We start from the raw sequence: 144179 nt of genomic DNA on the forward strand, positions 1-144179 counted from the left end.
GTCAAGTTCATCAAATTTGTTTATTAATTTTATAAAATTTTCAGGAAACCTCATCCCGCCCATGGGCAGCGGTGTTAATGATGTTAATGACTTTCTTAATGGCCCTAATAGGCCTTTGACAGTTCAGCGGGCGTGCAGCCGCCTCTGCCGCGTGCCTGCCAAACACAATATCGGAATGACGCACGATAGTGTCAGAACACATGCCCGATGTCATCTCGTGTCATTTTGCACGTCGGCGTGTCGGGCCTAGATAAGATGACTGCAGTAATGCCAAAGGACTTTGAATTATCTCACAAGCATGTGAGTAGCAGTAAGCCATTGTTTGCAAACCCACTGAGAAACTGAAGAGGTAGGATGTTTGATAGTGAATAAACTCTGGTTAAATGAGGAAGATAGAAACAATGAAAGGACTCCTTGGATACTCCTCAGAGTAGTGAAAAAGACAGTATGGAGGATAAGTATGATTCAAGGGGACTTTCATCTTATTTTTGTCATAAGAGAAGGCATGTAAAAGCAGACTGTTGGAAATTAAGGAGAGGATGTTTCCTCTTGTGGAAGAATCCAGAACTAGAGGTCACTGTTTAAAAGTAAAGGGTCGTCTGTTTAAAACGGAGATGAGATAAAATTTTTTCTCTCAGAGGGTTGAGAGTCTTTGGAACTCTCTTCCTGAAAAGGTGGTGGAATCAGAGTCTTTGAATATTTTTAAGGCAAAGGTGGTTAGGTTCTTGGTAAGCAAGGGGGTGATAGGTTATCAGGGGTAGGTGGGATGCAGATTTGAGGTTACTATCAGGTCAGCCATGATCTTATTGAATGGTGGAGCAGGCTCGAGGAGCCGAATGGCCTACTCCTGCTCCTTGTTCATATGTTTGTATGTTAAAACTGAAAATGTACAAGGGAAATCGAATGACATGCAAAAATCCAAGACTTTCTGTAATCCTGCTGCTGATATTACTGTTTCAAAATTAAAAGTGTCCAAAGAGTCAAAAACTCAAACTGCTAATGTGAAAAGAACATTGGTACATCAGGCTAAAAACAAGGGGTTAATGGCACTTGATGAGGTGAAATCATCTGAATGAAGCATGCAGGCAAAGCAGAAAAAAGGTGTGACAAAGCAGATAGCCATAGTATTTAAAGCTGATGATGAAACAAAGGAAAGGATAGAGGTCCCATCCCCCTCTCCAAACTACTCCATTTTACCTTGAATTAAAGGAGACAATTTAAAACATAACTGTCGCATAAAGTCTAGCAGTCATAACAAGACACACAGTTCTTCAAAGTGATAGGACAAGATAATAACACTTTTTTTTTGTTCTTTAAAAAGAAGCATATGAGATCCTCTAGGTGTAACAAACTTGGCCCCGGAATACAGAAGCATAGAGACAATATTAAACCTGTACAAATTATTGATTAGACCACAGATAGAACATTGTGTCTAGTTTGGGACACATCATTTTAGGAAAGATGTCAATTTCTTGGAGGGGGGTAAAAAATACATTCATTAAGATGATACTGGGAAGAAAGACTTTAGTAGCCCTATAATGAGAAGCTGAATAAATTGGGCCTATGTTCTCTAGAATTTGGAAGAATGAAATGTGATCTCATTGATTCTGAATGGGGTTGACAGAGGTAGACACAGATTATTTACCCTGGCTGAGGAATCTTGAACATGTTGGCACAGCCTCAGGGTAAGGGGTTGATCATTTTGGACTAAGATGAGGAGAAATTTCTTTAATAAAAGAGTTGTGAATCTTTGGAATTCCCTATCCCAGAAGATTGCGGATGCTCCATCGCTGAATATATTCAAGGCTGAGACAAACACATTTTTGGTGTCAAGGGATATGGAGATTGTGCAGGAAAGTGGAGCTGAGGCAGAAGATCAGCCATGAATGTGTTGAATGGCAGAGTAGGCTCAAGAGGCTGTATGGTCTGCTCCTACTTCTTTTTCTTGGGTTTTTATGTTGTTATGAGCTCGAGGGAGACCATTAACGTTTAAAAAGAAATTTGAACTCCCCGTTATTAACTGCACCAATTATCCCACAAGGTTTTACCCTTCAAACAAAAGCTTTTACTGTACAAAAGTTAAAAAAGCAAGTACTACTATCTTAGCACCATATATATTTTGTAAATAATTAGGGGGAGGTTTTTTTTTTCTGTTCGCTAAAACTTTATTGTGGCTGATTTAATTTACAAACATATTCAACATTTCTGGAACTGTTTCTTGGCTCCTGCGGTTTTAGTGACCTTGAGGACATTGAAACGCACAGTCTTACTGAGAGGCCGACACTCCCCCACAGTCACACTGTCCCCATTCTGTATATCCCTGAAGCAGGGTGATAGGTTGACAGACATGTTCTTATGTCCCTTCTCAAAGCGATTGTACTTCCTGATGTAGTGCAAGTAGTCTCTGCGAATTACAATGGTCTGCTGCATCTTCATCTTAGTCACAACACCTGTCAGGATCCCCCCCCCGGATCGACTTGTTCCCGATGAATGGACATTTCTTGTCAATGTAGGTCCCATCGATGGCCTCTCGTGGAGTCTTGAAGCCCAGGCCTACATTATGATAGTAGTGGGGGAGCTTTTCCTTGCTGCCTTCAACCACAAGTGCCCGCTTCTTGTTCTGGAAGATGGTGGGCTGCTTTTAGTAAGCTTGTTCAGTCTGATGTCCGCCATCTCGCGCAGTCAATCCGGGGAGATTTTATGGAGCACGCAAGTGTGGGAAACATGGCATGAGGGGTGACTGAATTAGGCAGGCTGTAAAATTTCAATTTCCTGATGGGGGGGTGCGGGTTGAGATGCAGATGCAGTCAGCAGTGTATCTGGCCTCAGTTGGCAGGTTTGTGCTTGTAATGCATTTGCAAGCCGTGAATACTCATTAGTATCATTTAAAAAAAAATAAAGTCCTACAGTCAAGATAAATTCAGCAGCACATGAGAATCTTGTCGCAAGCATTTGTTTAAAAGTGGTGTGCACCAATCAGCTTTGTGCAGTTGTGTCTGAGGTCAGTGGTTTTCCTTGTTGAACACCATGGCACAAGGGAGCGGAGGAAAAGAATGGCAGGTGGCATGGAGGCTCGGAACTGGTAAGGGTGAGTTAGTGGTGAGGGGGGTGGTCTGGAGTTGGGTTGGGAGCATCAAGGGATTGAAGGGAGGACAGAGAGTGGGATCGGGGGCATGGAGGAGTGGAAGAGGTAAGGGCCTGGTACCCTTGATGTGGTGGTGGGGTGGTGGTGGAAAGTCAGTCAGTCAGTCAACGTAAGAAAATGAGGGGCCTAAAGGGTAGTGTAAATACTGTCCATCTCAGGGTGCTGGCTGGCAGAGTCCTTACTGGGTTGTGAGTTCACCTACAATATTTCAATTATCCCTGCTGAGAGTGACCTTAGACAATGTCCTTTACAATGCATAGAAGGGAAGGCCAGCTGAGCCTGCAAGTTCATCCATGTCCCATAGAGTGGCGAGTACAAAACTGGAACACTGGTCACTAACAATGTATTCTAGACCTGAACCACTCGCTGTGTGAAAAAGCTTTTGCTCACATCACATTTGTTTCTTTTGCAAATCACTTTAATTCTGTACCCTCTTGTTCTCAATCCTTTTACAAGTGGGAACAGTTTCTCCCCATCTACTCTGCCCAGCCCCCTCGTGATTTTGAACACCTCTATCAAATCTCCTCTTAGCCTTCTCCTCTCCAAGGAGAACAGTCCCAACTCATCCAATCTATCCTCATAACTGAAGTTTCTCATCCCTGGAACCATTTTTGTAAATCTCTTCTGCACTCCCTCCAATGCGTTCACATCCTTCCTACAGTGTGGCGCCCAGAAGTGTAAACAATACTCCAGCCGAGGTCTAACTAGTGTGCTATACAAGTTCAGCATAACCTCCTTGCTCTTGTACTCTATGTCCCTATTAATAAAGTCTAGGATACTGTATTTTTATTAATTGCTCTTTCCACCTGTCCTGCCACCTTTAATGATTTATGCACCCAGGTTCCTCTGCTCCTGCACACCCTTTAGAGTTGTACCCTTTATTTTATATTGTCTCTCGATGTTCTTCCTACCAAAATGGATCACCTCACACTTCTCCACATTAAACTTCATCTGCCACCTATCTGCCCATTCCACCAACTTGTCTATGTCCTTTTGACATTCTACACTATCCTCCTCACAGGTTACATGCCTCCAAGTTTTGTATCATCCACAAACTTTGAAATTGTCTCCTGCACACCAAGATCTAGATCATTAATATATATCAGGAAAAGCAAGAGTCCTAATTTCAACCCTTGGGGAACTCACTACAAACTTTTCTCCAGCCCAAAAAATACCCATTGACCATTACTCACTGTTTCCTATTACTCAGCCAATTTTGTGTCCACGTTGCTACTGTCCCTTTTATTCCATGAGCTATAACTTTTCTCACAAGTCTGTTGTGTAGCACTGTATTGAATGCCTTTTGAAAAAAGAAAATACCTAAATAGTTGGCCATGTTGGTGAGTGAATTAAACTTTTAAACAGATGTGCAACCTGCGGAGTAATGGAGCTAGAGGGAAGGTGATGGCGTAGCGGTATTATTGCTGGACTAATAATGCAGAGACCCAGGGTAATGCTCTGAGGATCCAAGTTCAAATTCCACCACCAGATGGTGGAATTTCAATTCAATAAAATTCTGGAATTAAAAGTCTAATGATAACCATTGTCAATTCTTGTAAAAACCCATGTGGTTCACTAATCTGTCATCCTTACCTGGCCTGGCCTGGCCTACATGTGACTCCAGACCCACAGCAATGTGACTCGCAATGTGCCGTCTGACATGGCCTAGCAAGCCGCTCAGTTGTAACAAACTGCTACAAAGTCACAAAAAAGGAATGAAACATCAACCTAGGCACTGGAAATGACAATGGCAATCTAAGCCTTGTTGAACCTGTAAAGTCCTCCTTGTACTCCATGCCCCTATTAATAAAGCCTAGGATACTGTATTTTTATTAACTGCTCTTTCCACCCGTACTGCCACCTTTAATGATTTATGCACATATACACCCAGGTTCTTCTGCTCCTGCACACCTTTTAGAATGGTAACCCTTATTTCATATTGTCTTACTAACATCTGGGGGCTAGTGCTAAAATTGAGAGAGCTGTCTCACAGACCAGTCAAGCAACAGCCTGACATTGTCATCCTCATAGAATCATTCCTTACAGATAATGTCCCAGCCACCACCATCACAATCCCTGGGTATATCCTGTCCCATCGGCAGGACAGGCCCAGCAGAGGTGGCTGCACAGTGGTATACAGGGAGTGTCCTGGGAGTCCTCAACATCGAATCCGGACCCCATGATGTCTCATGGCATCAGGTCAAACATGGGCAAGGAAACCTCCTGCTGATTACCAAGTACCGCCCTCCCTCAGCTGGTGGATCAGTGTTCCTCCATATCAAACACCACTTGGAGAATGCACTGAGGGTGGTAAGGTCACAGAATGTGGTGGGGGACTTCAATGACTTTCGCCAAGAGTGCCTTGGTAGCACCACTACTGACTGAGCTGGCTGAGCCCTAAATGACATAGCTGCTAGAGTGGGTCTGCGGCAGTTGGCGAGGGAGCCTACAAGAGGGAAAAACATACTTGACCTCATCCTCACCAACCTGCCTGCTGCAGATGCATCTGTAGGAGTGACCACCACACAGTCATTGTGGAGATGAACTCCCGCCTTCACATTGAGGATACCCTCCATCGTGTTGTGTGGCACTACCACCGTGCTAAATGGGATAGATTTCAAACAGATCTAGCAACTCAAGACTGGGCATCCATGAGGCACTGCGGGCCATCATCAGCAGCAGAACTGTACTTGAACATAATCTGTAACCTCATGGCCTGGCATATCCCCGCTCTACTATTACCAACTAGCCAGAGGATCAACCCTGGTTCAATGAAGAGTGCAGGAGGGCATGCCAGGAGCAGCACCAGGCATACCTAAAAATGAGGTGTCAACCTGGTGAACATATAACACAGGACTACGTGCATGCCAAACAGCATAAGCAGCAAGAGATAGATAGGGCTCAGCAATCCCACAACCAACAGAGCAGATCTAAGCTCTGCGGTCCTGCCACATCCAGTCGTGAATGGTGGTGGACAATTAAACAACTCATTGAAGGAAGGATCTCCACAAATATCCCCATCCTCAATGATGGAGGAGCCCAGCACATAAGTGCAAAAGGTAAGGCTGAATCATTTGCAACAATCTTCATCCAGAAGTGCCAAGTGGATGATTCATCTCGGCCTCTTCCAGAGGTCCCCAGCATCACAGATGCCAGTCTTCAGCCAGTTCAATTCACTGCATGTGATATCAAGAAACGGCTGAAGGCGCAGGATAGTGCAAAGGCTATGGGCCCTGACAATATTCTGGCAATAATACTGAAGACTTGTGTTCCAGAACTTGCTGCACCCCTGGCCAAACTGTTCCAGTACAGGTACAACATTGGCATTTACCCGGCTATGTGGAAAATTGCCCAGTTATGTCCTGTACACAAAAAGGACAAATCCAACCTGGCCAATTGTCGTCCCATCAGTCTACTCTCCATCATCAATAAAGTAATGGAAGGGGTCATCAGCAGTGCTATCAAGTGGCACTTGCTTAGCAATAACCTGCTCACTGACACCCAGTTTGGGTTCCACCAACGCCACTCAGCTCCTGATCTCATTACAGCCTTGGTTCAAACATGGACAAAACAGCTGAACTCCCAAGGTGAGGTGAGAGTGACTGCCCTTGACATCAAGACAGCATTTGACCGAGTGTGGCATTAAGGAGCCCTAGCAAAACTGGAGTCAATGGGAATCAGAGGGAAAACTCTCCGCTGGTTGGAGCCTACCACAAAGGAAGATGGTTGTGGTTGTTGGAGGTCAGTCATCTCATCTTCAAGGCATCACTTCAGGAGTTCCCCAGGGTATTGTCCTCAGCCCAAACATCTTCAGCTGCTTCATCAATGACCTTCCTTCCATCATAAGGGCAGGAGTGGGGATGTTCGCTGATGATTGAACAATGTTCAGCACCATTCACAACTCCTCAGATACTGAAGCAGTCCATGTCTAAATACAGGAAGACCTGGACAATATCCAGGCTTGGGCTGACAAGTAGCAATAACATTTGCTCCACACAAATGTTAGGCAATGACCATCTCCAACAAGAGAGAATTCAACCATCACCCCTTGATGTTCAATGGCATTACCATCACTGAATCCTGCATTATCAACATCGTGGGGGTTACCGTTGACCAGAAGCTGAACTGGACTAGCCATATATATTCTGTGGCTACAAGAGCAGGTCGTGTGAAGAGTAACTCACCTCCTGACTCCCCAAAGCCTGCCCACCATCTACAAGGCACAAGTCAGGAGTGTGATGGAATACTCTCCACTTGCCTGGATGAGTGCAGCTCCTACAACACTCAAGAAGCTTGACACTGTCCAGGATAAAACAGCACGCTTAATTGGCACCACATCCACAAACGTTCAATCCCTCCACCACCAATGCACAGTAGCGGCAGTGTGTACCATCTACAAGGTGCACTGCAGGAATTCACCAAGGCTTCTTAGACAGCACCTTCCAAACCCATATAGAAGGACAAGGGCAGCAGATAGATGGGAACACCACCGCCTGGAAGTTCCCCACCAAGTCACTCACCATCCTGACTTGGAAATATATCACCGTTCCTTCAATGTCGCTGGGTCAAAATCCTGGAACTACCTTGAATTAAAAGTTCGCCAGGCCAAACCAAGTCTACAATTTTCCAACGAAGGTCATGGAAAAGCTGTAACGACTACATGAAATGAGAAAGAAAAGCTTCCGCAATGAGTGACGGAAACTGAAGACAAAAATCGTAAAGTGAACTTTCGTTTGCAACAGAGTTGGAACTCTAATAACTCAAGCAAACTGAACTTTAAATCTTAACAGTCACATGCAGTTGGTTGTTATGGATTAAGCATTATAATGTTGCTAAGACAAAGTGTTTAATGCTGAAATGTGACAGAAGGGGGAAAGAATATTACTTATACTTTATGTAGTAAGTTAGTTGTTAAGGTGTTTACAATGTTACATTTTGATGATCTTGTACAAAAATCATTACTATGATAATCATTTTTCATTTCTTGAGGGGAGGTATTACGAACACTAAACTTTATAAGACAGTTATATTTGAAACTTTTAATTCAAGGTAGTTTGAACAGTGGATGGATCCTCATACAGAATCTGCCCAGAGACAAATCCATGTGACCTGCCTGTTATGGAGACACAAACTCAAATTGAAACTTATTCAAATTATGGTGCAAGCTTTAATACCTGGGTACAAAGCAGAAGGCTGCTGGCCTTGCTGCGTATAGACACACAGACCCTCAGAGTCAGTCGATAGAGGGATTTGGGGAGAGAAGACAAAGGCATGTGCTGCTATGCCAGGCAGAAGAAAAGAACTGCTTTGGGGTTAATCACCAAGCAGAGTGCTGGTGAGGACAGAACCCCTGTATGAGGAAAAAAGGATTGCGGAGAATTAAAAACAAAGCAATCATCAGAGGGTTCCTTGCTCCTGGAAGTCCATTCATTTATGCTCAGAAGATTGAGTGAAGGGAACTTTATTTAAAAAGAAGAATGTGGGGCAAGGAGAAGAGATCCTGTTAAAGCCAGGAAGAGCTTGGGATTTTAAATATAAGATAATGGGCAGAATCTTCCCCTCCCACTATCAGCGGGAATTGTGGCGGGTGGGGATGGAAGATGGAGGATGGAGTTCAAAAATCAGTTTCCTGCCATTGGGAAATCAGTTCGGAATCGTGTTCTCCTGAGTTTCGTGGCAGCCTAATGGAAGATCTACTTTCCTGCTGAAGATCGCTGGGAACCCATTTGCATCTCATGAATGCTCATTACTAGGCCAATAGATCGGAATCTTGTGGCCCCGTCAAATCATCCATCCCACCAGCTGGAATTTACTCCGTTCACTTACCCTACTTGACAAGTGTGTCGTGCACCTGGTGAGGGAGACTTATAGGGCTTACCGGTCAGTCTGCGCTGTCTGCATCATTGGTGAGGACCACAGGAGGTGAACAGGGCGGTTGAAGGCACGGTGGGAGGGGGGCATTGAAGGCTCAAAGAGAGGAGGGTGTTGAAGGCACGAGGAGAAGAAGCGTGGGTGTAAGCAGGGGAAGGTGGGTGTGAGTGAGGAAGATAGGGTGTGAGCAAGAAAGGTGGGGTGTGAGTGGGGAAGTGTGGGTGTGAGCGGGGAAGGGTGGGTGTGAGTGGGGAAGAAGGATGTGTTTTATAGGGTGGGGTCACTGGAATCAATAGCAGAGTCCTGGGGGGAGAAATGAGGGTATTGATGGAACAAAGGGATGGTGTCAGTGAGAGGGGGAAGTGGGATGCCGTAGGGTAGGAGGGTCAGAATGTGGGTATGGTGAGTGTAGTTTTGATCATGAGGGGGCAAGAATGGTGGCACGGATAACGGGAGTGGGTATGGGCACTGTGACTGGTGTGGGCTCACTGGGGAGGGAAGGCATGTCCACGTTAATGGTTATAGGGTCCAAGGTGATGGGGGGAGGTTTAAGGGTTACAGAAGGGAGAGTGACGGTCACATTGGGGGAGTCAATGGTAATGGGGGGAAGTTGGCGGATAACAAGGGGAGGGTAAGAGGTGGTGGGGAGAGTTTGAAAAGTGATGCAAGCCATCACAACAGAAACGTAGCTCAGCATGAGGCAATGCCATTGATGTCCAACAGCAAAACATCAAGGTGGGAGGAGGGTCTTCTCAGGTGGGTTGAGCTGAAGATCAACACCACTGGACAACTAAAGGAAAACCCTAATAATCATGTGGAGACTGTCTGAGAGCTTTGTTCTTTTGAAATCCTCATTGTCTGGTGAAGCCCACATGGCAACAGGTCTGGCCCAGAGAGTTCTCATCACAATGAGATCCCAGCAAGGTGTAGGGTTGCCGTTCACTCTGAACAATTTGCCATCGGCTCCAGTCAGAATTAGGAATGAAGGGTTGGATGGAGGTGGATGCCTACAGGGGGCATGCAGGGGAATGGCAGCCAACTCGCGACTGCAAACCTTGATCCTCCTGGGGTAATGGACCTGCCTGACAAGGGGTCATGTGGTTAGTCTTTCTATTATGACAAGGCAAAGGACTCTCTATAGAGTCCTGAGGGCAGTGGAGGCAAGCAGAATAGTGTGGGTGGGAGGCTTCTCACGCATGTCATTACCCTTGTCAAAGAGCGATGTCTCCATGCGTAGGCATGTATTAGGGGGAGGAACATCCATCCTTGGTCCTTCACCTGAAAGGAATGGAGTGCACGTGATCATTAAAATAACTAGCAGCAGGAATGAATCCAGCAGAATTCCAATCAGTGCAACCTAACTTATATTTACAAGTGCCAAAACTATATACAATGATTGTACACCTGTGCCACCATTATTAATTCAAACTTCTTAATTTTTCTAATTCTACCACTTTGTCTGTGTGGCCCCAACATCCGCAGCAAGATGGAGGCAATTTGCTGACTACTATGTCCTCTTGTCTGTGATGACTTTGGCGGCGTACTCTGGAGGTCCAAGGACTGGAGAGCCCCGGGCTTCTTTGGGTCTCCTGCTCAGGGGCAGGTGCAGCCTCCATGGCCTGAACAGCTGGGCTGTTGGGGTCACAGGGAGAGGGGATTGGGAATGCCTGGACACCTTTGGACAGTTCTGGTGGATGCCCTCAGGCTGTCTGCCTGATGCTCCTCCTTCCTTTGAGTGCCGCTCCCTGACTCTTTGAGAATAAGGGGCACCTGGAGAGAAGCTGAGTGCCTGTGCCCCTCTCACCTAGCCACTGCTGAAACACACATATGGCTATGGTGGTGGAGTGCAGGTCCGAGCACATATCCAGCAGAAACTGTGTGTTCTGCTGGACTGGGTCTCCATGGCATCCACCAACTTCTCCATGGGGACTTCAATGCACTCATGGCATAGCCCAACATCAGAGAGCATGCAGACAGACTCCCCAATCTCTTGTGCCACTCTGTTGACGGCCTCTGACAACTCTGACTGAAGTTCCCGTGCATCTCTTTGAATCTCCAGCATAATTTTCATGGCAGCTTTCAGAGGCTCGTCACTTGACTCTGGCTTGGCAGAGGCCTCTTCTCCAGCAGTCCTCCGATAGCCAGAGAACTTGACTGTCACTTCCTCCACCTGCTGTGGACACGCGTGCGTGAGGGGACCATCAGAGTGTGATCTGTGATGAAAGTATAATAATTTTCATAATAGGCAAGACAAAAAGCTTCTGCAACATGTCTTTCTTTTCAGCAATATTCAAGTTCTGTATTACCAAGCAACAGTTTGGTTTAAAATTGATAAGGAGATGATATTGGATAGGCTATCTGTACTTAAAGTTGATAAGGAACCAGGACTGGGTGAGATGCATCCAAGGATAACAAAGGAGGCAAGAGTGGGAATTACGGAGACACTGGCCATAATTTTCCAATCTTTAGACTCAGGGGTGGTGCCAGGCACTGGAGATTTGCAAACATTGCACCTGTGATGAAAGTATAATAATTTTCATAATATTTTTCTGGTTTATTGTGAAGTAGGTTTATGGGAGTAAGTATAGTTGGGTCTGTCTGTGTGACTTAATTACATTTGGAGTACAAGCTTGAAATCATCAAAAGCAGCTAGATGCTTGACATGCTAATGAGTAAACATGGATGCTGGCTTGGCATGTAAGGTGTGAAGGGAATTTGCATTTTTAGATAAATAAAGAGATTTGGATTTCAAAGGGATTTTAGTCTGTTTACAACTAGCCAGATAAGCAGGCTAAGGAATGTGTTTATTTTCCCAATAGTTACTAATTAGTTCCCAATTAGCAACATGAAAGTTTTTATATTATGAGGAAGATACAGTTTCAAAGATATATGGAACAGTAGAATTTACATATTAACGAGAGAGAAACATATATAAAGGAGAACGAAAGGCAATGTAAGAGGAAGGCTATGTAAGATCTAACAGGAGTATGTGAAATAGCCTTAATGAAGCCTCCAGCTAGTTGTGCATAAGTCTGCTAGATAGCAAAACTGAAGTTGGGGAAAAGCTATTTGGAATACCACTAACACATGGGTATTGTGTTAACTTGCTGTTTCTGTTTTAAATCTAAAATCTATTTTGGATCATTACCTTAAAGGAGTATGTAACTGGGAGTCAGGTTAGTTAGGAATTTTAGGAGTTATTATAGTAGTAAGTAATTATAGTCTTCTGTATCTGCTTGAAATATTTTACTTTATTAATAAATGTTTTAATTTAAATTTTAAAATCTCTAAAGCTCTTGTTGGACTTATTACTTCTGAATTCAGTGCACACATCTTCTCGTAAAAAATACAAATTGCAAAACCGTTGTGGTAGTGCAACCAAGTTTCCCTTGTGGATTTGATCTGCCTGGCACACATCATCTGCCACGTCATAACAGACCCCAAACCTAAACTAGGTCTATGACCCACCAAGGTGTGTGTCTCTGGGCTGGTGGAGGGTGCATGTGAACGCTGTGACAGCTCTACAAGTATGCAGTCATCATCATCTTCTTCCTCTGAGGTGTCCTAGGGGCTGGGGATTCCTTCTGTGGAGGATGTTGGCCTCTCCCTCTTTCTGCTGTCACCTAGAATGGAGCAAAGATAGAATGAGTGACTGCCTAGGCTGGCTGAATCATTGCACATATCAATCACCTTGATTTTCTGAGGTTCTTGGAATAATGCTTGTGTCCTCACTAGATTCTTGGGAGAGGCCAATTTATCAGCCAGCCCAGGCATGGTCTCTATATTCGCCTGCCAGCTTGGCAGCCTGCTGCTCAAATGGAGTGAGGGGTCAGAGCTCAAGTATCCCACCTCCTGTTTTCTCTCTCTCCCTCCTGTTGTGGGTTGTCTTCTCCTGCATAAAGACAGATGCAGGATGTTCCATCTTTTGACCCCACGGGCGCTGACCACCTTGGCAACCTCCTCCCAGGCCACTGTGGTCAGGCGAGAGGACCTTCTGACGATGGAGGAAATTCAATAGGGAGGTATCGCTGAATCATGGAGTTGCTGACTTCTCCTGTACATCTTCCTGCAAGGGTCCTGACGCTGTTAATGAAAGGCTGTCCAGGTGCTTTTTAAATATGGTGCCCGGACATGACAGCGGGGCGGCCGACTTCCTGCCTGCCCTGCCACAAGACTCAATGTAAAATGTACACATGCGTAAATAATGAGGCGGGTAGTGCATGATTGCATGTAATAACCTGCCCCATTCACCAGTGGGAGACACACCGACTTCCCACTCCCACCAAGGAACTTAGGCCCGGAGCAGAAAATTCTGCCCCATATTTCTGCTGAAAGTGTGGTATAATGTATAAACGTGACATGATGTTTTTGGTTGTGTTGAGAAGCTAATTAGGAATACCTTTTCTGTAGTTTAGTTGCCTACTAAGTAATGTTTAGTTGCATTGATTTTAGTTTGTTACAGTAAAAGTCTTAAAATGTGAAATCTTGTGTGATTCTTTGCGTAGCTCATTGGGAAATTCATATCTCTTTTTAAACGGTTATCGGTCTCTACAGGATCATAGCAACCTGAGCCCTTAAGTCTCTCTGCTTGCCTGCTTCTTTTAATGTTTCACCATTGAATGCATATTTTCTTGCTTTATTTTTCTTCCCAATTCCAGCACTGCACAATTCTTCTCACTTAATTTCACCTGGCATGCATCTACAATCTATTACCTTGTCCATATCCTCCTAAAGTTACATAACTCACTTTACAGTTAACTACGCTTCTTATTTATATGTCATATTCAAATTTTGATGTGTTCCCCCTGATATCAATTGTATATTGGAAAAAAGCAATAGTCTCAACACTGACCCTTGGGAAATATTACTGCTGGCATCCATCCAGATTGAAAAAAAGCTTTTGGTTTGAAAAATTCACATTAAAAACAACATAAATCACATAATAGCAGTGCAGTTATTTATGGCAACTTAAAGTAAAGCAATATTCAATAAATGCTTTGAAGTTAAGGCTATTTTTATGAATAGCTTCCTTAACATCTCTTAAAGGTTTTGCACTAAACTATATGAACCATAATAATGCCCACCTTCAATTCTCAATCTGTGCTGAACTAATTGTTCTCAGCCATTAGAGCAGTTGGGGATTTCAGGACCCCGGGCTGGCAGGGAGAATATAAGAGTCAGCAAGGATTTCCACTCTTTATCGTCATCAAGTGACTCCTGTGGCAAATGTGTGTGAGTGTTATGCATGAACGATACCAAGTTTGGCTGTGACACCTTCCACAGTCAGATAGACTACTGAGCCATTTCCTGTTCAAATCCAGACAAATAGGGAAAAGTAATGAGGGCTGTCAGCACCTGTAGAACTACATCCTGGCAGGAGTCAGTACCTCCAGGAAAAGGTTGGGAATTAACAACGTTATACATTCGTAAAACAAAATAATGCAACAAAATCAGCCCATTCGAGATACACCAACAATCAGCAAGATAATGGAATCAATCATTGAGAACAAACTTGATGATTACCTCAATGAGGATAAAGTCAATCAACATGATTTCAGAATGGAAACATCTCACCAGACCAACCTCTAAAGCTTTTGAGAAAGTGCAGCCCAGCAGACATTGTAAATAAAGCCTTATGATGTATATATAGATTTTTAGAAAGCCTTTGATAAAGTTCCACATGAAAGGCTGCTATGTAAGTTTAAGGCAATGGGCTTTCTATATTTTTTTTCTATTTATTTGTTCATGAGATGTGGTGTCACTGGCTAGGCCAGCATTTATTGCCCATCCCTAATTGCCCTTGAGAAGGTGGTGGTGAGCTGCCTTCTTGAACTGCTGCATTCCATGTGGTGTACATATACCCAGGAAGCTGTTAGGGAGGGAGTTCCAGGATTTTGACCCAGCAACAGTGAAGGAATGGTGATATAGTTCCAAGTCAGGATGGTGAGTTGCTTGGCAGGGAATTTGCAGATGGTAGTGTTCCCATGTGTCTGCCCTTGTCCTTCTAGATGATAGTGGTTGCGTGTTTCAAAGCTGCTGTTCAAGGGGGCTTGGACAACAAGAAGTTGCTGCAGTGCATCTTGTAGATGGTATACACTGCTGCTACTGTGTGTTGGTGGTGGGGGGAATGAATGTTTGTGGATGGGGTGCCAATCAAGCAGGCTGCTTAGTCCTAGATGGTGTCAAACTTCTTGAGTGTTATTGAAGCTGCACTCATCCAGGCAAATGGGGAGTATTCCATCACACTCCTGACTTTTGCCTTGTAGATGGTGGACAGGCTTTGGGAAGTCATGAGGTGAGTTACTTGCCACAGAATTCCTAGCCTCTGACCTGCTCTGGCAGTCACAGTATTTATATGGCTAGTCCAGTTCAGTTTCTGATCAATGGAAATCCCCAGGATGTTGATAGTGGGGGATCAGTGATGGTAATGCCATTGAATGTCAAGGGTGATGGTTAGATTTCTCTTGTTGGAGGTGGTCATTGCCTGACACTTGTGTGGCACGAATGTTCCCTTGCCACTTGTCAGCCCAAATCTGGACATGGACTGCTTCAGACTCTAAGGGGCTGCGAATAGCACTAAACATCGTGCAATCATCAGTGAACATCCCCATATCTGACCTTATGATGGAATGAAGGTCATTGATGAAGCAGCTGAAGATGTTTGGGCCTAGGACACTATTCTGAGGAACTCCTGCACGATGTCCTGGAACTAAGATGATTGACCTCCAACAACCACAACCATCTTCCTTTGTGCTAGATATGATTCTAACCAGTGGAGAGTTTTCCCTCTGATTCCCATTGACTCCAGTTATGCTAGGGCTCCTTGATGCCACATTCGGTCAAATGCTGCCTTGGTGTCAAGGACAGTCACTCTCACCTCACCTCAGGAGTTCAGATCTTTTGTCTATGTTTGAACCAAGGCTGTAATGAGGTCAGGAACTGAGTGCCCTTGGCGAAACCCAAACTGAGCGTCAGTGAGCAGGTTATTGTTAAGCAAGTGCTGCTTGATTGCACTGTTGATGACTCGTTCCATCACTTTACTGATGATCAAGAATAGACAGATGGGCCAGTATTTGGCTGGGTCAGATTTGCCTGCTTTTTGCGTACAGGACATACCTGAGCAACTTTCCACATTGTCGGGTACTTGCCAGTGTTGTAGCTGTACTGGAACAACTTAGCTCGGGGCCCAGTACGTTCTGGAGCACAAGTCTTCAGTACTATTGCCAGAATATTGTCAGGGCCCATAGCCTTTGTAGTATCCAGTGCCTTCAGCCATTTCTTGATATCATGTGGAGTGAATCAAATTGGCTGAAGATTGGAATCTGTGATGCTGGGGAGCTCCCGCGGGCCTCTAGGTGGATCATCCACTTGGCACTTCTGGCAGAAGATTGTTGCAAATGCTTCAGCCTTACCTTTTACACTGATGTGCTTGGCTCCTCCATCATTTAGGATGGGGATATTTGTGGAGCCTCCTCCTCTAATGAGTTGTTTAATTGTCCACCACCATTCACCACTGGATGTGACAGGACTGCAGAGCTTAGTTCTGATCAGTTGGTTGTGGAATTGCTTAGCTCTATCATTTGCTGCTTATGCTGTTTGGCACACAAGTAGTCCTGTTTTATAGCTTCACCTCATTTTTAGGTATGCCTGGTGCTGCTTCTAGCATGCCCTCCTGCACTCTTCATTGAACCAGGGTTGATCCCCTTGCTTGGTGGTAATTGTACAGTGGGGGATATGCTGGCCATACAGCGCCGCATGGATGCCCAGTTTGGAGTTGCTAGACCTGTTCAAAATCTATCCCATTTAGCACGGTGGTAGTGCCACACAACACAATGGAGTGTTTCTTCAATGCAAAGATGGGACTTCACAAGAACTGTGCGGTGGTCACTCCTACCGATACTGTCATGGACAGATGTATCTGCGGCAGGCAGGTTGGTGAGGATGAGGTCAAGTATGTTTTTCTCTCTTGTTGGTTCCCTCACCACCTGCTGCAGACTCAGTCTAGCAGCTCTTTAGGATTCATCCAGCTCAGTGTGTAGTGGTGCTATTGAGCCACTCTTGGTGATGGACATTGAAGTCCCCACTCAGAGTATATTCTGCACCCTCAGTCCTTCCTTCAAGTGGTGTTCAACATGGAGGAGTACTGATTTATCAGCTGTTGGGGGGCAGTACGTGGTAATCAGCAGGTTTCCTTGCGCATGTTTGACCTAATGCCATGAGACTTCATGGAGTCCGGAGTCGATGTTGAAGACTCCCAGGGCAACTCCCACCCGACAGCGAGCAGTACTTTAGTTAATGAAGACTAGGTGCGGGATCACGATAAGGAGAAGCACAATGTTCTAACAACTGGCCTAGCCAACGACGCTGACATCCCATGAATGAATAAGAGAAAAAAGAACATACAGAAAGTCCCCATTTTAAGTCATTCCGCATTAATGTTGCTCAGTTAATAGGGCCCATGTTTGCATTTAGTGTCAGTTCTGTTTTAATGTTGTTTCGCACTAGTCTGATGTAGGGTTGTGTGACCCGATCTGCTGTGTCTGTCTTGCTGGTGGGACAGGACATACACAGGGATGGTGATAGTGGTGTCTGGGACATTGTTTGTAAGGTATGATTCCGTGAAGATGACTATGTCGGGGTGTTTCTTGACGAGCCTGTGAGACTGCTCTCAAACTTTTGGCACTAGACCCCAGATGTTAGTGAGGAGTGCTTTGCAGGGTTGACAGGGCTGAGTTTGTCGTTGTCGTTTTTGGTGCCTGGTCGATGATCTGTCCGGTTCCGTTCCTTTTTGACTTTCTAGTAGTTTGATACAACTGAGCGGCTTGTTAGGCCATTTCAGAGGGCATTTAAGAATCGAGCACAATGCTGTGGGTCTGGAGACACGTGCTTGCCAGACCAGGTAAGGACGGCAGATTTCCTTCCCTAAAGGACATTAATGAACCAGATGGGTTTTTATGACAATGGTTTCATGGTCACCGTTACACTTTTATTTCCAGATTTTTATTGAATTCAAATTTCACCAACTGCCTAGGTGGGATTTGAACCAGAGTCCCCAGAGCTTCACCCTGGGTCTCTGGATTACTAGTGACAATACCACTACGACTATGTCACCACCTCCACAACTCCCGCCACCTTGGAACTGACTGAAATAGAGGAGTGATGTGCTGGGGAGGTGTACTGAATAGAGTGCGGGATCCCTACTGTTTCTAACTTAAATTAATGTCTGTAGGCTGGATTTTAATGCACAGACGCTCTGGAAACAGAGGAGATGGAGGGTGTGATATAGCACATGGAAAGCCCAGAAATATGTGAAGTGTATATGTCAGTGGCTTTAACGCAGCCACTTCATTCAAATCTGATTTCCTGTCCAATTAGCATCAGCAGGCATGATGACTACCCACAGGACTACCCAATGGAAACTCCAGTATTTAAAGGGACCCTTCAAACATGGAAGTTAAAACAGTTGGAGTTGGGAAGGAAGGAGAAAGAAGTTTTGCCATGGAAGGTAGGCAGTCAAAATTTGACAGATGCCTCTTTGGATGTTTTTCTAAGGGCTGTGAGGATTGGAGGGATACTCTTTCCTACCAAGCGCTCTAGGGAAATGAAGAAGGTGTGGCTGGAGATGCCAGGTAGACATTAGACATGTAGACTTGATGTCAAAAGCAAGTAAAATATGATCATGTGCATAATGGTAGCTTCAAACATTCCTACCTTGACTGTACTCATTCATGTTGAGATCACCACTGCTGACCCCTTAGAGTAGCTCTATCCCTCTAAGGATGCATCATCACAGGACTAATGCAGGCAATGCAGCAGCTCAGGTGCTCATACTTCAGTGGGACTTTCCATCTTTTATAAAACACCCATTCTACTTAATAGTTTGTTTTGACCTGCAAATTACAAGAGAACAGAGCGATGACTCACTCAAAATGTTGTTGTACTTAATGGGGTTAATTTATTTGTACCCACAATTACAGATTTAAAACAGGCACAGATTTGAAACCATTACAGGAAAATTAAAATGGTTACAGAAAATGATGACAGATTAAAAAGTTGAGGAAAGAAGAAGAGAAAAGAAAATAACCATAAAAACATAGGGCGGAATTTTCCGAGCCCGCTGGCGGTAGGCGTAATAGATGGCGTGCACGGAAAATATGGTGAAACCAACTTCACGATGGCGTGAAGGCAGGTCGCGATCTTCTACTCAGTCCGCCAACAGCGGGCCGCGTTTCCCGCCATCGGTCAGCAGGGAACTAATTGTAATACATTAGCATATAATTAAAAGGCCATCCTGCCAGGCTCTTGGAACCACGCCATATCGTCCATCCACGTCGGCAGGCAAGCAGACTGATGTGTTTCACAGGCGACATGCACTTGGTGGCCTTCGCTTTGGGGGAGCTGAGGTGAGTGAGCAGCAGCGTTCTCCACAGCTCACCCATTGTTTACAGGCCTCAGGGGTGCTGGGGGTGCGGGGGAAATTGACGCCTGGCCTCAGAGGCAACTGCTGAGGGGGGAGGGGTGTCTGGGAGGCAAGTGCTGGCCAGCCTCGGAGGCGACTGCTAAGGGGTGGGGGGGTGTCTGGGGGCAAGTGCTGGCCAGCCTCAGAGGCGACTGCTGAGGGTGGTAGGGTCAAGTGCTTCCCTGGTGCTGCATCCCATGCACAGGCAATCGAGGTGGGGGTCAGGGTAAGTGAGGGAAGTGGCCACGCACTAGGGACACCTCTATAAACTGACCATGCCTCTGCAACTAAGACAGATCAGGCGCAGCCACAGTGTTATGATTGGGGTCAGGCTCCTAGCCTGCCTGTCCATGCAAGCAACACGGAGGCACCAAAGGGCCACAAAGCACTCCATACGTTACCCCCCATACGCTCCCCTGGCACAGTCATTGAGTCCGCCGCCACTTTATTGGACTGTGGAGCAGTTGGACTACACACATTGTACAATCTCCTCGCCAACACTGGCCATGTAGCAGTCACTGCTGGAGCTGCTCACAGCCTCTTGCAATCTCAGCATCCCGGTTTGGACCAGTGTCCCCCATGTCGCAGGTTGACAGGGCAGCCATGCAGCGCACTCATCTCTGGCAATCCAAGGGGTGACCAGCACTCTCCGGGAAGCATTAGTGGGTGGTCACACAGGACCAGGAAAGGTGCTAAGTACAGGCATGATAACCATGTCTCTCTCTCTTTCATGCTGCAGGAGGACCACCTCAGGATCTTGGATACTGGTGACCTAGCTGAATGCCTGATGGCCTACAGAGACTGTAGAAGACGGAGGAGAGAGTGACTGAGGCACCTGGCTGCGCAAAGGTAGCACCAACAACCTCATGAAGAAGGGGCAGCAGGGGCTCCCGCACACGCTGCCCAGGAGCGACAGCGAGCTGTGGCTGGTCGGTGCCCAGCAACACCCAGGGTCTATAGACACCGCCTGCCATTCCTGCAGATAACCGAGAACCAGTGTCGCCGACAACTGCACATGTCTAGGGACCTGGTGGCTCACATCTGCCACTTACTGCAGGACTTGGCACCAAGGGAACATTGAGGGCATCTCCATGGAGACCAATACAGTTTGCAGAGGGTGTCGCTCATCATTATCTGCTGTTCCCTTTACAACCTGGCGCTTCATCGGAAGATGAGCTGGCTGAGGAGGAGATGAGCTGCACGTCTCCTCCGATGAGGAGGGCGCCGACAGGGATGAGGGTGATAGGGTCCTCAGTGGTGACGACAATGGGAATGAGGCTCTCGCACTGGCTAGATGGGGCAGGCACACTCGGGAGGCCCTCATAGCTGCCAGATTTGTGGAGGATGATGACAACATGCAATGAGGTATCCCCGTAGATCCTCACATCATAATTGTGAATGTTTGACTCCAGTCTGGCTTATGGCAGCGCCAATACCTTCTGTGAGAATGCTCCCATCATGGAGATGCAGTGGAGGCCCTAATAGTTGCTCGATCGCAGGAGGATGATGACAACATGCAATGAGGACACTCTATACAGTTTCACATAGCCTCTGAGAATGTCTGACTCCTGTCTGGCTGAGGGCAGCTCGCTTGCGCTCCATGATCAGGGCCATCTCAGAGACGCAGTCATGAAACTTTAGACGCATCTGATGCTGTGTCCACCTTCAGCCCTTCAGGAGTTGGTGCACAACATCACTGGTCTCAGATGCTGGTGTGATGGGGGCCAGCCCCACCTTAAAGGTGCTGAGAGCACACAGAGAACTCTGTGGCACCTGCCCACTACATTCAGGCAGCGATGACAAGCACTGCTGAGGTGCAGGCATCAGTAATGTTTCCAGGAGTGTGAGGCTGGACCATCACTGTGGTCTGAAGGTTTCACAGAGCACAGGGAAGAGGCCCTGGACTGAGACACATGCCTTTTATCTTGTGCAGAAAGGTTTCAAATCTGAGTGACAAGAACACTGCTCATCAGAACAAGGAGTCACAGGCAGGGTGACATTCTTAGGGGTTTATTGACAATAGTGAACAGTATGTACAAGTGATCAACACCCATGGCCAGGCTGTGCAACTACTTTTACCTAACTTTCCTAACCCTGCCGCTACGTCTTGGTGCTCCCCGGACATCTACAGCAGAGGTGGAGGCAGCCTGCTGACTGTGGCGTCCTGTCTGTGATGACTTTGGTGGGTGTGCTCTGAAGGGCCGAGACTAGGAGGGCCCCAGATTGCTTTCAGGGTCATGCTGTGTGGCAGTTGGACACTCCTTGGCCTGTGAAGCTGGATCTGCAGAGGTCACAGGAAGAGGGGAGTCAGTTTGGCCAGTCACTCCCAGAGTCACCTGGGTGGATGGCCCCGGAGCGTGCACCTGCTGATCCTCCTCCCTATGGGTGCTCGAGGGCCCCTGGCTGACTCCGTGAGCGGAAGGGGTAGCTGGAGTGAGACCGAGCTGCCCAGCATCGCTCTCGTGTGCATACTGCTGGAGACCAAATATGGCATCAGCGAGGGAGTTAAGCTTGTGCAAGAGTGACGTCCTGGACCAAGGTCTCCGTGGCAGCCGCCATCCTGCCAGAGTTGACCTCGGTGTGTTGCAATGCCGGCGCTATCACCTCAGCCTGAAGACGGACGGATTCCTCCATTGTGCCTTGCAATCTGAGAAGTGCAGCGGACATCCCTTCCTGTTGTTCCCTAGCTTGCCTTTGCAGCTCCAGCAATTGTGACACGACCGAGTCCAGGGGCTTGTCATCTGACCCGGACTCAGAAATGTTCTGGCCTCCAGCAGTCCCCCGAGTGCCGGGGACCAGGGAAGTCCCTGTGTCTGCATGCTGTGGATCAGAAAGTGCGATGTGCTCACCAGATTGTGATCCCGAGGCTACTCTAAAGCTAAATCCCACTGAGGTGTGTGTCTCTGGTGGAGGGTGTGGGTGAGCACTGTGATGGGACTTCAGGGAGGGTGCCTTCAGATTCCTCTTCAGGGATTTCTTTGGAGCTTTATTGGCGGCTCTGGGTCTTGGACTCCATCGGCTGTTTGGCAGATGTGCCTGTGAAAGCAAGGAGAGATAATTAGTGCATGGCAGTGGCCTGTGAAACAGGACACATCACTCACAGCATGGTTGTCTGATGGATGTTGCACTGCTGGATCCTCACTTGATAGAGCAGCGCCGACCTCACCATCAGCACAGGACCGGTCCCGGTCATCACCGGCCAGCTGGATGGCTCTGTTTTTGAATTCTGTCAGAACTTTGATTTCTGGCATCTCTCCACCGATCTCTGACCTTTCTCTCCTGTTGTGAGCCAGTTTGTCCTGCATGGATAGAGATGGGGAGAGTGTATCAGGACTCCTGCCAGGCCAGATGATAAGTATGCCTGGCCTGTGTGGGTGGTGAGTGATCCCATGGACGGGATGAGGACAATCCCGGTGTGTGTGAAAGAGTGAATGGTGATGTTCCTTGCACTGGCAGTGAGTGAGGGCCCTGTGGGTGTGTGATGGGTTTGTGAGTGTGAGAGTTGGGAGTGATGAAAAGAGTGACTTACCCTGGCGGAACAGAGATCATTCATCCTTTTGCGGCACTGGGTGGTTGTTCTCCTCTGCAGGGCGCTCGCGCTGACCACCGCTGCTACCGCCTCCCAAGCCGAGTTAGTGACATTGCTACCCATCCCGCGGCCAGAGCGGGGATAGAGCACATCCCAGTGGGCCTCCACGGCATCTAGCAGTTGCTCAAGGGACCTGTCATTGAAACGTCTTTTTGCCTTTGCTGACCATGTCTCCCAGGTAGCGGTGGTGAGCTGGTGGCGATGAGCGCTTTGCTGGCGGCTGCCTTTTAAAGATGGCGGCCAGAGTGACGTAATAGCGGGGTGATGGCGAGCGGGTGAATGTGAGCCCGCCAGCCATGGAAATGGCGTGTTTCGCAGGAGTGAATATATAATGAGTCAGGCTTGGGAAGATACGGTGTGAAAACCCGCCATTTTCATCGGCGGGTAGGACTCCATTTTATCCGCCTGCTACCACACTTAGTGCAATTCTGGGAACATTCTGTCCATGATAGCTGCTTTGCTACTTTACTGCTAGCAAATGAATGCTTCAACAATATTACTCTGCTCCCAGAGTAATTGCTTCAACAATATCTAGCATTAGAATGCTCAAATATGCTACCAACTAGTTATTCAATCACCCAAGGTGGCCATCCCCATTGATTACAGGCTCTACTTCCAATGCTTGAACGTATTCCACCTCGGATGGGTTTTCTCCTGCCCTCAATGCAGAACTGGTCTCTTGACCCTGCAATAAAGATCTCTGATGCGTTCAACTATTCATACCCTTTATCAGGGGATGGGTTTAGTTTACTTTATTAACAGGCCACAACGTCCTATGAAGCTTTTTTTAAGTACCATACCCAATTATATTCTGTGCTCTTTGTTTAAACTTTGATTTGAACCTGCCCAGAAAGCTGTACATCTTTCTTTTGCTTTCTCCAAGAATTTTCCAATACGTGAAGTTAATGTTCCAATAGAAGATGTTTGTACAATAGGTTCTCGTTTAATGTTGTAGTAGCATTCCTGAAAAGTGCAACTTCAAATGAAATCATTAAGCGAATCAGATTTTTCCTTCATACCTAATGTAAAAGCTCTGGCTAGGTTCCGTTGGACCTATATCATCAGAAAAAATGGCATTAAGACATTAAACCCTGTAAGATGAAATACTTTACATTGCTAAATTTCTATATTTTTAATAAAATTACTTTTAAAATGAAATAAATTTTAAAATATAAAAGAAAAATGGTGACTTTTTGTACTTGCCTCCTGCTCAGTGCCTCTCTGGCTCACTGGCCCCCCCTCTCACTGACCCTCCCTCTCATCAGCTCTCCCACTCTCCTCACTGTGAGCGAGGGCTCGTAAGATGAACAGTGAGAGACAGGAATAGCAGCTTTGATGTGTAGAGTTGAAGAGGTAAGCCGCAAGCTGGAGAGGTGACAAAAGGGAGGGTCATTGAGCGAGAAGGTCAGCAGCAACTGGGAGGGTTGGTGAGAGGGACAGTCGGCAGCGAACAGTACAGTCGCAAAATGGAAGCCTGGGAAGGTCAGAAAAAGGGAAAGTTGCCAAGGGGGAAGGTCAGCAGCAATCGTGAGGTCTGCAAGAGGGAAGGTAGGCGAGAGGGAGGGTTGACAGCGACCAGGAGGGTCTGCAGCGATCAGGAGAATTGGCTAGAGATAAGATCAGTAGCAACCGGAAGGGTGGGTGAAAGGGGGGACTGGAATGGTTGGCGAGAGCAATGGTCGGTGAGAGCAAAGGTCAGCAATGACTAGGAGAGCTGGGGAGATGTAAGGTTGGCAGTGACCAGGAGAGTTGGTAAGAAGGAATGCCGGCAGCGACTGGGAGGATCAGGGAGCAAGAGGGGCAGCTCCAAAATGGCGCAGGTTGAGTCACATGACCTTACATCAGACTGGCACAAAACGTTAAAACAAAACTCCTGACACTTAATGCAAATATGGACCTTATTAACTGAGCAACACTAAAGCGGAATGATTTAAAGTCGGATAACTTAAAACGGGGACTTTCAGTATGTTTTTTCTTATTCATTCATGGAATGCTGGCGTTGCTGGTTAGGTTAGTTGTTAGAACACTGTGCTTCACCTTATCATGATCCCAGACCTAGCCTTCATTAAAGCACAGGTGTTGCTCGTTAGTCTGTATTATCTCTGTTGTTTCTCTCAATAGCGTTGGCTTCTGTCTCTCTGCTTGGCAAGATCAGCAAGTTTAATTTTAAGACTGAAACGAGCATCTCTCCCTTCAGCACTTTGCTAGTTTCCCAAGGCATGCTGGTTGAATGTCAAGCTTAAAGATTATGTCAAAAGGCTCTTATTGTCCTACGCCAGTTAGAAAGATACTTCAGTTTTCAAATAGCCACTGACACTTCCTAAGAGAGCAATAACAGATGTCAGTGGAGTCAGGGACAAGAATGGAAAGCTTGTGTTGTAGGGTGCAGGCCTTCAGAGTGTAGATGCTGTCTACTGGGGACTATTGGTGTAGCTGAAAATCAATGAACAGCAGCAAATATTGGCCAGATCTCCCTGGTGATGCTTGGATGATCACTGCTGATTGTGAAGATAATTATAACCTATGCAACCGGGTCTTCCTGCCCTGAGTGCAGCAGAGATCCTTCAGCACAGCTATCCACGGAGAGTAATGGTGAAGAGGAGCAGCAGTAATGGTGAAGAGGTCATGTCCTTTTGTTATAACACCAACTGCCCTGTTCAGGTAAGTTTTTGAAGGCCTTAAGGGTTTTAGTGGGTGAGTGGTCAGGGGGCTGGGCTGGGTCAGGGTACGTGGGAGGGTGATGAGGGCTGTTGGGGTGGACTCTGCTGTTGACCTACACCAGGAATTAACAGTGGAACAAAAGGGTAAGTATCGGGCAACAGGCCCAAGCCTCCGACACTGAGGTCAGCATCAGAGACATTTTTGTTTAAACTTCTGGGCAATTACTCTACATTACTCCTGTGGGTCAGGACTCCCAAAGGGTCCCGATGCACAACGGTGGCAAATGTCTCAAAGTTCACTAAGATAAAAGTAAAATACTGCGGATGCTGGAAAACCTTAGCAGGTCTGGCAGCATCTGTGGAGAGAGAAACAGAGTTAACGCTTTGAGTCCTTATGGCTCTGAAGAATATTGAAGGTATCTGCCTCAAGCATCAGTAGGATATTTTTGCAGGCCATTGTGATTATGTCTTTTTCCATCACTCGTGTGGCCAAAAACAAGGCACATGAAATGCAGCAACCGAATGAGTGCATGCAAGCCTTCAGCAAGGGTTTGCAAACCCTAGAATACCCTAGCCTTGGCATTTCAGCACCCCACTGAGATGCAGCAAAGTGTCCTAGCTCAATGCTAGCAGAGGAGTGTGGCTGGGCCATGAGAGGAATGATGGCTAAAGGGAACATGGGGACTCTGTTCAAAACTCTTCTACTTCTCACCCATTGGCCCTCTTTCAATATCCAATATGTTGCCTCATGTCCTGATGACTGTCTTCCACTGCACAGGTGCCTTGATCCTCTGGGTGTTTGGCAGGGTTCCAAACCCAGGGACATCGAACAAGAGCAGTTCAGCTATCACAGCAGGAATGTGAATAAGCAGCCTGCCTCAACCTCTGATGAAGGTGCAGGGGCTGCACCACATAGAAGCATTAGGAAAAGTAAGAATAAAGATTTGTAGTTACACAAGGGTATGCAGATGGACGTTACATATTTTGTACTGTTAAGAGACTTGTTTGCTCATCAATGCACAAAAATATTATTTCGCAGCACTTTCCCTGTGTTGTCCGTTCTTAGTTGCTGGTTAGTAAGTGGCCTATTCAGTTGTTTGATGAATGTGAAGATCTGAATTGAGAGTGATGTGAAAAAGATGTTTGGTTGTTTGCAGGGCTGCTTTATGTTAGTGGCATTGAGTAGAGGGGTGGGGGCAGGATGTGTGGGTGGTAGGAAGGCAAAAGTGGCTTTTGCATGAGACTCTAAGATGGGTGCAATTTTAGAACCTAAGTGAATCGTGTCATCATTGAGGCATCCCGACCATTAATGTGTACCTCTGCTCAAAGAGTCATAAAGTCATTCTGGTACAGAAAGAGGCCATTCCCTTCATCGAGTCCATGCTGGTGGTGGCGTTGCATTCCCCTCATTACCTTCCGCCTCCTCATCTTCCTCTTCACAGTATCCTCCTGCAGATCCAAAGCTCACTGCTGAGCCATGTTATGCAGAGGGCAGCACACCATGACCTTTCTGGAGGTCCTGGGTGCTACCTACTGAAGAGCATCTGCAGATTTGTTCAGGCATTTGAGGATAACTTCAGCATGCCGATGGCTTGTTTGATGACAGAGTTGGTGGTCTTATGGCATTCCTGTTCCTTATTCCTCAGGTTTCTGAGATGTATCATCAGCTGCGTTTTAAGTGGGTATCCTTGTCTCCAACCAGCCAGCTGCTAACCCTGCTTCCAGATGCAAATATGTCAGGAAGGGTGAACTGCCAGAGGACAAAAGCATCAGGCAACTCCCTGGGAATTTTGTGCACGCCTGCATGAAGATCTTTTTGTGGATGGAGTAAATCCCTTTTAGCTGATGCCCTGGGTGATCTATGGCTACTATAATTGACAAACGTGTGCAATGGGTGATGCTCTGCACCTATGGAAAGCCAGCCATAGACACACAACATTCGCTCATTTGGATCGGTGTAATTGAAGGCAAATTTGACCTAATTACTGGCCCTGGCAAACAAGCTGTCACTCACCTGTCTTATGCAATTGTGGGTTGTCAACTTCCAGACCCTGCAAACATCTCTAGCAGAGCCTGGAAAAATCTTGAGCCAAAAAAGTTAAGGCTGGTGGTGACTTCAGCAGCCAGTGCCACTAGTAATGCATAGCCACCAGGTTCAGCCGATAGAAGATCTTGTTCCAGCAGTCTGCAATGACTGCTGCCACTTCACACAACACCCTGAGCCTCCTAGTGTTCCAACGCATTCAGAAAGCTTATCCTCTGCTTGTTTACTCTGTTATGGGTATAGCCTCCTGCAAACTACACCTCTGCTTATTCCCTCTTGTGGAGCTACAGATCTATGACCAGCAGTCTGTGGCTGCTGCTGCTGGTCATTTTGTTCCTCAGCTGATGTCCAATATACAGCACTATAAGTCTAATCAGATCAGATCTCCAAAATATAATTCAAACCTTCAAAGTATGGATGATTTCTTCAAAGTGTTGAAGAAACCTCAAAGTGTGTAAAGTAACCTCTCAGCAAATGTCCCATTAGAAAACCGTTTCTACAAGCAGGTAAGAAAGCCCCCATCAGTATTGAACATACATGGTGGGAAACTTACAGCTGGTGTTCCCAGCCTGGGATTTGTTTCTGCACAAATCTTTGAAGGTGGCAGGACAGATTAATGAAGCAGTATCCTGGACTTTATAAATAGAATTATAGAACACAAAAGCAAGAAGTTATGCTGAACATACATAAAACACTAGTTTGGCCCTAGCTGGAGTATTGTCTAATTCTTGGCACCGCATTTTAAGAAGAACGTGAAGGCTTTGGTAGTTTGCCTGTATGCTTCCAGGGATGAGGATTGCAGTGAATTAACAGACTGGAGGAGTTGGAAAAGTTGTTTTCCTTAGATCAGAGAAGGCCAAGAGGATATCTGATTGAGGTGTTTAAAATATGAAGGGTTTAGGATAGAGCAAATAAAGAAAATGTTTGCAGTGGTTGAAGGGCTGATAACCTGAAGGCACAAACTTCAGGTGACTGGCAAAAGAACCATAGGCAAAATGAGGAAAAACATTTTTATGCAACCAGCAATTAGGATTTGGAATGCATTGCCAGATAGTGTGGTGGATACAAATTCAAATCATAGTAGCCTTCAAAAGCATATTGGGTAAATACCCAAATCAGAAAAATTGCAGGGACACATGGAAAGAGCGGCTGCAGACTGGATGGGCCGAATGGTCTATTTCTGTGCTCTATTAGTCTATGATTCTATTAATGGAATTCTTCCCTGACATGGCTTCTGCCTCCTCATTTGCTGCAGTGCACTCATGGTGTTGTCACTGGCAAGTTCCAGGAAATCTGTAGAACCAAAGTCAAAATTCAAAATCCATCACAATATCTCTCTAATTGAGCAATTAACATATGTTCAGTTGCAAGCCTCCTCTCTGGTGGGGCTGCCCGCATGCAACCCAAGGCACTGCAGTGATGCCTGAAAATCGATGGGTTGAAGCCAGCTTCCCAATGCGGTGTCAATTTAGCCAGTTTTACCAACTCCCAAACCCACATTTCTGGGCACATTAAAATCTAACCTGTAATTCCACAGTTGGAGAGTAATCCAACTTTGCAAATGATACCAAATTGGAAGTGGCAGAGAGCAGTTTATTCAGATGAAGCAGTCAAAGAGCTAAAGAAGAATCTAGATAAAGTTTGCAAGTGGGCAGAACTATGGCAGATGGGATTCAATGTAGATAAATATAATTTGTTACACTTTGGAAATAAAGTTTCTCAATATATAGTGGTCTGAGCATCAAAACATAAAGGAGACATTCAAGCCCTGGAAGTGGAGTAGAGTAAGAATATGTGACTGATCCTCAGTCTGATGATTGGGTCATGTAGAAACGCTAAAAACACTTTGACTCCTCAGTTCTTAAAAGCAGCAATTGTGAGGGACCATAAAGATGTATCTTAGTGGACTAGAAAAGTTTAATCAGAGTATGATTTCAAGTTCAAACACAGCTGTAGGATAAGAAAACACAAGTATAAACTAGTTAAAGAAAATCTCTACATAAAGAGTGATTAATAACTGAAGCAGTCTTCTGAGTAGGGTGAAGGGACAAAACCTCATATCATTCGAGAAGCAGCTTGATGCTTTCATGCTGAGAATTCAGGTTTTTACAGAAGGATGAACTACTGTGGTCTCATTGACACTTTTTGAGAGCTATGAGCGTAACTTACAAAACTTTATTTTGGTCATTAGTTGGTGTAACAGAGGGGAAAGACAGAGGTTTCAAAAATCAATCATTTGGATGGAAGAAGCAGCAGGCTTGAAAGTGGACTGGATGTGCAACAGATTTTTCAAGCAACAATAATTTTCAAGCAACAGTAATTTAGCAAAACAGCAGTTTGCATTTAGATGCTTGTGAAAAGGGCTGAGCTATCTGCAAGTAAGCAGTTTGTGGTGGCCTGTTCCATTGGCAGGAACATGGTGATAACCCACATAGACCTTTTGAATGTATATCGAGTGCTGATGTGCAGCTGCATTTGGCAGTGCATTCTCCTGTAATAAAAATCGAGGGTTGTTAAACTCTAACAGCTCCTATAATGCTGCTACAGTTGTAATCTTATAAGAGGAATGATGGCTACATCTCTTGATATTTGAGAGAATACATTCGGTCATGGAACACCTTTGAGGACTGGTTTAAATATCTTTTTGATTTGTAACAAAAGGCATAGGGGTATACAGCACAGTTAAATATGTCAAGCAAACTTTAATAGCATCTTCCAGATCCACTGTGGTACATAAAAGTAAAACTGAACAGTGAAGAAACAGGAAAAAAATATGCCAATACTTTAAAGGAATATAAAGGAAACTAACAGAATAGTGAAACTTTTTCCATCTGGAGCAACAGTGTTTAAAGGAGATCTGAAAATAAAAATCATCAGTCTTGATTTAAACATTTTACAGAGGGCTTTTGGTATTTGCATTGCACCCAAATACGGTGCATTGCAATTCTCTTTTTGCGGTTAACTTGGAGTCGTCGATCCATTAAATTTTGAACTTCTTTCAATCCAGCTGAGGTGAACATATTTGCAATTTCTTCTGTCGAAGAAAAATATGTTTAATAAAAATTTATTAAAGTTTTAAGATACATATAATTAGCAGCCTGGTTAAAACAAAATTTTGATGCCTACAATTATTGATAAAATTGTGGACTTGACAAAGAATTACTGTAAGAACAGAAAAGAAATGCACATCGATAGCTGATTTTCTCTCCACTTACACAAATATATAGGGCCAATAAAATGACTGAAGTATATTACACAACATGAACATTGCCAACATTTCTCACCCAAGTGATAGGAAGAGGAGAAATTCAGCTACTTTTCTGAATTTCACTTCAAAAAGGATAAAGAATCAAAATTCAAAACACCTTGGGCCAGAATAAACATTAAAAAATCTAAAGACCTCCTATAGGCACATCAGCAGTAAAACGGTTCTCAAAGGAGTGGTGGGGCTGATTAAGGGCCAAGATGAACATCCACTGGTGAAGACAAGGCATGTCTGAGATACTATAGGGCTACACTTCATCAGTGTTTGCCAAGAAAGAGCACTTTGGCAAAGCCATGGTAAACTAAGAGGTTGTTAGGATACAGATCGGATAAATTTAGATAAAGAAGTGCTAGAAAGGCTGGCAGCACTTAGTAGATACATCACCCAATCTGGATAGGATGTATCCTACGTTGCTGAGTGAAGCATAAATTAAAATCGCAAGAAAAAGGGTAAACATAAAATGGATGAGAGAGATTGGGTGCGGATGTTGGGGGGGGGGGAAGGGTAATTGGGGGAAACACCGAGTGCATTGGATATCTGATTCCAAACCACCAACCTCCGTGTTCTGCCAAGACAAGGGATGGGCAGCAAACAGAGTTAACCTGCTGTGTAGGTTCTGTAGTGAGCAACTGGATTTCCCAGATGTCAGGGGGGCTTCGGGGAGAATGTAAGTGTCCTTACAGCACTGTTTGTGGGCCAGAAGAAGCAAGAGTTTTCCTGGTATCCAAGCTGCTCCCCATCAGACACACCAACCCAACCCCTCCCTGGGATTGCGGATCGGAGTTACCTGGGTGGGTAGCCTGCTCTGAAACACTCCCTGCCCAACTGGAAAGCAAGCCTGTCAATCAGGCTAACTGACAGGCTGGGGAATTTGAGTGAGCTTTTTGATGAGGTAACCAAGAGTGGATGAGGACAATTCAGTGTATTATGTATATGGACATTAAAAAGGCATTTAATAAAGTGCCATATATTAGGCTTCACTTTTGCTAACAAGCCTAAAAGGGGCAGTAGAAGCATGGATACAAAATTGGTTAAGCAATAGAAAATGAGATTGTGGTAAATAGCTGTTTTTCAAACTGGGCAGATTTATAGAGAAATTTCCCAAGGTTTAGTACTAGCACTACTGCTGTTTTTGATATACATTAATAACTTGGACATGGGGAGAGGGCACAAATTTGAAATCTGCAGATGACACAACACTTGAAAGTGTAGTAAACTGTGAGGAAGATAGGCGTAAACTTCAAGAGAATATAGATAGGGTTGTGGAATGGGCACAAGGCAGTTAAAATTCAACGCAGAAAAGTGAAATAATCTATTTTGGTAGGAAGAATGAGGATCGGCAATATATACTAAATGATACAATTTTAAAGTGGATGCAATAAGAGAGAATACTGGGGTGCTTGGCCTCAAATTTTTGAAGATGGCAAGAGAATAAAGCACTAAATAAAGTACATGGGATCCAGGTAGTGTTATCAAACAAAATTTGAGACCAAGTCACATAAGGAAATATTAGAAGTATTATATGGCTGACGGCCAAAAGCTTGGTTAAAGGCGGTGGTTTTAAGGAGTTCTAAGGAATGTCTTAAAGGAGAAAGGAGGAAATAAAACAGAAGAGTTGAGAGGGGGAATTCCAGAGTTTAAGGTTTTGGCAGCCAAAGGCATGGCCACCAATGGTGGAGTGATTAAAATCAGGGCTGCACGAGAGGCTAGAATTGAAGGAGTACAGATATCTCAGCATAGGACTGAAGGAGATTACAGAGATAGGGAGGGGCAAGGTCATTGGAGGGGGGGGATTTGAAAACATGGATAAACAAGGCAATATTAGGAAACGCCATTTTACGCAATGATTGGTTAGGATTTGAAATACACCATTTGATAGGGTGATGGATACAGGTTCAATTATTGCCTTCAAAAGGGCATTGAAGTAGTAAATACTGCTATGGTGAAAGAATGGGAGAATGGAACTAAGTGAGTCAATGTAGAAGTGATGAACCATATGGCCTCCTTCTGTGTTGCACTATTCTATGATTCAATGCTGCTATGAAAATATATTTTGAGGATTCACAGGGCTGGAGTAAGGTTTTAGGTTTGTAGGCTAAAATAGAGGTTAAAAAAACATTTTAACAATGGCATTCAAACACAGGTATAGAATTAAAACAGACTAGCCTATAATCTAATGCCAACAATATAATGAATGGGTAAACACCACTGTTAAAGTAGCAAGAGCATTATGTGTTTGTCCACCAATATTGACTGCAGTGATTTCTAGTCCAGGGTACTCAATAGAATCAGCAATTTCTGCATATTAAATCCTTGCCCAGTTCAGTGTACAGTATTCTTTCAACAAAGCTGCAGTTAAAATATCACCTTAGCTCTGTGACTCAAGACAGTAGCATTTTTAAAAAATTCATTCATGGGATATGGGCATCGCTGGCTAGGCCAGCATTTAATGCCCATCCCTAGTTGCCCTTGAGAAGGTGGTGGTGAACTGCCTTCTTGAACTGCTGCAGTCTATGTGGTGTAGGTACACCTACAGTGCCGTTAGGGAGGGAGTTCTAGGATTTTGACCCAGCAATAGTGAAGGAACAGCAATATATTTCCAAGTCAGGATGGTGAGTGGCTTGAAGGGGATTTCCAGGTGCTGGTGTTCCCATGTGACTGCTGCCCTTGTCCTTCTAGATGATAGTGGTCATGGTTTGGAAGGTGTTGTCTAAGGAGGCTTGACGAATTCCTGCAGTGCATTTTGTAGATGCTGCCACTATGCTGCCACTATGCGTCAGTGGTGGAGGGGGTGAATGTTTGTGGATGGGATGCCAATCAAGCGGACTGCTTTGTCCTGGACGGTGTCAAGCTTTGAGTGTTGTTGGAGCTGCACTCATCCAGGCAAGGGGAGGCTATTCCATCACACTCCTGACTTGTGCCTTGTACATGGTGGATAGGCTTTAGGGAGTCGGGTGGTGAGTTATTCGTCACAGGATTCCTGGCCTCTGACCTGCTCTTGTACCCACAGTATTTATATGGCTCGTCAAGTTCATTTTCTGATCAATGGTAATGCCTAGGATGTTGACAATCAGGGTTCAGCGATGGTAATGCCATTGAATGTCATGGGGCAATGGTTAAGTTCTCTCCTGTTGGAGCTGGTCATTGCCTGGCACTTGTGTGGTGTGGCTATTACTTGCCATTTACCAGCCTAAGCCTGAATGTTGTCCAGGTCTTGCTGCATTTGGACAGAGGCTGCTTCAGTATCTGAGGAGTCGTGAATTGTGCTGGACATTGTGCAATCTACAGCAAACATTTCCACTTCTGACCTAATGGTGGAAGGAAGGTCATTGATGAAGCAGCTGAAGATGATTGGGCTTAAGACCCTACCCTAAGGAACTCCTGCAGTCAAGTCCTGGAATTGAACATATGAACAAGGAGCAGTAGGCCATTCGGCTCCTCGAGCCTGCTCCGCCATTTAATAAGATCATGGCTGATCTGATAGTAACCTCAAATCTGCATCCAGCCTACCCCCCTATCACCCCTTGCTTACAAGAATCTATCCACCTCTGCCTTAAAACTATTCAAAGACTCTGCTTCCACCAACTTTTCAGGAAGGGAGTTCTAAAGATTCACGACCCTCAGAAAATAATTCACCTCATCTCCGTTTTAAATGGACGACCTCTTATTTTTAAACAGTGACCCCTGGTTCTAGATTCTCCCACAAGAGGAAACACCCTCTCAATATCCACCTTGTCAAGACCCCTCAGGATCTTATATGTTTCAATCAAGTTGCCTCTTACTCTTCTAAACTCCAGAGGATACAAGCCTAGCCTGTCCAACCTTTCCTCAAGGCAACCCGCCCATTCCAGGTATTAGTCTAGTAAACCTTCTCTGAACTGCTTCCAACACATTTACATCCTTCCTTAAATAAGGTAACTAATGCTGTACACAGTACTCCAGATATGGTCTCACCAGTGTTCTGTATAACTGAAGCATAACCTCCCTTCTTTTGTATTCAATTCCCCTTGCAATAAATGATAACATACTATTAGTTTTCCTAATTACTTGCTGTACCTGCATATTAGCATTTTGCAATTTATGCACTAAGGCACCCAGATCCCTCTGCAACTCAGGGCTCTGCAATCTCTCACCATTTAGATAATATGCTTCTCTTTTATTCTTCCTGCCAAAATGGACAATTTCACATTTTCCCACATTATACTCCATTTGCCAGATCTTTGCCCACTCACTGAACCTATTTATACCTTTTTGTAGCCTCCTTATGTCCTCTTCACAACTTACTTTCCTACCTTTGTGTCATCAGCAAATTTGGCAACCATCCCGTCCATCCCTTCATCTAAGTCATTTATATAAATTGTAAACAGTTGAGGTCCCAGCACTGATTCCTGTGACATACCATTCATTGCATCTTGCCAACCTGAAAAAGGCCCATTTATGCCTATTCTCTGCTTCCTGTTAGCGAGCCAATCTTCTATCCATGCCAATATGTTACCACCCACACCATGAGCTTTTATTTTATGCAATAGCCTTTGATGTGGCACTTTATCAAATGCCTTCTGGAAATATAAGTACTGTACATCCACCGGTTCCCCTTTATCCACAGCACATGTTACTTCCTCAAAGAATTCCAATAAGTTGGTTAAACATGATTTTGCTTTCACAAAACCATGCTGACTCTGCCTGATTACGTTGAACTTATCCAAGTGCCCTGCTATAACTTCTTTAATAATAGCTTCCAACATTTTCCCTATAACTATTAGGCTAACCGGCCTGTAGTTTCCCGCTTTCTGTCTCCCTCCCTTTTTGAATAATGGAGTTACATTTGCTATCTTCAAATCTAATGGGACCTTACCTAAATCTAGGGAGTTTTGGAAGGTTAAAACAAATGCATCAGCTATCTTACTCACCACTTCTTTTAAGACCCTAGGATGAACTTCATCAGGACCTGGGCACTGAGACGACTGACCTCCAGCAACCATAATCATCTTCATTTGTCTATGACTTCTATGCTCCAATGAGCATAGAGTCTTCTCCCTCCATTCCCATTGACTCCAGTTTTACTAGGGCCCTTTGATGCCACACTTGGTCAAATGCTGCCTCGATGTCAAGGATGGTCACTCTCACTTGACCTCTGGGGTTCAGCTCTTTTGTCCATTCTTGAACCAAGGCTGTAATAAGGTCAGGAGCTGAGTGACCCTGGCTGAACCCAAACTAAGTGTCAGTGAGCAGGTTATTGCGAAGCCAGTGCTGCTTGATAGCACTATTGATAACCCGTTCCATCACTTTACTGATGAATGACAGTAGATTGATGGGGCGGAAATGGGCCGGGTTGGATTTGTCCTGCTTTTTATGTACAGGACATAACTGGGCAATTTTCCACATTGCCTGTGCCAGTATTGTAGCTGTACTGGAGCACCTTGGCTAGGAGCGCAGCAAGTTCTGGAGCAAAAGTCTTCAGTACTATTGCCGGAATATCGTCAGAACCCATAGCCTTTGCACTATCCAGTGCCTTCAGCTGTTTCTTGATATCACATGGAGTGAATCGATTTGGCTGAAGACTGGCATCTGTGATGCTGGGGGCCTCCAGAGGAGGCCAAGGTGGATCATCCACTTGGTACTTCTGGCTGAAGATTGTTGCAAATGCTTCAGCCTTATCTTTTGTAATTATATGCTGGGCTCCCAATCATTGAGGATGGGATATTTGTGGAACCTCCTCCTCCAGTGAGTTGTTTAATTGTCCACCACCATTCACGACTGGATGTGGCAGGACTGCACAGCTTAGATCTGATCTATTGGTTGGGGAATTGCTTAGCTCTGTCTATCGCTTGCTGCTTATGCTGTTTGGCAAACAAGTAGTCCTGCATTGTAGCTTCACCAGGTTGACACCTCATTTTTAGGTATGCCTGGTGCTGCTTCTGGCATATCCTCCTGCACTCTTCATTGAACCAGGGCTGATCCCCTTGCTTGGTGGTAATGGTTGAGTAGGGGATATGCCAGGCAATGAGGTTACAGATTGTGGTTGAGTACAATTCTACTGCTGATGGCCCACAGCACCTCATGGCTGCCCAGTCTTGAGTTGCTAGATTTATTCCAAATCTATCCCATTTAGCACAATGGTCGTGCCACGCAACACAATGGAGGGTATCCTCAAAGTGAAGAAGGGGTTTTATCTCCACAAGGACTGTAAGATGGTCACTCCTACTGATACTGTCATGAATAGATGCATCTGTGGCAGGCAGGTCGGTGAGGATGAGATCAAGTATGTTTTTCCCTCTTGTTGGTTCCCTCACCACCTGCCCTAGAACCAGTCTAGCAGCTATGTCCTTTAGGACTCGGTCAGATCAGTCTCTACTTGCACAACATGTGGTGTTCAACATGGATGAATACTGATTCATTAGATGATGGGGGACGGTACGTGGTAATCAACAAGAGGTTTCCTTGCCCGTGTTTGACCTGATGCCATGAGACTTCATGGGGTCCAGAGTTGATGTTGAGAACTCCCAGAGCAACTCCCTCCTGACCGTATACCACTGTGGTGCCACCTCTGCTGGGTCTGTCCTGCCATGGGACAGGACATATCCAGGGATGGTGATGCTAGTGTCTGGGACATTATCTGTCAGGTTTCATTCTGTGACTATAACGATGTCAGGCTGTTTCTTGACTAGTCTGTGAGACAACGCACCCAATTTTGGCACAAGTCCCCAGATGTTAGTAAGGAGGGCTTTCAGGGTTGACAGGGCTGATTGTGCTGTTATTCTGTTTTGAGCTAAATTTTATAGCCTCATTTTAAATGACACTCTTCCATCTTCATTGAAAGAATTCAACATTTCAGCAATCCGCTTCTAAGAACATAAGAAATAGAAACAGGATAAGACCACATGGCCCATCGAGCCTGCTCCATCATTCAATAAGATCATGACTGATCTTGGGCTTCAACTCCATTTTTCCGCCCGCTACTCATATCCTTCAATTCCCCCAGACACCAAGAGTCTGTCTATCCCTAAAATGTATTCAACAATGGAGCATCCACAACCCTCTGGGGTAGAGAATTCCAAAGGTTCACAATCCTTTGAGTGAAGAAATTTCTCATCTCAGTTCTAAATGATCAGCCCCTTGCCCTGAGACTGTGTTCCCTGTTTTAGATTCCCTGACCAACATAAACAATCTCTCAGCATCCACCCTATCAAGCCCCTTCAGAATTTTGTAGGTTTCAATGAGATTGCCTCTCATTCTTTGAAACTCCTGAAAATATAAGCTAGATTAACTCAGCCTTTCATCACAGGACAACTCGCTCATCCCAGAGACCAATCTAGTGAACCCTCACTGCACCACCTCCAATGCAAATATATCCCCTCTCAAATGTGGAGATTAAAACTGTACACAGGACTCCAGATACAGTCCCAGCAAAACCCAGTAGCAAGGCTTCTCCACTCGAGCACTCCAATCCCCCTGCAACAAAGGCAGTGAGCAGGCAGCTCACACTACCTATTGAAGACTGTTAAAACATCCATTGTTCATGTTAACATTTCTCACAATAGATTACATTCACTTATAATATCAAACAATATACACATATATAGAATATTTAATGAGAATGCTAAATCATTTATGACCTTGCCATGCGTGGCTTATGCTGATCCCTTCACTTGGAGAATACATTCTGTATTACGTAACTCTCAATACAGCCATTCTCTTTGATTTAAAGTTCTCTGCTAATGTTCATACCTTTTGTAAAGAAGTAAACACAAGTACCATCTCCTCGAACATAAAAGTTTCCAAATAAGCAGCGACCTAACAACAGAATTTAAATATATACATGTTTGAAATTAAAACTGAAAATACTCTGGGTAGCTTTTGCACACATTTATATTGCCACAACTAAATAGTCAATTCAAAATATTTCACATCAAGTAACATTTTTCAGTCAGTATCCTGTAGATATTAAAGATTTATGTGAGGTAAAACAAAGTTGAGAAGGTATGACATAAATGTGAGGATTCCTTACAATATAATTTTAAATTAGGAGTGCTCCACTGATGGTTCAATTGCAAATTCACTAACTGCTGTGTACAAACCATGAGGAGCAAAGTTTTGATGCGCAATTTGTGAAAAAAATTAATGATCTCAGACCATACCTCTACAATTCACTTTACACTCTTATGCTAGGAAATTAGAACGCAAAAAATCAGCAAGAGCTCTTGCTCCTATTGCTTGCTACCTAGTGACCTTTGCCGGGGGTAATGTGTGTGACTTGAGGGTTGCATTGGTTCAACAATGCCAGCTGTTGCAAATATCTAATTCATCGTTCATGCTAATATTTTAGAGGTAATGTTTAGCTCTGGGAAGATTAAAGTTTAACTGTAGAAAAAGGGATAAACGCAACTACAGCAGCTTGGAGTCTATTACACTTAAAAGGTTGGGACCATGCTTATATAAGGGGTTAACAGCTAGAAAGGCAAGATCTTAAAACAGCAGGCGGGCTGTTAGCTGGGGGCATGGTGTCTTCACTGCTTGCAAAGAAGTACTGTACCGCAGCATTCAGTGAACTCTAAAAGGTTAGGTCATCATGGAGATGGGTGGAGCTTAAAAAGGTTCTCTGGTTTCAATTTATCTGAGTGTTCTGCAGCAGGGAAGAGGATATACTGAAAGGGTGCTGCTGTGAGCAAGCTCCAGGCAGTTGGGGCTCACAAAAGTCAAGGAGGCCATTCAGTGCAGCTGTGAGTTACAGTTTGGACCTTCTGTGGTTTGTGGCACACAGAGAAACCCTGGGAGCTGTTCACTGCAGTTAGGCTCAGGAGAAGTCCTGGAGAGCTGGGGTGGTGGTGGTGGAAGGTTGCTGGTTCCGTGCTGGAGACAGTTAGGGCTCAGAGAAGCCCTGGAAGCCATTGAGAGCTTGGTGCAGCCAGGGGACTGGAGTTCAGAGAAACTCATGGGCAGTGCCAGCTAAGTGAAGGTAGCAGACTGTGAAAGAGTTCGAATTGAGCCGGTAATTAGAGGCGGGAGTACAACTTTGTAGAATCCCATAGAATGCAGTCTGAGGAGGAGATTGTACCATTGGGAGGTGAGCAGTTGTTGAAGCAGTCTGAGTTGAAGTGGCTTTTGAGGGAATTCAAAGGCTAGATCTTTGAAAGTGAAGAGATGAAATCCCATGTGTGAATGAGTTTCAACAAGATTTTGGGACTCTCACTGGTTGCTGAGAAATCTGTGGGATCTGACTTGGTCGCATTTGCCATTTAACATGCAGTGTGGTGTGTTCGACTGTAGTTTGCCTATTAATTCATATTTACCTCATGTTAATTCTGAACGCTAGAGTATAAGGTAGATATTGTAAATTGTTTTACTTTTCTGGCTTTGTACAGTAAAGCTTGTTTTGTTTGTTTAAAGCCATGGAATCTTGTAGCTTTATTCTCCTAATGGGTAACTGGGATTTCAAATGTCTACTTTAAACAAACAGATGCTGGTCTCTAGCCGGATCATTACACACCCTTACATTGAAATTAACTGCTCACATCCATTTTTCAAACTCACATTATGGAGAAAAACTACTTCGGTGGGGCTACCATTAAATGTGAAGCTGTGCAGCAATGAGTCAGTGGCTTGGCCAGAATTATTTAAAAAGTAACCACAGGAGCTCCTGCTCCCAGGTGTTTAACCAAAAACCGTCTACAATATGTTTCTGAAGCAGTAATTCTGTTGCCAGCTCTCTCCCTCATGTGGTTCAGTGTGTGTGTGTGTGCAGCATAGTTTGTTCAGACAGCTAGACAAACCAGAAAATTAAATGTTTTAAGTTAGGCTGGGGTAGCCAAGGGAGTTGGTGGGAGAACTTTAATAAGTGTGCCCATGCTATGGAAAGAAAAGAAACTGGCCACAAAACCTTGTGTAAGCATTGTTTAGTAATTTCAGGAACTGCCTGATGCTATGGACCTTCACTGTTGCGTGTAATTTTCTCACTCTAATTATGGCTAGTACGGAATGCAGTGTCCATGTGGAAAAACTGTTCGTGGAAGAGAATGGGTAAAGTGTAAATTTTTAACCAGATTGTTGGATCGCTATTATGTCAGAAATCAGCTTTATGTATGGAACTTAATTGGCAATGCAGAGGTAGTTTAAAAATATAGACTGTACAGTTATTGAGAAGATACCAGATTGTTGAACCAACTCCAGTTAAAGACTGCAAGTCAGATGGGATACAGCAGTGCTTTTTCAGAAAGAAGGATGGGCATTAGTTCTTGTAAAAAGAGAAAATGTACTAACAAATACTGAAGATGAGTGGCTCTTCCAAAAGTTTGCACAAAAACCTTAAGACAAAGTATAAAAGACAAACCTACCATCACTACTCACTGTGTCAGCACAGTGACAACAATTCCAATGGTTTCACCTGTTACAGTACCCAAGGTGTTATGCATTGCTGATTTCTTTAAGACTCATGAAAATAGTCTTCAAGTCAGTGCAGGCAAGCATGAGTGCAAGAGGCAGTTTGTTATTCATGGCGTTAGATTCTCTAACCTTTAAAAGGCACTGCAAGCAAAGGATTCATTCTGGCAAGGTCAGTAGGTATTATAAGTTATAGAGGATGGTCAGACAATAAGATTATTTATAATGAGTGACATAATGTCTTTCAAGTAGATGGAAAACTTGGACTTTAGATGAACCAACTTCATCATCTGGCAACATATGAACATAAACGGCCATGGTAATGGGAGCAAAGTTTTGAAGCCTTGGATTGATTTAAGTTCACGGTTTTATGTCAGCTGAAAAATGTATCCGTTTACAAGAAGTACAATTATATGATCTCTCACTGTTGAATGATATGGTGTGTGTCACAACTGACAACTGAAGTATGATGGGTAGAATCAAAAAGTTGCTTTTTGAAACACAGATGCAGGTATTACTTTCGTAATCCTGGAACCTGACACAAAAAAGTTCTGCATTTTGCTGTTAAGGCATCTGGTAGGAAAGACTTCTCAGTGCAATTCTGAATCTAACTTTGGGACAGCATCAGTAGTATAACTAGGCTGGCAGAAATAGTACCACAGAAAGAGCACTTGGAACTTGCAATACTGACACCTGTTTCACAGTTACTTACTTCTGCTATACCTGGCAACAATTTTCTGTAATGGTGACACATTGCTTTGTGCAGCAGCAAGTTTTTTGCCTGGATGATGACCATTTTTCCAAGTAGCTTTTGCATTGCTGCTAAATACGCAGCTACAATTCAAACATTGTAATTTTGTTGATGGTTCTTAGTTTATTTATATACTGTTAAAATTAAACCTTGAAAGGCTGTTGTTTACGGGGCAAGTTGCTGGCTAATAGGTTTCTGGCTGATGGATTTTTTTTTTGTTAAAAGCAATAGCTGTGGCGTTTTATTTACCTAGTTTATTGTTACTATGTTGTGAAAGGATTGGAACGATTGTAATTAGGGTGCTAGAGATGAGAATTCTGTAATTATTAAAGAATCAGATACTATGATGGTAGGATTGCTTGAAAGCAGGTGCCTGATAGAAAAATAACTTTTCTCGCTTGCACTTACCTTTGTTGTCTTTGTGAATGTAAGCATGTATGGTTGTGTGTGTGTTCTCATTCAGTCACTTAGTGCAAATCTGGGACGATTCCAGCCTAAGTGCGGTAGCAGGTGGGAAAAACGATGTTTTATCCACTGGCCGCAATGGCGGCTTCTCACGCCGTATCGTCCCATCTTGCTGCATTAATTATGCATTTCCAGGAAACACCCATTTTGATAGCAGGTATGCTCTCATTAGCCTGCCATGCCATCGCCTCACTGCTTCATCACGCCACGCCACGCCAGAGCCGCGCGCACACCTCTCAGTGCTTTTATCCCACAACTGGGCCACAAGACATGGCCCGAAAGGCAAAATGGCTGCAGTTCCCAAGTTTAATGACACATCCCTCAAGCGCCTTTTGGACACAGTGGAGGCCCACCGTGATGTCCTCTATCCCTGCTCTGGTTGCAGGATGGGCAGCTTCACCACCAAACCAGCATGGGAGGCAGTGGCAGGAGTGGTCAGCGCCAATGCCCTGCAAAAGAGGACAGCCACCCAGTGCTGCAACAGGATGAATGGTCTCATCCATTCTGCCAGGGTAAGTCACTCTTCTCATCACTCTCACACTCACAAACCCATCACACATCCACAGGGATCTCATACCTCAAGGGACAACACCACTAACTCTCACACACACCCTCACATCCCCATCAGGCTCATATCCTCTCGAGCTCACGTCCTCACCCTGTCCATGTCCCCACTCACCACACAAATATTCCATGCTGTTCCACGTGTCCTGCTCACACTCTCTCCATCTGTTTTCATGCAGGAGAAGCCTGCTCACATCAGCAAGGAGGTCCCAGACCTGGGGGTGGAGTGGCCCACATTAGGCCCCTCACTCACTTTGAGAAGCGTGCCACTGTGCTGACTGGTGAGGATGTGGACTGTGCCTGCAGTGACAGTGAGGTTGACAGCAAACACCCTCGTGAGGATCCTGCACCACAGCATCCCTCTCTCAATGCAAATGTGAGTGCTCTCTCTCCTGCTTTTGACTCTGCTGCCATACACTAATTATCTCTACTTTCGTTCACAGTGAGCTCTGCCAAGCGACCAACACCCTCAACCAGCTAGTCCCCTCAGCTCCATCCATGTCCTCACCTCCAGCCAAGAGGACTCCTCTTCCATTGAAGAGCTGGAAATAAGCAGCCTGGAAGACCCATCACAGTGCTTATCCATACCCTCCACCAGCACAGACATATACCTTGGTGGGACCTAGATCTAAAGCAGGCTTGGGTTCACAATCTGGTGGTCACCGCATGGACACATCTGCAGCAGGAGGAAGCAGGTGTGGCCGAGCTCCCCGGCACGTGGAGGACTGCTGGGGAAGAGGCATCTGTGAGTTCAGAGTGAAGTGGCGAATCTCTGGATTTGACCTTCAAACTCATCATGGAGAGTCAGCAGAAGGCAGGGGAACATCATACACAGCTGTTGGAAGCCTCCAACAGAATGGCTCTCTGACGAATTGGTGCCCACATGTGCACATATGGAGGTCTCCATGGGGGGGATGGCGGACACCATGGAGACCCTGGTCCAGTAGAACCTGGAGCTGTGTGTGCAGGCCTGCACTCCATCACGGAATCCATGGGCGAGTTCCTGCAGTAGCGATGCGGGAGGGAAACAGGACACCTCGACATCCCCCCAGGTGCTCCTTCCCCTCAAGGAGTCAGGCTGGGGACCCCGGGCACCTGAAGGAAGGAGGAGTGGCAGCTGGACACCCCTGGGTCATCCACTCAGTAATCTCAGAGGCCGTCCTCTCCCTCCAAATCCCCTTTGCCCGTGACCCCCTCAACCTTATCCTCTGTCACCGCAGAGGGAACAGCTGGCCCACAGGAACACAACCAGGGCAACCTGGGGCCCCGCCCAAGCCCTCGGCTCTCCAGAGGATCTGCGCCGAAGGCATCAGAGCCAACCATTGCATAGGCTATCTCCACCCCTACTGCGGTTGTCAGAGTAGCAGCTAAAAGTCTAAGGCATTCAAAAGTTAAGAAATTCTGATCACAGTTGGTTTCATAGGTGAACACGTCTTTGTCACTTTACAATCTGGAAATATATTCACTTTCACTGAATAATGTGTAATGGTGTCTTTCAATTTCATTGGCAGGCTTCATGAGTCCTCCCACTGCATCTCACTATCCTCTTTCAGAGCTTCTTCGAGGCAATCTCCATGCACGCAGATCCTTCCCGTATCACACTCATCTCAATGTCCTGAGCATTTTCAATGCTGTCTGCTGGGGTTCGCTTTCAGTTGACCATCTGAGCGGCCCTGCATTTCCAACCACTCACTGAACGTGCTCCCACGCAGCATCTGATCTCACCCACCACGACTCTCGTTTCACTTTCAATTTCGCCAGCATGGTGGGAATACAATTCTTCTTTCGCCCCCCAGTCCTTTCCCCTCCCCCAAACACCAATTTCCTTTCCCCCATCACTGTCAACTCTCCTAGCATCGCCTTCCACCTCCCCTCTGCGACCTACCAGCCACAACCCCTTTCTTTTGGGGATGTCCAGGTGAACGTGCACACTCCCTTTCTTCCCAAAAATCCCACCCCCATCCACATTAACCTCCCCGACCACCTCCTTCCCACTCCCAGGGTCCGTGCCTGCTCCGAGTCCCCAGCAACCACCCTTACCATCCCTTCTACCAATACCGACGATCCCTCACCCTTGCACCCTATTCCGACCTCTATCATTCTCACCATTCCCTCGTACCACACCCACCCTCAGTTTGCTTCCCAGGGGGCAGTCATGGACTCATCAGAGCCCTCCCTTGCACATTCACCTGAACATCCCTCCTCCAGACTCCTTCCTCCCTTGGAACCCCTTTCCCCCGGGCCCCTTCATCCCCAGGACCCCTCCACCACAACACCCCCACTCCCCACCCCCCAAGACTCCTTCCTCCCCCAGGTCTCCTTCCCCCCCTCCGACCTCCTTCCCTTACACCTTCCATCCCCCTTTAACCCCTCCTCCACCCGTACTCCCTCCCCCCTCAACCCCGACACCACTGTTCTCCCCCACCACCGTTGTTTCCCCCCTCCAACACCATCGTTCCCTCTCCCAACCTCCCCGCCCGACACCATCGTTCCCCCTCCCAACTTCACCCCACCAACGCCATTGTTCCCCCTCCCAACTTCACCCCCCAACACCATTGTTCGCCCGTCCCAACATCACTGTTTCCCCCTCCCAACCTCTCCCCGACACCTTTTTGTTCCCCCCCTCCCAACCTCGCACCCTCCCAACACCTTCGTTCCCCTCCTCCCAGCCTCACCCCTCCCTGACACCTTCATTTCTTCCCCTCAGCCTCATTCCCCCCACCCCTCCAACACCACCTCCTCTCCCAGTCAATCCTGTACCTTTCTCTCCCACCCCCCGATACATCTTCCTCGCTCAAACACAGCTGGACCTTCCTCTTCACCCCATCAACCATCACCCATTGTGAGCAGACCCTCAACAGTGACCTTCCACCTTCCGTGAGTTGTTTCGCAGTGGAGCCATGTCCATGAGAATCCACCCAGCATGCCATAGATGTTCCTCCAGGGTCCTGTTCGGGCTGCAGCGTCCTCTGCTCCTTGGATGTCCGCGATGTGAGCAAGGTCCTGACAGTAAGTCCCGACTTCTGCACCTCACACTTGTTAAGGCGTGTTCTGCACCAGCGTGTTTTCCCGCCAAAGTAGGTGGATGATCCCAGTGGGCTGGCCTTATATTGATAATCAGATGTAATTCAATGAGGTTCCTGGCATCCGATGGCTGGAAACGCGGCCCGCCATCAACAGGCTGAACGGACAATCACAAACTGGTTTCACAACATCATATTGTCCACTCACGCTACCAAACAAGCCTGATGCCATCGGGCATGGAAAATTCCGCCCAGAATATGCTGAATGATATTTGCTGAAGTTGATTAGAGAACAATAATTCCAGTTCAATAAATATAAAAGTGCTCTTACTCAGAGTAGTAAATAAAAATGTTTTGAATCATTTTAGAAAATATTTGTTGTGTATTTGCCCCTTATAGTTTACTGAATCCCAAGAACAAACCCTTTATTATGCGAGGGCAAGTAGTGACTTCATTTCCAATCATAAAATATACATTACTGAATTCCAAAATTCTGGGATTGCCCTAATAGAATTGTTGCCCAGCCAGAGTCACTACCCAGGAATGGAAGAAGAAAACAAAAAGAGAAATGAACAAAAAGTAGTGATGTAACTGTAACTAAAATAACAGACCTACAGGATTTTAAAAAATATTATTTTTAAAGAAAATAAAAATTTAAGAGATTACCTTTCTTTAATCTCAGTTGAGTCATATCATATCTACCGTAATCCCGAAATAATATCATCCCTCCAGGTTTGAGTAACTTGCTTAGTCTATTTATGACCATCTGCATCCTAAAAGCATGGAAATAAACCTCAGTCAAACACGCATAAAATAAGTGTTTGATAATTCCATTGAAATAAAAAGGCATTTGTAATTAAAACGTTAGCACCATTTGGTATGTAAAATAATCACTTGTGTGATATTTAAAGGATGCAGTTACCTGAATTAGTATTCTAAAAAAAATTGCAATATTTTTCATTTTAATAATGTAATTGCCAGAATCAGAATCTGTAGTTAGCTTGTGTTTTTTTTGCAAGGAGCAAACATCAAACTGAAACATGAACTGTTTCTCTCTGCACAAATGTTGTCAGACCTGCTGAGCATTTCCAACATTTTCTGTTTTTAGAACAAAAACAGTCCACTTTTTAAATTGGCATTAATCCTGAGGTCATATATACCACATTGATAATCAAGAAAAAAAAGTCACAAGAAAACAGTGCAACACATTAAGTCAGCCCTAGAACCATATGAAGATACAATTGTTCCTTGAGTAAACTTTAATTAAAACACCCACAGAAGAATCAAAACAAATATCAAAACATAGCACAAGTTACACATGGCTTCCTACACTGGAGTCATTCATACACAAAAAAAACAGACTTTTGAAAGTAGTGATATTTCACTTCCTTATTCACAATTAAACTTGCTAGCACTGGTTGTTATCAAGTAAATTTAACTTTTGTCCTATTTTCATCTCATTTGTCTGCCTGAGTGACAATCCATGAAATGAAGAGGAGGAAAATACAGAAGGAGAAGATTAATGCAAAGTGCTCAGTGGGTAAAGAGGCCGTGTCAAGATGGATCAAGATCAATCTCAAACCCTCACTCCATACCTAAATTAAAATCTATATCTACATCTATTTATACTAATGCAGATCTACCATGGCATTTTCATAGTGTGCTACAGAATGCAGATTTTTATGGTTTTTACGTATGTTATCAGTGCTACTGGTTTATAGAGATTTAGTAAATAAAATAGATGAGGTATCGAGCTCTTGGAGTTGCACATTAGGGGTTTAGGAGCAATGGAAGGTAGATATTGGTAACAGGAAAGTGCATGGAAAAGAAGTGCATGGATTGCTACAAGGTACTTTTGCAGTCTTAGGTCATGAGGGAGGAGTGCAGAAGTCTGGAATGAATGGGATAGAGTTCTTATAATTGCCAATGGTACATCAGTAATATCACTATAAATGCAATAAGACCTTCAAATAACTAAACCACAACTCCATATATTTTCTATATGTATAAATGTAAAACATGCATATTGATTATTCATTTGTAAAAATGTTAATTTTTTTGGCCTGGGGTTCTTCCTACAATTACAAGGAATCACGTTGGGTATTAATTTTTAACTACTATTACTGCTGGCAGCAGGTTATGAGATGGAATAAAACACCCAAACAAATGTTGCAATTAATAGGAATATGAGAATGATTTAATCGTATTTTGAGGTTCAGATGACAGTGATAGATTTTGCAAGGTTCTCTCTCGCAAGTTATGACATCACTTGAACCCTCAATAGCATCTTATTTCCAGGTATCCAAATTACCTATACCATATCATGCTCTTACATAAACCATATAATTCTGCTTTGGAACTACAGAATAAATTCTCATTTATAATCTCTTTTCTAATATATTGGAAGCCAGTGTCCAATGGCGTACCACAGGGATCTGTGCTCGGTCCCCTATTATTTGTCATTTATATAAACGACATAGTGGGGGGTAGGATTAGTAAGTTTGCGGATGACACAAATATTGGCCGGGTGGTTAACAGTGAGGTTGAGTGTCTTGGGCTACAGGAAGATATAGGCGGGATGGCCAAATGGGCAGATAAGTGGCAGATGGAATTTAACCCTGAAAAGAGTGAGGTGATACACTTTGGAAGGAGTAATTTGACAAGGAAGTATTCAATGAACGGCATGACCACTAAGAAGTTCTGAGGAACAAAGGGACCTTGGCGTGTGTGTCCATAGATCTCTGAAGGCGAAGGGGCATGTTAGTGGGGTGGTGAAAAAGGCATACGGGACACTTGCCTTTATCAATCGAGGCATAAATTACAAAATTACAAAACTAGGGAGGTCATGTTGGAGTTGTATAGAACCTTGGTGAGGCCACAGCTGGAGTACTGTGTGCAGTTCTGGTCACCACATTATAGGATGTGATTGCACAGGAGGGGGTGCAGAGCAGATTCACCAGGATGTTGCCTGGGATGAAACATTTAAGTTATGAAGAGAGGTTGGATAGACTTGGGTTGTTTTCGTTGGAGCAGAGAAGACTGAGGGGCGACCTGATCGTGGTGTACAAGATTATGAGGGACATGGACAGGGTGGATAGGGAGCAATTGTTCCCCTTAGTTGAAGGGTCAGTCACAAGGGGGCATAAGTTCAAGGTGAGGGACAGGAGGTTTAGAGGGGGATGTGAGGAAAAATTTTTTCACCCAGAGGGTGGTGACGGTCTGGAATGCACTGCCTGGCAGGGTGGTGGAGGTGGGTTGCCTCACATCCTTTAAAAAGTACCTGGATGAGCACTTGACACATCATAACATTCAAGGCTATGGGCCAAGTGCTGGTAAATGGGGTTAGGTAGGTAGGTCAGGTGTTTCTCACGTGTCGGTGCAGACTCGATGGGCCGAAGGGCCTCTTCTGCACTGTGTGATTCTGTGATATTCTTCGTAGTGACAACAGATGTCATCCCTTGTGTTGAAATTGTGCATCATGAGGAAAATGGTGATTTTTGTTTTGAAGACAACTTCACTTTTATGGAATTCTCTAATAGGCCAATTTGGCAATATTCTCAGTGGTGCATTGCTTCCTTGAATTTTAAAAGTTCCATGCAGAAAATGCATAAAGTCCTTTCCAGCTGTTAAGACTATGTAAGAGCTGAAACATGCAAAGTTTGACTCTGCTGCACTGCAGTGGTTACTTTACACAGAATGAAATGCAAGATTTCCCAAAGTTGCCTCTACATAAGCAAAAGGACACATTTAAGGAGTTAAGGTAATCATAACTCTCCAGTGGAGAAAACAACCATGGAAATACATAACTGTCATAGTGAGTGCAGTCTTTGCCACTCGCCAACTTAATGAGAAGTGCAAAAGAAAATGCATGGTTTGATTCCCAAATGTACGTGGTATTCGCCAAGGACAACTGCCCTACAATGATCTTGTGCTAAAATTAATTTTGGCTAGGTTGTGTAAACTGGATTTTTGTTAGCTTAGAATGTTGCTATAATTCTAGATTGAACATTTTTCCAACAATAGGGAGCAGCCTGGAATTAGTTCCTACAACAGTGCTTTGATGGGGGTAACTAGCTATTCTGAAAGAGGGTTATTATATACAATTCCAAATGCTGTGTGCCACTGCAAGATGACTCTTTTGATACCTGAAGCTTCCTTCCCTTTCCTTTGCACATCAGGGGCCTTAGATAAGGTATACATTTTTAAAAAATATTCATTTATGGGACGTGGGCTTTGCTGGCTACACAAAAAGGCAGGCATTCACTTCAAGATAGTAACTGTGATTGACAATTGGTGGGCTGCAGTCCCATCCCAGTGACTAAAGAGGGGGCAGAGAGAGCTGATAAAGGAACTCTGTTTCTCTCTCAGAATCAGACATGATGTGTACTTGCAATAGCAGTATGCAACTGTACATGCTTTAAAAGTCAGGTTCAGGTTTTCTTCAGAAGCTTAGCTGCAGAAGGTTAAACTAATTTTTGAAGAGTAAACAGGTCGCATCTTCATCTTTTTCTGAACTGAGTGCAGGAAAATCAATTGTTCTTCCTATGAAATCTGCACATTGGTCATTGATGTATTTTACATAAATGAACTAATTGATGGTTTGAATAAACACATCTTTTTTTAAGCCTGAATAATTAAGGCTGTTTAAGCTAAGAATCATGGCTGTGGACCTCTTCTGAACCTTCCCAAGTCTTTATATCATCCACTATATGAAGGGACCAAAACTTAATTCAAGTGAAGAAGTACAAAAGAAATGCAATCAGAATTTCCTGGTTAATGATGAATATTCCAAATTTTAGAATAATGATGCTTTTTGCATGGCTTGTATAATAACTGCAGAACAGCATTGTAGGCAGGAAATGTTGTCAATCTTATACCTTTATGGGTAACATTACATGTGCACTCCTAACAGCAACTTGTTTTTGTATATACATTAGAAGAAGGGGAGCCACTGGCAGGGCTGTTCTGCAAGCAAGAGCTTGGAATGCATCCAGTCTCATGAACAACTTTAGAAAATATCATCCAGAGAAAGTGAGGATGATTTAGACAGTAATTGACAAAAGAGATTACAGAGTGATGCATAGAGCAGGAGATGAAGAAGAGGAAAGATGGAGCTGAAGAAAGCAACCACTCTACAGGAGCATACATCTACTTTATGCACAGTCTATGCTGTGAAGGCTACAGCAGCTTCTCTTCTGCCATCTATAATTTAGCATAAAGTATGAAAAAAGGCAAAGCAAAAGACTTAACAAAAAAGGGAAAGAACCTTAACATCCTTTCTCATAGCCACTTAAGCTCCTAAAATCTTTCATCATTTACTAATTCCAACATGGAATTTCTGGAGAGGCAGCAAGAACACAAGAAAGGAAGGATAACCAATATTCCCCAAAAATCAAATCAAACAGTACCAACACCATGCATAATTCAAACAGCAAAATCAGTGCCTTTTCATTGCTATTTTTAACTGTGACAGTATACTTCATTCTTTAAGAAAACAAAAATACTTACATGGTAGCATAAAGCTTTAGTTAATTAGACACTTCAAATAATAGATGAGAGTTTTGCTATGGTGATTTCCAACAGCATATGAACTTCTCAATTAGTAGTAATATGTTCCTAACCACCCATAATTTGATATATTGCACCTGATTTGCTATTTGCTCTTTTATCCTCTTTTGCCGAGCCACAATTTTATTCCTGCTGGCCTTCCTGTATGCGCAAATAGTTAAACAAGCAGTGTAAATCTGACCTTGTAGATATTCAAATTTTAAAGAATCAAGTTAAAGGCTTTTTCTTTACAGGATGGAGATTAGGCTGAATAAAAACACATTGCAATTGTTCCGTTTATTGTCATTACTCTTTATTTTCCAAATCAGTATTTTTTTTTTAAATAGACTTCCGTTCATTTATAAAAATTTAACACAGCTCCATTCTCCAGTCTTTGTTTAAAATCACGATCAATATGCACATTAACATGTGTTGAGTTTACATGTCCCAGTAAATGAGTGCCATCAAAATCTCTGTACCTTTATAAAAAGGGGAGATTCATTTTTTAAAACAACATATCTTTAGAAATGTATCATAACTAGGTTGAAGTATGAATAATGAAAGGTCACATTTATTGTCCCTTTCTGCCTGTTTAAATGAAAATGATAATCAGAAACAACCAGTGCACTAAATGCAGAAATTGAACATAAATAGTAAAATTATTTCCTTGCTGACGTAAATTTATAAACCAAAAGCAACCTATAACAGACAAAGATTTTGTAACTATGGCAGAAGATTTTTTGGGTATGATAACTGCTTTCTTAAATTTTCTTCTGCCAGCTCATTGCTACCAGCATGAGCAATAGCTCTACAATGACCAGATAAAAGCAATCCTTTAAATGAAGAGGCAAGTCTGCTACTGGGATCCAACCATGTGGTATGGAAAAAATCACTGATTAATTTGAAATTCAATTGCACCTTTAGATAGATACCATACTCAAAGCACAGAAGTGAATTCTGTATAAATTTAATGTCAGGAATGACATTTAAATTAGATTGATTACTAATGTTTTCAATTTTAAAAGCCATTTCTTAGCACCTTTAATTGACCTTGTGATCTCATTGATTTTATTATATTGATAAAAGTATTATTTATTATACATCTGTATTTGATTTCTGGTTATGGAAAAAGATAAATACTGCAGTTTTACAATGGATGGCCACGTAGTACGACCTGCAGATTTCCTCAAGAATCCACAGAAAGTGAAGCATAAAAATAGCACTCAGATTTATTGTGCTGAAGATGGTTTTGATAATTTATAGTTTAATTTTAAATCTACTAAAACACCGTCCAATGCCAAGGCTTTGTTCTCATTCTGGCTTTTGTCCAAGTCACATAATCATTTTTTCAATTGCTGTCACACGGCATCCTATACAACACACACCAAAACCATTACTGTTTCATACTTTGCTGGAAAAATATTTGAAAATATCTTCATGGGTTCTGTACCAGGTTGCAAAGAAATGTACAGATGAGAAGTTATTGAAAAATAACAATTTATTCTAAAACAATTTTCCTAAGTATCCTCTACTTTCTGAAACAAATGGCTGTTGTGAAATGAAATTAACTTCTAAAATGCGATGTAGCATATAGGTTCCTGTCTAGTTTTGAATGAAATAAACCAAATGATAAATGAGCTGAAGATGTTTGTCATGGCCCTTCACCTTTACCTACCTCTCTGGGTGAATAGAAGAAAGCACAAACACAAGAAGAATGACATCAATACTTCCATCTGGAAACGGGTAGGTGGCGTCTGCTTCATTACACAGATCATGAACAAAGGCATAACATTGGGATGCATTATACGAAGGGTGAGACTACAAAGTAATGAACAATAAGACAAATAAGAGAGTATGGCTACAGCAGCTAATTAGTCAGATTTAAATATTTGTTATTTAATCAAGTCAGTATTTCATTACGACAATGCAGATCCTGCAATTAGAATCCTGAGGAACATACAAAAGGCACAATTTGTTTGCACTGTATGATTTCAAACATACATACTAACTTCATCTGTTTCACATTTTATTTCTCCCTTTTTAAAAATCAATAGAAAGCATAGATTTACCTAATTATAAAAAAAATTATTCTTCTATAACCATGATCAAAATAATGTTCCAGTATAAAATTTCAGTATATTTGACTTGCTACCATTATTGTTGATATGTAAAAGCAAATTAGGAATTCGCAATTTACACAGAAGGAAATGAAAAACAAAATCAGATGCATACCTTCACCAGCTCCACTGCACGTGCTGAGAAGTCACAGCAATAAAGGAATGCACTGGGATTGCTGCAGTGAATAGAGAACAATATTAAATCTTTTCATTTCCTTGAACATCATTCTACACAGTTTCATCTAAATGCTGAAAGATCTATTTTTAAAAAATGGTGGACTTATTAAACCAATGTACAGAGGAAAAATGCTAAGTGTGTTTTTAAGAGGTATAAAATTCAAGTCACTATGAAGTTAATATGATGAAGGCTTACATCCAAAATTCCCTTCATGATTCCAGTTATATCAACAACAGAGATACCAAGTTGAGGCCATGGAAGAAGTGTCAGCCTGGATCATTTGCCATGCAGCAACTTAAGTGAAGACCAGGAAAACAGACTATCCACCTGCCCTCTTAGCAGGGGATGATAGTTAACCTAAAGAGATCAGCAAGAAGAGAAAAGAACTAAAAAAATTTACAGATTGGCTGATCAAGTACAAGAAAAAGAATGTGACGGAGGAGGAGTAGCATTTCTGCTGAAGGGAGAGTACTAACGCAGTCTGCTCTATTAATCCCTTATCTAAATTCCCTGGTGTAATGTTCACACCTCTTTCAATCTTATCTGCCCTGATTTACTCCGTTAACTCAGATAGATACAGTAACAAGTATGCACAAAGGAGGAAGATTGGTTTATTCTTTTAAATTTGAAGATGTGATTTCATTGCATAAGTCTAGCATTCAAAAAATAAACCACATAACATATTTTGTTGAAGTGAGGGGTCCCCAACTATTCTTCTTGCTGAACAAAGAGCAGGCTTCACAATAGATGAAATTCAATATATAGTAAAATCACTCCTGTTTGGTGCTACTAAGTATTTAACAAAATGTATCTCGAGTGTTTAAAGGTTACAAACCTCTTGTGATTTAGGCCAAAACCTTTTTTCCTTAGGCAGTAAATGTCAACCATGGAAAAAGGGTTTATGATGTGTACGCATTAAGCACAAAATAACCTTACTGTCTTTTCAGAAATTCTGTGCTGTTAACGAACAAAAGAAAAACCAGAAGCTTTATGTTGAGACCACACATCATACAGCAAAGGAAACTATGTAAGTGCAATCCAATTGTTGATGCAAACATGATTCAGGAGTGTTTTAAAGCAGGCACATAGATTGGAAACAGGTACAGAGATTGCAATTACACAATTAAAATGCCAATTCTCCCACGGTATATCACAAACCAGAGAAACAATGGATCCAATGGAACAAACAGTATATTGACACTTTCTCTATTATCCCAGTCCTATCTCCATGTCCTACCTTATTCTAAATCATCCATCTCAATATTCCTGCTACGCTCCCTAATAAATGCAGTTCATATTTAAAAATGAGCAACAAGGACTAATAAGGTTGTGCAACCTAGGATGGGACAAATGCACTGCACCATGGACTGGAAGAATGCAGGTTCAGGCCCATGTTTCCATACATGGGGATCTCCTATACTGCAAAGCATTTCGCCAAAGGAGGGAGTAAAAATTCAGAAAGCAAAACCTTTTCCTACATTCAAACACATCCACTGGCTTCTGTCAGTTGTTAAGGGATTGTCTGCTAGAGCATAGTGTTTAATATATGAAAGGAAAATACAAAATAAATACTTATACATTCAACATTCAGAATATACAAATGTTTTGTTTCTCAATATTTTATCCCTAGAAATCTATTTTGTAGAAGCAGTATTTACTGTACGTCTGAATATGAGGATTAGCTAATACAAAAATTTATATGCTACCTCCTTCAATCTTTTCTTCAACATTTATCTCCTATCTTATGCTCTACAGCTCTAGAGCTGGCTGCTACAAAACATACAGCACGAGAGGAAATCTTGTTCTCTTACGTCCTCTCCTACCCCGTTATGAAGCACCTGATTGTCCATTAGCAACTCACCCCCACTAGCTGTATTTTATGTATACAACCCCAAATGGCACAGGCCTGTTATCAGTGTAATAACAATGCATTGTAGGGCACAACTGACACTTGTGCCAGTCCTTTATAAATGCACATGTATACAGGTGCCATTTATTCTGGGCAGTGGTATGTTGTTAATTTTACATCTATTTTATTATATACTAAAATTAGAGATATGTCAGTAACATTTTTGACGATATTCACATTTAGTGATGAGATTTTTCTTTTTTATACGTTTCATCATTTAATAGTAAATGGGGATTTTAACTTTAACCTAATAAATATCCTTTATCCTACTTCCTTTTATAGGATTTAAATTTTTTTTCACGTTTTATCTTACTTCAAAGAGACAGTAAACTTGAAGGAAAACAGAAGCAATTGTGACACGGGAGTCAGGTAGCAGAAATTGCACTGCAGCATAAAATGTCACATAATTAGCTTGTCAGCAAAGTTGAGGCTCAAGGAATAAAAGGCACTTGGCTGCATGGATACGAAGTTGGCTGAGTGACAGGAAACAGAGGGTAGAGGTGAACAGTTGTTTTTCAGACTGGAGGAAGGTGCACATTGGGGATCCTAGTGATTGGTGCCAGGGTCACTGATTTTCTTGATATATAGTAATGACCTAGGCTTGGGTGTACAGGACACAAAATTTTGCAGATAATACAAAACTTGGAAGTATAGCGAACCGTGAGGATAGTGATAGACCTCTTGAGGACTTAGACAAGCAGGTGGAATGTGTGGACACGTGGCAGATGGAATTTAATACAGAGAAGTGATGCATTTTTGAAGGAAGAACAAAGAGAGATAAGGGTACAATTCTAAAAGGGTGCAGGAGCAGAGAGACCTGAGTTTATATGTGCATAAATCGTTGAAGGTGGCAGGGCAGATTGAGAAAATGGTTAAAATGGCATTTGGGGTCCTGGGCTTTATAAATATAGAGGCATAGAGTACAAAAGCAAGGAAGTTACGATGAACCAATATAAAACACTGATTCAGCCTCAACAGGCTTATCGTGTCCAATTCTGAGCAGTACACTTTAGGAAAGATGTGAAGGCTTTACAGCAGGTGCAGTCAAGATTTCCAAGAATGGTTACAGGGATGAGGGGCTTCAGTTACATAGGTAAAATAAAGCTGGAGCTGTTCTCCTTAGAGAAGGTTGAGAGGTGATTTGATAGAGGTGTTCAAAATCACAAAATCATGAGGGGTCTAGACAGAGTAGATAGGGAAACTGTTTCCATTGGCAGGCAGAAGAGTCAAGAAGCAGGGGACACCAATTTAAAGTAATTGGCAAAATAAATAACAGCGACATGAGGAAAACCTTTTACTGTGCAGCAAGTGGTTAGGATTGGAAATGTACTGCCTGAGAGTGTGGTGGAGGCAGATTCAAATCTGACTTTCAAAAGGGGATTGGATAAGCACCTGAAGTGAAAAAAAATTAACGGGCTATGAGGAAAGGGTGGGCAAGTAGAACTAGCAAAGTTGCTCTTGCAGAGACTTGGCATGGACACAACAGGCCAAATGTTTTCCTTCCATACTGTAATTATTCTATGACTCTATATTAAATTTGGAGCCTGGCAACCGTGGGCACCCTGTAGTGAATTCACATTTTTAATGTAAATTTAAAATTTGACAGTTTATGGATTGGTTAGCAAACAGGAAACACAGAGTAGGCATAAATGGGTCATTTTTGGGATGGCAAGATGTAACAAGTGGACTTCCACAGGAATCAATGCAGGGACCTTAACTACCTACAATCTATATCAATGAATTGGATGACGAGACCGAATGTATGGTTATTAAATTTGCTGATGACACAATGATAGATAGGGAGTAAGCTGTGAAGAGGGTATAAGGAGTCTGCAAAGGGATATAGATAGGTTAAATGAGCGGGCAAAAATCTGGCAGATGGGGTATAACGTGGGAAAATGTGAACTTGCCCACTTTGGCAAGAATAATAGAAAAGCAGTATATAATTTAAATGGGGAGGAATTACAGAACCCTGGGGTGCAGATGGATCTGGGTGTCCTGGTATAGGAATTATAAAAAGTTAGTACGCAAGTGATTAGGAAGGCAAATGGAATGTTGTTGTTTATTGCAAGGGGAATGGAATATAAAAGTAGGGAAGTTTTGCAACAGTTGTACAGGCCGTTGGTGAGACCTCATCTGGAGTGTACTGTTTTGGTCTCCCTACTTAAGAAAAGACATAATTGCCTTAGCAGTTCAGAGAAGGTTTACTCGACTGATTCCTGGGATGAAGGGATTGTCTTCTGAGAAAAGGTTGGACAGGTTGGGCCAGGTTGTGGAGTTTAGAAGAATGAGAGGTGCCTTATTGAAACATATAGGACTCTGAGGGGGTTTGACATGGTGGATGTTGAAAGGATATTTCCACTTGTGGGAGACGAACTAGGGGGCAGTTTAAAAATAAGGGGTCTCCCACTTAATACAGAGATAAGGAAAATTTATTTTTCTCAGAGGTGGTGAGTCTGTGGAACTCTCTTCCCCAGAGATGGAGGCAATGTCAATGAATATTTTTAAGGCAGAGCTAGATGGATACTTGACTAACAAGGGAGTCAAAGGGTATTGGTGTTAGGCAGGAAAGTGGAGCTGAGACCACAATCAGAACAGCCATGATCTTATTGAATGGTGGAGCAGGCTCCAGGGGTCAAATAGCCTTCTCTTGCTCCTAATCCGTATGTGTGTACTTCTTGCTCCACCAGTAATATGTATTTGAGTTCCGCAGCAATCAAATTTCCTGGGTTGTTCTTTATGCTGCTATTTGTAAATTTAGGTTTTGTCCACCAGCAGCAGCACAGAGGACAAACCTCAACAATACAGAGTTCAAACAAGTAAATCCAGGGGAGCCAGAAAAGGCAACCAACATTGTGGATCATAGAATAGGATGTTACAATCATTGGAAAACTGAGATTCTGGAAACTCAGCAGAATCTGGGGAGAGAACAGTTAAGTTAATCTTTTATAAGACATGATTCAGGTGCGAGTCCTTTGCCAGACCTTTCATGCAACAGCACAATCTACATCTGAGTGGAGCAATTTTCAGTCAAGGGTAAGCAGTAAGCAAATTTAGAGCAAGACATTGGTGCACAACATTCTCCATGTTTTTCCAATTGAAATTTTTTTTTATACCTTTATTTCCTTTGTTTTTGCCTTCCAATCATGTTTCTATCCATGTAGTCACATTCCTTTTAATTTCATGTACCATTACCTTTGCCATAAGTCTCTTATGTGGTACCATATGAAATCAATTTCGAAATTCCATAGAAGCCACATAAACTGCAACTTTTTTGTCTTGTTTTTTTTCTAGGAATATTTTTAGGTTGATCAATAATGCCACACTGTTTCAAAATCCATACTGATGGCCCAGAATAACTTATTTTTCTCCAATTATTTAGAATTTTATCCTGTATTGTGGACTTCAGCGGTTTTCCAGCAACTGAAGAAAGACTAACTGACCAATAATTAGTTGGCTTATCCCCATTTCCTGTTTTGAAGAGATAAGGTGGGAGGCAAAGATCATATTTGCCATTCCCTGGTCTTCTGGCAAAATTTTCTGCCGCTGTAACAAAACGATCCATGTAATTAACAGTACCAGATTGTCTTTTGATGAGATCAAGAATTAAGGAAAACTAGCTCAAGTGGGCCTATTCCAAATCACTTAACTATGTTTGATAACTGTTCCATTGAGAATTGGAATAGTGATTGGCACACACGCATTTTGTTTTTGTTCTCTGTATGTACAATACATAAATGTTTTCATATATAAAGTTGTATCTAATCATTAGTTAAGTAATATTTGAATACCTGCTAATGCAATGCTTTCCAATGGCTTAACATACTATTTTAAATAAAACTATATTTAATTCTATAATTTTAGGTTTAATGCCTGTGCTTTACTTACCGAATTTCATTCAGGATAGGAAAAACACTATTCCCAGCACCACATCCAACCTAATGATACCAAAATCAAGCACAAATTTTCAGTTTTCACAAACATTTGTGTTACTAAAGCAAGGTACAAGAAGCATCTGTATGATTCTGAAATAAATTTCAAACACATTTTTGGGTGGACATAGTCTGAATCCTACAGATTTAGGATTTAGTCCCTGGTCTATACTTTGGTAGCTTATTTCAGACAGGGAGGCAAGACATACGGCATTAACTTCAACACCTTTAGGCTAAACAAGAGAATAGACCGGCCAGAAACGCCACTTTTGAATTCTATGTACATGTGCATGTCTGTACATTATAAATGTTCTAGTGACCTCTGTTGGAAAATGTTTGTGTGGAAGCTAGGTGAGGACAGAATTGGTTTTGGTAATCTACTGATACTCAGACATGAAGAATGAATGATCAAATAAAGCACTGGAGGGTTGCTGAAGCTTGTAGAAATTCATAAGTCAGCACCATTATTACAGCAGAAAAGAAAAGGTCACAGGTTAATTTTAAAATATGTGGGCAATTTTTAAAATTTATCAATTGATAAGGTCATAGTTAAAAATGTTTAAATGAAAGTTTTCCTTTTGCTTATTTAAAGCAAGAAATAATCTGTGCACTTACAGTATATGTTATTCTGGTAGCCTGTACAAATTTACACACCTGCATGCTATACTTATGCACCTTATGGGAAGATGGTGGCATAGTGGCAATGTCACTAGACTAGTCATCCAGAAACCCAGGCCAATGCTCTGTGAAACTATTATCGATTTATTGTAAAAATCCCATCCTTACCTGGTCATGTGACTCCAGACCCACAGTAACGCGGCTGACTCTTAACTGCCCTCTGAAATGGCCGAGCAAGCCATTCAGTCCAAGGGCAATTAGGGATGGGAAACAAATGCTGGCCCTGCCAGTGATACCCACAACCCATGAAATTTTTTTTTTTTAAAAACTGAGGCCATCAATGAAAGAACCACAATTGTGCATGACCAGGACTTTTGTTTTAAAATACTTTATATTAATCCAGAAAATATAACAGTACAAATATGAATGTTTATTCCCTCAACATTTTGTAACTAATTGTCAAGTCAAATTCATAGTCCAGTAAGCTGTAAATATCCATGTTTATTGTATGTTGATTAAAAAATATATATTTTCTAGCTTTCCATTAAAATTGAAGTACAGGAATTGGTCTCTGTGACTCTTGCTCAACAGTGAAACTTCCCAGAAACCTTATGATCTTATCAAAAAGAAGAACTATAGTGAAAAAGCAAGAGGATCTATTAACCATTTAGGGAATATAAAAGGATAATAGAGTTATTCTGATCAATAGATTATTGAGAATATATTTTGTAAATAAAATAATTTAGCAGAACAGCACTGAAAATAAGTTAACAATTCTCATTCTTTGTCATTCATTAGAGTGTAATTCAATTGCTCTTCCCACTGGATAAAACTGAATTTAGAAATACTTACTCAAGAAAATGTGAATGATACACCTTAGATACTTGATGCAGATTAAATGATTGCTTATGACAGGAGACCATAAATATATAATTGTTTGATTCACACCGTTTTATAGGGCTTACATTTTCAGTCTTCCCCCACTAATTTTGGATAGAATTACTAGTGTGAATTTAGACAGGCTGCAAATGGCATTTAAAAAAATTCTTTCAAGGAATGTGACCATCGCTGGCTAGGTCAGCATTTATTGTCCAACCCTAATTGCCCTTGAGGTGGTGGTTACCGCCTTCTCGACCCACTGCAGTCCATGTGGTGTAGGTGTTGTTAGGAAAGGAGTACTGGAATTTTGACCCAGTGACAGTGAATGAATGGCAATTTAATTCACAGCCAGGACAGTGCATGGCTTGGAGGGGAACTTGAAGGTGGTTGAGTTCCCATGCATTTACTGCCCTTGTCCTACCGAAGCAGCCTTGGTGAGTTGCTGTAGTGCATCTTGTAAATGGTACGCACTGCTGCCACTGTGCATCAGTGGTGGTGGGAGTGAATGTTTAAGGTAGTGGATGGTGTGTCAATCAAGTTGGCTGCTTTGTTCTGGATAGTGCCAAGCTTCGTAACTGTTGCTACAGCTTTACTCATTCAGGCAAGTGCAAAGAATTCCACCACACTCCTAACTTGTGCCTTGTAGATAGTGGATAGGCTTTTGGGAAGTCAGGTGGTAAGTTACTTGCCCCAGAATTCCCAACCTCTGCCTTACTCTTAAGGTCACAGGGTTTACATGACAATCGCATACGAAGTAATGCATCCAAAAATAAGTTTAAAAGAACTTAAAATATTTATAGCCTGCTAATGACATATCCAAAATACATTACATCAGGATACACATTAAGAATCAGTGATGCAACTCACGTTTTGAAGATTTTGACAGGAAAATGTTTCATTACTAGTTCAATTGAAGTATGAACCACCAGGCATGAACAAATACTTTTGAATAATTATTAATAATTCTGATGTCTAAAACAGTTACATGAACAAGCAGTACTAAACTCAGAAAATCTTATTGATTATTCTCCTTAAATGTCAAATCCCAGAAGAGAATTCAGGTTGGATGCATTTACGTTGAGATGGCTGTAAGCTACTTGGTTTTCATAAATGTTTATTTCTCAATTACTTCCTATTTCAAATCCTCATTGTGCACGCTAAGTCTTTTCCCTCTTAAATTATACTGGGCACCTATACATAGGTACCAGTACCTATTGGTAAATTACTTTAGTATCCAGCAAAGTATGTAAATTAAAGCATCTGCATGGAAAGATAATATTAACCAGAAGGAAGTGAAGACTGAACATGGCAAGAAATGAACTTGCTGTCATAATAAAATGTTCAAAGAATGAAGAATTAAAGTCAAATAAAATTAAAGGAGAGAGAATGAAAGGAAAAACACTTATACCTAGACACACAAAACATGAAAAATGGGAAGTCAGAGTTGAAAGCACACCCAGCAACCCAAATTAGTGCAACACAAATTAGGAGACTTAAGTATGATATACAAACAGGCATTTGCACCATCCAGTACTGCAAGGCTGTCACGTGCAATATATCAATGCAAATATCCCATCCTTTAGTTTTCAATTGTAATGTGTAGCCATAATTTATATTTAAACTTAAATTATTCTGATCGCCTGTTGTATCATTTATTTACATGGTTGGCACATAGGACAATGTTATTCTGTGATAACACTGAGACCAATTGTAAACTCCCACTGCAACCATAGCTGAACTAAACTAACTCAATGCACCACAAGGGTCAACGCTGAGACTTTTCTGGTGTGTATGGCTTAAAGGTTGTGCATCAAACCAATGGAGATACCTTTAAAAAAAATCTTAATTTTATTCTTTTGAGATGTCTTTGTGTCAAGTGTACTAGAATAACACTGCAACTAAATAGTAGGAGATTTAATAAATAAGTTAGAGGAATTTCTGCTTTGGTTTTTATACCCGTTTCTGTGCGAACCTCCAAAATTGGTACCCCTTCACAACCACGTAGCCGCTATCAAAAAGTCATTACATCAAAATGGAACAATAGGAGATCATCTCGTCATTCTGAAGTCACTCTGCTTGGCCTTCAACGTCAAATCTTATCAGCAGTTTTTCTAACTCTGAATCAGGCTACTCGGTGGACTTGGAGCTACCATAGGAGAAAGGCCAAGCTTGCAGAAATACAGATCACAGCAGTGTGTAATAGAACCATGCTAACTCTAGGCACCAACATTTCAAAACATCTTCCTCTCCTGTTTGAAGAAGAAAGTGAATTGGCAAAATGCATTTAGGGGAAGGGAAGGTAGAGAAAGGAGAGACAGGAAAGTGGTGTGTATACTGACAATGTGTATACTGACAACTTGAGAGTGGAGTCTTAGACTTTTGGAAATATGTTGCTGCAGTTGTTCTAAGAATATACTGCAATGATAATTTTTTTTTGAAATTCATATATTAAACAGAACATACTTGAACTTATTGAACGTGGCTGAAAATGCAGATGTTGGCAATATATATGTCACACACACACACACAATAGCCTCTTAAAAGCATAGTTTACTCCGTTTTGCAAAGATACCTCAAAAATTCTGAAGGTGAAATCGATACCAGGAAAATACCCTGGATTCTTCCATCTGTCCGTCCTGTTCCTCTCTTGCTTTTTATGTTCCAAGTCTTTGTCATTGTTTGTTCTCTTTGTTCGTTCTAAGGCGTTTACTTTCTGTACAGTTTCAGAAATGTTTTGTTTAGCATTTGTCTTGTTAAAACCGTCCAACTTTGCTTGTTCTGGGCTTGCAGAGTACTGTGTTTGCAAGGAAACATGAGAACTAAGTATGGAATTGCTTGTTGGCTCTTTGACCCCTTCATTCCAACTCAGCGTTTTGTCTGGAAAGAGTTCAGGAAACTCTAGGAGCAACCATCTACGATCTTTGAAGAATTTATTTTGATGAGCTTTGTAGAATTCATCCCAGTAGGTACTAGCATCTTTCTTATATTTGACTGGAGCAACAAATTGCAATAAAAAAGAAAAAGAAAAATTAATCTATTAAAGCCTGAAGTCTGGTTTTAAACTGCAATTGCAAGACTAGTGGATCTATGAAGCTGTAATACAGTAAATGAAAAAAGGTTAATCCCAAAAACACAAATGATTGCAAATTAGATTGCATAAATTATTTTCCCAAATGGAATACAACCTAAATTATAACCTAGTTACTATTTTATGAGTAAAAGTGTTTCCTTATTATTATCCACATCATTTATGTTAAGTACATTTTGCAGGATGTAACTTCAATCCAGACAACTATACATTACCATCTCATTTAGAGATGGGCATTTGGGGATCCAGGGAAAACGACATAAAAATTACAGCAAAAATGTCAGAATAATGCCTATGATTGGATATCTGTGCACTGCCAGGGTAAATTGTTCCAGGATATACAGAAACCATAATCCCACCAAAGTTTCTGCTGCACATAACATAGTTGTCTGTGTTAAAATTCACTAAAAACAAAGTATATGCACATCAAAAATGTCAATTTGCTGACATTTTTGATATTATTCAAATATTTCCCTTTTAGCATTAAATACAAAATATTGTTTGCTTCTTGGTTGTAAACATTGGCTGTATACATACAATCTGACATCGATTCCTTTACTTCAAACATATGCAAGATAATCTCTGTATGCATTTAATGTGATTATTCAATGTGATAAATTTACTACCAAAAGTTTCTGTAAATCAGGTCTCTATTATAGTTCTCAAGAAAAAGCTAATTTCAGCACTCCAGTACTACACATCTATACTATAATGGGAAAAAAATCTCATTTATTATTTAAAAATTGGCATTGTTTTTATTGAAGAAATCCCAAAAGACTTAAGTTTCTAGTACAAAAGAACCCGATGGATAGAGGAAGGACATCAAATATTAGACTGATCACACTCATTCAGCAAGTTTATTCAGTGACCAGCATACATACAAACATACAAAATAGGATCAGAAGTAGGCCATTTGGCCCCTTGATCCTGCTCCGATATTCAATAAGATCATGGCTGATCTGTTTGTATTGAGTTCCACATTCCCATCTACCCCCAATAACCTTTGATTCCCTTGCCTAACAAGAATCTGTCTACCTCTGCCTTAAAAATATTCAGTGACCCCGCTTCCACTGACTTCTAAGACAGAGAGTTCCAAAGTCGCTCAATCCTCAGAAAAAATTTCTCCTCACCTCTATCCTATAAGGGCGACCCCTCATTTTAAAACAGTGCCCCCAAGTTCTGGACTCGCCCACAAGAGGAAATATCTCTTCCATGTCAACCTTGTCGAGACCGTTCAGGATTTTATATACTTCAATCAAGTCACCTGTCATTTTTCTAAACTCCAGTGGAAACGAGCACCATCTGTTCAACCTTTCCTCGTAAGCCAGCCCACTCATTCCAGGTATCAATCTAGTAAACCTCCTCTGAACTGCCTCCAACGTGGTGGCGTAGTGGTATTGTCACTGGACTGGTAATCGAGGGTTGCTATCTGGGAGTATGGCGTTGAGACAGTATCAGCCATGATCATATTGAATGGCAGAGCAGGCTCGAAGGGCCAAATGACCTACTCCTGCTCCTATTTTCTATGTTCCTATGTAAATAAGGAGGCCTAAACTGCACACAGTATTCGCGATGCGATCTTACCAATGCCCTGTATAACTGAAGCATAACATCCTTAATTTTGTAAAAGCAAAATACTGCAGATATTGGAAATCTGAAATAAAAACAGAAAATATTGGAAAAACTCTGCAGGTCTGACAGTATCTGTGGAGAGAGAAACAGTTGATGTTTTGAGTCCGTATGACTCTTCTGAAGGAGAGTCATATGGACTTGAAACATCGATCCTTACTTTTATGTTCAATTCCTCTCATAATAAAGGATAGCATTCCATTAGCCTTCTTGATTACATGCTGAACCAGCACACTAACTTATTGTAACTCATGCAAGAGACCACCGAGATCCCTCTACACCTTGGAATTCTGCAGTCGTTCTCCATTTAAGAAATACTCGGCTTTTTTGTTCTTCCTGCCAAAGTGAACAACCTCACATTTTCCCACATTATACTCCATCTGCCATATTTTTGCCCGCTCAATCAACTTATCTATATCTGTCAGCAAGCTCCTTATGTCTTCTTCACAGCATATTTTCCTACCTATCTTTGTGTCGCCTGCAAATTTAGCTACCATGTCTTCACTCCCCTCATCTAAGTCATTGATGTAAATTGTAAAAAGTTGAGGCTCCAGCACAGACCCCTGCGGGACTCCACTCATCACATCCTGTCAATCAGACAAAGATACATTTATGCATACTCTCTGTTTTCTGCCAGTCAGCCAATCTTCTATCCAGGCCAATATGTTACCCCCTACACCATGAGCTTTTATTTTCTGTAATAACTTTTGGTATAGCACCTTATCAAATGCTTTCTGGAAATCCAAGTACAGTACGTCTACAGGTGCCCCTCTATCCACCACAAACACGTTAGGAACATCCCAAGTTTGATCCAATGTCTATTACCTGGTCTTAGCTTGGGCAGTAGTAAGGGCACCATAATGAGTGGGGCTGGGAAAGAGGAGGGAGAGGAAAAAAAAGACAGGTTTTTCACCTCTGATCAACAATCCATTCTGCATGTTTGAATGAGGACATGAGTGGCCTTGCTTGCCAATTCCTCATCCCATCAGTCAAGTATATAGCCAAAACTTTACAGCTAAAGATTACGCATAAAATATTACTACTCTGATGAGATTTCTGAGGACAATTGGCTATAATCATAACCTAGCCAGGAACCAATTCTATCCAGGAAGTTGGAGGAACAAAATTGGTGAGAAAAAAAAGATAAGGGTATTCAGCAAAATATATCAAATAGCAAGCACTTTCAAAAGTAAAACAGCCATTATATTGTTACTTTTATCAGGTACTTTACTGGGATAATTCAAATGTTAATGCCCAAATTAACTTGTGTCTGGACCATTCAATAAAACACAATAAGCAAACTGCTCTACAATATGGCTCCTCATTTGCACTCATGACAGACTATTCTGTTATAAAAGTACCATTTTGAACTTATGTCTTCCACTCGGTGCACCTCTAGAAGAATATTCCCCCAAGGTTCAGACAAAACTTCTAAATTTACCTTGTTCTTCCAATGAGACTCTAACACTAGAATTTTCTTCAGTTTTTTGTCTAGCAAGTTCTTCCTGTTCAGGTGTCCAATGGATGTGATCCCTGGAGAAAAAGGTCAATTTTCTTTTTTTTAAGGATTGCAGAGGAAGGTACACATTGCAATGATTTGCACATTTTATGCTCGTCCTGTTACTGGGATAGAATAGAAGACAAAGATGATTTGGAAATGTTTGGAGTTGATTATTTGCCACCCTCTTCTTTTTCCTCAATATTTCTACACATGGAAGCATAAAGATACTTTTGTAAGAAATTCATAAAAGGAGGGGGAAAAATTGCAGGTCTCACCATATTCCAGAAGAAACATTATTAGATCAATCGCATTCCACAAAAATAACATAAATTGATACTACGTATACTTACATTTATGACTGTCAGGTCAATGTTCGGACCTAAGCGGTCTTGCATTAAATTTCATTACTACACTACTTGCTGCAGAACCTTTTAACCAGGAAAAAAATTTAATTTAAAATTCAAATTATAAAATTCGTTGAAATCATATCAGAAGCTCTTGTTTGAGTTGTTTCTGAGCAAAAGAGAATTGACTAACGATGGAATAAATAATGTATAAGTAATACTTCTTAAAACAAGATTTTAAATGAACAAATATGTAATCTGAAATTACATTTTTATACCAGATTTCCAACATCTGGACTATTTTACTTTTGTAAATATAATCTGGTTTGTTAAACATCCACTTACCACATATTATGTTCAAATACTTTATTAGGATCAGATAAAATTCGAGAGCCAAGAGGAGCAGTTGGTCGTTTACTACTTTGGAATCTACATTGCAAGCCAAGTTTTCTCAGCAATGCAAAAGACAGTGTGTGAGCCAACCACACTGGTGACTTCCTCTTCATATTGATGAAATGTCCTCTCCAAGGAATACAAATATATTTAATTGCTGAATTCAGATAGATACAAAATAAATTAATGCAATAACTATTATGCTTTGAGGGAAAAAACAGCAAAATGAAGAGTGAAAAAAAGGACCTTTCATTTCATTTTCAGCATTAGAAAGCAGTAAAGAACAGAAATACTTTTCTTACGCCCAGTGCTTATGAGCATAATGAATCACTGTGAGGTGCAGTGGGGAGGGGCAGGGTTAAGGATGTAATTGTCACATTAATAGGCAGTTTGAAGGATGGGGCAGGCAGAGGAATGAGTAGAAAGGAAACATTCAACTTTAGACAGGTAGGTTCTGAGGAAATGAGACATGGCCTGAGAAATTGGACTGGACAGTAGAGTTAGAAGTTAAAAACAGAAGATAAGCTTTTTGAAAAATCCTTATTTATGCTTTGGTTTCATTGGAAACATCAGTATTTATTGCACACCCTTATTTACCTAGAGATTGTGCAGGTGGGTTCTCTTCTTGAAACGCTGCAATCTATGGAGTAATGATGCTCCTACAATTCTATTAGGTCAGGAGTTTCAAGATTTTGACCCAGCAACACTTGACACATGTTCAAGTATGGATGGTGTATGACTTGATGGGGAACCTGGAAGTGATAATTGTTCCCGTGCACCTACTGCCCTCACCTTATCAGGTGATGGAGCTCATGGGTTTGGGAGATGTTACCAAAAAAGACTGGCAAGTTACTGTAATGCAGTCTGTTGATAGTACACAGTGCAACCAAAGTACATTCGTAAACATTAGGGTTGTGGCTGAAGTGCCAGACAGGACTATTCTATCTTGGATGACAGAATAATTTTTTAAAAAAGTAACCTTTATAGACTTGTAATTGGATGTTCAAGATGCAGCTGAACATCACATTCCTTTTAAAAACTTCACATTGATTGGATACTTTGTGTATCCTTTCCATTTATCGGTTGTACACCTTCTCAAAGAATTCAAGTAAGTTGAGGACACACTACCCACTGCTTTTAAAATTATGACTGTTCCTTTGGGGCAGTTCGTTAGATCACCTGTTTTCCAACTGAGATCTCCAGTTAGATAAATTAATTCTGCACAACCATCACTGGATTGCTTTAGTTGACATTATTTCTATTTTCTGCAATTAAAGCACTGTTTTCCATTGAGTAGCTCTATTTCAAAAATTAGGAGGTTGATGCACAGATTATATTACTATTTATACAGATTCTTAACCAAGAGGTTTAAAGACTGAGCTACAGAAATGTAGATTGTCTCTACATTAGGGTGTCTGTCTAGCCTTTAACATTTTAATATGGGATATCCCCTTTCAAATACTGATCCACTGCAGGGGATCTCCCATTGTGCCTTCCAAAGGCAACTTCAGTAACGCAGTAGAAAACATGATTGTCCTTACAACACCTATTTTATTGGTATACAGAGGCAGAACTAATATACAGGTAAGTAAACGCTATTTTCCTGGGACACAGTACTTTGGTCTGAAATCACAAACAGCAACTTAAATCCCACCCCGGCCATGTGATTGCAGGTCATGGCACTGGAATCAGAGACATTTGACCCGCGCGCCTGTTTAGAATTACCGGCTTTCAAAAGAGACAGAACGCACCGCTCAAGGAGCAAAAACTCACCTTCCGCAACAAACCACTCCGAAACACCGGAAGTACAACGACACAAGGTTACAGCTGCGGAATGGAGCAGTGCCTTTTGGGAGGCGTAGGCCTTGAGCCGCAGAAGAGCGACTACAACTCCCGGCAGCCTCCGTGGCATAACGGCGCGAGGGTCCACGTGCTGCTGTCAGTCATTTCTAGGGCTCAGGAAGCAGAGCGGGCGCGTGGGTCGAACTTCCTCCTCTTGCAAAGCAAAAGAAGCGTCAGTCAAGAGTAAACAGGGAGTCCGACTTCTTCCATTCTGGTACGGGGCATGTGCCTGACCGCCTTTTTAATTTAAAAAAAAACACAGCTTTATTGTGTACTTGGTGTTACTTTCTTAGAATTAGGGGACAGTGATCATAGAATCATGAGGTTTAGACTGGCTATGGAAAAGGACAAGGAACCATTATTTAGAGTAAAAATAATTAATTGGAGGAGGGCTAATTTCAATGGAGTGAGAACAGATGAGCCTAGGTAAATTGGAATCAAAGGTTGGCAGGCAAAATACTGTAATTGAACAAAGCGCAGCATTCGAAGAGGAGATTGTTTAGGTACAGTGCAGGTACCTCCCCATCAGGAGGAAAGGTGGGGCAAACAAAGCCAGAGTACCTGGATCACAAAAGAGTAAGTTGACAAAAAGGGTCTATGTGACAAATGCCAAGTAATTGTCATACAAGTGAGAACTAGGCTGAATATAGAAAGTTCAAAGGGAAGTGAAAAAGGAAATAATAGAGGCAAAGAGAGAGCATCAGAAAAGATTGGCAGTCAACATAAGTGAGTCCAAAAGTCTTCCATAGGCATATGAATAGCAAAAGAGGAAGAGTAGAGCTGTTTAGAGACCAAAAAGGGGATTTACACATGGAGGCAGAGTGTATGCGGAGGTATTAAATGTGTACTTTGCACCTGTCTTGATCAAGGAAGAAGATGTTGCCAAAGTTGTAGTGAAAGAGGAGATAGTTGAGACATTGGATAAGCTAAAAATTGATTGAAAGGGGGCATTAGAAAGTTGTCTCTACCCAAAGTTGATAAGTCACCACAACCAGATGAGAAGTATTTGTTTTATGTAATAGAGGAGGGTATAAAGTGGGGTTCCCAGGGGTCAGTACCAGGACTACTGCTTTTCTTGATATATATTAATGACCTAGACTTAGGTGTACAGAGCATAATGTGTAGATGGCACAAAACTTGCAAGTGTTATGAACTGTGTGAGGAGGATAGTGATAGACTTTAAGAGAACATAGGCTTGTGGAATGGGCAGATAACACACACAGAGAAGAGTGAAGTGATACATTTAGATAGGAAGAACAAGGAGTGGCAATATAAACTAAAAGATACAATTCTAAAATGGATGCAGGAACAGTTCTAAGGCTATATGTTCACAAATCCTTGAAGGTGGCAGGGCATGTTGAGAAAGTGGTTAATAAGGCATACAGAATCCTGGGCTTTATAAATAGAGACTTAGAGTACAAAACAAATAAGTTATGATGAACCTTTATAAAACTCTTGTTCAGCCTCAACTGTAATATTGTGTGGAATTCTGAGCACTGCACTTTAGGAAGGTCATGAAGGCTTTAGAGAGAATGCAGAAAGGATTTACTGGAATGTTTCCAGGGATGAGGGATAGATTGGAGGCTGTTCTCCTTAGACGAAAGAAAGTTGAGAGGGGGTTTGATACAGGTGTTCTAATTATGAGAGGACTAGACAGAGTAGGTGGTGAGCAATTGTTCCCATTGGTAGAAGAGTCAAGAACCAGAGGATACAGTTTTAAGGTTATTGGCTAAAGAACCAAAGGCAACATTTGGTAAAAATGTATCAAGGAGTAGAGTTTGACTTTATGGGCTAGAGAGGACCAGTCAAAAAAGCATTTTCCATACAGGTTCTGAAACCAGTACAGAAGTGCTTTCTTGACTAACCCATTCTTAATGTCATATTTCATTTTAATGTCTTGATTGTAATTTTGATGCCATTCAGTGTCCAGCTTTTCAGCTGTTGGTGACAGGAGATTTTGGAAGTCTCAAGTGCTGCAGGACATCAAGATAGCTTACCCATTTTGATCAGGAGGTCAGTTTTCATGCTGGGGCTCCTGCCTTTCCTCTTTCCAGCTACTTGCAATCAGAGCTGATTAGCACAAGCTGTGACCTGACTCTACTTTTAGGATCCAAAATATTCTAAGTAATCTCACTTTAACAAGGTGCGAACTGCTGATGGAACAGTTTAGTCTTCCCAAAATTGCCAGAATTATTAATAAGTTAAAAGCAGTTAGTGTTAATTGTGTGATATAGACAGCTGTCTGCCATAAACTTGGGTGGTATTGGGAGTGAGACCTGTACTGTAGTTTTTGCAGCTTGTATTCTTATTGCTAACTTGCATTCCCACAACAGTTGTTGCAGTGCTGCAATTGTAGTGGAATCTGGTGTTAGGACCTGACCTAATAATACCTCTCTGATTAGTTCATGCATAGTTACCTTTAGCTTAATTGGAAATATGGTTTTGATTGCTGGAATGTAGCATCTTCTTCATTGGAAGCTATTTCATGATAAGCTGTTGCCAACCAAATGTAAAAAATATATGTATATTTGCAATGTGTTTTAAAAATATTCAGGCTTTCATACATTTTTAACAAAATATCTTTCATAGATCCAATCAAGTGGGGAGAAATTGGATTTTCACTTCACTGTGTCACATACGCTGATACTGAAAACATAATCTCAAGATCCATTGCAAGGACCCTCGGGGCAGAAAACATAAATAGTTTACTCATGAAACCATCTATGAAAATGTATGGTACAAAGAAATCTGCCAACATTTCATGTTTAAGGAAAAAAAATAACTGTTGCATTTTGTCTGCAAGATCTATTGGCTTGTATGGAAATGAAGATGGTTCTGTGCTCAGAAAAAACTTGACCATCCTCCGTCAGTTAGTATGTCAGGTAAGTTGTGGTCAGTGTCACTTCTATTAATATTGCACAATCTGTTTACTAAGGATTTTGTATCTGCGGGGCACTTTTGTTTTTCACACTTGCACGCTTACTAGTGTCATGTTTTGGCAGTAATAAAGAAATACAAATATGAAGAACAGCTGAGATTATTACTTTATGGAGCTGTTGAAAGTTATGAAGCAGTGGGACAGAGTAGAAAGAAACATCATGTTTCCAGTGATTGAGAGCTCTTGAACTTGAGGTGTAGGCAAAAGATTACATATACGATTTAGGAAGAAGTTACAGAGACGTTTTTCTTTATGTAGAGGGGGTTGTGAAGTTTTGAAATGCACATCTGGAGCTGCTGATTACGTAGAAATAATGTCAATATTTAAGAATATGTTAGATTGATGGTTGGAGGGCTCGTGAATAAAAGGATATCTGTGGAGGGCACATAAATTAAGACAACTGCTTATAGAAAGTAAGTGCCAACATGAACTGATTGGACTTGGCCTGTTTCTCTGTTATAATTTCTATGTAAGTAAAACAGAAGAGAATGTACCAATCAAAATCAAATAAAATAGTGAGGAAAATCCCCAGTGAGGAACCACCAAGAATTTACAAACTAATCCAGAATAACCAGTCAGAAGAATATACCAGTAGTAATAAAACAAACCAGTTGAATTACTAAGCACCTTTTTGAAAATTTCATCTGCTATTTTTCCCTTACCAGCTCAAAATTTTAAGATCCAAAATAATGTTTTAAACAAAATAAAACTTAAATCACATGCTTCAGAGTAATGTGGTTAAATTTATCCACCGGAATTAACTTTTCATAGCTTCACTAAAGTTATTAGTTCAAAGCTTAGCCCCTCCCAAAAGCCTAGTGTTAGAATCTAGCCCAAAGCTTTCACTGGTAGCCAAAGGTAGATCCTGCAGTGGGGACATGTGCAGCGTGCGCAAGTTCCCGGATACATCAGTGCCATTTAGTTAGCTCCTCTCATCAGATTTTAACAATACACAGTTTTAGCCATTTATCATTTCACAGGTGGAAATGCTCAGGCAACATGATCTCCAGCAAAATCATAACATAAGGTTCTTAGAAAAAGTCAATTTATCATGAGTTAACTGAATTGGTTAGGTATCTTCTTTTACAACAAACTTGAATTTAATTGATAATATCACTTTTTAAATCATGGGAACCTTTTATAATGAAATCTGTTCTACCATGTCCTTGTATCACTATATCAGGAGTGGACTGATTGATCATAATGTGGAGTATGACTGACATTAAAGCAGTACAGCCCCATTTATTATTTTTTTTTTGACATGTTAATGGTTTGTCATTGTGCATTTGTGTCACAATTCAGCATCACAACTTGTATGCAAAATTTCTTGCAATTCACCTGGCTTAAGTTGCATATTTGGAAAGTCACATGTCAGAACTCAGGTAAGTGAGGAAAGCAGCCAGGAAAGTACTATGAAAACAAGCAATCCTGAATGACCAATGAGGAGAAAGGTGAAGGTAAACTAATCAAATGTTTCAATAAAATGTGCTGCTATTTTGAATTTCACTTAAATTCTGTATTTTGTTCTGGAAGCTAAGAAACCTATTAAATAATATATCATTCAGAGTAAAACATTTATCAAATAAGGAACTGGAAAAATATTTCCTACATTGAGGATTCCACTCCTCCCCACAAAAAAGTACTGTAAAAAAAAAACAATTATTTCAGCCCCTACATTCCACAATCCTCAATACTCCTTCCATAGTGCTGCCAAACTACTGGACCAACCACTTAGTGCTACTAAATCACAGGGACGGCATATGGCTAATTTCCATGACCTCCCTTAGCTCTGCTTTTATATTCTTTTTATAACTAGGTACCCAAAACTGTACTCAGTACTCCATCTATAGCTCAATTAAGATGTTGCACAAGTGTCATGACTCACTGGGGATAGTGCGTTGTAATATCAAGCCCCACTGTTCCCTGAGCCGTGACAAATGTGAAAAAGTTTGATCAAATCACAAGATTGCCCCAATTCTACCTAACTGTTTAATATAGGTTAACAGAATACAAGCATCAGGTTTGTAAACTTAATAAGTAAATAACTGTTTATTGAACAAACTGTTGTTAACCAGTGGCAAAAGAAAGAAATATGAACTGCTAATTTCTAACTCTATAACCTAAACTCTACCCCTTCTTAAATCCCTATGCACACATACAAGACACACAAAAACACTGATTTTAAGGGTGGAATATAACAGTTCAATAGCACCAATTCCGAAGTACAGGATTCGACGGGTTGATTTTGATCGATGTCTTCCAAATTTGGGAGGAGGCGATGGCATAGTGGTATTGTCGCTGGACTGATAATCCAGAGACCCAGGGGAATGCTTTGGATGCTGGATGAAAGTCTGCCAGTTAAAAATCTGGAATTAAAAGTCCAATGATGATCGTGAAACCATTCTCAATTGTTGAAAAAACCCATCTGCATCACGAATGTCCTTTAGGAAAGGAAATCTGTCGTCCTTTAGGAAAGGAAATCTGTCGTCCTTACCTGGTCTGGCCTACATGTGACTCCAGACCCACAGCAATGTGGTTGACTCATAAATGTGGGCAGGACAGACCCAGCAGAGGTGGAGGCACAGTGGGATACAGTTGGGAGGGAGTTGCCCTGGGAGTCCTCAACATCGACTCTGGACCCCATGAAGTCTCATGGCATCAGGTCAAACATGGGCAAAGAAACCTCCTGCTGATTATCACCTGCCACCCTCCCTCAGCTGATGAATCAGTGCTCCTATATTGTTGAACATCACTTGGAGGAAGCACTGAGGGTGGCAAGGGCACAGAATGTACTCTGGGTGGGGGACTTCAATGTCCATCACCAAGAGTGACTTGGTAGCACCACTACTGGCCGAGTCCTAAATGACATAGCTGCTAGACTGGGGCTACGGCAGGTGGTGAAGGAACCAACAAGGGGGAAAAACATACCTGACTTCATCGTCACCAACCTGCCTGCCACAGATGCATCTGTCCATGACAGTATCAGTAAGAGTGACCACCGCACAGTTGTTGTGGAGACTAAGTCCCGCCTTCACATTGAGGATACCCTTCATCGTGTTGTGTGGTACTACCACCGTGCTAAATGGGATAGATTTCAAACAGATCTAGCAACTCAAGACTGGGCATCTATGAGGCACTGTGGGCCATCAGCAGCAGCAGAATTGTACTCGAACACAATCTGTAACCTCATGGCCCAGCATATCCCCCACTCTACCATTACCATCAAGCCAGGGGATCAACCCTGGTTCAATGAAGAGTGCAGGAGGGCATGCCAGGAGCAGCACCAGTCATATCTAAAAATGAGGTGTCAACTTGGTGAAGCTATTTGACTACTTGCGTGCCAAAGAGCATAAGCAGCAAGTGAAGAGAGAGCTAAGCGATCCCACAACCAAAGGATCTGATCTAAGCTCTGCAGTCCTACCACATCCAGTGGTGAATGGTGGTGGACAATTAAACAACTTACTGGAGGAGGTGGCTCCACAAATATCTCCATCATTAATGATGGAGGAGCCCAGCACAGCAGTGCAAAAGATAAGGCTGAAGCATTCGCAACAATCTTCAGCCAGAAGTGCCGAGTGGATGATCCATTTCGCCCTCCTCCGGACGACCCCAGCATCACAGATGCCAGTCTTCAGCCAGTTCGATTTACTCCACATGATATCAAGGAATGGATGAAGGCACTGGATACTGCAAAGGCTATGGGCCCTGACAATATTCCAGCAATAGTACTGAAGACTTGTGCTCCAGAACTTGCCGTGCCCCTAGCCAAGCTGTTCCAGTACAGCTAGAACACTGGCATCTACCCGGCTATGTGGAAAATTGCCCAGGTATGCCCTGTACGCAAAAAAAAAGGACAGACCCAACCCGGCCAATTACCGCCACATCAGTCTACCCTCCATCATCAGTAAAGTGATGGAAGAGGTCATCAACAGTGCTATCAAGTGGCACTTGCTTAGCAATAACCTGGCTCACTGATGCCCAGTTTGGGTTCCACCAGGGCAACTCAGCTCCTGACTTTGTTACAGCCTTGGTTCAAACGTGGACAAAAGAGCTGAACTCACGAGGTGAGGTGAGAGTGACTGCCCTTGACATCAAAGCAGCATTTGACCGAGTGTGGCATCAAGGAGCCCTAGCAAAACTGGAGTCAATGGGAATCAGGGCGAAAAACTCTCCACTGGTTGGAGTCATACCTAGCACAAAGGAAAACGGTTGTGGTTGTTGGAGTCATTTCAGCTCCAGGACATCACTGCAGGAGTTCCTCAGAGTAGTGTCCTAGGCCCAACCTTTTTCAGCTGCTTCATCAATGACCTCCTTCCATCATAAGGTCAGAAGTGGGGATGTTCGCTGATGATTGCACAATGTTCAGCACCATTCGCGTCCCCTCAGATACTGAAGCAGTCCATGTCCAAATGCAGCAAGACCTGGACAATATCCAGGCTTGGGCTGACAAGTGGCAAGTAGCACTTGCGCCACACAAGTGTCAAGCAATGTCCATCTCCAACAAGAGAGAATCCAACCATCGCCCCTTTATGTTCAATAGCATTACCATCACTGAATCCTGCACTATCAACATCCTGGGGGTTACCATTGACCAGAAACTGAACTGGACTAGCCATATAAATACTGTGGCTACAAGAGCAGGTCGGAGGCTAGGAATCGTGCGACGAGTAACTCACCTCCTGACTTCCCAAAGCCTGTCCAACATCTACAAGGCACAAGTCCGCAGTGAGATGGAATACTCCCCACTTGCCTGGATGAGTGCAGCTCCTACAACACTGAAGAAGCTGGACACTGTCCAGGACAAAGCAGTTGGCTTGATTGGCACCACATCCACAAACATTCACTCCCTCCACCACCGACGCACCGTAGCAGCAGTGTGTACCATCTACAAGATGCACTGCAGGAATTCACCAAGGCTCCTTAGACAGCACCTTCAAAACCCAGGACCACTACCACCTAGAAGGAAAAGGGCAGCAGATAGATGGGAACACCACCACCTGGAAGTTCCCCTCCAAGTCACTCGCCATCCTGACTTGGAAATATATTGCTGTTCTTTCACTATCACTGGGTCAAAATCCTGGAACTCCCTAACAGCATTGTGGGTGTACCTACACCACATGGACTGCAGCGGTTCAAGAAGGCAGCTCACCACCAACTTCTCAAGGGCAACTAGGGGTGGGCAATAAATGCTGGCCCACCCAACGAAGCCCACGTCCCGCGAATGAATAATATAAGAAAAAATTCCAGTCAGTTCTTGTTGATGACATGAGGTGGTCTTCCAGCACTTTCAGTATTCAGCTCACTGGTTGAGCACCTGCCCTTTCAATGTCTCTAACAGTGATTATTCCCCGTTGTCTGTTGACAGGGATTTTCAGAGAGCGAGCAGGTTATAGAGATATGAGAAGAACAGCCAGCCAGCTATCATTGCCGAATTACTGGAATCTTCCACACAGAGCAGGAGGAGGTTTTAGGCCTTGTTCCTTTCAGGCTAGGAGCTATTCTGCTGCCCTGCTTCTCATACCTAACTTGGTCACCTGGTCAGGAGCCAATTAAAATGTTGTTGCCTGAACCCTTGGTCTAGATCTCCTATCCGGCACCATCCTGTCTTTCATGGCACACACTATTCCAGGACTGCAACATTGTATATGTCTCTTACCTTATTCCAGTTGACATGTCTTTCAGCGTGCAGCCATTGTAATTTTAATCCCCAGTCCAACAGAAAATACAAAGATATATTCTTTACAACTGTCCAACAGAAATAAAAAGATATGTTCCTTACACAAGGTTTAATGATGCCTACTTGCTTTTTTTTCATTTTGACCTTACCAACTTGTATTACCAACCTTTTAATGATCTGTGGAGCTTTCAAGACTGGGATCGACAGATTGTTGCTAAATAAGTGTAACAAGGGATATTGAGCTTTGATTGGTAAATGTAGCTGAGGTACATATCAATCATGAGCTTAATCAACATTGGAGCAAGCTCGAGGGGCTGAATAGCCCATCTAGATCCCTCTGCTCCTCTACCCCATTTTCAACTAAACTCATAGTGGGCTTAACTCCTGAGTACAAAAGTGCCTATAATTTTACACTGATAAAGAACTTGCATTGATGTAGTGCCTTTAATGATCTCGGAGCATCCCTGTATGCTTCACAGCCAATGAAGTACTTTTGAAGTATAGTTACTGTTTAATGGAAGTAAACATGGCAGACAATTTACGCAGATCCCACAAACTGCAAGAGATAGCTTACCAGCTAATCTGTTTTAATGATGGAAAGATCAGTGTTGGCCAGGATACTGGGAAAATGCGATTGCTTTTCTAATAACGGCATGCGACCTTTTACATCTATTTGAAAAGATAGATTAAACCTTAGTTTAACATTTCTTCCAAAAGAGAGCACTCTCGGTATCGCTGCAAGTGTCAGCCCATATTATGTGCTCAAATCTCTTGAGTGGGGCTTCAATATTAAAACATAGGCTGTCCTTTGTGTTACTGGTGATGGGGTTAGCAATGATAACTTTTTTTACTTAATTTTGATTGCTGGCATTGCACATGAGTTAAAGGGTAGGTAAAGGTTTGGTCACTTCAGAATGGACTCTTTAGTATTTGGAGTTGAGGTGCAGTACCCACCACTCATCATTCCTGCTAACAGTCAGCAATGAAGACCGGGCAACTTCTGTCAACTGGCCTTGGCGAATCCACTGCTGAGTTGAGAGTAAGAGATGATGAATATGAAGTGTCATTTAAGGTTTTTGTGTACTGAGAATTTTTTTTTTTTAAATTGAAGCATGAATTTTTTTATTGAAGGCTTCCTATATGTTTAGAATCAATTTCTATCAAGTATTTGCCAACTTTTGTTTTTAATTAAATGTGAATGCTGGAACTGCTTAGTCATTTGCCGGTTGAATATTGAAGATCTCCCCATTTTGTACTGTGGTCCAATTACTACTTGCCAGTTAATGAAAGTTAGAAATCTTTAGAAAATTATCTAGTATGATTAATTTGCTATCTTCCAGAAGACCACGACCTTTCAGTGTGTTTGGACAAAACAATCCAATTCACCAGTGGTTTATGAAAAAGGAAGGATTTACTTTGACAATTACAGATGTTGTTTTAGTAGGTAAGTCAAATGTCATTATAAGAAAAACATGACAAAATATGCATAACATATTTGTATTAAATTATAGAATATAGCTTAAAACCACACTAACCAAACAGGGATCAGCTAGAGCCCTGTATTATTAAAGCAGCATGCTTTAGACAGAGCTAAGCAATCCCACAACCAATGGATCATATCAAAGCTCTGCCGCCCTGCCACTTGCAATCGTGAATGTTGATGGACAATCAGCCAACAACTGGAGGAGGAGACTCCACAAACATCCCATCGTCAATAATGGAGGAGCCCAGGACATGAATGCAAGAGATGAGGCTGAGGTATTTGCAACCTTCTTCAGCCAGAAGTGCCGAGTGGATGATACTTCTCAGATTCCTCTTGAGGTTCTAGCATCGCAGAATCTAGTCTTCAGTCAATTCAAATAACTCCACATGATGGCTGAATGCACTGGATACAGCAAAAGCTAAAGGCCCTGTCAATGCCCCAGCTTAAGTTCTGTGCTCTAGAACTAGCTGCGCCCCTAGCCAAGCTATTCCAGTACAGCTACAACATTGGCATCCACCAGATGATGTGGAAAATTGCCCAGGTACGTCCAGTCCACAAAAAGCAGAATAAATCAAAATGGCCAATTTCTGACCAGTCTACACTCAATCATCAGCAAAGTAATGGAAGCTGTTGTCGACAGTGCTAACAAGTGGCACTTACTGAGCTATAATCTGATTACCAATGCTCAGTTTGAGTTCTGCTAGGTTTATTTGGCTCCAGACCTCATTACAGCTTGGTTCAAACATGGGATAAAAAGTTGAATTCCAGAGGTGATGTGAGGACTACTGCCCTTAACATCAAAGCCGCATTTGATGAGTGTGGCATCAAGGAGTCTGAGCAAAATTGTCTCCCCGTCTCTCTCATTCTCCACCACCCATCTCAGTTTCCCACCTCCATCTCGGTTCTCTCCCTGCCCCCCACCAAAATCGGTATCCCTCCCCCATCTCGGTTTACCCCCAACGCCCCCCCACCGAGCACAATTTTGCCCTTGGCGTGCAGGGGCAGTCGGGAAGCCGACCACCGCCTGCGATCGGCAGCACACTGCTTTTTTTATGGGGGTGGGCCAGTTAAGGCCCGCCCAGTATAAGATGCGGCTGCAGAATGAGCGGGAAGGGGCGGGCGGGTCTAATGGTGACCCGGTGGCCGATTCAAATGCGGCCTTGGCGGCCCTTGGAAGGCTGCCACCGAAGGACACGGAAGTCGTGATGGAGAGCGTTATGGGTGGACATGGCAGGCGGGAGGGCAGGTCGGTGGGGCATTCGGCCCCGCGTTTCTCCAATGAGTGCCTCACTGCCCTCCTGGATGAGGTGGCAGCACGGATAGAAACCCTTCTCCCCAGGGACGGGAGCAGGAGGCCCCCCCACCTCACCAAAAAGGCCTAGGAGGAGGTGGCATCCAGGGTCAGCAGCCACGACATCGTGAGGCGCACATGGGTGCAATGCTGGAAGCGCTTCAACGATCTGCGATCAAGAAGGGTGAGTACCTTGTTGGCATGGGTCACTTTGCAGAGCAGTTAAGAGCTGCCCATCCCCCATGGACCTCAGAGGTGTTAGATTGAGAGTGGCTACTGTCAATGAGGCAGCATCTGGGCAAGGGGGTGAGGCCTGGTTGCTTGGAACAAGTGCCTTGTGGCTCCAGAGTCACAAATCGGCTGAGCCCTGCGAGGTCTTCCTCAGCTGGGGTTGGCCAGGCTGCAATTGCGCTGCAAGTAGAGAGTGGACTAATCAATGCTCCTCTATCCTTTCAGGAGAAAACATCCCATAACAATGCAGAGAGGTCGCTTACTGGCGGGGGACCACCGCAACTCTTGCTTGTTATGAGCACAAGGCCTTGGAGCTGGAGAGGTGCCATGCGCCTAGGTCAAGCGGCTGCGGTGAGGTTGGGGTACCACAGGGAGGTAAGAGTGCAGTGCACTGAAGTGAGAATGTCGGTAATTGCAACCATTCCATTGTAGTCTCTGTATTGATGTGAGCCTGAAACCTGGAATATACATTGATAATGGAAAGACGAGGGCACCCTGATGCATATCTCTGTCTCTTGAGGCTGCAGGCATGCACAGTAACAGTGTGATGACTTTAAGACCATAAGACATAGGAGCAAAAATTAGGCCATTCGGCCCATCGAGTCTGCTCTGCCATTCAATCAAGGCTGATAAGTTTTTCAACCCCATTCTCCCGCCTTCTCCCCGTAACCTTTGATCCCATTACCAATCAAGAACCTATCTATCTCGGTCTTAAATACACTCAATGACCTGGCCTCCACAGCCTTCTGTGGCAATGAATTCCATAGATTCACCACTCTCTGGCTAAAGAAGTTTTTCCTCATCTCTGTTCTAAAAGGTCTTCCCTTTACTCTGAGACTGTGCCCTCGGGTCCTAGTCTCTCCTACTAATGGAAACATCTTCCCCACGTCCACTCTATCCAGGCCTTTCAGTATTCTGTAAGTTTCAATCAGATCCCCCCTCATCCTTCTAAACTCCATCAAGTATAGACCCAGAGTCCTCAAACGTACCTCATATGTTAAGCCTTTCATTCCTGGGATCATTCTCGTGAACCTCCTCTGGACCCTCTCCTTCCTGAGATACGGGGCTCAAAATTGCTCACAATATTCTAAATGTGGTCTGACCAGAGCCTTATAAAGCCTCAGCAACACATCCCTGCTTTTATATTCTAGTCCTCTCGAAATAAATGCCAACATTGCATTTGCCTCCTTTGCATTTAACCAATGACATGTCCTTGTTTTTCCTTTTAGGCTCACCACCAGCCCTTCAGGATGAGGAACCTGAAGGCCCACCCCAGACCCCTGAGGACCACACTGATCAGAACGCACCTGCGTCATACCCGCTCTCTCATGCAGGCACCAGCACAGATACCAGCACCTTGGTGGGCATTAGATTGCCGGCTACTATCTCAGTGAATATTAGAGAGAGCACTTCACACTCACTTGAGGTGCAGGTGGAGGCAGAGAGTGCCCAGGGTGCTGGCAGTCAGCAGTCGTCCATGAGGCAGCAGATGCTGGACATCCAGCAGGGTATGTGGGAGGAGTCCTTGTGGAGCGTGAGCAATGCGTTGAATCTCATGGCTGAGCGCAATGCCTCCTTCATGGAGAGAGTGGCGACTCGCATGGAGAGACTCCTCCAGAAACTGAATCAGGGGTTCTTGGGGATGCGCTCGGACCTGTAAGCCCTCATACCGGCAATGACCTCAGGTGGTCAGTGTCAGTGTGGGAGATGGATGGGGCAACTAGTATCCCAGCTAGGTACCCGTCCATCAGTGGTGAGCAGGGAGGTTCAGAGCAACCTCACGTTGGCGCACGAGCTGCCTATCACCTCTGCGGGCTCCTTTCAGGGCGCTCCAGATGAGGGCAGCAGCTCCTCCGCCCCTCTACCAGTGACCATGGCATCAGATGAGGCTACGGCAAGTGGGGAGATGCCAGCCGTGGCACTGGCCGTGCTCTCCCAGGTAGGGCCAGCACAGGCTCCATGGGCCAGAGGACGCCCGCCAAAGTCATCAAGGCCAACAGGACAGTAGAGTGAGCAGGCTGTCTCCAATGCCGGTGTCAGTGAGGGGGCAACACCTAGACATAGCACCTGCAAACGAAAACTTAAAGCACCTTAATCACAACATGGCCTGATCACGGGTGATTTTTGTGTCCCCAATTTTTCCGTTCAGTGTTTATTGGTGTGATGGAAAACATCTGTCAGTGTTAATTTGTAGAATGTTTGCCAGGCACCAGTTAATTAAATGTGTTTTTGTGCAACTAGCCTCTGGATGCTTCATTTGTTCTGCAGGGGCAGGGTAAGCCATGATGTTATGATGGACTTGTTTCTCATTACACTATGTGCCATTTCAATAAAGTTTATGTCGTTGACTAAGGAACTGGTCCTGTCAGGGATCGAGTATGGAGCCTGCAGCTCTGGCATGTGGTAGTGGCTCTTATTTGGTAGGCCAGCTGAAGGAGCGTTAGATCAAAGCGTCCCGGGTGCACCTGGAGGTTGCCCAAGTCAGCGTCTATGCCCTCAGTGTTCTCTTGATGGTGCTCATCCTCGGACTCACTACTGGATTCATCATCTGTTGCCAGTGCAGCTGCGTCAAGATCTTCCTCCACTGCGTCCCCCTTTCCAGTGCCAGATTGTGGAGAGTGCAGCATGCAACCACCATCAGTGACACACGATCTGGGGGGGGGTATTGGAGTGTACCCCCGAATGGTCCAGGCATTGGAAGCGCATCTTGAGAAGACCTATGGTTCTCTCTACCACCGCCCTTGTGGACGCATGGCTCCTGTTGTACCGCTGCTTGGCCTCTGTTCTTAGGTGGCAGAGAGGTGTCATGAGCCACCTTTTTTGAGGGGATAGCCCTTATCACTCAGCAGCCATCCGCCCAGTCGGGCTGGAGCACTGAAGAGACTCGGCACCTGGGAGTCTGTTGGGATAGTAAGCGTCATGGGAGCTGCCAGGTTACCTTGCACAGACTTGTAGAATCAGCATCCTGTGATCACACACTATCTGCATGTTCATGGAGTGGGAGCCCTTCCCGTTGACGAAAGCACCGGGTTCACCTGCTGGGGCCTTGATGGCCACGTGTGCAGTCTATTGTACCCTGGACATGGGGGAAGCCAGCAATCACTGCAAAGCCTTTGGCTCGCTCAGCCTGGCTGGCCTCGTCCATACGGTAGTGAATGAAAGTCAGTTCATGCCTGAACAGAGCGTCTGTCACCAGCTTGACGCAACTGTGTACAGCTGATTGGGAGACTCCACACACATCCCCCACTGAGCTCTGGAAGGAGCCGGAGGCATAGAAGTTGAGGGCCACCGTGACCTTCAGCGCCACTGGCATGGGGTCTCCACCCACATAATCGGAGCTGATCTCAGGGCTGATCCTCTGACAAATGGAGGTCAGTCTCCCTTGAGAGACGGAGCCTCCTTCGGTATTGCACCTCAGACATATTGAGGTAGCTGCATCACCACCTGTAAATCCTGGCAGCAGGATAGTGGTGTCTTCTGCGGCCCCTACTGCCCTGGACTTCCTGTTGGCCCTGTGCCCCTTGTGCCTGCGCCTCTCCTCCCACAGGTCACTCCCCTGGAGGCTGAATAGGGACACCTGGCCTCCTCCCCCTTCTGGCTCTCTCTTCCTCCTCAGAGGAGGTGTCTCCAGCAGAGACCACAATCCCCATTACCAGGGTAAGGGAAGGCTGTCTGATACCTGGAAGGCCCCAAGTGGTGTGAATCCTCCTGAGGCCTGGAAAATAACACTGTCCTGAACTGAAGCCTCTTATTTCTGTCGCTGCAGCTCTGAAGCGAAATGAAGATGTCCTGTTCACACAAGCAACCAGTAGCAAGTTATAACCTAAACTACAAACTACTCGCATTTACAAACCCATTGACCCCTCTTATCCCGTCCGTGGATGAGGTTTTTGAAATTGTAGCCTGCCCGTTTGGCCCGTGTGACGACCTGAAGATCGCACAGGCTACGTAAAGTCCAAGACAATAGGTGTCTCAAGGGCCTTAACTGGCCACTTAATTAATGGCGGGCGTACCTCCGACTTCATCATGTGCCTGCCTACCGAAATATTGCGAGAGTGCACGTTGATGTCGGCACACTTGGTCGACGTCAACGCGCTTTAATTCATGCTCGAGCATGTCGGGCACGTGACTGCATGCCGAGCTAAAAATTCTGGCTCCCATTTCTGTTTCCCCGCCCCACATCTGTTTCCCTCCCATCTCTGCTTTCTCCCCTGTCTATTTCTCCACCCCCCCCCTCCCCACCCCCCAATTCTTCTGTTTCTCCCCCCCCCCCCCAAAATCCTTCTCTGTTTCTCCCCCCCCCCCCAAATCCTTCTCTGTTTCTTCCCCCCCCCCCCCATCCTTCTCTGTTTCTCCCCCCCCCCATCCTTCTCTGTTTCTCCCCCCACCCCATCCTTCTCTGTTTCTCCCCCCACCCCATCCTTCTCTGTTTCTCCCCCCACCCCATCCTTCTCTGTTTCTCCCCCCACCCCATCCTTCTCTGTTTCTCCCCCCACCCCATCCTTCTCTGTTTCTCCCCCCACCCCATCCTTCTCTGTTTCTCCCCCCACCCCATCCTTCTCTGTTTCTCCCCCCACCCCATCCTTCTCTGTTTCTCCCCCCACCCCATCCTTCTCTGTTTCTCCCCCCACCCCATCCTTCTCTGTTTCTCCCCCCACCCCATCCTTCTCTGTTTCTCCCCCCACCCCATCCTTCTCTGTTTCTCCCCCCACCCCATCCTTCTCTGTTTCTCCACCCCCCCATCCTTCTCTGTTTCTCCCCCCCCACCCCCATCCTTCTCTTTTCTCATTCCACCCCATCCTTCTCTGTTTCTCCCCCCCCACCCCCATCCTTCTCTTTTCTCATTCCACCATTCCATTACAGCTGCTTCATGTGATTAGTTCATTTCCACCAGCTGTTAGGATAGGAGCAAATGTTGTGTTGGGTGGTCCATGTACAGTCTTCAGCACATTGTAAAAACACGGATCATACCACTCAGCTGGATGTTGCAGTTCATCAGCTTTTGTGTTCCACCAGCCATTCTGCATTTCTCTTAAAGCATGCTGGAGCTCCTTTAATATTTTTATAGGCTTGACGCTTGGATGTTGACTGCGGAGCCGCTAGAAGACATGTGGGCTGTTTCTGTTTGAGAAGATGGGAGATGTTTTCATCATTCTTATCAAACCAGTGTTGCTATTTGCACTTGATGAGAAGACTTTAGGATGCACACTGCAGCTGCAAGTGCCACCATTTACATTTTTTCTTCTTGTGTTTCAGCACTGGTCCTTGGCCAACTTTGCTGTATAAATTACCAAAACTTCACAAGTCTGAGAAGATTGAAGATGCACTACTTTGCGAGTCTCCTGTGGTGAGTTAATTTGGTATCTGTAAAAATGAAGAGTTATGAATAACCTCCCATCAATGTTACAGTATTCCTTTAGCTGGATTTCCGAGAAATCTATAATGTCATCTTAGACAAAATAAGGCAGTTTGCCCCCTATAGATACATTTGAAGAGCCAGAGTCTCCTTTTATTTCCTTCCCAAGACCTGATAGATTCCAGTACAGACTCAAGTTGTAACTGAGATATGCACCTCAACAATAGGGAGATGGTGTGCTGCTGCTGAGATTGGGATCTTCTGGTTGCTGTTGGAGATAGAAATTGTCCATGACTTTTCTTTTAAATTATCTTAATCCCTTCCCCATATAATTTCTGGCCTGTCCACAGAATTCTTACCTGCATTCTGTACCAGCTTCTCATCGGGACACCAAAAGGACAACAATCCAGGAAAATGGGTGGGAGGATTGGAACACCACTTCCATCTCATTAACGTATCTACACTAGGCCTGCATCTACTCCAGGTCATTTTGCAGGGTAAACCCAGGGAAACCTGGGGCAATGAAGGTAGGGCTCAGAACTGACATCATGGACTTCTGTTACATTTTCCCTGTGCAAGGGATTGCCTGTTCCCTGTATGTAGGGCAGAGAAGAGGAAAATCTACTACTAACTCTTATGCCGTATAAATCCCTGTAACTACTTGTAATTTTTCTGTCAGATATTGTGAAAATTGTTTTAACAATCACTGGGTGATTTGTGTCCAATATAAGAAATTAACAAATAAATTGTTTGAAAACGAATGTAACTCTTTAAATTAAGGGGCATTTTTATAACAGACTGTAGATGAATTGAACAATGTGCTTTGAAAGAGAATGGGAGTAGAATGAGAAAGATCATTGAGTCCACCCAAGTCACTGATGGGAAAAATGACCGAGATTGGTTTTTGACTTCTATTGCCATCTTGCTACGGAATTAATTCTAAATCTTCTTACTTAGATCATGTCCAGTTTTATTTGTGTGTGTGTGGGGGAGGGATGGTGGGGGGTGGTGATAAGGGGAAAGAACTGTTAATTCTTTGAATTTAGTGGCAGTTTGCTTCTTTGGTTCATAGACCTTAAGTTGCATTTCTGAAAGAAACTTCATTGTGGAAATAAGTTAAATGATGTCAACTTATTAGCTTTACAGTAGTCATGTGGAGATGTAGGCCTTGAAATTACACAGTGGAATATAAGCGTACAGATACTTAATGTGTTCCTCTGAAAATCCTATGCCCTTTATTTTCATGGAGATGTTCACCCCTTTTTAAAGGGTGAACACATTCACTAAAATACAAAATAGAAATTGTAGATGAATACATTAAATATTCCATGGTTTATTTCTTAAGTTTATTTTTTTATCCTGGATCAACTTTTTCACATTCTGTTTTTAGGCTTCATTGTGTAGTGGTTCTGACACACCAGCATGACTTTTCACTAAAACATTTTCAACATTTTGGAAGTGTTAGAAGGAAGTTCCTTTGTTGTGTGGCACCCTAGTTTGGCCACTTGTGGAACCCTGCCCCTTGAATAAATTAAAAGTCAATGTAAAGGAGAAAGTAAGATCACTAATAAGGTAAGTTGATAATATTCATTTTACTTTAGTAGTGTTTTCCATTAACTTCCAAAACTGCTGCAGTCTCTTGTTTCAAAGTTCATAGTTGCAGTTGGCCAAACTAGGGTGCTATACAACAAAGGAACTCCCTTCTAACACTTCCATTCAAAGTGTTGAAAATATTTTAATGATGAGTCATGTTGGTGTGTCAGAAACGCTACACGATGAAGCCTAAGAACTGAACGTTAAAACATTGATCCAGGATTAAAAAAAGAAACTTAAGAAATGAAACCATGGAATATTTAATACATTCGTTTACAGTCCCATTTTTCATTGACTTTAATTTTAAATATTTACATCCAGATATTTGAATTTGACTTTTTTCATGACTTCTCAAAAAATGCAGTAACCCATGCCGACCTACAGTAGAGTTCTGACAACAATCTTTGGCTGACAAATGGCATGTAATATTTATGCCACACAAGTGTCATGTCATGACCATCTCATACAAGAGAAAGCCCTATCCCTTTCCCCTTTACCTCAAGCATCATCATTGCCAAGTACCCCACTGTCAATATCTTTGGGAGAGGAGGGGTGGCACCATTGGTGATGGATGATCTGAATGCTATTATCTTGAATTGCCAGTTGCACTTGGTGCTGTTAGTAGTAATATTGAGTGTGTCTCCATGCCCATCTCCATTCCTCCTCCTCAAAAACCTGCCTTGTCTTGTTCTGAAGTTTTTTGCCCTGTCTTTGGCTATGAGGTGAGCATGATGCACAAGGTGGTGTTGCTGCAAGAGACTGAGTGGTGGAAACATTCCAGGAAGATGATGAAACATTTAAAAGCAGTAATACTCATTGACTTGTTTTTCTCTTTGCCCCATATCTCCAAAACTTCCTCATCTTCACACTTCCGCATGTAAACCAGTAATTTTTTTTTCATTCATTTACGGGATATGGGCGTCACTGGCTAGGCCAGCATTTATTGCCCATCCCTAATTGCCCTTGAGAAGGTGGTGGTGAGCTGCCTTCTTGAACTGCTGCAGTCCATGTGGTGTAGGTACACCCACAGTGTTGTTAAGAAGGGAGTTCCAGGATTTTGAACCAGCGACCGTGAAGTCACCTAGTTACCACTCATTTTATATGTATTATAACTGTGTGCTTTCTGTTGAGATTCTTTCTTTTGTCTGCATAACGTTACAGTACGCAAACATTAAATTTGAAAGCATTTTCATAATTTTAAACATTCTTTTACACACAAGGGAGAAATGTTACCCAAACCATCAGACCATACACCATCACTCATAGCCCTGACTGCAAACAACTGGCTCATTCGTATGTCTACTAAGACTGCAAAAATTCTAGAAAAAATCTATCTCTCATCTCAGTGGAAATTCAGGTATTCAAACTAACGTTTGTTACTGTAGGATACTGTGAAGCAGGTGTGTGCGCGTTTGTGTGAGTGTGTGTGTGTTTGTTCATTAAAGGGTTAGGTATAAAACAGGCATTTTTGAAAAGAAAGTAAAGCTAACTTATTAAGTTTACTTTTCCTGAAAGTGGTGGCCATAAAGACAACATGAAAGATTTTTAGATTCTGGGAAAGGTAATTATCAAAAGAATGTTAAAAATTATGTGTTTAAAGATGAAAGGGGAAAATATATTTAAGGAAAGGTTGAAAGTTGTATGGGCGTGTGGCCATGTGATCTTGAACAGTGTGCTGTGCGAGCACAGTCCTCTGAAGGAAGCAGTTTCTCGCCACCCAGAGAAGAGTCTGGTTGTTCCAGAAAGCAAGGTTTTATTACAAGGCTTGGATTTCCATTGTCGAGTGAGAAGCAGAGAGAAGCTTGTGAAATACCTCCCTTATAGTGGGTGCCTTGCAGTAATATTAATGGATCTTTTATAGATTTAGAATCCACAGGGACTGTTGCCTGGAAAAGGGTGTTTATGTGTGAGTCTGTCTAAGTCGGAATCTTTTGGGAAATGTTATAATACTAAATGTAACTGTGTAACTGTAATCTTATATGTTTAAGTTTTCTTTTCTTTTGTTAATAAATGTTTTAATTTAATATTTAAAATCTCCAAAAGTGGTAGTGGAATCTTTACTTCTGACTTCAGTACACATACCTTCTCATAATAAAAATACAAATTGCAAATCGTTGAGATAGCTTAGCCAAGTTTCCCTTTGGGATTTGGTCAGGCTGGCAATTATCACCTGCCATATCATAACACATTCCTTACAAAAAAATTATTTCGTGTGTGCAAGATTATTCCTTAGTGGTGAAAAAACACAGCAGTTTTGTTTCATTAATCTTTCCAAAATTTGCTGTGGTATAATAGCTCACTTTTTTTTTGTTCTTTTATGTTCCATAAGTACTTGTGGGATTCTTATTAATTTATGCCAATTCAAGTACAGACAGTCCAAATTTAACATAGAAACATACAGCACTGAAGGAGGCTGTTCACTCATCATATCTGTACAGGCTCTTTGAAACAGCTGCAAAGTCCATCTGACTTTCCTTTCTTCATGGTTCTGCAATTTACTCCTTGAAGTATATCAATTCCCTTTTGAAAGTTGTTATTAAATTTGCTTCTACTGCCCTTTCAGACATGCATTCCAGACCATCATAACACTGCATTTAAAAAAAAAAGTCCTCGCCTCCCCTTTTCTTTGGCCAATAACCTTAAATTTGTGTCCTCTGGTTACCAACGTTCCTGCCAGTAGAATCAGTTTTTCTAATTTACTGTACTAAAATCCTCCTATTAAATCTCTCCTTCACCTTGTTTGCTTCAAGGAGAACAACCCCTGTTTTAGTCTCTCCACATAACTGAAGTCTTCCATCCATTCTACTTAATCTCCTCTGAACCCTCTGAAAGGCCTTGAAATCGTTCTTTGTGTGGTACCCAGAGTTAGCCACAATACTGTAGCTGAGACCTGGTGAGATGGGAGTGAGATGTATTGGTCAAAGATATATAATAAAATTGGACTAAGAGTTCAAAATAGATATAAAGATATTTAAGATAGAAACAGAAAGATAATTGATAAACTAATCAAACTGAGAGAGGGTAAAACTCTTGATCTGGGTGGATTACATCCATACAAATTAAGAGGTTCGAGAAGAGATAGAGGCATTATATTTATATAAACAATGCATTAGAGGAAGACTGCCGGATAGCAAATATGATTCCTATATGTAGAAACGGATATGGAATAAGTTCAGGAAACAACACCAGTGTTAGCAAAAATTTATGGAATCTTTTAGTAAAGATGTAATAGAAAAACATCTAGAAACCGAGAATATAATAAAGGGTACTGAGCATGAAATTCAACAGGGAAGACTCTGCTTGACTAAACTTTTTGAATTCTTCAAAGAATTAACAGATTAGACACGGGTAGTGTAGTAAATGTAATATATTTGGATTTTCAAAGTTCTTTATTAAGGTATCTCATAATTCTCAAGATTAAGGTCAGTGCATGTAGAGTAAGGGAACAGTTGGAAGAATGGAAAGCAAATTAGCTATAAAACAGAAACAGAGAGTAAGGGTTAAGTCCAGCTACTCAGACTGGCAAAAGGTGGGAAGTATTGTTCCACAGAGATGGGTTCTAGGACCACAGTAGTTGACAATTTACATTAAAGATTTGAAATTGGGAATCAGCAGCACAAATCCTAAATTTGTATAAAACACCAAATTGGGGTTGTGGTTCACACAGAAATTTCTGACAAAATACAAGAAGACATTAATAAATTTGCAAGATGGGTATTTAATTGACAAATGAATTTCAGCACAGATAAGTGCGAGGTGGTGCATTTTGGTAGGAAAATTAAGGAGGCCATGTATTGCTGGATAATAAAAGTCTAAATGGGGTACAGGAACAAAGCGGGGTTACAGATACACAAATTTCTAAAAGTAGCAATGCAGGTGAATTAAAAGTTTTTAAAAAAGTAAAAGTTTATTTCTAGAGGGATAGAACTTCAAAGCAAGGAAATAATGTTAGACTTTATAAAACTTTTGGTGAGACCACAGTTGGAGTACAATGCACTTTTCTAGTCTGCATAGTATAGTATAAAAAAGTATGTGGAGACATTGAACAAGGCAGGAAAAAGATTTAAAAGATGATGCTAGAACAGGAAAGTCTGAACAGGCAGGGGCTCTTTTTTCTAGAAAAGTGAAGGCCGAGAAATGGCCTGAATAGAGGTCTTTAAAATGAAGAGGTTCAATAGGGTAGACATTGGGAGGTTTTTTTTTGTAGGTGATTCAAAAACTACGGACCATAAATATAAGCTATTCACTAATAAATCCAATTGGGAATTCTGAGAAAAACTTACCCAAAGAATGCTAAGCTTGTGAAATGTGCTACCACATGGAATAATAGAGCCAAATATCAGATGCATTAAGGGGAAACTAGATAAGTATATGAGAAAGAAAAGAATAGAAGGGTATGTTGTAGAGGTTAGACAAAGAGCATTGGGAGGAAGCTCTAGTGGACAAACACCAGCACAATTGGGTCAAATAGCCTGTGTGTGCTTTAGACCCAATGTAATTTGATGTACTATGATGTTTGTACAATTCATTATAATTAACAGGTATTTGACTTGGGACGATACTCAAGAGACAATAGTAGCCAAGACTACACAGAACAAAGTTACAGCTGTAGCTAGAGCGGTGAGTAGTGGGGATGATCTACAGTGTGATGGTGCTGGTTTAACTGCCATGTTGATATAAAACTTCATTGGATTTTGTGGGATTCTATGCTCGTTGTTATGGCTAATTAGCTACTGTCAGTAGTCGGCATTCATTTTGAACATCCAACTGTTTGTTAACTTAGAGGGAAAACCTTTTGAAATTTGCAAGCAACTGAAGGCAAATTGTTTTTTTCCTTCATTGCCATATGTTTCTTTGTGAAGGTGAAGACTATCAATGCTGTTAGCAATTCTCGACAAAGCATTTTCAATCTATAATTGGAATATGCACTCAATAGATGTCACTTAGTTTTGAGATATACTGACTACTACATCAAACAATCGCAGTAATTTTAGATGCGACCAGTTTCAGAAAACGAGTAAATTCCTAAAGGAAAATGAAAGCTATTGTTCAGTAGTAAACAATTTTGTAATGATTACATCAGAGTTTTTAATCTTTGTGCACAGTGATAATAACAGTGTTAGTAACATTCAATAATTAGCACCAAACAAAAACTTGATGAAATTAGTGTTGTAAAATGTTTTGAATGGATTGATTAATTCTACCAAATTGTAGTGGAAGCATTTTTACATTTTTCTCTTGCGTCAGGGAAAGTACCTCGCTTCCTGTTTGGGACTCAGTAATTATTTTGAAATAATTACTTGAAATAATTTGGAGTATTGCAGGCGATAGCCATTCCTGTCACTCCATGGTGCAGCCTGTAAGCGTTCAAACGATTCTCATCACTGGGCCTTTGCGGGACGTTCTTAAAAATATTTTCCTGTTCTTTCTATTATCTGCTCAAGGTGTTTAATTTTATTTTAGTTGTGCATTGGCACAACTTATTAATTGCATAAACCCTTATAGTTGTTTCAGTTGTGCTATTAAAATTATTTTCTAATTTTCAAAGTAAAATAAGCAGATAAATTCTAATTATACAAGCTAACGACAGAGTTGCAGCAGACTACCCTTTTACAGTGTTTTTATGTACAGCTAGCAATCTTTATACTGGTAGCAGCAACATGGGTCCAATGAGATAATACTCTGTTTGCATTGCCTGATATACAGGTGGCAGCATCTGTATTAATATTTAAATTAACTTCTGGTAGGTTTAAAACGTGTTCACAAGGTTCAAGAGACCCCTTAAACACAAACTGACATGAAATTGCGGTGTCAAAACCCAAAAGGTGTGGTATTACAGTGCCACCTGGGGACTTTCTCATCACTTCTCCTGAGTTAGGCTGGTCCCCACTTTAAAATCGTTAAATATCAGAATGTTTTGTGCACTCCAGTAATTGGATTGTTTTCTGATTGCCTTACTTTTAAATAATCATTGTTACTGTCTTTCAGGCTGGAATTCAACACTCAGTTCTTTTACATTTAGCTTTGTTCAGGGTTCTACCTCTTACATTTGTAGGAATGCTTGGTATTGACAAAAATGTAAGTTACTTTATTTTTTAAAAAATCTGTATGCTGTAATCTGTGAATTAATTAAATCAAAAATTACTTCCTGTACATTTTCTGTCTCTTATTTAACAATGACCTCAGTGAACCAATTAATTTAAATAATCCATGAAGGATACTTGTCAGTAATAGATAGCGCTGCTGCCTGTATTTGTTCACGTATAGCATGTATTTGCCACATTTAGGATTTCATCCAATTTATGGGTCATCTTCAGCGCTCAGCAGTTTGTGGCTGACCATCTACACGCACAATCCATTTGTATTCATCTGGCTTTCTATTCTGTGGGCATGGACTACACACTCCCAACCTGTCTATTGTGGTCAGGCCTCGAGTCAAGCAGTTGGCCCTACTGGTCTGACTCATTTCTGCTAAATGAATCGTTGTTTGTCCATTTCCTGCTTCCTTTCCAATTCATCTCATTAACAGGGATAATAACTCAAACTGCCCATATGCACCCCTCCGACATCAATACTTGCAACTCCTCACTTCATAACTTCTGACTCCTACACTGCTGAACTGTTAGACTCATTATTCTGTACAATTTTATATTAACTATTTAAGTGTCTTAGCAAACTACAATCCTCATTTTAGCTCAAATATGACAGAAGCTTTTTGATTAGTGCAAGTGATGCAATAGAAGCTTGTACAGAGTACAATTTACTGGTCATAGTGACCAAAAACCAGCATCTCTAACTCACTCAGCAATGCCGTGGGAGATCTTAATGGATCTAGAACTGGAGGTTCAGTAGCTAGTGTATGTTTTCTGTTATACTCTTCCATCAGACTGTTTAAAATATACACTATAAAACAGCAGGATATCCAACTCACTATGAGCAGTCACAAAGGAAATCTATGTATTTAAAATCTGGTACTTGCACACATTTCTTGTTTAACACTTAGTTCCTCTAAAATGATTTTTTTTGCCAACACTTTGTTGACTGGTTTAATGTAAAGCAACAACAAATCAGAACTGTGAAGAAGCCTGTGTGGAGAAGCACGTGGAGAAGCCCCTTTGGCTTTCCCACCAGGGGAAGTCCTGTCAAAAGAGGACTGGAAGTAGAAAAGATGGCTCTGTAAGTTGTTTACTTTATTCAGTGAGGCAGGGTGAAGCAGGAGTGCACTTCTCTGCCCCACAAGGAAAGTTTAGGCCTCCCTTGTCCTAAGCTCCCTCGTCCTTCCCTAACACACGATGTCTCCCAGAACGCGCATCTCCACTCTTATCCGAGTACCTGTGGGTGGCCAAGGGTCACAAGATTTTCCACAGGTCAGCAATTATTTCTTGCTCATTTCCTGTCTTTTTTTAAGTGGGAAGTTGGCCACATAGAATCGCTGCAGCTTCTTTCAGTACAGGGCGTCTAGGAAATGAACTGAATCCAGCCGATTCCCAACAGAAGCCCATCAGCAGTTAAAAGCTGTCCCAAAGAGTGAGTTTTTAAAAAAGCTTTAAATGTGGCCCTCTTTCAAGAGGGCTTTGGAGTTACTAAATAGTTTTTTTTTGGGGTGGAGGGCAACATCCACTCTAGCCAATTTTTCGCCACAATTTTGACCCTCAGCAGGCAGGCACCCCAGGTGCATCTTTGGCATGGGCAGCTGCCATTCCTGTTCTAAGGGACTTCCTGTTCTAATGCAGACCTCCATGGATTTTCAACTTTATACAGCCCATGTCAGGAGATTATAAGTTATTCATGGTTAGTCAGTGCAGATGTCTAAAGGGAAACTCTGTTTTACTAACCCCGGAGAATTCTTTGAAGAGGTAACAAAGAAGATAAATTGAAAAGAATGCAGAGGATGCGGTTTATTTGGATTTTCAAAAAGCATTATACAAGGCACTATGGAAGAGACTTTTGTCAAAGATGATGACACTCGCGAATAAAGAAATGTAGTCAGTTGGTTATTGATTACTGTACACAAATCGAAAACTTATGTATTAATAGTATCAAAGGTAGCTGGTGATATTGCAAATTATATTGGAGGCTATGACAACGCCTACTTAAGGACATAGGCTAGAGGAATGGGCAGATCACTTGCAAATGCAATTCAGTCGAAAAAAAATTATAAAGTTACACATTTGGAAGAGTAAGGAAATAAATATATACCTTAAATAAAGTAGAAGAAGCTACATTAAAGTTGGCAAGTAGAAAGACTATAAAAAAGGAAATTGGAATCCTTAGTTTTTATTTGGAAGCATGGAATATAAAAGCAAGTAGTTAAGTTCTTGAACAAGTTCAATATTAGGCTGGAGTTGGAAGGCTGTGTACAAGTTTGCATATCCCATTATAGGAAGAATATAAAAATAATGGGAAAAGGTCAATGTAGATTTAAATAGTCGCTTGGTCGTACAGAACTTGAGTATTGCTGAAAAGAGAGACATGTCGAAGGTTTTCATCTAGTGGATTGCATCAAACAGCACACCCCTTCAGCTGTTCGCAATAGGCAAAGAACTCACTGTACTCAACCAGCCCATGCTCGCAAAACTCGGAATGTAATGTCTAATGTTAGATTATCAATAACCCTATATTTCCTCATGGAGCAGACTCTCAAAGTACAATAAATAGAACAAAAATCGGATAAGCTTGCAAACTGGTACGAACCCACTAACATTAAGATTTTGATTTCTATTTGAAGATTAAAATACAAAAATAAATCTGTAGCTGAAATTGTAAACAGTACTTTTTATTGGAAAGCACTTGCTGAACAATCGAGTGTTAACAACCAAATTAAGATCATCAGTTGGGCTCAAAGTGCAGCTAACTTGTTAGAAGGTACATATGGAGCGACCTGTCCTCTGCAGTCAAAAGGAGCATGTCCAGGCATTGCACCTCTTTTGAATCGAACAAAATCACAGAATCTCACAGTGCAGAAGAGGCCCTTCGGCCCATCGAGTCTGCACCGACACGTGAGAAGCACCTGACCTACCTACCTAATCCCATTTACCAGAACGTGGCCCATAGCCTTGAATGTTATGACGTGCCAAGTGATCATTCAGGTACTTTTTAAAGGATGTGAGGCAATCAACCTCCACCACCCCCCCAGGCAGTGCATTCTAGACCGTCACCACCCTCTGGGTAAAAAAGTTTTTCCTCACATTCCCCCCTAAACCTCCTGCCCCTCACCATGAACTTGTGTCCCCTTGTGACTGACCCTTCAACTAAGCCTTGGGATAATAGTTTCCTGGCACATTCTCCATGCCAACCCCTTTACCAATCAGCACTTCTTTTTCTCATGCAGTATAAATTGTTTCTCGCTGAGATTTGGCATTCTTGCATCTGTTCCGATTTGCGCAAGAGGAAAAGCTTCAACAGCACCTTTCTATTTCAGCAATACTCAATGTAGATTCAGTTAGATACTATCAGGGATGAGGCTATGCTGCTATGAAGAAAGAATTGAAAAGATAGGGCTTTTCACTGAAACTATAAAGGTTATAGGCTGACCTGATGAGATCTTAAGGATTACAAAGGATTATAATGAGATAAGTAGTGACGTATAGTTTCTACCGGTCTGTGGGATGGTAATGAATGAGCACAAAATTAAGAATTAAAGGGATGGAAGAGATTAGAAAATAGACTTCACTTGTGTGGAGTATGAAAACTGACATGGATCAGTTGAACTGAATGGCCTGTTTCTGTGTTGTGACATTTTAAGATTCCATTGTAACTCTTAAAAACATGTGACTGAATAATTTATGTTAACTGTTTAGAAGCGTGGTGAGTTGTATTTACACGTTTGGAAAAATGTAGTATCCATATTTGGCTAAAACTGGTGCGGTTGCAAATACACTTTGGTAGTGTCATCCTTGAATTAAAATGTTTTCAATTAGAAAACCAAACTCAATTTTACAATATTAAATACAAAAATGAACTAGGATAAAGTTCAAATAGAATGCCAAAATGTGATAGATATAATTCAGTAAACCTTTTTAATACAATATTCCTCATCTTATAGGTATTTGGAAACAATATAACTGATGCTACTGTTTCTCACGGTTTGCTAATTGTGACGTACGGCATGGGACTAGTCAAGCTTTACAGTTTTCAGTGGATTGTTGAGAAGGTAAAATGAGAACATAGCATATACTGAGCAAGGCTGAATCTGTTGAACGAGAAGCCTGTTAATGGGAACAGCTCTGAGGTGTGCAAAGTAATACCTTAATTCAATTTTGTTTATTACTGAAGTTGTCAAGAATAATGATTTCATCAGAGGGAAAGTGGAATAGGTTTATGTCGAGCAAAAAAATCAGAGGAGTTCAAGGAGTGTGATCAAGATAACAAGTGAATATGGTGAGGTATTTAACTATAGTAGATCAAGGGCAGGTTAAACGAACATGAGCAGATAGTCCTCTGGATTGGACTTTGGAAGAGGAAGTATTTTCCAAGGAGAAAAATTAGAAGAGCCAAAGAACTGAAACTTGAGTTTTAATGAGAAACGGTAAATGAGGACATTGCAGGCTCTTACCACTAGAATGCCAGATATTCCTTTGACTTAATGTCTCATTAGAAGGATGTCACCTCCAACTTTGTAGCTTTTCACTTAGTAGTGCACTGAAGTGTCAACCTAAATTATGTGCTCAAATCCTGAAGTGCAGCTTGAACCCACAACCTTCTAATTAAAGAGGCAAATGTGCTGCCAATTCATCCAAGTTGTCATATTATGTTGATGGGTGATTCCTTTCACCTCTAATTTTCAACTTCTTCCTGTATTTTATTGGCACTAATATGGTTAGTACTGTTCTGAACATTTATCTTTGGCTCGTTCTAATTTGCAAGTATGATTCCATCTTCTTTTAATTTTTCACCATATTAATATCAAGGTTCATTGCACTGTTTCTTACTCGAAATTTATTTTTACACTTTTGTTAATTCTATCCTGCAATCTTCAGACTTTTAAAATTTAAGCTTAGCATGCTTAGTCATGTTTGATTTTGCCAGGCTTTTCCTTTTGTTCTTTTTTTCAATTTTGGCGGTATCCTGTACTGTGACACTTGGTCCTGTACCTTTGTTTTTCAGGAATAATTTCAAAGGTCCCAATGCAGTAGAAAACAAAGAATAAATTTGAGCCTGACCAAAACGTTTCAAAACAATGTTCCCATTGACAGAGACTACTAACCTTTGTGGTTTCCATTACTTTTTAAGAAGTTACTTACAGGGCACAGTTGTTATTTTGTATATTGTTTTGGCTTAACCAGTTTTAAGTTTGTATTCATTGAATAAACGCTGTAAGAAATTTGTTAACTCAATGTGCATAACTGTATTGTAAAATCCATGCCAAATGGCACTGTGGTTTTTATAAACATACAACAGTCTCAAACGCAAAACAAATTGTTCAACATTGCAGACTGAAATGTTTTTTAAATATAAATATCAATGTTCTTGTCTTTACATAGTTTACACAGAAACAATGTATCCTTGGACAAAGGTGTGAATGGAACAACACAACTGGAATTGTGGGTGCAGCTCCATTTGGAATTCCATGTAATATTAAAATAACAGGTATTTTAATGCAAAATCTTGTTACTTGTATTATCCAGAATTAGGATGCATAAGTAGCTCACTATCAATGTAAACATAAAACCCTATTTTCACAGATTGTCCACCTGTCCTATTTGAAGTTTCTTGTCTTAAAAGTGCTTTTCAGATTGGAGGACACCCCTGGCATTACATCATTACTCCTAATGAACGAAAACAGGAAGGCATCTACCATATTTATTCTTTAAAGGATAAAAAGCTGGTAATGTATCACAATTGCTCTGGATACTTGTGCAACATTGGTTTGCAGCTGGGCAGTATATACAGTAATTTCTAATTTTTGCCTTTAAACAACCATGAAGCCATAGAGGTTTAGAAAATAGAAGGAATCCATTCAGTTCATCTTGTTTGGTTTCTGCTGACTTTTCACTGAACCAATCCAAAACTAATCCTACAGTCCTGCTTTCCCCCTTTAGCCCTGCATCCAACCTTCTCAAAGGATGTGATTGTCTCTGCCTCAGTCATTCACTTTGGCAGAGCATTCCTTGTTCCAGCAATCCTCTGATATAATAAATTCCTCCTAACCTGCTTCACCCTCTTGGTGAGAATTTTAAATTGATGACCTCTGAGTCAATGATTCCCGAACCAAAGGAAATTGTGTTTCCCTATTTGTTGTACCAAAATTCTGTATATATAAAAGAAATCTCTACTTAATCTGCTCCTAATTCTTGTACCATTGAAAATAGCCCAGTATCTCAAATCTCTGTTCACAGCTGTAGTTTCCCATTCCTAGCACAAAATTAGTCAATCTAAATTGCATATTCTCAAGGGCTTTCTGGAACGGGATCTCCAGTTCTCTCTGGCCTAACAATGGGCAGGGATTTCCCTTGCTGGTTTTGGAACACTGCTGTCATGGTCAAACAGTGATCAGAACTGTATGAGGAATAGTTACCTGGCTATGATTTTCTACGAATTGGCCAGTTAATGGCCGGAGGGCAACTGCACCATCCGATTCGGGATGCCCAGCAGGTTCTCATAGTCATAGAGTCATAGAGGTCCACAGCACAGAAAAAGGCCCTTTGGCCCATCAAGTCTGCACCGGTCAAACAAGTACCTACTATTCTAATCCCATTTTCCAGCACTAGGCCCATAGCCTTGTATGCCATGGCATTGCAAGTGCACATCCAAGTACTTCTTAAATGTTATGAGGGTTTCTGCCTCTACCACCCTTACAGGCAGTGAGTTCCAGATTCCCATTACCCCCTGGGTGAAAAGATTCTTCCTCACATCCCCTCTAAACCTCCTGCCCCTTACCTTAAATCTATGCCCTCTGGTTATTGATCCCTCCACCAAGGGGAAAAGTTACTTCCTGTCTGCCCTATCTATGCCCCTCATAATTTTATACACCTCAATCATGCCCCCCTTAATCTCCTCTGCTTCAGGGAAAATAACACCAGTCTATCCAATCTCTCCTCATAACTAAAACTCTCCAGCCCAGGCAACATCCTGGTAAATCTCTTCTGCACTCTTTCTAGTGCAATCACATCCTTCCTATAATGCGGATTCCAGAGCTGCACGCAATACTCTAGCTGTGGCCTAACCAGCGTTTTATACAGTCCCAGCATAACCTCCCTGCTCTTATATTCTATACCTCGGCTAATAAAGGCAAGTATCCCTTTTGCCTTCTTAACCACCATATCCGCCTGTCCCGCTACATTAAGGGATCGGTGGACAAGCACACCAAGGTCCCTCTGATCCTCGGTACTTCCCAGATTCCTACCATTCATCGTGTATTCCCGTGCCTTGTTTGTCCTGCCCAAGTGCATCACCTCACACTTATCCAGATTAAATTCCATTTGCCACTGATCAGCCCATCTGACCAGCCCGTCTATATCCTCCTTTTTTCTAAGGCTATCCTCCTCACTATTTACCACCCCACCAAATTTTGTGTCATCCGCGAACTTACTGATCAACCCTCCTACATTCAAGTCTAAGTCGTTTATATATACCACAAACAGCAAGGGAACCAACACCGATTCCTGTGGAACCCCACTGGAGGCATCCAGTCACAAAAACACTTCTTGAGCCAAATTGCCTTGGACCCCATGGGCTCTTACCTTCGTTATCAGTTTCCCATGCGGGACATTATCAAAAGCCTTGCTGAAGTCCAAGTAGACTATGTCAAATGCATTGCCCTCATCTACACACTTGGTCACCTCTTCGAAAAATTCAGTCAAATCGGTCAGACGTGACCTCCCCTTAACAAAACCATGCTGACTGTCCTTGATTAATCCCTGCCTCTCCAAGTGTAGATTAATTCTGTCCCTCAGAATTGCTTCCAATAGTTTCCCCACCACTGAGGTTAGACTGACTGGCCTGTAGTTCCCTGGTTTATCCATTCCTCCCTTCTTGAATAACAGTACCACATTGACAGTCCTCCAGTCCTCTGGCATCTCTCCTGTGGCCAGAGAGGTATTGAAAATTATTGCCAGCGCCCCTACTATCTCCTCCCTTGCCTGACTCAACAGCCTGGGATATATTTCATCTGGGACTGGAGATTTATATACTTTTAAGCCTGCCAGACCACTTAGAACCTCCTCCCTTTCTATGCTAATTTCTTTAATTATATCATAGTCCTTCTGCCTGATTTCCATGCCCATGTCGTCCCTCTCACTTGTGAACACCGTCACAAAGTATTCATTTAGAACTGTACTTACGTCTTCCAGCTCCACACACAAATTACCACTGTCGTCCTTGATGGGCCCGACTCTTTCCCTAGTTATCCTCTTATTCTTAATGTACTTGTAAAATAACTTCGGATTTTCCTTTATTTTACCTGCCAATGTTTTTTCATGCCCCCTTTTTGCTCTCCTAATTTCCTTTTTAATTTCCCCCCTACACATTCTATACCCTTCTAGGGCTTCTGCTGTTTTGAGCCCTCGGTATCTGCCATAAGCCTCCCTTTTTCTCTTTATCCAATCCTGTATATCCCTCGACATCCAGGGTTCCCTGGATTTGTTGGTCCCACTCTTCGTCTTTACTGGAATAGGTTGGCCCTGTATTCCCCCTATTTCCTTCTTGAATGAGTCCCACTGCTCTGACGCAGATTTACCTAAAAGTAGCTGCTCCCAGTCCACTCCGGCCAAATCATATCTGATCCTATTAAAATCGGCATTCTCCCAATTTAGAACACTGATTTCTGGCTCATCCTTGTCCTTTCCCATAACAACCTTGAATCTAATGGAGTTATGATCACTATCTGCAAAATGCTCCCCCACTGATACCTCTACCACTTGCCCAGCTTCATCCCCTAAAATTGTCCAGGATCGCCCCCTCTCTTGGAGGACCTTCTTGGTCCTGGCTTAAAAAGCTCTCCTGGATGCATTTTAAGAATTTCACCTATCACACTATGACTAACTCAGTTAATGTTGGGGAAGTTGAAATCTCCCACTATTACTACCCTATTATTTTTACACTTCCCTGAAATTTGCCTACATACCTGCTCTTCTATTTCTCTCTGACTGTTTGGGGGCCTATAGTACACTCCCAGTAATGTGATTGCTCCTTTTTTGTTTTTTAGTTCTACCCATTTGACTTCATTTGAGGAGCCTTCTAAGATGTCATCCCTCCTTACTGCTTTAATTGATTCCTTGATCAATATTGCGATATCCCCTCCTCTTTTACCTCCTTCCCTGTCTTGCCTGAAGACCCTATATCCTGGAATATTGAACTGCCTATCCTGCCCCTCTCTCAATCATGTCTCTGTGACAGCAATGACATCATACTTCCGTGTGTTAATTTGTGCCCTCAACTCATCTGCCTTATTCGTCAGACTCCTTGTATTAAAATAAATACCATCCAACCTTGCCAAGCTCCCTTGTGCCTTAACTGGCCTATAATTTCTATGTCTTCCAGACTCACTTGCCCTCTTTTCTAATTTTGGCTGTGCATCTACCCCTGCTGAACCTCCTCTCAGGATCCCATCCCCCTCCTAAGTTTGTTTAAACCCTCCCCAACAGCACTAGCAAACCTCCCCGCAAGGATGTCGGTCCCATTCCGGTTCAGGTGCAACCCGTCTGCCTTGTACAGGTCCCACCGCCCCCAGTAACAGTCCCAATGTCCCAGAAATCTAAAGCCCTCCCTCCTGCACCATCTCTCCAGCCACGCATTCATCTGGACTAACCTCCTATTTCTATACTCACTAGTGCATGGCACCAGAAGTAATCCAGAGATTACTACCTTTGAGGTCCTGTTTTTTAATCTGCTTCCTAGCTCCCTAAATTCTGCCTGCAGGACCTCATCCCTCTTTTCACCTATGTCGTTGGTACCAATATGTACCACGCTCTCTGTCTGTTTGCCCTCCCTTTTTAGAATGCCCTGCAGCCGTTCAGTGATATCCTTGACTCTGGCACCAGGGAGGCAACATACCATTCTGGAGTCACGTCTACGGCCGCAGAAACGCCTGTCTGTTTCCCTTACTATCGAGCCTCCTACCACTATTGCTCTTCCCCTCTTTTTACTCCCCCCTGTGCAGCTGAGCCACTCAGTGCCATGAGCGTGGCTGCACTCCCCAGAGGGATCATCACTCTCACCGTTCTCGAGCAAGATGCGCTCTGGAGATTTCCTGACTACCTGCCTGACACCTTCTGACTGATGGTCACCCATTCCCTCTCTATCTACACTTCCGTAAACTGTGGGATGACCATGTCTGAAAATGTGCTATCCACGAAATTCTCAGCCTCGTGGATGCACCTCAGTTCCTCCAGCTGCTGCTCAAGCTCTGAAACTCGGAGCTCATGTAGCTGCAGCTGATGGCACTTCCTGCACACGTGGTCGGTCAGAGCGCAAGGAGCATCTAGGACTTCGGACATGTTGTAGGTGGTACATAACATGGGACTGAGCTGCCTTGCCAGGCCTCTAATTGAAAAAGAACCCCTTACTTTAAGTTAAATACAGTAAGAAAACTTTAAATGATTTATGTACTTAAAATGAAAACTAGAACTCTTACCTTTCCTTCACTTAATCTATTTCAAACTGGAAAAAAACACTTACCCACTACTCACCAATCAGCTTTCACCTTGGTGCTGAGGTCATTTTTGAAGCTTCCCCGCACTCACGCTGGTTCTGATCTCTCCGCTGCTCTCTCGTGCTGTCTTGTGATGTTCTCTAAGTTGGCGGGCCAGTAGGAGACCCTCCAGTTCTGAAGAGGCAACAAACTCCACTTTTGGAGAAGTGAGCAAGAGGGACCCCAAGATGGTGGCGTGCTCTCCCCAACTTTTTAACTTAAAGAAAAATAATGGCCTCAGCAACCAGGCCACGATTGTGGTGGGCCAACTCCTCCATAGAATTGTGGCTGCAACTGAAGCCAGACAGGCAGGGAGGGTCTATAAACCTGTCTAGAGTGCTGGTCCTCTGGTCTGCTGCCAGGAAGCCAGGCAACTACAATGTTTCTAGATGCCTTTAGAGATCTGGACGCTGATTGGGGAAAATTGTAGTTGGCCTCTGACAGTAGGCCTTATTAGGCCTTTAACAAAGTCAGTTGGTTACCTGCTGCTTGCAAGTGGGGAACCGCACTGACCCCTCATCCGGCCTCCAGGAAAATGGCCTGGGGGTGGATGGAGCTGGGAAACTGGCGTACGGCCAATGGTGCAAAGTTATGCACCTACCTGCCTTTGTGTCTGTCCCCATCAGTCCTAAAAATACAACTTAATATTTAGTATAAATTCATTATTACTTCTTACTGTTGTATTCTGTACTTCAGTTTCTAAAATTGAACTTTCTACAGAGCTTTTGTTATGAATTTATCTACCTTAGACTTTGAGGAAATTTTATGTGAACACCCAAGTCTCTCTGTTCATCCACGCTATTCAGTGTCTTTCCAGTAAGTGTACACTTCTATAACTTGGTTTTCTTCCCAAAATGTACCATGTCATTCAACCAAGTTAGGTTGCATCTGCCTTCCTTTCTGCCAGCCTCTCTAGGGCTTATTGAAATCTTTTGCATTCCTCTTCACTGTTTACCAAATCTCCTATTTTTGTGTTGTCAGCAACTTTTGAGATTGGTGTTTCCTGTGCCAAATCCAATCATTTATATATACCAAGAATAAAAGTGGCTCTGGAACTAACCCTGGAGTGCGCCACTTGTAATCTTCTCCAAGCAAAATCCTAACTCTTTGGGTTGAATTTTTCTGACACGATAGAGATGGGTTGGAAGTGGGGTTGTGCAGGAAAATAAGGGGTAGCCGTGTCAGGATGGCTCCCAGATATATTCCCACCTTGGGGCTTTTCCCAGGGTGGGCTGGGAACCAGGTCAGCTTCTTCCTCCACAGAGGTGGGTTGCCAATTATACAATTAAGGCCCCACCTAGAAGCCATTTTGCACAGGCGATGGTATTTTACCAATATCGGAGTGGCTCCCTCTTGCTGCTTTCAGAATAATAAATGGGAATTATACTTCTAGCTTGTGCAGGTGGCTACATACTGTGTCTGCATGCCTGCTAGTTCAGTACTGCATTTCAGAGGTAAAGTGAATAGGGAACCAGAGTTGTACAGCCCATTTTACAAGGCTTTAGGTGTTGCCTTGAAACTGTTTAAATCTAAGAAACATAGCACAGTGAGAAAACTGTAGACAAAAATGCTTAATTGTTAATCAAAATGATTTGAAATTATGGTATTGCAATTAGATTACTGCAATTTGTATTCTGACTCACTTGACATTGCTTTTTTTGACAGAATATTATGAGAGATATAAATTTGTCAAATGCACTTTTGTCCAATTAGGCAGAGAATGGAATTCAGGAGATGCAGTGTTGTTCGTTAGATACTGATTGGATATATTTTCACCCAGATGATTCCGGAAGGATCATGCATATTGGACCAACACAAATTAAGTAAGTTTATATAATTACGTTCATTTTAATCAGCAAGTGGACTGTCTTTTAATTTTGAGAGAGGGTTCTGTACTTTCCTCCTAAATTCCACCTGTTTTCAAGTAGAAGTGGGTGTAAAATGGGGTGAGGAGACCTCTTGTTGAATAATAAGGATGTATGAATAATCAGCCTCCCAGAGGAAATGGGAATAGGAAAACCAATACAAGTATTAAACATAACCTACCTCAGTTGTTACAATTTTCCACTGTCTAAGAGATTGAGAAAGTACATCGCTCAGAAAATCCAAATCTAATCTCAACTAGCAATCTTAGAATAATTAAAATGCGAGATTACATGAACTCAACCTAACAACATATGATCTATGGCCTTCAATACAAAATGCAAAATACAAATATATTGTAAATTTAGGAGACCTGCATTTTGCAATGTGTTGTATTTTTGTATACTGAAATGTTCATAATTGTGCCATCATTTTATTATTTTAAACTTGATTTTTAATGATTTACTATAGCTATATTATGAATTATAATTACTAGTTTTATTATTATCGTCATCACAATTCGGCATCTGCCAGCATGGTGACTTTCAATAAACTAATTATCTACCTATCATTAGACAGATGTGGGAGAATCTAGATTTTGGATAGCTCGCTTGTGAAATCTGAAAACTTATCCCAAGATCAAAAATTTAAGATAAACTGAAGTCAAACTACAACCAGACTAATGTACTATTATATCCAGCTATTGTCAAAATTAAGGGTGGAATCGTCCAGACCCGTTGGCGGTGTGAATGGACAATATGATGAGAAGGCCAAAAATTGGATTTACACCGTCGTGAAACCAGTTTGCGATTGTCCACTCCGCCTGTCAATGGCAGGCTGCGTTTCCCACCACTGCATGTCAAGAACCTAATTTCAATACTTTAGTATCTCGTTATCAGCCCTGCTTGCCAGAATCATCTCCCCACTCTGGATTATCTGGGCATATCGACATGCTGGCGAGCTGCACTGCTTTGGGCAGCGCTCACAGTCATCAGTGCCAGGCTTCACAGGCAGCACCACATCCCTTTTAGGGGGCTCACGGGCAGGTCTCTGCCTACCAGACCAGCCATAATGCAGGAGTAGCTTTTCAAGGGCTTGCTTGGGGAAGGGGGAGAAGTGGCCTCAGGCAAGTGAAGAGGTTGCAGGACGAGGGCTGTACTGGGGAAGGGGGGTATCCCAGGATGTGTCTGGGGGAACGTGTTGATCTGTGCAAGTGGCCGCAAGATGGTGAGGGCTGAGGAGGCAGTCTCCAGAGTAGATGAGGCCAGATGGAGATGTGAGGGTATGTGTGAGAGAGTGAGCGGTGATGTCCCTTGAGCTGGCAGTGAGTGAGATGCCATTGAATGTGTGATGGGCTTGAGTGTGTGAGTTTAGAGTGATGAGATGGTTGCCTTACCTTGGCGGCACGGATCAGATCATTTGTCCGTTTTCTGCACTGGATGGCCGACCTCTTGTATGCAGTGTTGGCACTGACCACCTCTGCCATTGCCTCCCAAACCGGAGTGGTGAGACTGATAGGCCTCCTGCGGACAGAGTGTGGGTAGACGACATTGGCAGGCCTCCACTGTGTCCAGGAGACGTACCAGGGATGCGTCACTGAATCGGGGTGCTGCACGAAAACCCACCATTGCAGCAGGCGGGTAAAACATTACAAACAAGGAACAGGAGTAGGCCATTCAGCCCCTCAAGCCTGTGCCACCATTTAATAAGATCATGGCTGATCTGATAGTAACCTCAAATCTACATCCTGCCTACCCTGATAATGATGGTCCTTGCTTACCAAAAATCTATCCATCTCTGCCTTAAAAATATTCAAAGACTCTGCTTCCACTGCCTTTTCAGGATGAGAGTTCCAAAGACTCACGACCCTCAGAGAAAAAATTTTGCCTCATCTCTGTTTTAAATGAGCGACCCTTTATCTTTAAACAGTGACCCCTAGTTCTAGATTTTCCCACAAGGGGAAACATCCTCTCCACATCCACCCTGTCAAGACTCCTCAGGATCTTATATGTTTCAAGCAAGTCACCTCTTCTAAACTCCAGCGGATATAAGCCTAGCTTGTCTAACCTTTCCTCATTAGACAACCTGCCTATTCCAGGTATTAGTCTGGTAAACCTTCTCTGAACTGCTTCCTACGCATTTACATTCTATTAGCTTTCCTAATTACTTGCTGTACCTACATGTTAGCCATTTGTGATTCATGCACTAAGACACCCAGATCCCTCTGCATCTCAGAGCTCTGCAATTATTTATTTATTTAGATAAAATGCTTCTCTTTCATTCTTCCTGCCAAAATGGACAATTTCACATTTTCCCATATTACACTCCATTTGCCAGATCTTTGCCCACTCACTTAACCTATTTTACCTTTTCGTAGCCTCCTTATATCTTCTTCACAATTTACTTTCCTACCTATCTTTGTGTCATCAGCAAATTTGACAACCATTCCATCCATCCCTTCAAGTCATTTATATAAATTGTAAACAGTTGAGGTCCCAGTGCTAATCTCTGTGGCACACCACTCATTACATCTTGCCAACCTGAAAAAGACACATTTATGCTTACTCTCTGTTTCCTGTTAGTGAGCCAATCTTTTATCCATGCCAATACGTTACCACCTATACCATGAACTTTTATGTTCCACAATAACCTTTGATGTGGCACTTTATCAAATGCCCGTTACTACACTTCGTGCAAATCTGGGACGATTCCACCCTAAGAGTAAGAGACATATTTTTAGCTTGTTTCACCAGAGGGAAAATCAGGAAAAGGTACCTCTAGCAGCAGGAAAAAATATATAAAATTCAGAGCCTGTTCAGAAGACTGACGTCAGTCGTAGGGAAAATGCTAGAATCTATTATAAAGGATGTGATAACTGGACGCTTAGAAAATAATGGTCGGATTGAACAGAGTCAACATGGATTCATGAAAGGAAGTCACGTTTGACAAACCTGTTGGGAGTTTTTTGAGAATGTAACTGGCAGAATACATAAGGGGGCAACTATTAGATGTGACATATTTGGGTTTTTAGAAGGCTTTTGATAAGGTCCAACACAGGAGGTTAGTAAACAAAATTAGAGAAATTAAGAAAGCATTTAAAGTTATTGAAGAACTTAAAATATCTATTACTGGCTGATGTATCCCTGTTATTGTGCAAAATATTTCCTTTACGATTTATAACACGTAGATAGACATTTGTTATCAATTATGCTAACACTGCTTTCCAGTGTGTTGCAGCTGTCTGAAAAATCTGAAGGTGTACAGAGGTGGCAGGTTTCACGAGCCTTTACTATTTATTCTGCAAGAGAAAGAGAGGTAAGTAGTAACTTTTAATAGTTGAGATTGGGAAACTCCTGATGGGTTCTGAGGGAAATTCATAAAGATGCAGAGCTCATTCCAGGTAGTGACTGCTGCCATTGTCATTGGGTCTTATGGGCCTCTGTGAGTCTACACTCAAGAAATTTGAAACCATTCAGAATAAAGCACCCGTTTGATCGGCACTCAATCCACCGCCTTCAACATTCACTCCCTTCACTGGAGCATAGTGACAGCAGCTTGTACCATCTACAAGATACACTGCAATAACTCGCCACAGCTCCTTCGACAGCACTTTCCAAACCCACAACCTGTATCAAATAGAAGGATAAGGGCAGCAGATGCATGGGAACACCACCAGCTGGAAATTTCCCTCCAAGCCACATACTGACTTGGAATATGACCTGAATTTTTCAGGCGGCAGGCGGGGGCGGTCATAGAGCTGCCTCAGAGATTGAATCGATATTGAAATAATTAAATAAATAGAGAAAAAATTTAATTAAACATGTCCCCTCATCCCCTAATGTGACATGTTTTTATATCTCAGAATTTTTATTTATTTATTTAATAAAAGCTTTAGGAAACCTCATCCCGCTCGTGGATGAGGTTTCCTAAAAAACGTAAAGGCTGCTTGGCTTTTTCGCATGCCTGCCAACCTTAAGGTTGGATGGGCAGCATTAACAATTACATTAATTACTTCCTTAATGGCCTTACTAGGCCGTTTATATAGCCAACTCCGCACGCGCCCGCCAAACGAAACAGCGCAATGAAGTTGAGATGCATGCCTGACGTCATCAAGTGTCATTTTACACGTCGGCGTATCGGGCCAGCCCCTGCACACTGACTGAAAAATCCTGCCCTATATTGCTGTTCTTTCACCATCACTGGGTCAAAATCCTGGCACTCCCTCCCTAACAGCACTGGGTGTACCTATACCATATGTACTGGAGCCATTCAAGAAGGTTTTGCACTACTGCCTTCTCAACACTAATTAAGGATGGGCAGTAAATGCTGGCCTTGCCAGCAACGCTGACATCCCAAGAACAAATAAAAAGAATGAATGGAAAAATCATGAATAGCTGCCATATGAAAGGAAAGGGGGGGAAAAAAGAGAGAAGCAGGAGAGAAAAACCAAACTAGCAAAGAAAAAGGAGACAAAATGGGGGCAGGAGTTAAATCTAAAATTGTTGAATTTGATATTGAGTCCAGAAGGCTGTAAAGTGCCCAGTCAAATGATGAGGTTATGTTCCTCGAGCTTGTGTTGAGCTTCATTGCAACACTGCAGAAGGACTAGACTAAAAGGTTGGAGTGGGAACAAGATGGAGAATTAAAAGAGCAGGCAACTGGAAGCACAGGGTCATGCTTGTAAAGTGGCCACCTAGTCTGTGTTTGGTCTCCCCAATGCAGAGGAATCACTGTTTCATCTGGAAATTGTGTTTGGGGCCTTAGACGTTGAGAATGGAGGAGGTGTTACCTCTCCTGTGCTTGCATGGGAGGTGCCAAGGGAATGAGTTATTGGGAGTGACTGAGGAGTGGACTAGGGTATCGTGGAGGGAACAGTCCTTGTGGAAAAGGGAGAAGATGTGTTTGATGGTGGCATCGTCATGCTGGTCAAGGAGGAGGATAATGTGTTGAATATGGAGACTGATGGATTGGAAGATGAGGACAAAGGAAAACCTGTCATTGTTCCAGGAGGGAGGGGAATGGATGAAAGCAGAAGTGCGTGAAATAGAACGGACACAGTCGAGGGCCTTGTCAGCCACAGGGTTGGGTGTATAGAAAATGGGGTGTGAGGAAGTGTAGCCAAGATAGCTGTGATACTCAGTTGGCTTAAAGTGAATATGGATTGATAGCTTATCTCCAGAAATGGTGACCGAGAAGTCTAGGAAAGGAAGTGATGATTCAGAGATAGGTGAAGGCAAGAGAAAGATAAAAATTGGAAGCAAAGTTGAAATTTTCGAATTTAGGGTGAGCACAGGAAATGGCACTTATACAGTCATCAATGTAAAGAATTAGAATAAAGAATGTTTCACATATCCAAAAGCAAGGAGGTTATATTAAACTTGCCTTGAATACTGGTTTGGCTTCAACTGGAGTATTGTGTCCAGTTCTGGCTGCCACACTTTAGGAAGGATTTCAAGGCAATTGAGAGGGTGCAGAAAAGATTCACGAGAATAGTTCCAGGGCTGAGGAACTTCAGTTACATAGATTGAAGAAGTTGGGACTGTTTTCCTTGGATAAGAGAAGGTTGAGAGGAGATTTGATAGAGGTATTCAAAATCACGAGGGTTTTGGATCTAGACAGAGCAGATAGGGAGAAACTGTTCCCATTGGTGGAAGGATCAAGAACCAGAGGACACAGATTTAAGGTAATTGGGAAAAGAAGCAATGGCGACGAGGAAAATCCTTTTCACACAGCGAGTGGTTAAGGTCTGAAATGCACTACCTGAGAGTCTGATGGAGGCAAGTTAAATCGAGGTATTCAAGAGAAAATTGGATTATTATTTGAAAAGGAAAAATGTGCAGAGCTACAGGGAGAGGGTTAGGGAATGACCTAGGGTAAGTTGCTGTCGCAGAGAGCCAGCACAGATACAACAGGCCGAATAGCCCCCTGTGCTGTAACTGTTCTGTGATGTCCCACAAGAAGAAGAAGTTGAGTCAGGTGGAGGAGATGGTGGATGGAGACTTGGCGGGCCTCCATTCAAGGAAGAAGGGTTCATAGCATGGCCAAACAGGTTGATTATCAACCAGTAAATCCTTCCAATACGCCTATGGCAGGCTGTAAGAGCGGGAGAGTCTCCTCGTCAGCCAGAACCTACAGAAGGCAACGGCAAACCACTGCATAGTTGCCAACCATAACCATGGGCCAACACGCATGGTTACGTTTTATAATCTAGTGAAACACAGCACCCAATTTGCACTCAGCACAAACAACCATGTGATAATGATCAGATAATCTGTTTATGGTGGTGGTGATTGAGGAATAAATATTGGCCAGACTCTGCTATTCAATTAGTGCCATGGGAATTTTTACATGCACCTGAGAGGGAAGATGGGATCTTGATTTAATATCTTCCAACACTGCACCGCTTACTCAGTATAGTACCCAGGATCAGCTTTGATTACGGGGTTAAAATCTTTAGTGATATCCATGTGACTCCTGATGAATTAGAGCTTGGTGTGAGCATGTTGGGTGAGACAGGATTGTTCTCAACTGTGATATCCCCATGATAAAATTGTGTACACAAATGATCACTACTTGTGAGTGATACTGGAGGACAGTCAGCACACATAGGATCATGCTCCAGCATGAATCAGTGTCATCCAAAGGAGGAGACAATTGTCACCAAAATAAGTTCAGTACCAGCTAAGATTCCAATCAGTTTCTCTAACTCCAACATTGATGTAATGTTCCCATTCCAGCTAAGGGAGGAGAAACTGACCACCTTCCAAGGCTCTGCCAACACTACTTCATAATTAGCTTCTGGGCCAGGTAGAATACTTGTTAGACTTACTCAAAAAATAAAACACCTACCCTGCCCCCAACTACCGTCCTGCAACACACAGTTAGTAGAAATAACTGCATGATTTATATTCCCTCCCATTGTGGGGTGCCCTGCTCTTCCCACAATAAACAAACACCTATAAGAAGTAACCTAACCTGAATAATTCAGCATTTGCCTGGAAGTGGGGAAATACTAGGAGGTTCAAACAGCATAATTTTGCACCTAACATCAAGAAAACTGACCATGAATGGGAAAAAGACTAACACAGAAGAGAAATAAGCCAACACCAATCCACCTTAAAACAGATAAGGATAACAATCGAACTGCTAACTAGCATAAGCAGATTCCATTCCACAATCAAATCGCAGGGAACTGAGCCCAAACAAATTGCTCCAACTGCTTAATATATGCTGCCACTGGTACATGTATAGCTATGACAATAAATCTAATTTACCATTGTATTCTCCCACCAAGAAAAATGTATCTATATGCACAGAAAAAATGCATCTATGCTCAAAGTTTGAGTAAAGAAAGCAAGGTGCTCTACTATGGTGCATTTAGGATGCTTGCTCACATGGTAAAGAGTTGTGAAAGTATAAAATACAGGTGAATATTTAACAAAAAGGAAACTGATATTTAACTGTTCAAAAAAATTTCTCTATTCAAGGTGGAGAGCTCGGTAAGAGTGACAGCTTATGGTCGAGTTGTGAAAAGACGATTTTCTCAATTAGACGATGATAAGTATGAGGTAATTGTAGATTTAGAATACGTCAATACGTTGGACTTATTTTCTTTTAACAGGCAAGTCTTGAAGCTTCTCATTAATGGTGGAGCAGAATTTAAACTCAGTACTCAGTTGTCATTTCAATTGAATACCTTAGCACTTTATCCAAATGTGAAATGTTCACCCCTCAGGCGCTTTTCAGTTGAAATGACCTTTACATCCTACATGTTGTTTATTCTTGTGAAATTGACTACTTTCTGAATCTGATTCTACAACTTTTTCTAATCTATACAATCTGTGTTACAGATTTATTTTTGGATATAAACTTTGCTCAATTTTGAATTTGGATGTTTTTCATTTTTGTTTCACGGGCATTGATGAAAAATTGCAGCCAGATTGAAATTATTTTTCTGCAGAGCTCATAGAAATTTGAACAGTTAGTTTATCACTTGCTTTCTAATAACTTGTCAAAAATTAGGTTAGATTCTACCAGGGGAAGAAAACTCAGACATATAGGGCTGAATTTTTAGTAACTTCCAATACTTCAGAATGCCCTCAGAGTGTAGTTGGATGTCAGGATCCTCCCGACTCAAAACATCCATTTCTCTCACATACTCCTCGATCCTTTTTACACTTCACAAACCCCTAGATTGTGTTCCACAGCCTTATTCCGTACATTGCTCCAAGATTTTGAGAACTACCACCCCCTTTGCCCAAAGTACACGTGGCAGATGAAGCATTGCTAACTCTCTACCCTTGTTTAATGGCTGGTGAAGTGAACATTCTGTTGAAGGAGGTGTGTGTAAGAATACTTGTTCTGCTTAGACTATAATACCTGCTTGATAGCGGAACAAATGAGATAGAAAATGGTACACAAAGAAATGTTGCAAGGTAAAACCACCAAATTACAATGTTGGCAGTCCAAGATTCCATGGCACAAAGCCTTGTCTGTCAACCTGTTCCACGTTTCCTGTTTGCCCATTCCAGACACCCATTGCTGAGGCCTTAACAGTGCTGATGATACGAAGATAGATAGGAAAGCAAGTTGCAGGAGGACACGGAGTCTGCAAAGGGATATAGATAGGTTAGGTGAGCGGGCAAAAGTTTAGCAAATGGAGTATAATGTAGGAAAAAATTTGAGGTTGTCCACTCTGGTGAGAAGAATAGAAAAGCAGGTTATTTTTTAATTGGAGTGAGACTGCATGGTGCTGCAGTACAGAGGGATCTGGATGTCCTCATACCTTAATCACAAAACATTAGCATGCAGATAAAGCAAGTAATTAGGAAGGCAAATGGAATGTTGGCCTTTATTGGAAGGGGAATAGAGTATAAAAGTAGGTTTCTCCAAATCTCAAATTGCAGAGTATCTAAAGGTATAATGAGGCTCATGGTGAAGGCAATGAGGTCAAAGAGAACTTTTTAAATTTAGCTTCCCAACATCATGAATGCAGCAAACTGGGCAGGCAGGCATGTGATTAATAAACATGAGCTCTTGACTATCCTAAGTATGCAGTTTAACTTGAATTTATTTCTAATTATCGTTATTGGCCTAATATTAAATGTATGACATAAGTGAATTCTAAAGAGCTATGAGTGGGAATTTTATGTCCCCATTAATAATGCTGATTGAAACTCTGACATTGGCACAGATGAGTTATATGTTCAGCCCGATCAATGGACATAATTTTATCCTATGGTTCTTTATGTTATGCCCTTCAGTTATTTGATTTTAAAATGCAATTGATGTTATTGGTTAGATGGAGAAATGTTAAATATATACTTGTGGCATTGATCTTGTGGAAGAAAGTGATCTTAGAAGGAAGTTATGAATTGTGCATACAGGTACAAGTTTAACTGTGACTAATAGAAATAATTATAAGATTGTAAAACACTTGAGCATTTACTAGCATCTATAGACAACAATCGGTGCAGAAAAATGACACGTGGAAAACACTCTGCATGCCTTGTTAAAGTTATCAGTGAATTGTAATTATGAATGAAGTATTCTTATCCCTTTACTGTTTCTTCACTTTTTAAGACCTTTAAAATGGTAGACTATGAGGATGAGCTCGAACTGTTGACTGTTTTGGCAGTACCCCCAACAGACACTGAAGAAAAGGTTCATCTCAATTTTTACGACAACCAATCTGGCATCTTAATTAAGAGTGTTCCATTAAGGGAAACATGGGATGCTGTAAGTATGACCAATAAATTGCCATTTAATGTATTTTTTGTTTGGTGCCTTGTTGAAGCACCATAGAATTTGACATGTATTCATACTTATGATTTCTCCACATTGAGTTACCAGTCTTAGTCTTGTCACCATGGTACAGAGACCAAACACTTCCTCATGGATAAAGGAGATGAAAGCTGGTAAAGAGCTAGTCTGACCTGCTTTCATATGCCTTCCCATGACTTATCAGAACACCACTAATGGAAGCATGGGAGTAAGTTTGTCAGCTCATCCTCTTAACTGGGAATAGAGAATTGGTTGGGAAAATGCAGAAGGGGGAAAAGGGAGGAAGAAACCTTCATATATGCTCACTTTGAAATTGGGTGCCAGGGGTGATATCTGCCCTTGGTTATTAGCTACTAATTAGCTTTTGTTGTAGATCATTTTAATGATATACCAATGGAACACCCATTTAATCAACATCTATAGAACTTCACAATGAAGGTTGTTCTCTCAAAAATGTTTTTAATTTCGCATTCTATTTTCTGTTTATATGAACAGTTACCTTTAAGTATTTGGTTGCAGTAAGAATTATTAAAATATTTCACACTATTTAACTCATTCAAAATCCACCCACTTATACAGTTAAATCTGGCCTATGGACTTTAATACTTCCCATAGATATGAGTTACACGCTTTCTGAAGATAAACAATGCCAGCTTTCAAATCACCTCTTTAGAATTTGAGGCTGAATGGCAGTGTCTACCCCAAATATAACTTCACAATTAAATAAGGACTGGTAATAAATATTCAATCCACAGTAAAAGGGACAATGAAAACAATTTTCAATTTATAGTGTGTAGGAATGGTATTGTAGAAAGCTGCGGAGTAGATAGGATTTACAGAAGTAATGCAATGATACTGATGGTTATCTCATCAAAATATCAAAACCTAAGTTTGGTAGTATAGAACTTGAGTATTGCTGAAAAAAAAGATATATTGTCAAAACTTTTTGTCTTGCACTCATTAGGACAGAGGCACAAGAATACCATTTGTAAAGGGAACAACAAGTTATACTGCGTGAGAAGAGAGTTCTGATTGGTAGAGGCATTGCCATGGCGAATGCACCAAGGAACTGTTAACTGCCAAGCCTTTGTTTAAATTCAAACCAGGGAGGTCGACTCTGATTGGTCAAGGCATTGCCATGGGGAATGGCTGCCCCACAAGCTTTTGTTTAGTTGTCTACGCATTTCACCTTTTATTGTGCCACAAATGGAAGCTTCCACATATAGCTGTGGGTTGTTTTCAGTGTTGATACCTGTTGCCAAGCTGCTGAAGCCACATGTCATCATGGTGGTGCACACCAGTCCACAGGCTGTCATCAGCTAGTACCTCCCGGGTGCGATGATTGGTTTATGACCTTCATGACTTGCAGGCAACCTTGAAGCAGAGCTTCGGATGTCTCACTGCTCATCTGACTCTGGCTACCCCATTATACAGAGAGTCCTTAGGTGTGCAACCATTTTACAGATTGCTAATAAACTTGGGAGCTCTACATTTGTGAGGACTGCCACATTCGTGATTTTGTCCTTTCAGGATATACATATAATGCTCCATAATGTAATCACAAATATTACAGATCGCAATTTCCAGTCATATAGTCATAGAATGCTACAGTACAGAAATAGGCCATTTGGCATATCAAAACTACACTGGTGTTTTTCTCCACATTAATCTAATCCTACTCATTCTTCTCATATCCCCTTTACTCTTTAATTTTCTTTTTCAAGCAACTACATAATTCCCTTTTTAAGAAATTCTGGCCTTCAACAATGGTTTGTGGCCGAGAGCTTCATGTTCTAACCACCTGCTAAAGAAATATTTTCTAACTCCCCTTTAATTTTTGTAATTATCTTAAATTTGCACTCACTTGCAACCATCTTGCTGACAGGGAAAACAAGATTTACTTGATAAGCTTTCATAATCTTGATGACTTATCAACCTTTTAAACAAATGGCAAAATACTGCAGATGCTGGAAAACTGAAAACAAAATCAGAAAAAAAACTGGAAATGCCCAGCAGGTCAGGCAGCATCTTTGGAGAAATAGAAATTGCTATGTTGATGTTTGAGGTGCTAAGGAAGGGTCTTAAGTCAGTCAATGTTTCAAGTCTTCTGATTCTTCAGAGATGCTCCCTGACCCGCTTTTACTGTTTATTTTTATTTTTTCCCCTTTCAGCCTTCTCAGGTCTAGTGACAAAGTTCTAAAATACTGCAGTCAAAATATAAAATATTGCCGTAAATGACGTTTTCCAACACCGGCCATTTTTATTTTAAATTTCTTCCCTCCCTTGTTCTTCTGGGGAACCTGACTCCTTGCTGAGGTTTGGTTCCATAGAAATCTGTAGCCATCTGGTACCTCATCTTGATGGTCATTATTCATGTGTGAGTGTTGACAGCCTGTTCAATTGCAGAGGTTACTGCAGCTGAACCCAAACCTATTCTTACCTGGTAAACACACACATGCATTTCTGGATATTGATGAACGATAGGAATGCTAAGCAATATTCTCATTCCAAGTCGAAAGATGGTCAGCTCTGCTGCCTTTGCCTCACATGAAACTAATACAGCTATCCCAATATAGACTGGGAATCAAACCTAATTGACCTTCCAAGTTAATCCAGTGAGTAGCTAATGTGGAGAAAAAAGCATGGAAAAATGTGTGTTGCTCCCACATATCCAGTTTTACAAGATTTATTTTTATTTTGCAGACCTACAGTCATCAATTGTTTTTCGACAGAGATACTCTTGTACATATAGAACTGCTGCCACCCCGAACATTTTGCTGTCATGTTTACAAAATGGATCAACATATGGCTGAAGATGGAAATGAAAATAACCAGTGATGTATCCGAGTTTGCTAATTGTTGTTTAGAATGAATGCCATTTGATCTGGCTTTTTGTTCTTCTATTTACTTCATTTACTGCTACTGCACAACTATAATTGGAAGGTCTGAGTGAAAGGTGGGGCTATATAAATGTAAGTAAATATGCAGATACATATAAATTGGTTGACAGGTAGCTTCAGATGTTTGACTTTTTTTTAAAACAAAAGTCCCTTCAGGCAGAATAGCACTTTGTATAAACAAAATATTTTGTGCTCACAGGTTTATACAACCTAGAACTGTGAGGCATCAGTCACTTCGAACAGATGGCTGGAAATGTGCCACAAGACTGTAATACTTGCAACATTTGGATGAGATTCTGAACCAGAATAGCAAAGCTTGAATGGTTTATAAAGACATCTGAACTCTAAGAAAGTGCCACATCTTGGCTTATTCCCATCAATCTCTGCAATGTATGTATGGTTTAACAAAGGGAGATTGCACCTCCTATTATCATGGGTGAGCATAGCTTTGTATTATGTGATGGGGAGTTTAAGATGGACCCTAAAGCAAGGTTTCAGCTGTAAAAGATTCACAGAAAAGCAACACTGCTTATCAGAGAACATTCCAGAAAATATTATCTCACCTTACTGTGCAAACGCTAACTTAGACTGACTTTTTTAGGATGTTAAACATGGTAAATGTGTTTCTTTTAATTAAACTAGTCACTCTCCAAATTCTAAGTTTCTTGCTTAATTTAGCAAGATTAACCATGTGGCTTGTTAGAAGTTAATAGATTATAATTAAGCAGCTATTGGACAGACCGCTATAAGTCTCTTAAATATCTATGAGGAAGTTACAGCAGCCTTCATTGAGCTCATTCTAAAAATTACTGTTTGCTTAAAATTTTCCATTCCCAATTTTAGAAGAGTTTTAATTTTGTTTGAAATTTGTGTGTGCCTCCAAAAATTTCTAATGAATAAAGAGGAAAAAAAACATGCCTTGTCACATCCTTGAACCATCCCAGAGCACTTTACAAGCAATGGATTACTTTCAAAGCTCAGACACTTATTAGTTTGTTAATTAAAATAGTTTATTCTCTGGCAAGCCACTTTTGGTAGAATTTGTAGCTATGAAGGTCACAACATTTCAGGATATTGCTTCAGAGTAGGAAGGTGTTGACAATATCCACAGAACGCTTACCTGGGAGGAGGGCAAAGGAGAGCATGAGAGAAGAAACAAATAGAAAGCCTTTTTTAGCTACAGTCTGTTCAGCTACAGCTGCCTGCATAGACAATGCATTCCCTGAAATTTATTATGCACCAAGTCATTATAATTTGGTTATGTTTTATGTCTATTTCTTCCCCACTGCCACTTCAAAAAAGATGTAGACCTTGGTCTCCCCTGAACTCAGTATATCACTGTTGCATCCTCCTTTTCTCACTTTCTATCACAACTACAGTAGCTTCTATTTCATAGAATGAGCCAGACTGCACTCTGGGCTTTCCTCATAAAACTAAGGCAGAATACTGCTTATTCTAGTTGGGTAAAAGACTTGCATTTATATAGTATTTTTCATGACCACCAGATGTGTCAAAGCATGTTACAGTCAATTAAGCACTTTCTGAAGGGCAGTCACTGTTGTCCTGTAGGAAAAGGGGCAGCCAATTTGCACATAACTAACTCCCACAAACAGCAATGTGATAATGACCAGTTAATCTGTTTCTGTGATATTGATTGAGGGATAAATATTAGCCAAGTGCCCAGGATAATTCCCCTGCTGCTTCGGAATAGTGCCATGGGATTTTTTACATCCACATGAGCAGGCAGATGGGGCCTCGATTTAATGTTTTCCAAATGATGGAACTGCCAACAGTGCAGCACTCCCTAAGTACTGTACTGGAGTGTCAGCCTTTATTTTTGTACTCAAGCCGTGGAGTGGGACTTGGAATGTGGAACATTGTGACTCGGAGGCGAGAGTGCTCCCAACTGAGCCACAGCTGACATGAGAACTGATGAAATGAGGAAACAATGCTGAGGTACGAAACAAATGTTGGAAAAACACAGTTAATCATCAAAATTTAGTCAGAAGACGTTCTATTTTGAGTAAGACCTTATTGCAGGTGAGCAGATGATCTGCTCTTTATTATTTATTTTAATGAAAAACAGAACTAAGATCAATAGTACATGTTTTGGTTGTAAGATTATTAGGTTATTAATAAGGTTATTAATATTTAACTTCATTTAGATACCCTTCTCTGTAGTATAATAGAGTCAGAAAACTTGGAAATAGTGCACAGTATAGGAAAATGCAAAGGCAGAGGGATTCTGGATTTTGTCAAGTTTTTAAAAAGCAAGTTGACTGCAGCTAGAAAGTAAAAGACCTTGAAGGCTGCTTGTGCAAGAGACAAGACAAGAATGGAGTGTAGAGGTCTCTTTCTCTATGCAGTAAGAGACCATGGGATGTAAAAGCCCTGAGATACAGTGGTGAATATGAAGGACATTACAAAAATATGTAAGGTTAGCAACAGCCACATGAACTTTACCTGGTTCGTCAAGAAAAGCATGCTCAGAGCATGATCACCACGGAGCTGAAGATGACTGGGGTGAGGGAGGGGTTAATTAGATAAGAGCCAGGATAAAAGAGACCCTCCTGTTTGGCTTCTCTTGCAGCAACAACTAGAAACTAGAAGACGAGAGAGAGAGAGAAGCTTAAAAACCAAAGCTACAAGAGAAGTCATTGAGTGCTCCCCACTGAGTCTTAATGCGGGAAGTATGTTGGCCACGTTAGACTGTCTGAGTTTATTGTTATAGTTTACCTGAAAACTTGAACGTTTTCTGGCTTTATCTCATTAAAGTAGTCCCACGACTGAACTTTGTTGGCAGTCCGTTCCCATAATGAGGGACTCAAAAGCCCGAAAACCTACATGGTCCTTTATGCTAGCTACTACAGTGAAGATCTGTATATTGGCCATGGAGGGACTGCAGTGCAGATTTTCTAGAATAATACCTGATCTTCAAAGGTTAAATTATGAAAATAGATTACACATACTAGGATTATAGCCCCTGGAATTTAAAAGTTTAAGGAGTGATTTGATCAAAGTTTTCAAGATATTAAAGCAGAGAAACAATTTCCACTGGTTAGAAAATCTAGGACTGGGGGGGGGAAATAGCCTCAAAATTACAGCCACACTTGTAGGAGCGTTAGCAAACATTTCTACACACAAAGGGTGGTAGATGTTTGAAACTCTCTACCACAAAGGATAATTGATGCCAGATCAGTTGTTAATTTTAAATCAGATATCTTATATATTTCAATTAGCCAGGGATATTAAGGAATATGGGTCAAAGGTGGGTATATCAGCCATGATATGAATGGTGTAATAAGCTTGAAGACCTTTATTGCCTATGCCTGATTCTATACATGGCCCAGAGGAGCATTCATGCTCTGTCTGGCTCAGGAAACCAGATAAAATCGCCTCACTTTTATGTCTGCATGCCTATTTAAAATAGGTTAAAATTAGAACCTTTGCCCCATTTAAGTCATCGAGCAGGCAAGTTTAAAATTTGGCCTTAAATATGTGAACATGATCAGAGACACGGCAGAATTGTCCTAGATTTGCAACAAGTGCGGTAGTGGGTGTGAAAAAAGACTCTTTACCCACTGGCAGCAATGGCGGGTTTTCGTACCGTATTGTCCCCTTCCCGCCTCATAAATTATGCAGTCATGGGAAACACACTGGATCGCTGACAGGCTGCCTCCGATTGGGCCGCCACACCGTTACTTCGCCACTTCCTCACACCAGGCACCATATTTAAAATTCAGCTAAGTGCACACTTCTCAATGCTTGCAGCCCAGGACAGCTCCACTGAAAACATGGCCCCAAGAGCTAGGATGATTGCAGCCCCCAATTCAGTGACGCATCCTGGAGACGCCATGGAGGCCCGCCACGATGTCCTCTACCCCCGGTCTGGCTGTAGGAGGCCTATCAGTTTCACCACTCCGGCTTGGGAGGCGGTGGCAGAGGTGGTCAGTGCCAACGCTGCCCACAAGAGGTCGGCCATCCAGTGCAGAAAATGGAATAAACGATTTCATCCATGCCGTCAGGATAAGTCAACCACCTCATTAGTCTCAACTCAACCACTCACAAGCCCATCACATATTCACTGGCATTTCACTCACTGCCAGCTCATGGGACATCACCACCCACTCAACACACACGCCCTCACATCTCCATCTGGCCTCATCTCCTCTAGAGACTGTCTCCCCGTCTCCTGGCTCCACTCAGCACACACACAAGCCTGGTATCCTTCTCATTTGGCCTGGCATGTACCTTGGTCACACTCTCTCCATCTGTCTTTATACAGGACAAGATCATGCACAATCACCGGGAGAGGTCCCAGACCGGGGTGGGTGGAGGGGGGCGGGGGGTGTAGTGCCAGTCATCAGGGTCCTCATTCCATTCGAGAGTTGCACATTGGAGCTGGCTGGAGAGGACATTGACTGTTCCTGTGGCAATAGTGTGGTTGGTGGCGAACACTCATGTGAGGATCCTGCACCACATGATCCCCCTCTTAACGCTATTCTCAGTCCGCTGTTTTGTGTTCAACACGGCTGCCAAGCACTAATAATCTCCACTTTCTTCGGCACATCTGACTTCGCCCTCAGGCACCCTTGACCCTAACCCCAGCGCTGAGAGCACCTTGGATGAAGAGCCTGTGGCCAGCACCATTGAAGGCTTGTCATAGCACCCATCCACATCCTCCACCAGTGCAGCGACAAACACCTCAGTGCAACCTAGATGTAGAGTAGCCTTGGGATCACAATCTGGTGAGCACACCACACAATCTGTTCCAAAGCAGGCGGAGGCACGACCATCCTTGGTCGCCAGCACTCAGAGGATTACTGGAGGCAAGGAATCTGCTGAGTCTAGGTCAGACGATAAGCCTCTGGACTTGGTCCTCAATCAGTTGTTGGGGCTGCAAAGACAATCATTGCAACGTCAGGAAGGGATGCCTGGTGCACTCCTCAGATTGCAAGAGATGATGGAGGAGTCTGTTGACATGCCAATGCATCGAGGTCAACACTAGCAGGATGGTGGATGCCATGGAGACCTTGGTCCAGGACATCAATCCTGCACTGCTGCATGGACTGAACTCCATCGCTGACTCCAACAGTGTGTATGCGAGAGGGGTGCGGGGCAGCTCGGTCTCTCTCCAGCTTCCCCTTCTCCTCAAAGTGTCAGCCAGGGGCTGTCAGGCACCCATAGGGAGGAGGACCAGCAGCTTGACACCCAGGGCCATCCATCCAGGTGACTCTGGGAGTGTCTAGCCAATCCAAATCCCATCTTCCTTTGACCCCTGCAGCTCCAGCTTCACAGGCCGAGGAGGGTGCAGCTGGCCCAAGGCAGGACACCCAAAGCAGGCCAGGGCCTTCCAAGTCGTAGCCCTCCAGAGGATGCCTGTCAAGGTCATCACTGACAGGGCGTAGCAGTCAGTGGGCTGCTTCAACCTCCGCTGTGAATCCCCAGACTGGGGATTCAAGTGAGGCCTACCTTGCTGGGAGTCAGAGGGAACCTTCGGGAGACAGTCGGGAGCTGGGGAGCGCTTATAAATACAGACCGGGGATTGCGGAGCAGCCTACCTTGCTGGGAGTCGGAGCAGAGTGGACCTGTGAGAGACGCCAGGAGCTGAGGAGTGCGCTGTTTCAGCTGCTGTGAGGCTGCAGGAGGGGAAAAGAAAAAAGCAATTGTGATGTCACAGGAAGCTCATAAGTTGATTGACTGGTAAGTGCTCAGTGTAAAGGACAATGTGAGAAACCAGCTCAGGACAGGTGAGTTCAGGTAGATCTATAAATAAAAATAACTAACTTTAAAATAATAAACCAAAATTTGAAAACTTTAAAATTAAAATAAAACAAAGATAAAAAAGCATTAAAAATGAAGTAATCTAAATAAACATCTAAAACACACACCTTTGTAGTTAAGAAGCACATAACCTTTAGTTGTCGGTGGTACTAGCATTCAATAGACACCAGTAAATAGTAGCATACATAGGAAGAAAGTAATTAAAGTAAATTAACTAAATAACATAAGTTAGAATAGCAGGACAGGTGTTATGTTGCAGCTGTGAGATGTGGGAGCTTTTGGATGCCAAGGCGATCCATGACAAACATCTGCAGGGAGTGTAAACAGCTTGAGGAATTCCGGATAAGGATTATTGATCTGGAAGCTGACACTGAGCAACATAAGGGAGGGGGAGAAATACCTGGATACTTTGTTCCAGAAGATAGTCACACCTCCTAGATGAGGGTCACCTGTTTTGGTCAGCAGTGAGGGACAGGAGGATGTGACTGTCAGTGAGGCAGGTAATGGGACCGAGCGGAGGCGGAGCCTCAGATTTTGTAATTGTCAAACAGGTTTGAGGTGGTCACAATCTGTGTGAATGAGAGCGAAGTCTGCAAGTTGGTTGAGCAGGCTGGCCATGGCACTGTGGTATAGAAAGCCATTCAAGCGGGGGGAGAAAAAATAAATGCAATGGTAGTAGGGGATAGTATAGTGAGGGGGATTGACACTGTTCTCTGCAGCAAAGGGCAAGAGTCCAGATGGCTATGTTGCCTGCCCAATGCCAGGGTTCAGGACATCTGTTCAGGGCTGGAGAGGAACTTGCAATGGGAGGGAGAGGATCCAGTTGTCGTGGTCCATGTAGGCACTAATTACATAGGTAGAACTAGGAAAGAAGTTCTGCAAAGTCAGTATGAGGAGCTAGGTACCAAATTAAGAAGCAGAACCTCAAAGGTAATAATCTCTGGATTATTACCTGAGCCATGTGCAAATTGGCAGAGGGCAAATAAGATTAGAGAGACAAATGCGTAGCTCAAAGACTGGTGTGGGAGAAGTGGGTTCCAGTTTGTGGGGCACTGGCATCAGTACTGGGGAAAGTGGGGCCTGTACCATTGGGATGGTTTACACCTGATCCATGCTGGGACAAGTATCCTCGCAAATTGCATAACGAGGGAAGTAAAGAGGGCTTTAAACTAAACAAGAGGGGTGAGGGATCAAGCTTGGGTGGAGGTAGCAATTCAAGGTTTAGAGTCAAGGCAGGAGAGCAAAATAGTAATATGGGAAATGAGGGTCAGAGAATGGCAGGACGGACAGAGAATAAGCCTAAGAATACATCAACAGTCAAGACTAGATGTTACAAAGGTAACAAAAAGACAAAACTGAAATCTTTCCATCTGAATTCACGTAGCAATACCAACAAAGTAAATGAATTGATGGCCCACATTGAAGTAAATAAATATGATCTGATGGCAATTACGGAGACGTGGCTGCAGGACAACAAAGATTGGGTCCTTAATATTGAGGGGTACATGACATTCAAGAAGAATAGGAAGCTAGATAAAGGTGGAAGGGTAGCACTGTTAATTAAAGAGGATATTGGTGCAATAGTTAGAGATTACCTTGGTTCAGGAGATTAGGATGTAGAATCAGTTTGGGTGAAGATTAGGAATAGTAGGGGGAAAAAGTCATTAGTGGGAGTGGTCTACAGGTCCCCCAACAGTAGACACAGTGTAGGACAAAGTATTCAAGAGAAAATATTGTGTTCTTGTGATAAAGGGACAGCAATAATCATGGGTGATTTTAATCTACACAAACTGGAAAAATCAGATTGGCAATAATAGCCTGGATGAGGATTTCTGAGAATATTTTCGAGAGAGTTTCTTAGAGCAGCATATTCTGGAACCAACCAGACAGCAGGTTATATTACACTTGGTATTGTGTAACGTGACAGGATTAATTAATGACCTCCGAGTAAAGGCGCCACTAGTAGGTAGCAATTTTACATCCAGTTTGAAAGGGAGAAGAGTGGGTCTAAGACTAGTATTTTAAACTTAAATAAGGGCAACTATGTGGGGATGAAAGCTGAACTAGCTGAAGTGAACTGGGAAACCAGGCTAGAGGATAGATCAATAGAGAAGCAGTGGCAGACATTTAAGGGGCTATTTCAGTGTACCCAGAGTAAGTACATTCCGGGAGGACCTACCATCTGTAGTGAACTAAAGAAGTTAAGGAAAGCACCAAACTTAAGGAAAAAGCATACAACTCCGCAAAGATGAGTGGCAGGACAGATGATTGGACAGAATATAAAGAACGGCAGAGAATAGCTAAAAGGTTAATCAGGAGAAAAAATTAGAGCATGAGAGGAAGCTAGCTAGAAATGTAAAAACAGATAGCAAGAGTTTCTACAGATACTTAAAAAGGAAAAGAGTAAGTAAAGTGAGTGTTGGTCCTCTAGAGAGTGACAGTGGGGAGTTAATAGTAGATAATAAGGAAATGGTGGAAGAAATTAACAAATATTTTGCTTGTGTTCACTATAGAAGATACAAAAAACATTCCAGTAATAGCTGCAAATCAGGAGGTGAACGGGAGAAAGGAACTTGGTGAAATTGAAATCACTAAGGAAATGGTACTGAGAAAATTGATGGAGCTGTGGGCTGGCAAGTCTCCGGGTCCCAATAGACTACATCCTAGAGTCTTAAAAGAGGTGGCAAATGAGGTAGTTGATGTGCTGGTGTTAATTTTCCAAAAGTCAGTATATTCTTGAAAGGTTCCATCAGATTGGAAAGTAGCAAATATAACCCCTCTATTCAAGAAGGGAGGGAGGCAGAATACAGGAAACTATAGGCCAGTTAGCTTGACGTCTATTGTGGGGAAGTTATTAGAATTGATCATTAAGGAGGTTATAGCTGGGTACTTAGAAGAGCTCAAGGCAATCGGGAAGAGTCAGCATGGTTTTGTGAAAGGAAAATCATGTTTAACCAATTTATTGGAGTTTTTTGAAGGAGTAACATGCGCAATGGATAAAGGGGAGCCTGTAGACGTACTGTAGTTGGATTTCCAGAAGGCATTTGATAAGGTGCCACATCAAAGATTATTATAGAAATTAAAAGTGCATGATGTAGGTGGTAACATATTAGCATGGATAGAAGATTGGCTGGCTTGCAGAAAGCAGAGTATGCATAAATGGGTCTTTTTCTGATTGGCAGGATGTGACGAGTGGAGTCCCACAGGGGTCTGTACTGGGGCCTCAACTTTTTACGATTTACATCAATGACTTAGATGAGGGGAGTGAAGACATAGTAGTTAAATTTGCAGATGATACAAAGATGGGTAGGAAAGTATGTTGTGAAGGAGGCATGAGGAGGCTGCAGACAGATAGATAGGTTGAGTGACTGGGAAAAGATCTGGCAAATGGAGTTTCATGTTGGAAAATGTGAAGTTGTTCACTTTGGCAGGAAGAACAAAAAAGCAGAGTATTACTTAAATTGAGAACGGTTGCATAATTCTGAGGTGCAGAGGGATCTAGGACTTCCAGTACATGAGTCACAAAAAGTTGGTATGCAGACACAGCAAGTAATTAAGAAGGCTAATGGAATGCTATCCCTTATTACGAGAGGGATTGACCATAAAAGTAAGGATGTTATAGTTCAGTTATACGGGGCATTGGTGAGACTGTACCTTGAATACTGTGTGCAGTTTTGGTCACCTTATTTAAGGAAGGATGTAAATGTATTGGAGGTGGTTCAAAGGAGGTTTACCAGATTGATACCTGGAATGAGTGGGTTGTCTTATGAGGAAAGGGTAGACGGACTGAGCTTATTTCCACTGGAGTTTAGAAGAGTGAGAGTTGATTTGATTGAAGTATACAAGATCCTGAATGGCCTTGACAAGGTAGACATCGAAAGGATATTTCCTTTTGAGGGTGAGTCCAGAATTAGGGGGCACTGTTTCAAAATTAGGGGTCGCCCTTTTAGGACAGAGATGAGGAGAAATTTTCCTCTGAAGGTTATGCGACTTTGGAACTCTGCCTCAGAAGGTGGTGGAGGCGAGGTCATTGAATATTTTTAAGGCAGAGGTAGATAGATTCTTGTTAGGCAAGGGAATCAAAGGTTATTGGGGTTAGATGGAAATGTGGAAAACGACACACAAGATGATCAGCCATGATCTTATTGAATAGCGGAACAGGCTCAAGGGGGCCGAATGGTCTACTCCTGTTCCTATTTCTTATGGTCTTATGTCAGGGGACCACCAAAACATAGCGGCAGGAAGGTTAAGAAGATGTAATTCTTTTGTTACAAAACAAATTAACTAAATTAACAAATCGAGGGACAAAGTAAAAGGCAGCCGCTTAAATGGAAACTGCAAAAACAAAAGACAAAATGCGAAGGAAACTTACCAACATTAAATCAAAATGTGATTAAAGAGGTCGATAAAAAACCCCAGTCCCTGCGGTGCCCACCGAGCATGGAAGGTCTCGACGGTGCCAGCGGATACCGCATGCTCCCTCTCCAGGGACACCCAACCACGAACATAACCACGAAAGAGGGGCAGACAGTCAGGTCGGATGAACCCCTCGATCACCTGGTCCTGTTAATGGCCAACCTGGCCAGGAGCAGGTTCACGAGGAGGTCCTCCTCGCTCCCGGCCCCCTCCACACCAAGTGCCCGAAGATCAGGAGTGTGGGGCTGAAGTGCAAACAAAACAACAGTAAAAGATGTTTCAAGAAACTATAAAAGGGGTGCAGCCTACAACAACCAACATACACGTAGTCCATGGATTCCACAAGGCCACAAAAGATGCAGGCATCTTGGGAGTCCGTGAACCAACACATCCTACGATTGTATGGGACTGCTGCATGCAATACCCTCCACCCCATGTCCCCAGTGGAAAAGGGGAGGACACCTCCATAGAGGGCCCCCTACTGGGGACCTCCGCCACTGAACGGCAACAAGGCACGTCAGGGCGAGTCTGAGCGGCGGGCGAGGGCAAGGAAGTGAAGGGTGTGCAACAGCAGTCCGTACAGAAAACCCTCCGTGCTGTGCTAAAGGGCACGGAGGGCATTTCCTCAAGGCGACTCAGGTTGCGGGGCACCAGCTTCCAAAGGAGGGTTCGGGGCTTGGGGCCAGTGTGGAATTCCATCCGAACAGGGGTGCATTCGGACGGAGACCGCCGTGCACCTGCACTACCTCAAGACCCAGTATGACGCTGGGGCCGAGCACGACTGTCTTGGCTGCCAAAGGCCGTGAGTCGGACATCCACCGATGCGTGTTGCACCAATTCCTGGGGAATCATCCAGCCCACTCCTCTGCCACCCAGCACATCCCCGATCCTGATTACCCCAGCAGCCACAGCCCTCCTCTCCATCAGCCACTGAAAAGGGCGGAGGTGCGGATTCCTGAGCAGCGGCTCTCTGGTGATAGTTGCTACTCCTGACAGCTGAGAATTGCATCACGAGGTGACCATGTTCCAGACATTGATCAGGTCCTGGTAAAAGATGGGCAACGCCAGCAAGGAGCCACAAAGGCCCCTCAGGTCTACAAACAGGAACTGCACGTCATAATTCAGGCCGCGCACCTGGCGGAAGAAATACATTCTCAGGGCACACCATCTCAGAGGGGGCTCGATGTAAAGGTATCACTGCAGGTCTAAAGGTGGAAAGTCACCACCTGGGTGCCTAGGCACACCAGCGCCTGACCGCCCTCCCTAAGCAGAAGACTCAGAACCTCAGCAGTGACCCAGTGCAGCCTTTTTCCCCAGAAGAAGTCGACGGGCATTCTCTGGATTTTTGTGACAAAATCCAGGGGAGGGGTCAAAGTGACCAGCCAGTACCACAAGATGGCAGCAATCAGCTGGTTTATGACCAGCACTCAACCCTGGTAAGGCAGCACTCAGAGCAGTCCTGTCCAGCGTCGCAGGCGAGTGGTGACTTTGGCCTCCAGCTCCTGCCAGTTCGCCGGCCAGGATTCCTCAGCAGGGCAGAGGTGGACCCCCAGGTAGAGGAGGCTGGTCCTGCTCCAGGTGAAAGGCCTGAGCTTGTCGGCCACTGACCGACCAGGAGTCTAGAACACTTGCCCCAGTTGATCCTGGCAGAGAACGCGGCACAGTAGACCTCCTGGCACTCGCTCATCCTCCGCATGTTAGCTGGGTCGGTGAACATGAGGAGCATGTCATCGGCGTAAGCTGAGAGAACCACCCCGATGCCTGGCCCGCGCAGAACCAATCCTGACAATCTCCTCCGCGAGAGGTGCAGGAAAGGCTCCACACAGATGGAATACAATTGGCCAGACAGGGGGCAGCCCTGACACACTCCTCTCCCAAAGCGAAGGGACCCGTTAACCTTAACTAGACATTTAGCGACAGCGTACAGATCTGGACGATGAAATGCGTCCCGAACCCGAATGCTCGCAGAGTCCTGAAAAAATATTCATGATCCACCCTGTCGAACGCCTTCTCCTGGTCAAGCGATAGGAAAGCACTCAACAGACCAGTCCTCTGGGAGAAGTGAATGATGTCCTGGATCAGATGGATGTTATCAAAAATAGTGTGGCCTGGGACCGTGGATCATGTGGTCCAACACTGTGCCAAGGCGGGAAGACATTGCCCTGGCAAAGATCTTGTAATCTGTGGTGAGGAGGGAGACTGGGCACCAATTTTTAAGAAGGCAGAGAAGGTCCTTCTTTGGCAGCAGGGCAATCACGGCCATGTGCCACAATAGCGGCATCTCCTTAGTAGCGATACCCTCTCCCAGGGCCCCCACGTAGCCGTTCCCCAGGACGTCCCAGAATGCCCTGAAGAACTTCACAGTCAGCCCGTCCAGCCCTGGGGACTTGCCCCTGGAGAGGCTGTTGAGGGCATCGGTCAGCTCCCCCAGACTTATTGGGGAGTCAAGCTTTCCGGCATCCTCCGGGATGACCTGCGGCAGGTCCTCCCACAAAACTCTGCAAGCATCCTTGCTGGATGGATCCAGAGAGAACAGGGCAGTGTAGTAGGTTTTGGCAATGGCCCTGATGCCCTCCGGATCCGAGACAAGGGATCCATCGTCGGCCAGCAGCGTAAGGAGCTGCTGATGGACCCCATGCCTTTTTAACCAGCAAGTAGAAGAAGGGGGAGCCACGGTCCAGGTCCTGGAGGAACTGGATCCGCGACCTCATGTATGCATTGTGGGACCCAACGAGTTGCAGGTCCTGCAGCGCACTCTTCTTCTCTACATACACCAGCTGCAGGGCCAGGTCCGCATCGGGCTGACAGAGATGTGCCTCCAGATCAAGCACCTCCTCGACCCTGGATTTCCGCCTCTTTGTCAACCCCCTCACGTACTCCTGACAGAAGACGCGGACGTGAGCCTTGCCCACGTCCCACCATAGCCTCAAGGAGGGGAAGCCTCCCCGCTTCCTTCTCCAGCCGACCCAGAAATGACGGAACAAGTCCAGAAACAACTCATCCTCCAGCAACAGGTTGTTGAAGTGCCAGTATGCGGACCCCGTCCAAGCGCAGAACGGAACAAGCTCCATCCACACCAGACAGTGGTCCGTGCATGGCATCTGCTGCACAGAAGCCGACAGAACGCAGGACACAAGCGCCTTGGAAATGTAAAGGCGGTCGAGACTGGACATTCCGACTCCAGGTGACACAAAAGTGAAAACATTGGAGTCAGGACGGAGATGTCGCCAGACGTCCACCAAGTCGAAGGATCCGACGAGGTTCCTCAACTTACTCATACCTAGCGTGTGGTGCTGGGCACCGTGATGGTCTCTGGCCTCGAGGGTACAGTTGAAATCCCCCCTGAAGACAATGCACTCGCCCGCGACGATGGAGCCAAGATGAGTGGACACTTCCTCAAAGAAGCTCGCTTGCTGCTGCGCACCCAGGGGAGCGTACACATTCACTAAGTGAAGCACCGCACCCCCCCAGGCGCACAGTAAGGTGCGGCAGCCGGCCTGGCACCGGCTCCTTGACCCCCAAGATCTCCGGCTGAAAATGTGGGGCCAACAAGATAGCCACCCCGCCAGAATTGGAGGCTAGGTGACTCATGTAGATCCCCCCTCGCCACTCCATGAGCCACATGTCTTTGTCTCCTGGAACGGAGTGGGTTTCCTGCAGGAAGCACACCGTATACTTCCCGTTCCTGAGGACCGAGAAGTTCTGGAACCTGCGCTGTGTGTCCCTGCTGCCGTGATGTTCAGGCTAGCTATGGCAGTCTTCATTGTCACATGAGAAACTTCAAGTAGCTGCAACCAGTCCACTTTCATCAGATCACCTCTCAGCTTCGTAAAATTTGTCTTTCCCCAATTTAGAACTTTTACTCCTGTTCTATCTTTATCCTTTCCCATAATTATATTAAATCTAACTGTATTATGGTCACCATCTTCAAAATGGTCACCCACTGCTACTTCATCCACTTGCCCTGCTTCATTTCCTAATGCTAAATCTAGAATTGCACTCCCTCTTGTTGGGCTTGTTACATGCTGGCTAAAAAAGTTCTCTTGAATGCAGTGCAAGAATTTTGTGTCCTCTGTGCCTATTACACTGTTAGTATCCCAGGTGATATTAGGATAGTTGAAGACCCCAACTATTCTTGCCCTATTGTTTTTGCACTCAGAAATTTGCCTACATATTGGCTCTTCTATCTGCCCCTCACTATTTGGGGTTCTAGAGTACACTTCTAGAAGTGTGGCTGCCCCCTTTTTAAAGTATGTGCTACCATCACCATGCCTTGTGTAAGAAGGAGAGGACTATTGTAATCCTTTCTCTCCTTCAGGAGCCCAGCGAGAAACTTGTGGACCCTCCTCTTAGTGGTCCGGTTCAGCCCAGGGGCCTTGAGGGCCTCGTGGGTGGACCAGAACAAGAGGAGAAGAATGCAACCAGTCCAGGGCTGACTGGATCCTGTCTCGATGACCGCGATTACTCGCTAAAAAATCCTGGAGCTCCTGTAAAGGGATATGGGGAGAATCCCCCAGGGCACCAGGGGATCCACCACCTCACCCAACAACGACTCTAAGTCATCCCCAGTGCTCACCACTGAAACCCCGTCATCTTCCAGGTCGTCGCCTCCAGCTTCCAACCCCTCCCCCGTATTGAGTACAGGGGCTGGTTCGGAGCTGCCAGTCGGCTCCACCTCCCCCTCGATCCCAACCCCAGGATCAAGGGCAGAGGGGTCCTGTCTGGTCTCCTCTGGGGGATGTGGGCCAAAGGCTGGCGGCAGATCGGAGCCCCGATCCCCTTCAGGCACCCGGTTGCCCGGTGAATCCGGAAAAAGCTCTGGACCTAGGATGGAGGCGCCTGGCGCTGAAGGTTGGGAGCGGGGAGGCCTTCCTCACCACCACCGTCCGATGCCCCTGCAGCTAGAGCCAATAATGGACTGCCGCAATCCCCCGGTGGGCAAGATGGCATCTCAGGAGTACAAAGTGGATCGGGGTAGGGCACCACCGCAAGGGCAATACCTGAGGGGCCCTGCTCAGGGGCAGCAAGGGGTTGGGGATTTTGGCTCCCCCCAGAGGGCAGAGCAAGGACTTACAGGGAGACACCACCATCTTTTCATTGGAGGAGGGGACACATCTGACCTCACAAGTCACGAAGGCTTCGCCTCCGAGGGGTGGGATCTCTTCTGGGGTAGGCTGGGGGTTAGGGAGACCTCCATCAGCGAGGCCCTGGCCTCCTCCTCCAGCCCCTCGGGACACTCTGCCCCCTGGGGGTTTGGCTGGTCAATCCTTTTCAGGATGACCACTGGCTCGGGGTCGTGCACCCGATCATTGCCGGACCCAGGAAACCCAGCGGGGACGACGCCAGACCCAGCACATGGCACTGAGGCGCACACGGGCCTGGGCGCACGCGCAGACACGTTGCCAGGGCCAGATGATGATTTTTTTCCCCGAGCCCGGGTCTCTGGGTGTCTGGGGATCAGGGTTCGTTTGGGGAGTTTGGGGGGTTTGAGGGGCCGCCTCCGCATGGCGGGTCTTCTGTCCTGTCTTCTTCTGGCGTGGGATCTTTTCCCCTGCCTCGCCTGCAGCCGAGATGGCGGTGGCTGCCGGTGGAACCTCCCCTTGTGGGGAGGAAGATGGAGAGGTGCCAGCTGCGGCCACCTGAGTGACTTTGGCGGCCTTGGAGGTGAGGCAATTCTTTCGAACTTGCCCCACCTCCTTGCAGCATGGCACCGCACACCATCCGCCGACCAGAAGACGCGGTAGGCAGCCCCCTCAAAGGTGATATCAAACCGCCCCTCCATGCACTCTTCCCGGGCCAAGCGAGCAAAGACCTGCCGCCGGAAGGAGTACATGTGGCAGAGACTGGACTCCCTGAGGCTGAGCGGGATCGGCACCACCCCGGACCTGACCTCCCCAAGTTGGTGAAGGTGGGGGAGGAGCAGCTCACCGGGAACAAAACAAGCCTCTCTGCGGTGGCCTCAAGAGGATCCGCTGCCAGATAGGTCCCACCTACAGTGAGCCAGGGCCAGGTGCACCGCCTGCTCAGACCTCAGGAAGAACACCGCCTTCCAAACGTGCACGAGGCTGCAACAATGGCTGAGGGGCCGACAACCCGGCCAAAGCCTTCACGCATGTTTCTACAGTCATCTCGGGGTGAATGTAGCTCTTTACCCCCATGGCCCTGGTCAGGAGGTGGGAAGGTGACAGGGCCACGGGAGCAGCGGAGGCCACCGAAGCAGTCATTCCGCCAAAGGTCGTCTTGGCAGGCCCCACTGGTGATAGCGCTGTCTCCACAGCTGTACCGGAGGGCCCAGCCACCGGTGACCCTGTGGCAGCCTTAGGGGGATGAGCCACCCTCACCCCGAGCCCTGTCAGTGGTAGCAACAGCGTTTAGAAAGGGGGAGGGGGAGAAAAGAAGGATTACCCTCTCCTTCCTGATGGTGTGTAAAGACAGAAGGGAAGGAGAGAGAGAGACGGGGAAAAAGGACAGGGAGGCACAAAAGGGAAAAGGGTAATGGGTGCAGGGTGGGTGGGTGTCATTGGGTGGAGTGGAGTGGGGTGGTGGGGGCCTGGCTGTTCTTCCTGTAGTGGGAGGTCGATGTCTTTGCCATGCAGCTAGTACTGCCTGGCACACGGAAGTCAAGTCCCTCCCTGTTCACCAGGCAGCACCTGCTCCCTGGACTTGGACATGGGCAGGTCGAGGTGGGGGTGGGGGCAAGATGTTAGATGGACACACGCACGCACCCCTTCTCCCCAAGTCCCTTCAGTAGTTTTCTTCCTCCCCCTACAAAGCAACATGGTCTTCATAGCTTCCACCAAACAAAAGTCCAACACCCACCGCAGATGTAATGAAAAAAATCCTTGCCTCCTGGCCTCCCTGTCTTGCAGCACCTCCTCTCTCTCTCTCCTCCAATTCCTCAGGCCTCAGGCCTTGTAGGCTTCAGGCCCCTGCAACCCTGGCAACAATACCAGCAGTAGGCTTCTAGTGTCCCTTGGGCAGCAGCAAAACCAGAGCAGCTTGTAAAAGTCCAGAGGAGTATGTTGGAAAAAGCAACAGTAGCAGCAGGGTGTACTCTCCCAGCAGCTACAGCCAGCACACAGCAACAGCTCCCACTCAGGCAGGAACAAGCTGCACCTGAGCCCAGTTAGGAAGCACAGCCTGGGCATGGGTGTTAATCACATGTACATAATGTTCACTATTGTAAATAAATGCCCAAGAATATTTCCTTGCCTATGGCTCCTTGTTATGATGAGCAGTGTTCATGTCACTCAGATGTGAAACCTTGGTTCCTGCACAAGGTAAAGGCAGGTGTCTCAGTCCAGGGCCTCTTCCCTGTGCAGTGTGTAACCTTCAGACCAAAGTGATGGTCCGGCCTCTCACTCCCTGGACACATTTGTGATGCCTGCACCTCGATGGTGTTTGTCATTGCTGCCAGAATGTCATGAGCAGGTGTCACAGAATTCCTTCATTCTCTCTGTGGCTCCCAGCACCTTTGAGCTGGGGCCAGCCCCTCCATCTCTTCAGCATCTGTAACCAGTGATGCTGTGCTCCAGGTGCTGAAGACTGACAAAGGATCAGGTGCATTTAAAGTTTCACGGCTGCATCTCCATGATATGACCCTGATCACAGAGCGCAAGCGAGCTGCTCTCAGCCAGACAGGAGTCAGATATTTACAGAGACTATGTGAAGACCTATGGAGTGCCCTCACTGCATATCGTTATCATCCTCCTGGGATCTAGCGACTATAAGGGCCTCCACTGCATCTCCATGACATGAGCCTGAGCACTGAGGGTATGTGCACTGCCATCAGCCACATGGGAGTCAAATGCTCACAGATGCAAGGTGAGGATGTCAGAACTGTCCTCACTGCATCTTGTCATCATCCTCCACGAATCTTGCGGCTATGAGGGCCTCCCAAGCGCCTGCCTTGTCTGACCAGAGCGATGGCCTCATCGCCGGCATCTTTGCCTTCGAGAACCTCATCACTGTCATCCCCTTCGATGTCCTCCTCATCAGAGGAGACGTGCAGCTCCTCCATCTCCTCTTCAGCTGGTCCTCCTCCGTTGCAGCACCAGGTTGTGCAGCGCGACACCCTTGGTGGACTGTATTGCATTGCTCTACCGGTCCTGTTGAGGCACCGGAACCTCATTTTCAAGATGCCTATCGTTTGCTCCACCAAAGTCCGGGTCGCGGCATGAACCTCTTTATACCCTTGCTTTGCTGCGGTCTGAGGCCACCACACGGCGTCATTGGCCATGTCCTCTGTGGGTAGCCCTTGTCCCTGAGGAGCCAACCCTGCAGCCTCTGTGGACCCTGGAAGATGTCAGGGATCCAAGACCTGCTAAGGATGTACGAGTCATGGACACTCCATGGGAATCATGTGCAGACCTGTAGGATGTGTTTATGATGGTCACACACCAGCTAACATTAAGCAAATGGAAGTCCTTTGGGGTTGACGTAGTTGACTGCTTGTTGCCATGGAGATCTAAGTGCCATGTGAGTGCAGTTGATGGAACCCTGTACCTGTGGGAAACCTGAGATCTGTGCAAACCCCAGCGCTCTTGCTCCTTGGTTTCATGATCCCAGTCGATATACACGAAGTTCTGTGCCTTCGCGAAGAGTGATCTTCTGGATATCCTTGTACATGGAGGCTTGCTAGATGCCACACAGGTCACCTGTGGAGCCCTGCAAGGAGCCACTGGTATAACAATTGAGCGGCGCGGTCACTTCAATGGCAACTGACAGTGGAAGCTCTCCATGTCCCCATGCTGCCAAATCCTGCAGCAGGTAACAAATGTGACTGACCAGTTTCCTAGATATGCGCAGTCTTGGGCAACACTGGTTCTCAGTCACCTGCAGGAATGACCAGTTCTGTCTATAGACCCTGGGACTAGTGAAGCTCCTATGAGCAACGGCTCTGTGTGGATCTTCAGCTGTGTGCGCAGCAGGCCCTGCCACCCCTTCACCTTGAGGGAGGTGCTCCTCCCTTTGCCGAGCCAGACACCTCTGCCACTCTCTTCTTCTCTGTTCCCTGTAAACCATAAGGCATACCGCTAAATCACCAGACTCCATGATCCTGATGTTCTCCTCCTGCAGGATCAAAGAGAGAGAGATGTGTGGGTTAGCATATGTGTCCTAAGAACCTCTTTTGGTTAAATCTGAAGGCCCCTTCATGCCTGCAGGAGAGTGCTGGCCACCACTTGGATTGCCAGTGTGCAGTATACTTCATGGCTGTCCAAAACCCCACTCAGCTCTGCCCCACTCCACTTGACCGATTGGCAGCAGCTTCGGTCACTGGACTGCATCCTGTGCTCTCAGCTCAGGCACGGGCATTCTCCTAACCCGCACTGCAAGGCTGCGCAGTTAGCTTGAACCGTAACGGATGCTGGTCCAAACCTTAATAAAGACATTGCAAGGGGCTCTGAGCGCCTCCACCAGTGACTGCACCATGGTCACATTTTGCAACGGGATTCTATAATTTGCCCAGTCGGCCAATTATTCTGCTGCCCCCTAAAACACACATTAATTTGCTGTCTGCGCTTGAGAGGTGAAAAGTTCTGGAGCATTTCGTGGCATTTTAATACTTTTGCGTTGATTGAGTGTGCAGAAAAGCTTCAGAGGCCCGACTTCAAGCATGTCAACGAATGGTCTCGGCTGCGGAAGAATGCTCACTTTTGACAAGCTTTTCCAAGTGCATAGCCACTTCCCCTATTTCCATCCCCCCCCCCACCCACCTCCCCCACCATGTGCTTGTGTAGTTCCTTTAGTTTGCGCTGCATTTTCCCTGCCCCTGTGCCTCACTGGAGCACCTTCCTTGCCTTAGTACTGCACTGAAAGCAAGCTGGGAAAAAGCAATTTGCCTGTGCACCTCCCGAATACGCAGCGCCGCATCTTTAATATCCTATGGGCAATGCTCACGAGCACTGTGCAAGGTTGTGTGCGCTCGCCTCTGAGTTCTCCTCGAAGTTCAGCTCGCCATGTGCATGCCTTTTAAAGGCAGTCATGAAGCACACAGTTCTGAAGTCACACAGATATGAGTGGTAAATTTGACATGGGGAATGATTCCGGCGAGCAGGGCTTATAATGAAATGCAAATGTATTGAAATTAGGTGGCAGGAAACGCAGCCCGCCATTGATGGGCAGAGCAGATGATCGCAAACTGGTTTCACAACAACATAAAACTGATTTTTGGCCTTCTGGCCATATTGTCCACTCCCACCCGCCATGACGCCCACCACCAACGACACTGGACAATTCCAATAGTGTAGATTTTAACGTGGTCATTCAAGCTTGATTAATTCAAGTAAGTGGTAAATGTTAAATAGTATAAGACTACAATATACTTAATAGTTGTTTTTCTGTTTCCCAATGTGCACAGAAGCTCTCTCACCTTCTATCTATCTATGAAGGCCTCAGATGGGCTTTCCAATTTGAATCATACAGGTTGAGAAATACTTCCCAAAGCAACATGAACTTAGTAAATTTAAATAACAGTCACTAAATAAAATACAAAGGAGCAGCCAATCAAATATATTTGGATCAATCCCATAAGATATTTGCATTTGAACTTTGAATGGCTTGAATGGTATCCCTTGTATACCAGGCTCAGCAAGATGACGAATTGTTGCAACATTTGTATAAAAATAAACTGAGGCATATTTTACTGAGTGAGACTGACTTTTAATTTCTGTGACAAGACACTCAATACCCTTCTACATCTTAGACAGAAATACTTTGTTTTATTTTTAATTTAGTATGTTTCTGCCTTCCTCATCAATCATCATGGGATTTTTGAAGTAACTTCTGAAAATTCTTCAGATGTTACATATAATTTATACTTGTACTTAAAATTGCAGTTCATCCTGCAATGCCAATTGAGTGAAAGCACCATCAAAAATAGCACCAAGCCACACAGAGCAGAATGTCCTCAGTTCAATTTGTAATCTGTACAAGTAGTCCTGCCTGCTGTCCTGGATGAGATCGCCTAACTTAGCACAGATCATAAATTGAACAGAACATTCTGCTGAGGACATACATAAATTGTATGTTGCACCTGATGAATTTTCAGAAGTTACTTTAAAAATTCCATGATGTTTGATGAGATAGGCAGAAACATGCTACATTAAAAATATAAAGTTAGCTAAGGGAGTTGGAATAAAACTGACAATAACTAGTACAGGGGTTAATATTGCTTGAAAATAACTTATTCTGTTTCCACAGTGCTGGAATACAATTTTCCAAGTTGCAACAAATTGAGTAATCAAAGTATTCTCTACAAAATGCTGGCTCTCGGAAGCAATAGAGATGATGGCCTGAACTTTAATGCAATATATGCCACAGGCATCTATATTTTTGGCTGCTCTTTCCTGTTCAGCTTCTAAATACTTTCTAGAGTTGAACAACATTGAGCTAGTGATTGAAATGCAGGATTTCCAGGACTCAGAGATGATTGCATGTGAAGATGGAACTTATTTTAAGACAGTTGTGTGTTCAGCTCTTCTCCAACCCTATCACACAACCCAGAAAGAAATAACATAAACAGAAAAAAACCCTTGTTGCACTACTTCTTTTCTGTCACATTTAATTTTCTGCATGTTCTGGGAACAGTGAGCATTCCCTGAGATGATCTATAATACTTGGGTATTTTTTTCGTGATGTAGCATTATTGTGGATTAGTCATTATCATTGTGGAGGTCATTTCATTATTATGTTGTAAAAGTCCATTTATCACACCCAGATAGCTCTTATTTTGTCTTGTCAGTCCACGTCCTTTACCCAGTTTGGTGCTTGCAAGGGATGAATAAAGGGTAACAGTGCCCCATTATGGCAGAAGAGTATAATGGCAACCTATTTGTAGTATAATGGTTCTGAAAATGGATTAAATCCACAAAAAAAACAAAGGCAAATTTAGATAAAGTCACAGAATTATTGTTACAATATTTAATATTTTTCGATATTGAAATCATTCAAAATTTAAGATTAAACTAAACACTTCTGGACCTTAAAATGGTGTGCAAATTCTGGTGTCTGAATGGTTAATGCATTTGTATGCAATTCCTTCATCTCCTTTCTTGTGGTTTCAAGGACAATGGTTCTGAAAACTAGATGAACTGGTGGAGAAATAGCCATGAATCTCAAGCAGCGGGTGGAAGGAGAGACAGAGACAGGAGAAACAGTGCTGGGTTCAAAAAGGTTGAGCAGCGGCAAGGTCGGAGGGGATTGGGGAACCAGGGACAGGGCTCTGGAAATTGGGGCAGAAGTCAGAGAAACGGCTGATTGGGAAAATGGGTAAGAGAGACAGGACTAGGGATTTAGAGGGATATTGAGGCATGGTTCTCAAGTTGGGGCAGAGAAAGAGACTGTGTTGGGGATAGGGCTCAAGCAGGAGAGAGGGAAATGGGATGGAGTCAGAGCAGAGAGGGAGTTGGGGTTGGGAAGGGGATTGATAGAGTTTCAGTGAGTTTTTGTATTACTGTTTGTGTGAGAGGAATCCAAGTATTACTATATTACTACTAGCATTTGCTACAGTTTCAATGAGTTACTATTAGTTACTGGTGGGATCAAATTTTTATTTCCCCACTTCAATTGACTCCGCTACCTTCAGTTTTCCCTCTTCCTAACTGTCAGTTTCCATTCTCTGTTTGCTCAGGGGTGGCCTCCTGGTTTTCAGAACATTTTGACAGGCGCAGGCATAATGGGATGAATGGCCTCCTTCTGTTGAATAATTTTATGATTCTATGAACAGCTGCAGGCTACAAAGCCTGAAAAAAGATACTTTACTACAGGAAACCAAACCATTATAAGATAAATGCCATAACAGTCACAGGCATCACATGATCAGATATCATAAGGTATGGATAGCATGTGACCAAACATCCAGGGATGTTTCCAACCAAGAGATGACAGTCCATGATTTCCCAGTGCTTCCAGTGGTTGGGCCCTTCCTAGGGAAAGCTGGGCTCTCCTTGAGTCTCGAGGAATAAACAGGCACAGGAATAAACAGGTTTATTACCAGCCGATAGGAATCTCCAAATGTATCTTTCAAAATCTCAAATATCTGGGCAGGAACCCAACTACAAATGCAATCTTTATGAATTTTTTTTTTGCCCAAGGAGCAGATTTCATAATACTTTCTCAATATTTGAAATTATTTCACTTTTAACAGCTGGTTTTAAATAACAGTCATTAACAGACAGTCCACCTGATAATCAATCTGCCCAGTTCAAATCTGGACATTTACTTAATGAAGTCTGTGTGTTTACATTAGTGTATAGTGCAGTGTAGTAGACATAGCAACCAAAGTGATTTGTGGCTATTCTGCTGCTTTCAGTTTTTTCTTATGTGTTTAAGTCAGGTATTATGGTTCTTGTACTGGTTGACTGCATGTTGCCATGGTGACATGAATCTGTACAGTTGCACTCATGGTCCACATTGAGCAGCCTGAGGCTTGAAAGCCTGCTGTTTCTTATCAATGGTCACGTATTTCTACAGGTAGATATTTGCAATAGGCTTAAACTGCTTTAGCATATAAATTAAATGGTCCAAGAACATGATTCAATTGAAGACAACAAGGCAGGTTTCTCACAAACCTAACCCTGGTGCCTGCTAGAAATAAAGCTTTAGATTTGTCAAGATCAATACAATCTTCACCTTTGGTTCTAAGTGATGATCAATCCTGCATTTAAACTACAGTACAAAGTAGGGACAAGAGTTAGCACTTCTTTAATAAACCACTTGTTTAATATAATCGTATGGTCAGATACATCAGTTCAATGCATGCATGTTCAATGTTCTAGAATTGTATCTCCTTGATCAAAATATTGAAAAACTCAATATTCACATACTTCTATCAATAATTATCCATAAAACTGATATAGAATATTAAGTAAAGCAGTATTACTGCACATTTTATCAGTATTCAGATACAATGAATTGGTTAATTGTACAATTTTTCTTTTTATCCTGAGGCATGTAAGATAATGTATCTTCCATTAGTAGAGTAGTGTTACTTAGACCAATGGATAATTAGTAACAATCACTTCTAATTGTTGGAAACTAATGA

At 43.2% G+C, this 144179-nt stretch overlaps 2 protein-coding genes and 1 pseudogene across 6 annotated transcripts; 1 reads left to right on the top strand and 2 right to left on the bottom strand.

Moving 5' to 3' along the window:
- Positions 1–2140: 2140 nt before the first annotated feature.
- Positions 2141–18746, bottom strand: LOC144686204 (small ribosomal subunit protein uS17 pseudogene; annotated as a pseudogene).
- An 11641-nt stretch (positions 18747–30387) lies between these two features.
- LOC144686662 (tRNA N(3)-cytidine methyltransferase METTL2-like) lies at positions 30388–70178 on the bottom strand. Of its 3 annotated transcripts, none has more exons than XM_078552162.1 (10): positions 70122–70178; positions 68301–68505; positions 67552–67643; positions 63966–64384; positions 59853–59902; positions 53993–54053; positions 53436–53578; positions 46880–46986; positions 38762–38827; positions 30388–30799 (listed from the first exon to the last, which is right to left on the bottom strand). In XM_078552162.1, exons 2-10 carry the CDS (start codon positions 68459–68461, stop codon positions 30642–30644), a joined length of 1257 nt encoding a protein of 418 aa, XP_078408288.1. In that variant the 5' UTR covers positions 68462–68505; positions 70122–70178; the 3' UTR covers positions 30388–30641. The 3 variants fall into 3 exon arrangements, with proteins under 3 accessions (XP_078408288.1, XP_078408287.1, XP_078408289.1); XM_078552161.1 differs by having other exon boundaries at positions 30388–30802; XM_078552163.1 differs by lacking the exon at positions 70122–70178 and adding an exon at positions 67962–68039 and having other exon boundaries at positions 30388–30802.
- A 172-nt stretch (positions 70179–70350) lies between these two features.
- On the top strand, positions 70351–120840 carry dcaf17 (ddb1 and cul4 associated factor 17). 3 transcript variants are annotated; one of them, XM_078552167.1, is made up of 15 exons: positions 70351–70404; positions 72780–73072; positions 80146–80249; positions 87067–87157; positions 89980–90116; positions 93301–93379; positions 94748–94837; positions 98805–98912; positions 100243–100348; positions 100444–100586; positions 107103–107212; positions 110480–110567; positions 114740–114820; positions 116835–116990; positions 119739–120840. In XM_078552167.1, the coding sequence occupies exons 2-15, from the start codon at positions 72902–72904 to the stop codon at positions 119871–119873; spliced, it is 1599 nt and encodes a 532-aa protein (XP_078408293.1). In that variant the 5' UTR covers positions 70351–70404; positions 72780–72901; the 3' UTR covers positions 119874–120840. The 3 variants fall into 3 exon arrangements, with proteins under 3 accessions (XP_078408293.1, XP_078408290.1, XP_078408292.1); XM_078552164.1 differs by lacking the exon at positions 70351–70404 and adding an exon at positions 70563–70616; XM_078552166.1 differs by lacking the exon at positions 70351–70404 and adding an exon at positions 70569–70766.
- The last annotated feature ends 23339 nt before the right edge of the window (positions 120841–144179 follow it).

This window comes from Cetorhinus maximus, chromosome 11 (genome assembly GCF_964194155.1).
Source record: "Cetorhinus maximus chromosome 11, sCetMax3.hap1.1, whole genome shotgun sequence".
Taxonomy (NCBI): Eukaryota; Metazoa; Chordata; class Chondrichthyes; order Lamniformes; family Cetorhinidae; genus Cetorhinus; species Cetorhinus maximus.

What these genes read in the sequence shown, in the direction of transcription:
- LOC144686662 (XM_078552161.1), bottom strand. Translation starts at nt 68,461, where the DNA reads ATGAAGAGGAAGTCACCAGTGTGGTTGGCTCACACACTGTCTTTTGCA. An exon ending in GTGCAGTGGAGCTGGTGAAG is followed by an intron (nt 53,579 to 53,992) that starts GTATGCATCTGA and finishes ATTACTTTGTAG; the next exon opens with TCTCACCCTTCGTATAATGC. An exon ending in TCTTCTATTCACCCAGAGAG is followed by an intron (nt 46,987 to 53,435) that starts GTAGGTAAAGGT and finishes CCATGCTTTTAG; the next exon opens with GATGCAGATGGTCATAAATA.
- dcaf17 (XM_078552164.1), top strand. An exon ending in TAGACGATGATAAGTATGAG is followed by an intron (nt 114,821 to 116,834) that starts GTAATTGTAGAT and finishes TCACTTTTTAAG; the next exon opens with ACCTTTAAAATGGTAGACTA. An exon ending in TAAGGGAAACATGGGATGCT is followed by an intron (nt 116,991 to 119,738) that starts GTAAGTATGACC and finishes TTTATTTTGCAG; the next exon opens with ACCTACAGTCATCAATTGTT.